Source organism: Melopsittacus undulatus, chromosome 14, assembly GCF_012275295.1.
Source record: "Melopsittacus undulatus isolate bMelUnd1 chromosome 14, bMelUnd1.mat.Z, whole genome shotgun sequence".
NCBI classification, from domain to species: domain Eukaryota; kingdom Metazoa; phylum Chordata; class Aves; order Psittaciformes; family Psittaculidae; genus Melopsittacus; species Melopsittacus undulatus.
Window position 1 is genome coordinate 4,816,571 of NC_047540.1, and position 143,345 is coordinate 4,959,915.

Here is a 143,345-nt window from a genome sequence, read left to right on the forward strand (position 1 = left end):
GATGCGCATGGGCTGTGCTTAGCATGGCATTCCTCCCAGGTAACATGGCATTTCTGTATGGATACAGAAACAACCCTGCTCATGAATTGGGAAGGAGCTTCTGGGGAGCTTTAAAAACTCATCTTGTAGGTGCAGCACAGCGCAGACTGGTCCTGAGTGTCTGCAATAGGTTGTGAGAACTGCCATTCAGTGCAAATGTTAACTATTAACCCTCACTAAATTACAGTTCGAATGGTTGAATTTCCCCAATTCCTTCTCTGATGTAGGAACAAACCCCTTATTTCTCCTCTGTGCTTCACATACTGGGGGTATCGTTATTCCTTGTCAAGGAGCTGATCTAACCCAGTCCAGAGATTGGATTATGCCACTGCTGCTTCTCAAAGCAAAGGACCCGACATGCTCAATCACATCAGTTCACCTTGCTCAGCAGCCTGTCTCTGGAGGATGCGACAAGCTTTGCAACACATCTCCCATGGGGTAAACTTCTGCCATTGTTCAGTATCATTAATCACTTATTCATAATCAGAATATCACCATCACATACCAGAAATTGCATGTATTGGGAAAGCTGGCTGCGTGGTCCCAGCTCAGGGAGCTTAGCATCACAGGGAGACAGTGCATGGACAGGAGGAAAAGAAAGGGTTATAGTGGCCAGGAGGTGAGGTGGGCTCACCAGCTTTCATGGTTGCCATATATTTCATTTGTGGTGCTTCAGAGTGCTTCTTTTCATTGGCATCTGTGGAGAGGCTGATACCGGAAAGAGGAAGGGAGGTTTTGTCTATGCTATACATATTTGATGTTTTGCATTTTAATAATTACCTTAATAGTTTACTCAGAGTCGCCTCTCACTTTATTTTGGGATCTCTGGAGGCATTCTGTTTGCTTAACACTCTGAAAGTCTTCAGCATTCAGCGAATGATTTATGGCTATTGATTTGTATGGCACCCAGTAGGAGCTTCATGGCAGCGGTGTGCAGAATGATGGTTCTGCCAGGACCACTTCACCCACCACTGAAACAGAGCCTCCTCTGATTAACAGGAGAGCAGGGAGTGAGATGGACAGATCCGTACAATGTGATGAGCTCAGCAATTAATTATTTATTGAGCTTTTAATTTTGCATCCATCATTCCAGCTCTGTCTCCCCTGACTTTCCAGAGCAGTTGCACAGGGAGGTAAAGCATCAGCAGATGCCTTTAGGAGGGAGGTTTGTAGCTTTGTTTAGAGCAGCTCAGCACTGGCTGTGTTAACCTCTGGGACTGTAGAGAGGAGCTAATATCTGCCTTGCCTCTGGGTATTTCAGGTCTTCAGAGACCCTTAGTCTTAAACCTTCATTTAAGAGCTGTGTTTCCCCCAGTACTTCAGGCTGTTAGGCAGACGACAGTGTTAATCCATCCTGGTCCTGGTGCTGGTGTGCATGTAAACCTCTGTTTCCTCTGGCTGTGGACAGAGAGGGGTTGCATTGTTGTGTTTAGCATCTCATGTCGCATGAAAACTCTGCTTTCCTTGGGTCTTGTGCTTCAGGGCTCCCAGCAGATGTCTGCAGGTATCAGGAGAGCAGTTCTTCTAAGCACACAAACAGATGAGGATGCTTTGTCTTGCTTTTTGGCTTTCCCCCGTCTTTTTGGAAGGATTAAGGGTGGTCTCAACTGGTAGAAGGACACTGAGGTTTGGGATAATCTGCTGCTGTCAAGCATCAGCTTTTGTGGATGTGGCTGTTTCCTGCCTTGGCTGTATCATTTTGCTTGTGGGTTTGGGATCGCTGTGTCCATGACTCAGGAGATATCTCATGATACTCATGGGATTTTCTTCTTCCTTTACTGCCAGCAGCACCTGTGGGAGCTCTGCACACCTGATCATTCCAGAATCTCTGGGATAGTTGGAAGCTTGTGTGTAAGCCCCAGAACTGCTGAGTCTCCTACACTTGTGCTTTTACTTACTGGTTTTTATGAAAGCCATTGGAAAATGTGCAGGACAGGAGAAAAGATGGGTCTTCTGCTTCCATCCAGCCCCTGTCTGAAACTGTGCAAGCTATGGGCATGGTGGAGTGCATGGAGCAGCAAACTGGGGCTGAGAAGACCCAGTCCCTCTGCTTCATCCCCTACAAGCAGGGGGTATGTCAGTCCATGAAGCTCCCTGCTGCCTCCCACTGATATGATGGGAGCAAGTCATTCGTTGTTTTGGGGTAAAAAAGGCACAAATTATTAAGGAGCCTTCATTATGTGGACAGATCCTGCCACCAGCTTGGGATTGTTCCATGATATGGGAAGTGAAATAGCACATAAAAAGCTTTTAGTAGTAAAACTGCTGAGTCTGGTTCTTCCATCCTCTGTTCCTGAAGGGATGCTGCATGACCCTCCATGAGCCCAGGCACTAAAACACAATCCATGTGCTGGGCTCACCCCATAGCCAGCTTCAGGCTGGTTCAGAGCAGGCGTCAGTGCCGGGAACAGCACCGTGGGGCCCCTGCATCCGATCACCAAACCCTCTTACCACACACTTTCTTTTCCTCTTTTGGGGCTCCAGTACGTTATTGATGAGCTGGGCTCATTTGCTCCCAAAGATCCACTTCTGAGACTGTTCCATTCAGTGCTGTGGGGAGAAGCTGATGGGAATCGCCACCATAAAATGGTAATTAAATGCCAGGCAATAATATACAGCGAGTAAATTGTGGTGCCTGCAGTATGCTGCTGACATCTGCTCGCAGACCCACTGGGCCATTAGTGACTTTGAGAGCCAGGGGAAGAACACAGGTCCACTTCCCTTGGTTTCTATTCTTTCAGTCCAGGGCAGAGAGAACGATTATGTTTAATATTTTATAGCAGTGCATTGTTGCCATCCTTCCTGTGAGTCATTTTCCCACAAGAAACACATGTTATTTAACCCCTTTTGAGGGTTTATAGGTGGATTGTAAATCTTCTGCAGAAAGGGTCTTTTATATGCTGTGTTCATGCCACTGCATTGCTGCACAGTGCCAGGAAACAAAAGCTGGTTGAATATTCAGCCATCTGTAGGCTTGGAGGAAGGCATAGACATCCCTAAATCATAGAATCACAGAGTGATTTGGGTTGAAGGGACCTTAAAGCTCATGCAATGGACCAAGTCGCTCCAAGCCCCATCCAACCTGGCCTTGAACACTGCCAGGGATGGGGCAGCCACAGCTTCTCTGGGCACCCTGTGCCAGCGCCTCAGCACCCTCATAGTGAAAATCACTTGGAGGTGCAGACTTAGGTTGGAAGCTCTTACCCCTCTTTGTGGTGGTTTTCCTTCGTGTCCAAGGAAATGCTGCCAGAGCCCCAAATGGAGACAATGAGAATCTGCATCCTGGAAAAGTGTTTCCAACCCAATAGCTGAGGATGTTTCTCCAGCCTTGCCATGTTTCAAGTGATGGGTTGACTCTTAGTGAAGGGATTAACATACGTTCATTCAACTCTTCCCTTTCCCCATTTTGCCCCAGCCCATGAAGGTGTATGGGCTTGTGCAGGTACCTTTAGACTCTTGCTTTTCACATGCTTGAGGTTTAAAACCCCCAAACATCTACAGTGACTTTGCTAAATGATATCTTGAAGCCTTTCTAAGTAACTCACTATTTGTCTTGGGGCATTCCTTGTGTTTTTGGTATGTTTGTGACCAAAGAACCTGGACCTGTGCACAATTCTATATATTGTTCTACTGATTCTCAGCAGGCTCCTGCTATGCAACCCCACGGGTTTGAGGACAAAAATATACACGTGTTTCATTTAAATAACTGTAATGGAAACTTTCTATGGAAAGAAGGTACCCCAAAAAGCCCCTGAAAGAACAAAGTGATCACCTTACAGAATTACTTCCTTTTGCTGCATTGTTTTCCACTTGCATCAGCCGTTTGTCTCCTTTGGGCTGTGCAGTTGTGGTTCGTTGGTGTGTCATCCAGCAAAGGGAGAGCAGAACTTCTGTGCACAGGAGAGAATTGCTGCTGTTATTTTCCCTCTCCCATAAGGGCAAACCCCCCTACCCCCAATCTGTGCTTTGTGCAAACCGAGTCTGTGCCATGAGTGGAATTGAGAAATCACAATTAGTCTTGGGCGCTGTGCTCAAGGTTATGCTTTTGTGTTGTCCTTGAGATGAAAAGGTTGAAGGAAGTGAGTGGTAGCATAGAAATTGCTAATGTATGGGAGCTTCAAGGCCGGGGAGATGAGAATACTGTGGCATTGCAGCATGTGCAGTGCGGTGATGAGCTTCTGTTGGAGCTCATCTTCTTGTAGGGTGGCTTTATCAGGCCTTACAACCCTCCTGCTCTGGACCTCAGTGTGAGCGCACAGAGCACTGCAGGAGGTGCCATCTCTCCCCTTGCTGCTGATGGGGTGAGAAGAGCAGTGTGGTCTTTCTGGTTGCTTGTTCTCAGGAGGAGCCTGGACATTTGTATTTTGGAGGTTGGAGAATGAAACGTTCATTTTGCACTGATTAAGCAAAGCTTTTTATCCCACTGAATCATTAGGACATATGTTTGGCCATCTTTTTACTGAAGTAACAGCCTAGAAGATGGTGTCTGCTCAGGGATGGAGGCCAGCGTTCTGCAAAGAGATCCTGTTTGCTTTTATGCACTCTTTTCTATAACTGATTACATCCTAAACTTAAGCCCCATGAACTCTTGGTTCAGTCTTAGTTCATAGCCTCACTCCACTTCCTTTAGTTTGGCAGAGCACTTTTGCTCTGCAGAAGTGTCAAAAAGTTAAAGTCCTCAGCACTTCCCCATCCTTGTGACTCTCTTTGCTCCTCTTAATGATTTCTAAAGGCACAGGCCGTGCTTTTTAACTTCTACACTACTGAAGTAAAACCAGTGAGCACCAGAAATGTGCCACATGAATAATTTTACTGTTGTTCTTGGGACGCTGTTGATAGGGCTGTAGGAAAGATGAATGAGTAGCTGTAGAGACTGCCATAGACACTATGTCATGCTTGACAGCAGAGTTCTTTTCAGAACATTGTGTTTAGAATGTGTATCCCAGACTTGGGAAGGTTGGGGCTGCCGATTTCCTGAGGGTCTTCAAATCAAGGCATTGCAGTGCTTGTGATGCTGAACCTATTTGAGGCATTGTGTGGGCTGGAGAGGTGGTTTTGTGCCACCTTTTTGCTGCAACTCTTGGTTTGAACTCGCAGTTCAAACCAGTTCATGCCTGATGAGTAATTGCCCAGATGAGAAAGACAAGACCTTCTGGTCTCCTTGGTCATACGAAAAGCTGTCTAGAAGTTCATAGCTTCATTGATAGTAATCAACCTTATGAGTATATCATAGAACCCCAGACTGGTTTGGATTGGAAAGGACCTGAAAGCTCATCCAGTTCCAACCGCCTACCACAAGCAGGGACACCTTCCACTAGGGCAAATTGCTCAAATATGGAATATAGAGCCTGATAAAGGTCAAAAGTGTATATTTGGAGGAGAATCCAGGGAAGTTTTCTTCTCAGCTGCTAATGTCTGATTTCAGAGCACCACAGACTGCTGGACTTGTTTTCCCTTCCTATACTAGCTTATGACTTGCAGTATCTTATGCTAAAAGTGCATCTTGATCACCTCAGACCACAGCTTCTGGCTTCTTGCTTCCTGCCTGGGAATGTGAAATAAATGGGGATTGTTGCTTTAGAAGAGGTTCATGGGAAACAAAGAACCAGCTTGGGGAGATTGTGTTTCCCCAAAGCAAGACATCTGTGCTAAAGGCAAGCTGCTTTCACCTGCAAGCACCAGCTCCCCATGGGTCAACAGAGGTAGCCCAGCCTGGCTGTGTGGTCAGCCCATCATTATGTGGCTTTAGTTTAATTCCCTAGAAGATGACAAGAAAGTCCTGGTTAGGCATGATCTTAATCTTGACATTGATGTTAATTAATCCTGATTCATTGTTATATGAGTATGAGGCCAGGCAGGAAATGAGCAAAAACATTACTGAGAAAAAAAATAGCTCTGATTTCACATTGGAGGGTGTGGGGAGGGAAAGCTTTGAAGATGCTGTGTTCTTGCTGCACTATAGTATATTAACTTTTCGGGTTTTGGCTCATGAAGTACTCTTTTCCCTCACCCTTAGAAGATTCGGATGTAATTAAGCTCAGAAGCAATGGCCCTTTCCAGCTCTTTCCTGTCAGCAGGGTGAAATAGCACATCAGTGGTGGATTTGATTTTTCTTCTTAGTGGGTAAATAGGCACTACAGAAATGTAGTCCCTCAGTGCTGTTACCTCTTGAGATCCACAGCTTTGCTGGTAGCTGTTCTCAGCTGCTGAATCAAGACCCTGGATGCTTTCAGTTGCTCATTGAAATAGCTGTTTCTTGTCCTGCAGGTCTGCTTGGGATGCAGCACCTAAATCTCCCCTGTTCAAGTTTAAACCCATCAAACTCTTGTCCTATTGCTGCAGTCCCTGATGATGAGCCGCTCTTCAGCATCCTTGTAGCCCCCTGCTCTGAGGTCTCCATGCAGCTTCTCTTCTCTAGGCTGAACAACCTCAATGTTCTTAACCCTGTTTGCTGTCATTGGAAGGAGATGTGCCTGATGTCTCCGTGCTACACTAGTTGTGTGATTTACAAAGTTGCTTTCAACCTGAAATGGAGATTTTTCATCTAAATAGCCTTGCAAGCTTTTATACAATAAAAAAGGAGGACAGCAAGGCCCTTCCCTGCCTGAAGAGGATGTCTGGAGCAGTGAGCTGCCCAGTGTACCTGCTAGTGCCATCACATAATGTAAAGTCACAGTGTTTGAAAGCCATTCTGAAGCCTCCCTTTTGTCTTTGTAGTCCAGATGAATGTGATTCTGTTTCACTGATTTCTCCAGGCTGTGCTTTCTCAATCTCTGATCATTCTCACTGTCTGCACTGGGACTTTCTCCAGAGCTTTATGGAAATGCGGTGTCCAATATCAGAACTGCAGTTGTGCTACATAACCAAGAAGTTCCTTGGTGAAAGGTTCACCTCTCTCTGTATTGCAGTGAGACGTTTGGTTTCATTGCACTAATGTGACTGTGTTCAGTTCCTATTCAGTTTGTGATCCATGGTATTCCTGAGATCCTTTTCCCCCCAAAGCCCCCAACTTTGTGAGCTGATAATAGTTCCCCATGCCATTGATGATTCCTGTCTTAGCACTGCTCATTCATCGTTCCTGAATTGTCTTTCTCCTTGTTTTTTTCCAGACCATTTCTACAATTTATCAAGATCATTTTGAATGCTAATCCTGGCCTCTGAAGTACTTGCAGCCTGTCCCAGCCTGGTATCAGCAGCAATTGTAGTAAGCATACTGTGTTCCGTCACTCAGATCAATCTTAAAGATGCCAAACTGTGCTAGAGCTAGGACACCTTGGGCACCTACTCGATATGTGTTTCCCTTTGGCAGTGCACATTGTGGCAGCATCCCGCAATGATGCATTTGCCTTGCAAAAGGTACAAAAGCCAATGCAGCTCCCTGGGATGATGAGATTTGTATCCCAAAGTAAGAGCCCTCTTGAAGAATTGTAATGTGAAATTTGCCATAGGATCATAGAATCCCAGACTGGTTTGGGTTGGAAGGGGCCTTAAAGCTCATCCAGTTCCAGCCCCGTGCCACGGGCAGGGACACCTTCCACTGGAGCAGGTTGCTCCAAGCCCCATCCAACCTGGCCTTTATGGCAGCACCTCACATGATTAACAGGGTGAATCTACCTTTTCTCTAGTTTGACAGAGTAGAAGCTGTGCTTCCTTTGAAAATAGGCAGCTTTTCACCATCTATTTGTTACAGTTTTCTTTCTGCCTTTGTTCTCAATGGAAAATCCACCTCCTGTTCGCATCCTGTAGTGTCCCTTTTGCAAATACTTCTGTAACAACGAGTGTTTGGGGCTGAGATCCAGAGGGAAGGAAAGCAAATGCAGTTTGTTTCATGCCTTACTAGCCAAGGAGGCAGTTGGTGATGGTGGGGGTGTGTTGGACCTGCTGTGGGTGGCAGCAAGGCTGTGTCCAAGTTGATGTCTATGTCCTTTGCTTGCATTTCCACCCTCTGGCTCAAACACCATGTTTCTGTGCCAGTGAACTATCGCATAGGTTCATTTTGATGCAGATGACAAAAGGTGTAGCATTCCAACATTTAGGAATTTCCATGGGGTCTGATAAATGCAGCTTTATAGACCAAGCTCATATATATATAATGCAATGGGCAGAGTCATCTGCTGCCTACAGAGACCAAAAATACAGTGGAGAGCCACTGCTTATGTCCCTGTCACTGTCGAACAAATAAGAAATGAACACAAACCCAGTGGATAGACCCCAAAGGAAATGAGTTGCAAATGATCTCAGATGAGAATTAGTTTCTTGGTTTTCCTCTCAAAGAGGAGTGTGAAGCTGGGATTTGTTGGTAGCTGAACCTAAAGGTATATATGTTTGTCAGAATAGCTCTTGGTTTCAATCCTCGTCTGCCCTGTGACATTTGCTGGTTCTGGAAACTTAAGCTTAAATGGGAAAACATAACTTCTACCTGCCATTCTCCTTGGAATTCAGAGGTATGATGGTGAATTAGGATTTCCAGCACCTCTGCCATAGGGCCAGAAATACTGTTCCCATGTCGCAGAGGGGTAAACTGAGGCAGAGGAGGCCAGTATTGTGTTGGGCTCATAGAGTGAGTGGATGAGAAGTGCTGCTTCGCATCCCCTTCTCTGTGACCTGTGTGTCTTTGCCAAAGTTACGAGAATTTGACAAGAAATGAAGTGCTGTGAACAAAAACTTGCAATTTGATATTTTCAAGGACTTTAACTACATAAAACTGATTTACTTTGGAGGAAAAAGCCTTAAATATCCCTGAAGAGAGTACATAATGTGAATGATTTTGTATTTATTCACTGCATTTCACTGAGTGCATGAAATCTTTCCTGACCGTAATGGAATTACAGTTTGGATGTGCTATCTAGTATGGTGGTGTTAAAAGTAGGTGCACAAAGGGAATTCTTTCTGGAGAGAAGGGGAAAAAAAGCTTCTGATACCAGTAAATGATTCCTATTACTGCAATAATCCTAATCAGATTAATTAGGATTAATTTAGCTGTCTGGCTTTTAATTGTGTGAAATAAAAGCACATCTAAGGAGTTTTGTTTGAAATCCTGATGGGTTTTAGTAATAGTTTTGACTTGTTTCACATGGGGCAGTGTATAAATCTGAGGCTGGTTGGGCTTTCAGGGGGAACAGTGTCACATCCATCATGTAGAGCCAGCCATTACTTCTCCATCTCCTCTTGCACGTTGTGTTGTCAGTAAATCCATCTCCTGTCACCTTTCCCATATTGCCCATCTGGAGCTGACCCAGCTCCCCCTGTGCTAATGTTTTCGAGCACGTTTCTTCTCACAGCATCTTTTCTGAGGATTGTCCCAAATTTCCCCATAGGCACAGCCCAACTCTGCTCCTGACCTGGTATAACCAAACCCCTCACCTGCAGAGCATCCTTGCCCCATCCCACCCTTGGCTTTCCCTCTTCGGAGCCCTCCCTCTGTAATCTCCCACTTGAGCCTCACCAGAAGCTGTATCTTTTCTCACTTGCATACACCACCGACTTTTCCCATCACTTTTTTTCCCTGTTTTTTCCCCCCTTACTGTTTTCCATCTCTGAAAAGCTGTTCTGCTTTTCACTACACAAAACTGTATGGCGTTGCATATGTCCCTGCCCATATGTACCCGCGTATAGCGAAGGTTGCAGAACAGTAGCTGTCAGAGGAGGTAATTTTCCATCAGATTCATCTCTATTTTCATTTTGTATTTATTCCTTGAAAGCTTCAATCAAAATATTAAGATGGGTTTGAGTTTTGCAAGTCTGAAAGACCAGAAGATTTTCCCTGTGCAGATGCTATGACCATTACTCTGCTTCTTTATCAGTTAAATCATAGAAGTGTTTGGGTTGGAAAGGACCTTCAAAGGCCACCTCATCCAAACCCTCTGCAATGAGCAGGGCATCTTCAGCTAGACCAGGTTGTCCAAAACCACATCCAGCCTGGCCTTGAATGTCTCCAGGGATGGTGCATCCACCATCCCTCTGGGCAACCTGTGCTAATGTTTCACCACTCTCAGTGTAAACTATTTCTTCCCCATATCCAGCTTGAATTTTCCCTTTTGGTGTAAAACTATCACCCCTCATCCTATCGCAATAGGCCCTGATAAGAAGTTCCTCCTCATCTTTCCTATAGGCCCCTTTTAAGAACTTGGCACAGATTTCATTATCTGCAATGGTTTCTGGTGGATACCTGAGGATGGAATGTCCTCTCAAGTCCTTGTGTCAGCTAGAGCCTATTTCAAGGGAAAGACACCCTATGGTGTTGGTGCAGTGATGCACCCTGCTGCCAAGGGCAGTTTTCCTTTCCTTTTCCATTACTTTACTGGTGCAGAAGAGTGTACTGCACTGCCAGATCAGGATATGTCAAGTCTCTGCATGGTTTCACAGCAGCAACCAAGAGTTCACATTGCATCAGCATCTGTTTCAGAGCCAGGGTTGGCTATCAGAAACCAAAACCCTTTCCCAAAATACACCCAGCTCTTTCTTTTCACTTTTTAGGGGGAAATATGCCTTTATTTCCAAAATCTTCATTGTCTCATCCCTTTACATTCCTCTTTTTAATCCTGGTATCTCATTGAGCTGTTAAGACCCATTTAGTACTTCCCCCCCACCCTTTTGTTTTCAGTCTTTTCTCTTAGCTTGGTGGTGTGCAGTAATCCTGGTGCCTCTCCACAGGGGAGGGTATCTTTGCTTTTATGTCATCCTTTCCCAAAGCAGAGAGATGGTTTTTCACAAGGTAACACACGCTCTATTTTAAGCTGCTTCTAAAAATGAAGCTGGTATTGTGGCAGCAATGGTTTAGGTTTTAATTGGGGATGTTTTCTTAGGGAATGATTCATGGAGAGTTGAGCTTTCCTACCTTTACCCTGGGGTGAAACAACAGAGGTGAGTTGCTGATCGTACAGAAAGGTCTAGGTGGCCATGAGGACCTTTCTGATTAGCTCTACAGTCGTTGGCTTTGCCCCTAAGGCTGAAATGTCACATTAAACTTGGGACAAGGTTTTTCTTCTGGAGGTGTCTGGTAGCTAATACAGCACATTCTGTGTGTGGACAGTGTCCCACAGTGCTTTGGAGAACTGATGCATTGTCACATCAATGGGAAATAATGACTAAAGGAAGTAATGAGGAATGAGATGGTTCCTCTGGGAAATAAGGTGGAGATTTAAAACTTGTTGCACATGCTCGGAGCTACAGGGAGGAAGTAGAAGAGCCAGAGATACCTGGTGAGGAGGTGGAGCAGGGCATTACACAAGGATCTAGAGAGCAGAAGACGACTCTGCCTTCCCATACTGGCAGTGAATGACCCAACATCTTGGAGGAAACAGCTTCCTTACTGGGGAGACACAGAGGAGAGCAATGACTGTACTGGTATCCTTGTGTACCACAACTGGCCAAGAACTCCTGGCCATGTGGAGAGGTGCATGTCTCGCTGCTAAACAACAGGAAAGCAGATCAAAGAAATGCAAGATTGTATGATGATGTACATAAACCCACAGTCAGATCCTGTTCTCTTTGAGGTCAAAGCCCTCTTGGTGTCAGAGAATTGGGTGCTAGTCTGTAATCTTCCACCTCTTCTCCTTCTCAAATGTATTTCAGAGCTCTAAACCCTCAAAACCTCTTGCTTCCTAGAGCTTTCTATGGTGGCATTAACCTGCAGCTCGTTGCAGTGATCCTCTTGTCTTCCTGGAAGAAGTGATGAGGATCCACCACCCAATTCAAGGGAACGATTGCAGTATGGGAATTGGGAGGAAAATATCATTGCTTGCTTAAAGCATGGTTCTTTAGAATGGAAAAAGAGAAGCTCATTGTGATGAAGGGAGGCAAAACAGGACGTCTGGGCTAAGCTCTGATACCGGCTTGTCTTGCAACACTTCTCCAGGATCCTGTGTTTCAGCTGTAATACAGGAACGATACACTTCTATTTTTGTGGGGCCATCTAGGATTTGCTGGTGTTGCACTTGGGATCCTGGGCTAAACCAAGCTGTTAGAAATGTGTTAAGTTTCAAACTGGCAGTAGGGATAGGAGCAGAGGGTCACATTAGGCCTAATTCTGGTTTTATTTACTGTGCATTTCAGGAATGGCTGCCTCAAAGACACCCCAGTGCAGAAACAGTTAAAGCAAATCCCAGTTGTTATCAAGGCAAAAGCATGCAAGGCAGGACCTTTGCTGGGGCTGAGTAGAGGCGTATTGTTTTTACTTGCAGGGATAGGGGTTTCTTAACCTGGTGTTTCCTTCATCTGTCTTCATTAAGGAAATGACAATTGGAGTGCAAATGAAATACCCCAGGGAAATAAACCCCCTTCAACTGCTGATCAGATCTGCCCAGCACTACAGTGCAGCCCTTTCAGACAAGCTTGTTCCTTGCATTGCCCTCGGTGGTGGGAACAAGATCATCTGCAGAGCATCAAAGCCAGTGAGCGGGTGAGAGAATGAAACCAGTGAGCAAGTGGGAAAAGCCCCAATCACCCCTGTCAGTGCTGGAACCAAGAGGTTTGATTTGCTCACTGGATATGGGGGAGCATCAGTGGTAACGTTTGTGCCCCCAGTGCTGCTTGGTCAGGGCCTGGGGGAAGTCCCATTGCCGTCGCCAAAGCGTTAATCCCAACATAAATGTCCCATTCTCTTTAGGAGAGGAGTTTCTCTGTGGCAGCCTGCAGGGCCGTGGGGTAAGACACGGGATTGTGTGTTCTGGCAATGTGAAATAAACACCCTTTCATATAATAGCATTCATTGAGCATTGTGCCTGGGAACTCATCATGACACAATCAGCCCTGGGCTGGGGAAGCTTCCTCCTTTTGCAGCTCAGCAAAATATTTATACAGTGTCTTCTAGTAAACCAGTTCCTCCATGCTGCTGCGGGAAGCAGCTCTGGAGCTGGTCTTAATGTCTGGCCTTGCTTTGAGTCCCTCCTAAACCATACTAGGCCTGCAGATTTATTGTTGCTTTAAGGAACTGGAACAGGCTTTAAAAGCAACAACCTGCATACCCAGTCCTCCAGCCGGGCACTGGGGAGCTAAGAGGGAAACTGCAGGGGCTGATGGTTGCGTTGTGTTGCGCTTTGAGTCTTGGGTGCTGTGCACTCTGTGTTATGAAGCCCTGTTGTTGCTAAGAATAAAATAATCCTTTTTTTTTTCTTTTTCCCTTTTTTCCCCTTGTTTTCAGTATTTAAGAATAACATTTAAAAAATCTTGGTGCTACAAAAAAACCCCACTATGGATTTGTCATTGGTGGATAGCCAGATGTGGGTATTGGAATGTCAACCAGCTTGCAAAGGATGGAAGTATGCCCTTTTTATTCCCCTTTGACTTTCAGCACCATAGTGCCTCCAGGACCGGAGCAAATAGCAATGGTTTCTGGTTCCCACAGTGTTACAGTCAGTCTCTGCAGCCCTCAAAACCAGTTGCAGCCAGCAAGTTTGTGTAAGATGTATAGGAGGCTGATTGAAAAGAGGCACGTTTCCAAGAATCCGCTGTGTTTTGGTTTGTGTAAGGTCTAAAATGTAAAATATGTTTCTCTTACCCCAAATAGATCTCAAATAGTAATTGTAGGTGGGGAGTTACAACATCTATGGGTGGTTTTAGGAAGGGCCCACAAAGATGCGTTCTTGGCTTCTGATAGTCGGGGTATTTCTCATTGAAGTTTAGGCAATGAACCTCAACAAAGTGAGCATAGAAAAAAGGAACAGGATCTTAGAAGAAATCAATCATTGGAACATCTTAGGTGAGCACTGCTGCTTCTACCACCATTTGTAGGCTTTAAATCAAGACTGCTTTCTGTTTTCTTGAGAGATACTGGAGCTCAAGGGCAAGTAATAAGCTTGATGTAGGAATGTCTGAGAGGTTCTGCAGCCTGTGTTTAGCAGGAGGTCAGGCTTTATCATTTATCATGCTGTCTTCTGGCTTAACATTTGGGGATCTCCAAAGACCCTTTTAATCTTCCTGGAAATGCTGACTCCAGAATATCAAGGGCCTTGACTAAAGTCTGTTTTCCTGCAATCCTGTATCTTGCAGTACCCCACAAATGTGAGCATGAATGTTGTTTGCTGTTCAGTCTCAGGCCTAAGAATAGGAACTGCCAATGCTGGTCTAACTGCACACCAGTTCATTGGTGTTAGGATGTGGCATCACAGAATAGCCCATGGAGCCCTCAAGCCCCCACAGGTTTTTGGTTTGTGAGCTCACTGTGGAAACAAACTCTTGTGCATCTATCATGCAGTTCATAGAGTTTTAATTTAACACTTTTGCACCCAAGTTTCAACTTCCCTCTCATTTTGAATGATCTTTTTTATTAGCAGTAATATTTCTGGGGACCCTCCTCTTGAACTCCAGTTCAATGTTGTAATAATGCCACATCCTATGGCTGGGGGCAGGAACAGCATCTTCCAAACGGCCTTTTAGGAGAAAAGGAAGAAAAAAAGGCATGTTTCTCTTATTTTGCGGGTGTGGTCAGATTCCTCTTTGTCTGCCCGAGCATCCTCTCTCTGCAACCAAAGCAAGGCCATATTTATGGCTTTCCTCCCCCATAATCCTGTTGTTTATGAATGAATGCAGAAGGCTCACAGAGGAGCATTTTGCAAAGCAGAAAACCAAGGTCATCATTTCATGTTTCTCAGAAGAGGGTTTTTACCCAAATGGCCAATTAATTGCTTGGGTTCCTTCAGCTTTGCACCCTCTAGGTTTCTGGTGAGCAGACAGTGAGGCCTTATGAAGCCTGAAGGATGATTCAGCATCTTCCACCCCAGCTCAGGTCAGGCAGTTGGTTCTACACCATTCTCGCAGCACCACCTTCTGGTGTGCAGCCCAGCACAGTGGAGGAGCCATGGGGGATGCAGCATGTGTGCTGGGAGGTGTGCAGAGAGATGCTCTTCACTCGCTGCAACCTGGAAGCAGAGGAGAGGATCTCCTGTAGCTCGTGATCAGCTAAAGAGGTGCTGGAGGAGCTGGGGGGGATCTTAGCAACCTCCATGACGTGTTTCTCTGCAGGGTTTCTGAGCCCTCATGGTGCTGTATGTCAGTAGGCAGAGCACACAGGAGGTGTGGGACCACATCCTGTCCCCTGCTGTGGGGCACACCCCATGCACCCAGAGCACAGGAAGCATGCAGGGAGGATTACTGCTGTGCAAAGCAAGGGGTGAGCAGCAGATCCCACAGCTGCCCTTTCACATCAAGGGGAGCTCTCTCCTGAGTGGCTCATTTAATGACTTGCTCTTGCAGAAGTTGTAGTGTTATTGACTTGCAACAGGGCTGGTGTGGCTGAAAGCTCGTCTGGGTGTTTCCCACTATGTCAACTGGTCTGTTTAAAGACAGGAACTCTTCCTCCAAACCCGGTCTTGCTGTTTCTCACATTAACAGGAGACCTCCCCGTTCCCCTCGCTAATAAGACGTGACTGGAGCTGTCTCTTCAGGGGCATGCAGAAACCTCATCCAACACCTTCTTTGAACCTGTCCCCCACTGTTTTATACTTGTCCTGACATAACTGCCCTGTTCAGCTGCTGAGCAGATGAAAGACAGCCTCTGCTATCTGCTGCCTAAAGCCGGCGAGTGGTGTCTGCAGTGACAGCAGTCATAAACCAGACCTACACCAGTAAACGGTTGGCTCCATTCCTGTCAAGGCCTGTAGCTATTCTTTTTGTTTGCCTGTGATGCTCGAGCATAAAGCAGGAATGCTGGCCCTGTAATAGGTTTATTTCCTTAATATATATATATATCTTTTTAACCTTTCCTAAAGAGGCTGGAGGCGATTCCAGACTTGCCTCATCTACAAACCTTGTTTTGCAGATTGAAGGTAAGGTAGAGAGAGAAGTCTTATTACAGCACCTGGTGCTTCTACAGTAGTTTTAGCAGGCAGTCCTTGGACACATCAAAACCAGCTTGTTATGGGTAATCAAGGTGGGCTTTGTGTTAAGGTGGAGGTAGTTGTGGTTTGGTTTCGGTAGCCCTGTCAAGGAGTTGCTGGTTTAGTGCTGTGCTTTGTGGATGGTGTTTTCCACAATCTGGTTGTTTCTCTGGGATGTGCCAACAGAGCCCATTGTGAATCCACATGCGAGGAGTGCTTAGAAGTGCAAAAAAATGGGTTAGAGAGGGCAAAATATGGCTTTGAAATAGCCAAAAGTGGCATAAAAAAGGTTAGAAATGGCCAAAAATTGCTTCAAACGGGTTAGAAATGCGCAAAAAAAGGGGCTAGAAATGGCAAAAAAGGCATAAAACGTTTTAGAAATGGGAAAAAAGGGCACGAAAAGGCCAAAAAATGGGTTAGAATTGGGCAAAACTAGTTTAGAAATGGCCCAAAATGGCTGAAAACAGAAAAGAAATGAGCAAGATTTTGTGAGAAAAGGAAACAAATGGCTTAAACCGGGTTGAAACCTGGCAAATATATGATAGAGGAGTGTGAGATGGAACCAAAGCATCTGAACAAAAATCAGGGTGTTGGGACTCATGAACACCTCCTTGTCTCACACTGATAAGGCTTGGTCAGGAGGAGAGGTGAATGTGGGTGAGAATCCATTTAGCCAAAAGGTATTAGTTTTAGGGTTGTTTTAAAGTTAGTTTTAAAGTAGCCACTTAGTTAAGCATTCAGATGTATATATCTGGTTGTGATCTTTGACCAGAGAGTTTCTCTTGCTTTCAAACACTGAGGGGTTTTGTGGTCTCTTAGCTGTTTAATCAGTTCATCTTCAGTGGGATTGTTTGAAGCATTCTTCCTCTTGAGGCTTTGCAAAGCAGGAGGCACACAAGTGATTTCTGGACCTAGGTTCTCTGCAGGTTTAATGGCTGTTATTTTAATAGCTTAGAAGGAAGTAACCTGCTTGTAAAGAAAAAAACCCCAAAACTGGAAGTGTTAATGAAAATCTTGGTCCATTTTTTCTTGCCAAATGCATTTAAATTCTTTTTAAATATCACCAAATAAGCAGTTTGAAGCCTAACTAATTACTGTTGAGCCTTAAGCATTAAGCAGAAGGAATATGATCTCAGATTTCCTGCATGACTATGCACAAGGATAGATCCACCTTCTTTGCTAGGGATGTGGGACCATGCTCTGAAAAACATTTATTTGCCTGGAAATCTTTCCTGTTTGACCTCCATATCATTGCCTTAATGCCATTCCAACTCAAAGCCCTGATGAGCTCTGTTGTGAAGTGCCAGAAGATGCTTTAGAAGGGTCTGTGCTCAGCAGTGTGAGCTCATTTCTAATTAAACAGAAGTTCACACTTTATTTCATTAGAACCATCGTAATAAAGGTGCATATAATTGGCTGATTGTTAATTCATTAGCTATTAGAAACAAATTCCAGAAGTCTATTAGGATTAAGGAAGTGGAGCTTTGTGTCACTGGAGTGGTCTTGTTCTCCTGATCTCTATTAAGATGTCATTTTGCTTATGGCTTTGATATGTTAGGATAATTTGTCTGGTCGGTGGATATGATAGCAGCATGGATCACTGTAGGGATAGGACAAGGGATGATGGACTTAAACTTAAGGGAAGTTCAGATTAGAGATGAGGAAGAAGTTTGTCCCTGTGAGGGTGATGAGGCTCTCATTTACCCAAAGAAGTGATGAATGCACCATCCCTGGCAGTGTTCAAGGCCAGGTTGGACAGAGCCTTGGGTGACATGGGCTAGTGTGGGACACTACAGTCCATTGGAAGCAGTGTATGCCAGAGTGAATGTTCGGCCTCACTGCAGCAGTCGGGGATGGGGAGGTTTTGATTGATACTTAAATCCAATAGGATTTAGAGAAGTGGAGATGAGACTCTCTGATGTGGAGGATGATCCTATGTGGGGTGGTGAAGATGTGGAAAACCCTGCTGTGGATTTTCTCTCATTCCCTAAGAGAGTGCCAGTGCTGTGGATTGCTGAGGAACAGGTTTATGAGGGGAAAAACCAGACAAGATGGACACAGAGCCCATGGGGTCCCTGTGTAAATATTTGCATTCATCTACAAGAACAATCTGTTAATAAGAGGCCAATCACCTGGAAATTAACCAAAACACATTCTGGTTCTCATTAAATGCTGCTTTGTTTCACTGGCATAAGGTATATTTTTGTATGAGCATACAAGGGAGTTTTGTAAAGCTGGTGATGACAAGGAAGCAAACACTGCCCAGACTTGATTCTTGTCTTCCTACAAAGCTGACAACATTCCCTCCAAACTCAGACATGGGTTTTTGTCTTTCTTTCCTCTAAAACAAATGTAGATCTTGATTTAAAATGAGTTCTGCCTTTTTTGTGACTTGCTTGGCCTCTACGGGTAGTATGAGAGCTCGACAATGGGACATCTCCCTGTGAACCCCCATGCTTTCGGTGCGAGGGTCTTCCAACAATGACATGTCTTCACACCCTTTGTAGCTGCTTGCACCGAGCTCTGCAGCTTGGACTCGGGGATGCTCAGATCTGTGTGTGTGTGCACAGACGTCTGCAGGATAGATATGATCCTTTTGAGGTGAGGTTTGGGGCACGTTGCTGGGGAGGAGGAACTGTATGAGCTGCACCATCTCTAGCAGCTGGTTCTGCTTCCATCTGCTCAGCTCAATGCAGTGTTGCAGCAGCTCCACGTTGTGTCAATGGAACTGCCTCTTGTACCAATTCCCCTGCCACATAAGGAAAAAACAGGAAAGTCTTTATTGAGGAAAGAGGATGGTATTGGGGCATGCAGGTGCTTGATTAGTGTGTATAATCTGTTCTTTTCCCCACCTTTTCAGTTAGGTGACAAAATAGAAATGACTTTTGGTATATGGTGCCAGTGAGTCAAGACTGCTTCTGTAAATAGGAGATTGACAGCCTGGTGTTAGGATCAGAAACTCTGGTTTTGCTTGTTGGAATAAAGGGACCATTTTCTTCTCTTTCTGTCTGTCTTTTCATTGAGGATAGGAAAAACCCCATTGTCTTTGGTGCTGAATCAGCAAGGGAGGTGTTCCTTTTGGAGATATTTTCACTGAGGTTCCATGTCACTTTCTATATCTCTTCTTTGTATTTGGCTAAATAAGATACAGACTGGCATAATACAGTGTTGTGTTCAGAAAGTAACACACTACTTCGGAAGATCTGATGTATTCTTGTTTTTCTCATCAGGGGCTGTGCTCAGATGCAGTAATTTCCCCACCTGCATCCTGCTTTTGCATCATCCTAACTCAGAGGATTAATGATGTATTTGTATTTCTTTAGTGTTTTCTATCCTTAGAGCACTTAGGAACTTGGTTAGCTCAGTGCATCCCTTCCAGTGCTAGAATACCATGGATGGTGAGCGCACACAGCAGCCTTGCACAGTACAGCAGGGCAGGCAGCAAAGAAAAACCTCCTGTCCAGCAGTGTGGGAACTTCAGGCTGTGGTTGCCCAGAAGGGTTTATGGGATCCTTAATGATCAGTCCTCAGATTTCAGTCACAAACTACCATCAACCTCCCAGCCTGGGGCAGTGGTGTAGCTGCTCCTCGTGGTTAGGGCAGCCTGGATTTCCCTGTGGACCAACGTCCTCCAGATCCTGATGTAGGCAGTGAGAGCTGGTGAGGGGATGACCTGAAGTGATGCAGTCTTGCAGCAGCAGGGATTTACCCACCTGGCAGGTCATGATGTGGGGCACTGGGAGCTGCTCTAAGGTTTCCCCTTAAAGAGCCTTCTCCAATCTGAACCAGACCAACTTTCTCAACCTGTTTCCAGAGCAGAGCTGCTCCAGCCCTTGCAGCATCTCTGTGGCCTCCTCCAGACTTGCTCCAACAGCCCCACATCCCTCCCTAGTTGAGCACTGTGTGTTGTTGTTCAATGTCTATATAGATATGAACAGAGGTGCAAATACATTCAGGAGTTCATTTTGCTAAGCCTGTATAAAGAGAGGGAGCCTTATTGTGGGTTTGGACTGTAATTCTGCATGGGGATAAATGAGATAATGCAGCTCTCAGCCACCAGAAAGCTCCACTGCCAGTGAGAGATGTTTGTGTGGAGATGTTTTCCATAGCATTTCTTTTTCTTGCTTCTGTATTCAATGCAAACTGGAAGCTTTTTGTGACATCAGCTTGAAAGACCACATTGTCATTTTAGTGAGTTTATACAATAATCTTGGAGTCTGTTTTACTTTTATTTGGCTTAAGTTTTATTGCATTTTGCTTAATTGCTGCTGCTTTATTGTTGACGAGACAAAAAGCAGTTTATGTAATAGCTCAAAGAGTAAAATTATCAAGGAGCAGAGATGACATTTGCATGTTAAAAGTTGCTTTTAATTGGTTTCATTGTCTTCAAATTGTTCGTTTGGTTTGGTTCAGTCCTACAAACCTGCTGTGCCCTGCAGGCAGCATCAGTGACCCAGCTACATCCTGCAAGTACACTCTGACAGCAGGCAGAAGGATGTGTTCTCCATGATGCAGGATGTTACACAGCATATACACATGTCCAAGGCAGCACCTTCCTGCCTGAATCCTCTATCAGTCCTTCATTCCTGGTCACTTCTGAAATCAACCACAAGTAGCCTGTCTTACATTTGTTAAATAACCAAAATTCCTTATTTTCCCTGTTGTGGAATGGCTTCAACCTCTGCAGTAACCAACTGCATCCTTATGAAGCAAAACCATACAGGAGTTATGTAGTCTGCTGTGGGGTCTAAATCATGGGTGGTAAAAGCTGTGTATGGAACACTGGAGAACACTCTGCAAGGACTGGAAATGAATTTCATTGTTACACAGTTATGACTTCCTTGCTGCTGCTGCCTCTTTTCTGTCATTCACTACTCTTTTGCATAGTGATTAACTGAGCATCTAATTTAATAGCTGCAGGCTTCCCTGCTGGGTAACCCTTACTGCATTAATTGTCCTCCTGAATTAAACAACAGAAGAGGTTCCAAACTGGTCCCTTTTGGACAGCACAGTTCAGATGTGTGAGTAGGAGCCAGGACCTGGCACTCGCTGTGTATCATTGCAGGCTGAAACGAAACACAGAAGGTGCTGAGACAAACTTGTTTCCATTTGGTAGCTGATTTGGGGTCCTTTTTTTCCCCCCACTGAGTGCTAAAATCACTGCTGGGCTACTGTGATACACATCAAAGGCAGATGAGGCATCCTGCCTGCAGCCTGGTTCTGGGTCTGGTGTGTATTTGCATAGGGTTTGATAAGATGTGTGCAGTGAGCCCAGACACCTACACATGCACAGCAACCTCATGGCCCATGCTCTGGTCTGCAGACCAACCTTGCTGCAAGGGGGCCATGGGTCTGGGTGGGATCCCCTCCTCATCCCAGCAGCTGCTATCAGGTCCTTTCAAACTGGAGCCTGCTATGAGGAGCCAGCACCGAGTGTGATGTCTTGAAGTTGTTATCTGTTACTTAACGTTTTGTCAGCCTGACTTCCATTGTGGTTCAGCTGTCTCTGTTCAACTTCCCGTCGTGCACTTCCTTCTGCTCCGTCCCAAGCCTTGGGTTCAGCAGACAGCGCGAGGAGTCAGTTCCTCAGGGCAGGAGGAGCAGGGTAGTGACCAGCTGCAGATGCAAACCAACTGCAGAGCAACTGGGACAACTTTTACACCAGTAAATAAAAGGAACCAGGATCAATTTTCTGCCCCTGAGGGCCAGTGACATGGAAGAACCTCTCTCCACATCAGTGCCTAGGCTTTGTGTCTGCTCTCTGCAGAAGGCTGAGCTTCATCTTGAAGCAAGATTCTGCTTCTCATACAGCAACCTGTGGCACTCCCTATATCTGCCTGGGTTTTGCATTATACCTCCACTCTCTATTGTCCACTTGGCTTTTGCACCACAAATGAAGATGTGAGCAGGCAGCGTGCAGCAACCATTGTGGACCATCGTCCAGACGTGGCTGTGTGCATCCATACAAGAGAGGCAAGGCAGTCTCTGAGGTGAGGTTCATCAATAAGTCAGGGGAGGGTCAAGGGGAAACCATTTTCAGCTGATGTCTACAAAGCTTGCTGCCCATGAGACCAGGGAGTGTGGTATTGACTAAAACCTCATTCCCCACTGATTCACCCTGCAATTATGAGATTGAGCACAAGTCATAAACTCCATCTGAACTGTGGTTGTCCCTTCCTCTCTTTTTTTTAGCTCTCCTGTGGTTTGAAACTATGTACAAACGTTTTGGAAGGTTTCTCAATACATGAGTTTAACCATAAGGCTCAGCAGGGGGAACATATTACTGGGGAAAGGCAATTACTGCTTTAGCTGTATGCAAGACATGTTACCTTGAACAGAATCACCATCTTGCCCATAGCTGGCTTCCCACTCTTGGTTTGGCAGGTCTGGAGTGTTCAGTTCAGATGGGTTTTGAAAGCATCATTATGCAGCAGTAGTTTCAAAACTAATGACTTTCTTACACCAGTGAGTATGTGAGAAGTGAAAGCAGCAGAGTTCTGCAGTCCTGAGGAGGAGATGTGGCAGTGATGCACAGAATCCATCTTCATAGCCACAAGCGTTGAATGGTTCTTGTGGGTCAGCTTGAACACTGCAAGAGAACTTGGGTTTCTTGAGTTTTGGTAGCAAGAAAACAGGATTAGTTTCATTAACAATGTAAAAAACACCCAACAAACCCTCTGGAATATGAGTGGTTATATTGGCATGTCCTTCCATGTCTGCAGCAGCCTGGCTTCAAATCCCTGCTGCTCTTAATGATGGAAATGGAGCAGCCGAGAGCTGGTCCAGGCAGAGAGAGTGAGGCTGTGTGCAAGAGCTGGGTCTGCCTTTAAACTGTTACCAAAGGATGCAGAGCTGGGTGTTGACCTTCCAGGTAGGAAGAAACTGCTGTCTTCTTCCATTGGGAAGGGAGCTCTCAGCTGTTCTTTGTTCATGGTCTGGAGATCCTCTGTGCTGGGGATGCTTCCTAAGCTGCACAGTGCTTGTTGCTTCGGTTTTGGTTTTCCTTCTAGCTTCAATAGTGATATTTCTGGGAATATTTAGCTCTGAAATATGCAGATTTTGCAATAATTACTCTGTTGCTACTCAAATGCTTTTCTGAGGAAACTCTTTAAAGTTATGAATTAGATTAACCCATTGCACATGCCTTGCTGGCAAAATGAGAGCTGCTTTTGTTTGCTTTCCTCGTGGTGAAGCTATGGGTGCCCTTTGGTGCTTGGAAAGGTGAGAAGGGAAGTTGCTAATACAACGTGGGGTATAAGGGAAAGTTACTAAGCCCAGCATGATGTCTTCCCATCTGTTTCTAGTTATATAGATCCCTGTTTATCTCTGTGAGTCTCTCCCTTCCCGTAGTATCCGAGAGTCTGACTGACATTAATGGATGACTCACAGCACATCTGTGAAATAAGGAAGTATCCCTAGTTTAGAAATGGGGACTAACTGATCCCACAGATGATCTGACTTGCCCAGTTTCACACAGGAAATGTGTAACCGATGTGGGAATTGAACCCAAGTCACTGGACTTTAGCACTGGATTTGCCTTCTTCCCCCTGCAGGTCCACAGCAACTCAGCAGATGTTACATGTGTGAAATGGGTTTAAGGATCAAACATGTGAGTTGTGTTGGTAAATGCAGGAATCTGTAGTTTTAAAACAAAAAGTTGATGTTTCTTTAAAAAAACCCACATTTTTATTATGCTTTTAATAATTTCTTTTTCTAACAATCGGTTGCCACTGAGAAAAAATAAAGCTCTGAGCCCTCAACTTAAGAGGGACGTGGAGCAAATTCACAGGGATGCTGTGAGGGATGGAGCAGCTCTGCTCTGGAGCCAGGCTGAGAGAGCTGGGCTGGGGCAGCCTGGACAAGAGAAGGCTCCTGAAGGGGAGACCTGAGAGCAGCTCCAGTGCCTAAAGGGGCTGCAGGAAAGCTGGAGAGGGGCTTGGGACAAGGGATGTAGGGACAGGCCAAGGGGAATGGCTTGAACCTGCCCGAGGGGAGACTGAGCTGAGCTCTTAGGCAGAAGCTGTTCCCTGTGAGGGTGCTGAGGCGCTGGCACAGGGTGCCCAGAGAAGCTGTGGCTGCCCCATCCCTGGCAGTGCTCAAGGCCAGGTTGGACACAGGGACTTGGAGCAGCTGCTCCAGTGGAAGGGGTCCCTGCCTGTGGCAGGGGTTAGGACTGAATGAGCTTTAAGGTCCTTTCCAACCCTAAATATTCTGTGACTCTATGAAGTGTGGAGGAACTGAGCGGTTTACTTGAAACTAAATGCAAAACTAAGGGCTAAATACGAGTTTTGGAGGATGGGCTGCAGCACCTGTGTGCTGATCTGAATACTCAATATCTGAGCTGATATGAAGTCCATGTGCGAGTGTGGAGCTGTTGCCTTGTGTGCTCTGCATCTGGCCGTGGCTGACATCAGGCTGTGGTTTCCCTTGCAGCCGTGGCCGGGAGGAGGAATACCCCATGGCAATGTGTTTACTGTGAGTGTGCACATCACCACTGGGCTAAATGTGCCAGAGGAGGTGCATGCAGTCACCAAGGGCTTCTCCAGCTGTTGGGACTGAGTTTGTGTACTGCTTTGGTTACCAAGCAATCCTCTCCATCAGGGCACCTGATGTAACTCCTGTGTGCTCACTGCTGAGATGGCATTTTAATGTATGCGCATTACAACTCCAACGGGCTGTTTCTTTTACAGACTGAACTAAATCGTGAGCAAACAAAAGGGAGACACCATCAAAATTACAGACTACCAAGTCCACTGTGAGTAATCTCTGTTTTCTTCACTAGTGCCTTACCCTGGATGCAGGCACTGCTCTTTGCAGGGGCCTCAGCCTGGCAACAGAACCTGCATTTCTGTTTGGTTTCATTTGCTTTTCTTTGATAAACCTTTGCCTGCCTGTAGTAGTGGTTTGTGTTACTGAGTTGAGTTACAAGAGGTAATGACAGGAGATCTACTGCTGCTGTCCACTGTTTGCATTGTAAATCCCTCTGAGTCATAAATCACTTTGAATGTCTAAGGTGGCATCTGCCCTGTTGTTCAGAGCTACAGTTGAGGGCTGGTTGCAAAGACCATGATCTCCAGGTAGCAGAATGCCCTTTAACTTCCACCCCATATTTTGGCCATCACGTTATCTGCCTTTACAATGCATGTGGTTGCAGGTGTTTTGGAAGAACTGAGGAACATAGTGAGTGTCTTTCCAGTGATGTTCCCACCAGGAGCTCCCATGTCAGGTGCAGCCTCCAGCACTTCTCTTCCCACTTAGGGGGGGTCTTAGTCCCAAATCCAGTGTTAAAGACCTTGTTTAGGTGGATGGCTGCGTAGAGGTGCTGATAGTCACAGAGGGACCAACCTCATGCTTGACACTGGTCAGCTCTTCCTCAAACTCTTTAGGTGGACTTAGTTGAGGTTTGGGACTGGGAGAGACTGTGTGCCTGAGCCTCTGTGCAGGAATTCATTTCATCTGTAATAAGGTAATTCAAAATACCAACACTTGTGACCCTAAAAAAGCATTTCCATTCATTTTATCTCAGGCTTTAGGGTCAAGTTTTTGTCCTGTTCAAATCAGAAGGAATTTGTCATTGATCTCTTTGTTACTGTCACTGTGAACAAAACAGGCGTTTCTGTTCATGTTCACTCAGTTGCATCTCAAGTAAACCCCTAAGGAATGATGTCTGAATAGAAATAATAGCTGGAATCCCCAGTTTCAGTGCCTGTACTTTGGATTTGGCCACAGACATGCAACGTTAGCAGCTGGAAACCGTGTACTGTATAATCCATGGGACTTTTTCCTTAAGGGTTTGTCTCTAGGCGTGAGGTAGTGTTTGGACTGAGCCAGTCTTAAGGGAATGGTTGGACTTGATGACCTTGAAGCTCCTTTCCAACCTAGCTGATTCTGTGATTGCTCTGTTGTGCCAAAGCCATGTGCTGCCGTGCTGTATGTTAGCTGCTGCTGTGCTGTTGTACAGGGAGCCCAGTGCAGAGTGCATGCAAAGTGAAAGTGATGAGCAAAACGAGTAGAGGCACAACACGACAGGGGGAAGAAGCTGCTCAGGTCATGAGGGGGAGGAGATGAAAGTAAAAGCAAAAGATGTGCCTTTTCTGAGAAACAAAAGGGAGAACTGGTAAAATGTAATGAATATTAAAAGGCTGAATCTGAGGATAGGTTTTGACTGAGATGAAAAGAATAGAAACTGGGAGGACAATAAGGAAGAAAAGAAAAAGAGTAGGTTTTCCCTCCAGCATCAGTCCCACTGCATTTCCAGGAGCCAGCTCTATGGAGCCTGACCCACACCTGGCATCCTTGTAGGCCCTGTTAAATTATACTCCATGTCTCTCTTTTCACATTGGATATGGAGAATCCACAGGGCTTAGGAATGAATAAGGAGTGGGTAATCCTTGGAGGACTTCGTGTTGAACGTAGCCAACCTCTTCTGCTGGCTCTTCACTGGTTCTCTTCAAGATGAAGTTGGGCCATTGTGCAGTTAAAATCTCAGCCCCTCATGCTTCCCTGCTATGTTTCAGCCACATCCATGCACCTTTCCACTACATGAGACAGATGAAAGCAGCATGCTTTGAGCCATTTCCCATCATTAAACCAATGCAATTCTGTCATTGCAAGGTACTGCACCCTAAGGCAGACAATAGCTTTGTAAAGAAGATAGTTCTTTTCTCATTGTAAATTACATGTATCAATTTTCCTTGCTTAAAAGCACCATCCTTATTTTCTTTAGGAGTATCCCACCCATTTTCTATTCCATCTCTTGGTGATGTTGTCTTATTTCAGTGGAATCAGAGTATTTCCTCCCCGAGCATCTCAGTAATAGCTGTATTTGGTGACAGGGGAGGTAGGTTTAATAGAGCCTCCCATTCAAATTCATTGTAAGAAGGGTTCTATAAAGACAGCCAGTTTCAACATCCCGCCTGTATGAAATACATTCTTTACAAGTTGGGTTTACCATTGTTTGGTGACAAAAGGCAGGAAATTAAAGAGGCAACATCTCAGTATAAGAGTGCGTGTGCTTTCTCTTTACCTGCTATTGTCGTAAATGACACTGAAGATTGTTGCAAGCTGAAGAGTGGGGTTTATGCAGGAAAGATTTGCATTTTATTTGTCGGTGAATGTATGTGCTGCATTGGGCAGTGCTTCGTATTTGGTCAGCTTTCCTTTGGTGTTTGTTTGGGAGGGAAATGGAATTACCAAACCTGTAAACCCATCAGTGTTTGCAGCAAATTAGAAGGAATTCGGGTTTGAAACCATTTTAATACCTATTTCAAAAGTGACTGTGTTTCAAGTTACTGTTGCAGAGCCAGGTTATGTGTGAGTTGAACCAAGTATGAGCCTCTGAGCTTTGACTGGGTACAATTTACGTTTAGCTTACCATTAAAATTAATGTCTCGTGAATGGCAGGCATTCAGTCAGTGACTGTGATTTACTTTTGTGCAAAGCATTTACTGTTACCTCTAGAGATGTAGCAGCATTTCATTGCTTCAAGACAAACGCTGAAGTCATTTCTTTTCTGTTTGTTTTCTTTTGGATGTAATTACAGAAATGTGGGAAATACTTTTCCAAGACTTTTGAAGTCAAAAGTGGACCAGAAGGAAGACACAGGGGGACACGCACCGCTCAGTGTTATTTTCCTTGCCCAGGACAAAAAAGATCATTGTGAGATGAGCACCAAAGTCTCAAGTTTTCAAAGGTTTGCTTAACAAACAAGAGACACATTGTGGGTTGCATCTTGACTTTGAAGGCTTGCCACTGTCAACTGAAATAAAATGGCAAGGTTTAAAGCCTTAACCAAGTTCACAAGGAAAATATTTGGACTAAAAGTTTTGGAAAGTTTTCTCTCTTTGAAGTAGTTTGTCATGTGTTACCAATGTGAACTTTATTGACCTTGAAACATTTTTTGTTTTGAATCAAATAGCAACTAGTGACACTTTAGTCAAATCTTAAATCAACAACCATCTCCCGGCGGCTCTGGCTTCGTAGCAAATGCAGGCAAAACAGGGAATCTACAGAAGAGACCTTTATTATTCGTAAATGAAGCCTGCCAAAACCTTCCCGAAATAGCATTCAGAGACCCTTTTAAGGTCATGGATCCTGAACAAAGCCAGAAGAGCACAAAAAAGGCTGAGGAAAGTCCAAGAAAGAGGCTTCCCAAAGGAGAGGCTTTCCAAGCCAGTATTTCATCCACAGCTACGTACCAGGGCAGCTCTGCTCCTTCACAAGGAGCCCCTCTCCGAGATATCATATCGCAGCAGCACTTTTCTGGTTCTTTGCCGGTTCCAAGAGAGGAGTCTCAGGAGAAGACTGGACATCAGAAGCAGCCTAAGCCTTCCTCTTTTGAGCATCCTCCCCATGTTTCGCAGCTTCAGCAGCACGCACTGTCACCAGCATTTATGTCTCCTGGGAAACCAGAGCATGTCCTTGAAGGTCCCACATGGCAGCTAGTTGATCCAGTAAGACCAGGTCCCTCTGGCTCCTTTTCATCACCCGGGCTTCACTCTCACCACGGCCAGCTCTTACCTTCCCATTCACCGATCATTCCCGGAGAGGACATGCCGTCTGTTCAAAAGGTCTATATCCCTCGCCCTTCACAGGTTTCCTTAAAACAAGCTGAGGAAGTGCACAAGAAGGAAAAGAAACCTCAGAAGCCAGGCAAATACATTTGCCAATACTGCAGCAGGCCTTGTGCGAAGCCAAGTGTGCTCCAAAAGCATATCAGGTCACACACGGGGGAGAGGCCATACCCTTGCGTTCCATGTGGCTTTTCTTTTAAGACTAAGAGCAATTTGTATAAACATAGGAAATCTCATGCTCATCGAATAAAAGCTGGGCTGGCCTCGGGGATCGGAGCAGAGATGTATCCATCAAGCTTGGAAATGGAAAGGATTGGTGGGGAGGACTTTGAAGAGCCAACAGAAGGAGAAAGCACAGATTCAGAGGAGGAAACGGGTGCGATGTCAGGCCATTCGGTAGAGCTCTCACCCAGGCAGAAGCACACACTCTTGTCCGGTAGTCTGCTGAGTGGAGGGAGCCAAGGCTCCAGCCATGACCGGTGTTCATTGTCTCATTCCAGTATGTCTCAGTCTCTTGAAGACAGCACCCAGTTTGCAGAGCCATCATCAGACCATCCTCTGAGCCATAAATCCGAAGATACCCATACCATAAAGCAGAAGCTTGCACTCCGCTTGAGCGAAAGGAAGAAGGTCATAGATGAACAAGCTTTCCTGAGCCCTGGGAGCAAAGGGAGTACTGAGTCAGGCTACTTCTCTAGATCAGAAAGTGCAGAGCAGCAGATCAGCCCACCAAATACTAATGCAAAATCTTATGCAGAAATCATTTTTGGGAAATGTGGTAGAATTGGGCAAAGGACTTCAGCGTTAGGTGCAAACACATCCCAGGGGTTTCCCCACCTGTCTAGTGAAGAGAAACCTAGTATGGTACCATTATCTGTGCCTAGAACACAGGTTATTGAACACATCACTAAGCTAATTACAATTAATGAAGCTGTTGTAGATACCAGTGAAATAGATAGTGTTAAGCCTAGAAGAAGCTCTTTATCTAGACGTAGCAGCATTGAATCTCCAAAGTCTGGTGTATATAGAGAACCGTTTCAGTTTGATATCAAGTCTGGTTCCAGTAGCCAGTTGGATGCAGCGAAAGTTTTGACATCCCACGGTGAAAAAGTTAAGCCTGAACAATCATTGTTGTCACTTCAGCAATCCCACAGTGCCACAGAGACAGTGCCTCTCCTAAGAAGCCACTCAATGCCTTCTGCTGCATGCACTATAAGCTCCCCACATACCTTTAGAGGTAGCTATTCATTTGATGATCACATCATGGAGCCTGAAGTCTTAAGCCGCAGTCAAGCGTTTTCTTCCCATCCCCGAATGCTAAAACGACAACCAGCTATTGAGCTACCTTTGGGGGTAGAATATGTCTCAGAGGAGGTTAGCTCTGCAAACAAAGAAACTGTTTCCAAACCTCCTGAGGAGCCTGAAACCAAGGAAAGCGATGTTACCAAAAAGTCTCGGAAGGGTCCGAAAGTTAAAGGGTTCATGTACGAGTGTAACGTATGTGGTGCTCGGTATAAGAAAAGGGACAATTATGAAGCCCATAAGAAATACTACTGTTCAGAACTGCAGCTCTCAAAGCCTCGTTCTTCCACTTCCCACACCTCTTCAGAGACTGAGAAAAGTGTTGCGGATCCTGACCCATGGCCCCAGATGATGCATTACAAGCTAGGGAGCAGTTTGGAGCTCACCCCGCTCCGAAAGAGGCGAAAGGAGAAGAGCCTCGGTGATGATGAAGAGCCTCCAGCCTTTGAGCTGTCTGAGACTCCCTCCTCCAGCACTGCACCAGGCACTCAGTTTGCAAACCCAGCATCATCTGACGTTGCGTTAAACCTAACCCGTGAATCCATTAAGTCACCAGCAGATCCAGGTAAATCCGCACCTTCTGATGTCAGTGCCAGCTTCCATTCCAGGAATACCAAACCGGCTTCAAGTGCAGAAGGCAAAGAGAGAAGAACAACCTCAAAGGAGATCTCTGTTATCCAGCACACGAGCTCCTTTGAGAAGTCTGACTCTATTGAGCAAGCAAGCAGCTTGGAAGAAGACAAACCCTTGCCACAGTACTCGTCTCAGCCGGCACCCCAGCACAGCCGACCGCCTCACTCCCTGCAGCCCAGGCTGGTACGCCAGCCCAACATCCAGGTCCCGGAGATTCTGGTCACAGAAGAGCCCGACAGACCAGAAACGGAGCCAGAGCCTCCACCCAAAGAGCCAGAGAAAACAGAGGAGTTCCAGTGGCCACAGAGGAGCCAGACCCTTTCTCAGCTCCCAGCAGAGAAGCTTCCACCAAAAAAGAAGAGGCTGCGGCTGGCAGAAATGGCTCAGTCCTCCGGAGAGTCCAGCTTTGAATCCGTCTCCCTCACCCGAAGCCCCAGTCAGGAAAGCAGCATATCCCACGGCTCCAGCCACTCTGTCTCATTTGATCGGGAAGAGCACGGCAAGTCAGAGTCAACGAGCCAGCCCTCCGAATCCCACCCAAAGCCTCCTGCTGTTGGCTCACATATGTTGATGGTACCAAGCCACCATCACCATTCCAGGGAAATGCGGAGATCTGCTTCTGAGCAGACGCCGAATGTGTCCCATCCTTCCCAGATGTCCGAGACCCGCAGTAAATCATTTGACTACGGGAGCTTGTCGTCCACTCCTGCCTCAACCCCTGGCCCCTCATCCTCCTCAGCTCCACAGGAGCGAAGGAAATGCTTTCTAGTCAGGCAAGCATCCCTCACTAGGCACCCAGAGCATGAGCCAGACTCGGCCCCAACAGGCCGGCCAGAGACAGAAGAGCCAATTCCTTCTACAAGCAAATCTCCTTCAACAAGCTTGCCCCAGCAGCCAACATCTTCATCCCCTTTGCCCTCTCACAGTACTTACCCAAGTGAAAAGAGTCAGCCAAAAGACAGCCCTCAGCCAGCGTACACCCAGCCATACACAGAAGCTCTGCAAGTGTTTCATCCCGTACCACAGCTGACACTGCATGAGAAGCAGTTCATGACCCCACAGGTTTCTATCTTCCCCTACCAGCACCTGCTGCCGCAGGCAGGGCAGTCTGCAGAGCTCTTTGCCGCACACACCATGTCTGACATCCTCTCTGCTCAGTTCACCATGCCTCAGATTCCTCCTTCCATATTTCAGACCCCACCACTGCCTCTCCCACAAACGCTCATCCACCCAGGCCCGCTTCATATCGCTCCTCCGCTGATGTCTCACCCAGCTGAGGTCCCATTCAGGCAGCATCCTTCATTCCTGCCAGTTCATTATCCCGTCTCCTCACCAATACCTTCAGCCTTTTTTCTGCCTCTTCAGTCTCAGTTTGCTCTCCAGTTGCCAGGTGAAGCTGGTGGACATTTACCGCAGATCAAATCCAGTTTGTTTTCAACAGTGGGAGCCTCCACTCTTTCCCCGTGCACAGAATATGACTCGGACAGTAGGTTGCATCCTCTGACCTGCACAACAAGTCCTTCGGTGACTGTGTCTGCATCTCAGCTCATTGTTCCTACGCGGTCAGACCCAGTGGTGTCACTTGTTGTCCCTGTTCGCATACAGACAAATATGCCATCCTATGGGAGTGCGATGTACACAACGCTGTCCCAGATTCTGGTCACCCAATCCCAGTGCAGTTCCTCTTCTATCGTACTCCCCAAATTTGATGATCACCAACCCAAGGGTACCCTGGTCTGTAGCGCTGATGTTCATGGACTAGGTTTTGATCTGGCACAGATGATCACAGAGGATCAAAGAAGCATTTTCCAGAGCCCATATCTGAGAGTGCCCTTACCCTTACCGGAACGGAAAGGGTATATGCCACTCACCTCCCCATCAGATAGTGTCCTTGGACTGGAAGCAGGCACATCAACAGTTGGTGGAAGCAAAAGAATGCTCTCTCCTGCTGGTAGCTTGGAGCTGACCATGGAAACACAACAGCAGAAGAGAGTGAAAGAGGAGGAAGCATCTGAAGCAGAAGAGAAGTTGGAGGTGGTAAAGCCACCCAGTACAATAGAGGAAGGGAAAAAGCAGGAGAAGTCTCATTTGCTTGCAGAAAGCCAAGGGAGGGTCGAGGTTGAAACACCACCTAGCTTGTCCTCAGAGCAGTCAGAGCCAAAGGAAATCCCAAGTACTTCACAGCAAGCTGTGTCCCATTCAGGTTCTCCAAGTTTTGAGGCACTGGAAGAGTATAAGCAGCCAGCTGGCAAGCAGTTCCTCAGCAAAGCACCTTTGCAACCCGTGAAGAAAGAAGACTCCAAAGAAGTGGTGGAGCAGTCTCCACCAAACCCTCCAAGCACTGCACCTCTGTCTGAGGTCACTCATAGTCCAATGAAGTCTCAAGAAGGTACAGATACGAAGAAGGTACTTCAGTTCCCCAGTCTCCACACAACCACTAATGTCAGTTGGTGCTATTTAAACTACATAAAGCCAAATCATATCCAACAAGCTGATCGAAGGTCTTCAGTGTATGCCAGCTGGTGTATTAGCCTGTATAATCCTAACCTTCCAGGTATATCCACTAAAGCAGCCCTGTCCCTCCTGAGGTCCAAGCAGAAGGTGAGCAAGGAAACCTACACCATGGCTACTGCTCCACGTCCAGAGGCAGGCAGGCTTGTCCCGTCCAGCTCCAGGAAGCCAAAAATGACCGAGGTAATGCAATCCTATATATTTCTCCTCATCCATTTGGATTCATGGGAAGAGGGGGACGAGGGACGGGGAATTGCTATTCTTAGTTTAATAGGAGTTTATTCACCCCTCTCTCAGTTTCGTAAGCACTTGTTCTCAATGAAACTTTTAGAATGAAGAAGCTAAAACCCACTGTTCTATATAAAATAAAAGGCAAGCCTGCTCCAAGGCAATGTGCCATATTTCTGTTCTCCAGTTTCTACTTGCCTTGTAATCAAACGAGCATGTAGGAATCACCACCGCACCATGAACTGCCACTGCTCAAGCACAAAGGATTAGACTTGATTTGCATTTGTCTTGATATTTCAAATAGCTTTACAACTTCTTTTTTTATTCCTTCTTTTTTTCCCCCCTAACTGCTGTTATAATTCCCTACATTTTGCATGTTACAAATGAAAAAGGATTACCTTGGGAAATGGGATTCTGTCTGGTTGTGCATCTGCTGATCTCACTGTAATGAACATGGAGAGGCATGCTTAAAAGTAGTTTAAAATATTAAAGGAAGATTTGCAAGTGTATTTAGGCCCCCAAAGAAGCGTAAAGGCATGCAGTGACATTTATAGAAGTGCCTCAGCAGTTTAGACATGGAGTCTAGTTAAAACACCCGTGTCATTTGGCCCATTTAAGTTGATGTCCTTAGCTGTCTACCTGCTTTTGTGGGTATCTAAGGATATTTTAGACCTGGTCTTTAGAGTTAAGGGGAGCAAGGCAAACAGCTTCACAGGGGCAGAGCTCACCAAAGGCATTGTCCATAAAGGCACGAAAGTCTTTACGACGCTTCTGGTAGCTGCCTAATGTTATCTATCTCATTTTGAGGCCAGACTTTTCCCCTCTTGGTTAATGCTGAACCATACGGATCCCTTTAATCCAGATCATATTCATGCAGATTAGCAAACAGAATTTCTCTAAAGATTTTGCAGTTTGATATTCATTTCAAGTCAATTTATATCGATGGATTATTCATTTTATTTCTGTATCATGAAGTGAATGCTAAATATTAAATTTATCATAATTGCTGCTGCAGCTGCTGCTTCTGAGTGCATCTTAAAATACACAGTAGAGTCACTTTGACTCAATAAATCCTTATTTCTATTCAGCATTTCCATCATTCTTCTACAGAAATACGACATATAGCATTTCTAGGGACACAGGGGCAACAACCACACTAGTGCTTGATATTATGCACTCTTCTTCAAAGGACTTTATTTGAATGGTGTCGTACCATCCTTGATTGCATTCTCTAATAGAAGTGCCTGTGTTCCTCTGAGCTTAGCTCTTTGACATGGTGCTAAAGTGCACACCAAGCGTGTGCTTCAGAGGTACAAGACCCTCATACCCTAAAGTTAAAGGTTAAGCTCTAGACAGGAATGGTTCAGCCCTTAGTCATCAAAATACATAGTTCACTGCATGCATTTGCTCGAAAGACTCAAAAGCCTTGTAGACTAAAGTCTATAAGCTGGCTGGTGGTGAAAGTTAAGGTCTTCATGGTACAATCTGCAACAGTTTGTCCTGCCAGATTCACCTAGGAAATGGTGTAAGCTAAATGGAAATATTAATACCTGCTGCTTAAAGGAGTGAGACTTCCAGAAATGACGTTAATTGCAATGGAGATAAATGGACCTCATGCCAAGCAGAGAAATAACTTCTGATTAGACGATCAGTGGGAGTGAAATCCTCAGTTTAGATTTTAAAGTACACATGACTGGCACAGGTAGCGAGGAGCGTTGCCGGTTACTCAGGAAGATGCAATTAACAGGAGCTGCATAGAAGTAGTCTGCATCCAAGGTTGAAAGTTCAACCTTCAGTTAACTCCTCTCTTAGCTATTTCCCTTAAGTATTTTCTTCTTTATGTAACTCTAAGTTGTCAGTTGACACAACAGAAAATGTAAACCAGCGCTAATATTTTGTATAATTATGCATGCAGCAAGCTACCAGCAAACAGTAGTACTGTGTATACTGTCTACGTACTTGGCTTGGTTTTTAAACTACCAGTGGGGTTTATTGAGCAGATCAATTCTGAAGTGACTGTAGGCTCCAGCGTGCATGTAGGGATGGATGATTGCACTGTATCGGGCTTGCACACTTTGTAAACTAAAGAAGATTGTAAAGGGGGATAGTAGTGACTGTATGATTTTGGCTCTCTGGTGCCTTTCATCTGTCTATGTTTTGTGCTTTCAAAAGTTGCAATAAATAAACCTCATGCTACATCTAGAAAGTCAATTGTTTTGTATTCCTCAGTAAATCAGGAGCTGAACTGGGAAGGTTTTCACTAGCATTGTTACCAGCATGTAGCTCATATCAGGAGGTGAAGTCACAACGGCCAAGGTCTAATCTTTGAAGGTGCTCAGTGTGTCACCTGCCCCCAGTTTCCTCCAAGCACAGACATCTCCATGCCCAGAGATACCAGCTTGAGGCTTTTTCTACTGTTAAAATGGTTCCTGGCACTGTTTTGTCCTGGGCTGATATTCTTTTCCCAAGCTATTCCTGGGCACTTTTAGGGAGGTAAGACAGGAACCATTCCCAGGAGGCATCTAGGAAGGGTATGTGGGTCTGATGGTGCGGATGTGGGCTAATCTGTGCAAGCCAGACTCAAGGACAACAGAGTAGTCCTGGGTGCCTTTAACGCTCTAAGGTGAGCTCCTGAAATTGCTGGGCAAATTTGACATATTTAACCTCAGTTTTGCAAAGCTATGCTTGAGTGAGTCCATCCCTCCTCCTCCTCCTGCTGAGAATGATGGTGTTAACAGCAGCATGCTGCTGGGGAGCCGGGGTTGTATCCCACTGAACTTTGCATGTCTCACTTTGAGCTAGTCACTCTTTGGCTTCCCCTATAACCATGGGAGACAGAGAGGCACCTCTTGGGTGATTCATTCCCCTCTTCAGATAAGTGTCTAAGGTGGGGTAGGTGAATCACCATTCAGAGCTGCCAGCCTTTCCAGCAACTGTAGAGGCAAGGGTGACCAGCTCTCCTTTAGACTTCTGCCTGTTCGTTGGCTACGATCAGACCAAAATCCCTCTAATAACCTTGGTCTCTCAAATGCCTTCAGTCTGTTTCCATAAATTATATATAAAAGGAGGATATGAGTAATTTAGTTGCACTTGCAAGGTATTCTAGCACTTGTATAAAGTGTAACCTGGGTGAAAAGCAATCTGCTTTCCTGTTTTGGAGCTTTGGATAACCCTGTTATTTGTACTTCAGTGTTGAAGGAGGGCAACATCCAGGTTTCATTCCAGGCATGGAAGAGCTCTCCTTTGCATCTTAACAGAGCTAGAGAAGCAGCTGTATATGTGTCCATGTACTGTAACAAATAACATTAAACATGACAGATGAGATGTGAGTGCATGACTTAAAACTGGGTCTAAACAAGGGGTAGCAATTTAAACAGTGGAAAAGCAAATTTTACCCTGGGAGCATCTGGGGAGGTTGAGGATTATTTTCTCCCTTTGGTTTTGTGGCTTTCTCTGTACTGCGCCCTTGGCAACAGGGATTCAGGGAAAGGAAATCACCCGAGAGCTTTGACTGTCAAGCGATTTATATCACATTTAGATGGCTGAAGTCCAGAATTGTGTGAATGTGTGTATATGTGGGGGAAACCCAAAGATTGAGGTTAAATATATGAGTTCTGCAGATGCCTTCTCTCTAGACCTTAGTAGATGTAGGTATTAGAGAGAGGATTATCCAAGGACAGAGCAGTGGATTTGGGAACAGAGACCCATGGCTCTACCACACACTCAGAGTGACCCAGCCAAGACACTTCTCTTTACGCCTCAGTTTTCCACTTGGCAAGAGCTGGATAATATTGAACCACCATATACCAGGGGTGATTTAAGAACCTGTAAGCAATCCCAGTACATATAACCAGCAGGGCTCAAAATCCAGAAGCAGACACCCTGTATGTTAAGAGGGTGTCCTAATTGCTGCACTTAGCTGTCAGGAGCAGCATGTGCGGTAGGTTTGGTCTGTGTCTGTCTTCGAGTGATGTTGTATGTAATCATTGATTGTTTTGCTCTTTTGGGGAGATAGGTTCATTTGCCTTCGCTCCTTTCTAATGAAGGTCGAAAAGATATAACTAGAGCTGAGAAGGAAGAGGATAAAAGAGGCAAATCAGAAGAAGAGGCTCTTGTAACCAAAAGAGGAGAGCCAGTCCGGATCAAGATCTTTGAAGGAGGGTAAGTGTCTCCTTTCATTCCTCTTCTTGTGTCACAGTTGGATAGGAGTTACTGATAACAGTGATGGCGAGTCAGTGAAGGTACCATGTGGAGGTGAGCACAAGTGGTGGATTTCAGCTTACTTCCCGCAGCCACTGTAAAAACCTGACCCTTGAGACCTGGAGACACTTGAGGCTGCATCCGTTTCCTGTTATCTTTGAGTTGTCTTTAACTTAGCAAGCAGCTCAATGTCTTTGAGTGGGTGGTTGGGCAAGGATGCCTGAGGAGCACCAATACATCTTCTAGTTGTCTCTGATGTGACAGAGGTGTCCTCCAAATCTTCTCAGTCTTTCCAGAACCTTCTGAAAATGATGTTCCCAATGGTTGTTACTGGCATAAGGCAGATCTGGGGAGGTCTTTTCTGATACCTGGGGTTTGGCTGGGGGAGAAAAGAAGGATTATATTCATGTGGTTTTTAATCCCACCCAACCAAAGTAGCTCAAACCAGAATAGATGCAAGCTTTAAATTTGATGTATATCTGCATTCTCTGCTCCGAGTACTCCTCAGTAATTCAGCATGGTTCTAATACTGCTGTTCATCTTCTCAGAAACTGAAACCCAGCTCATAAGTAGTGTGTCTATGGGATACAATTAAAGTTCATCCTTCCTGTGTGTTGCAGAAGGGGGCAAAGAGCTGAAAGAAATCCCTGCCAGGATTCCTCAGTTCTGCTCTTGCCATTGGGTGGTCTCGGGTTTTGTGTGTTGGGAAAAGGCTTTAATTAGTCAGTGGTTGTGGTTTGTTGTAGTTACTGGTTGATGTTTGCTTTAATTGCCAAGTATTTCATTAGGAGATGATCAAACTAGCTCACCAAAAGAGTAAAATAGTGCTCTGGGAAAGGAAACCTGCTTGTTTGTTCAGAGCTCAGCTCTCACCCAGACACAGGCACTGTGTGCCCAGCTCAGCTTTAAATGCTTGTCAGCACTGAGTTGTGAATGCAAAGAACCAAAGTAGTGGCAACCTTTAATGATTATGGGCTGAAGTGATTTGGGGAGGGAGCCAGGGATGGCAGAGAAGCAAGAGCATGAGAAGAAGGTCTGATGTATTGCCATCACCCTTCTGTAGCAAATAGGACCTATGGGACTAACCGAGAACTGGGTTTTATTGCCTTAAAGCCCATGAGAAGCCTCTGTTCCCCGTGACTGGGTTGCCCTGGGACTGCTGCCATTGCAGGGGACTCTTGGCCCCTGAATGTAATTAAAGAGGCTCAGCATTAACATGAATGCTGATCACCCTGCCCCTTGCAGAGCAAGGTTTTTGGGTAGAGCTCTCAGTACTAACTGCTCCCCAGCTGTCCCCAGTGAGACAAGCCATGTCTCCACATCCTTGTGAGCCTGTCTGCATCCCTCAGCCCGGCACAACGGATGCGGAGTCACATTTGCTAAATGATGGAGACAAAATAAAGCAACTTTCCCAACACGTTCTGTGTAAGCATCAGGGAACACATTAGTCATCCTGAACGTATGCTTGTGTTTTATTTTAAAGCTCCTGTAGCACCGACTTAAGGCCACCATCCTTCTGGATGTGAGACAGAATATAGTAGCTGTTTAATGCCAAGCACAGGCACTAATGTAACACACCAGGTTGCAGAAACACATTTTATAGCTGCATTACATGGCACGTGCACTGCTAAGAGGTGAGGCAGGACAGGCACATCCCTGGAGATGCTCAGTGCGTACCTGGTGGTCCATGCCTAGTTCCCACAAGGATGCTGATGTGGGATTGTTCAGCCTCAGCAGCTTTGTGGCTGCCAGGATGTATTCTTGCAGTGAAGGAACATTCTTGCAGATGAATCCACAGGGTGCCTGGTACTTTGTGCAAGATGGTAAACGGATCTGACCCCTCTCCTGGCCGTCTCTTGGAAAGGGCTCTCAAAAAGCACATCCATTCTCAAGCCATGATTTCATTGGGGTTTTTTTCCCCTCATAAAAATGTCCTCTTTGTCTCATTTTTTCCCCTTATTTATTGGATTCACATAATCTGCTGCTGGCTCTACCCGTCCTTCCAGTGGGATTCAGTCGGTTTCAAATCTTTCGGAGCCATCCCATGCTTTGTTGCCTCAACCAAGGAGGGAGATTATAAAGTAATTCAAGTGTTTCCACTAAAGGTGAATTTGCTGGAGGCCTTTAGCTCCTTCTTCCCCTTAGTTTTTCTTTTGAGCTCTTTCTCACTGCCATTTTCAACATTGCTTTTCCCTCTGCGCAGTGTTCTTGCTTCCTCAGTCCCATAGCTGCCTTGCCCCCACTGCTACATTGCTTAGAGCTCTTAGAGAGCACATCTAAAGATCACTCCATATGTCATTTCAGTAGTGACTTTTTACCTGCAGTCCTGAAGTTCCATAAGATTGGATATGCCTCCATGGCAACCAGCATTCACCCCCTGCCCCATGAGCATCCCATGCACTTGATTGGGAGTCATTCCCCACACAAGCCTGGATGCTGCACAGTCTCATTAGGTTGTGTTTGGGAGAGCCATGCCATTAAGCAGCCAGGTCAACGTTTGTACTGCTGAAGGAGCTAATAATGACATCCACTGGTCTTGTCCTGAGGGATGTTGTGGTGGTTTTGAGCAGTGAAAATGATCTTTGAAGGTCAGGCTGGCCAGCAGTGCTTCAGGAGGAGTGCTGTGGTTCCTTTATGGCCCTGTGTCACCTTCATCAATCTACTCTGGTACCTCGGAGACACCAAGTCCATTCTGAAATCTTACATCATGAAACTGTAGATTGGTATTGACCTGATTTAAGAGTGAGGTCTGTGATGGTATCGTGGTCTTGTCAGGGAAATGTTGACTGTTTACTGTGCATTAGCATTACCATGATGAAATCTGATAGTGGAGGAGTAGCTACAGTCAATATGTGTTCTTCTGTTTCACAGCCAAACTCGCTGTGCTCTTATGGGGCCCATCAGTTGTCTTATTGCACTAGTTGATGCAGCTAGTAGGGAAAGCAGTACCAAGATACAGAAGGTTGAAGACCACTAACCTTAACTGACATCCCCAAACCAGTGCCATGTAAAATGGAAACTACATCAAAAAGAAAGCTGTCTTTTGGAAAACTGTTGCATTTTCTTCCCTTTTAGGGAAAAAACACTTATGGCTGCAAGACCTAAGTATCCTTACGGTCAAACCTTAAAAAACACTTCCCTTTCACACCATCTCGTGTGTATAAATCCACACACAAGCAAGAAGAACCCGTGTGATGTAATGTAATGGGTCAGAACTTTGACTTTGAGATGCTCATAGTGCTGTTGAGACCCAGCCTGCTACAGCAAGAACAATGAGCCACTGGAGTGACCCCCCAGGGAAGTGATGGGCTCCCCAGCACTGAACACTGTTAAGATGCGGTTGGACAGGGTGCTGGGGCATCTAGGCTAGGTCATGCTTTGCAAAGAATAGTTAGACCATATGATCCTTTAGGTCCCTTTAGCTGGATATTCTATGGTTCTATGATATTACAGTACAAATAACTGGGGGGTTGTATGAAGTTTGACCATTGCATTCCTTAGAGAGCCCCAGCTGTGTTGCATTGCCCTTTGCCTTCATGCTGTGGGGCTGCTTATGGCAGGAAGGAAGAGGATGGAGCTGTACATCTGCCTCACTTAGCCTGTCTAGTGAGAGACTTTCCCCTGGGTTGAAGGAAAACGGAGAAGCCTTGGGACTGTTTAATCAGACTGGGACGTGACTGCTAATGACTGGATGCATAAGGAAAAGGAACCTTTGGGGGGCCCATTAGCTGTACACAAACCTCCCTTCCTCCAGCTCTCCTCCCAGTCCTTGCTGCTGTGGACTCACTGGGATCTGTGGTCAGCTTCTTTGGGGTGATCTCACTCCATTCCTATGACCGGCCACAGAAACTGCAGCTCCCACCACCCGCTGACACGCACCTCATGGAAAATCCCTGGCACGGCAATGGGAGAGTTTTATTACCCTGGAGAAAGCCTCTCTGTTAAACAAGCAGTTTCTCAGCGTGTAACTCCAAACCCCTGCATCAGACCCGGTTCGTTCAGGGGATTTCCTTTCCTGCTTAGCTGAGTTCTAAGAATTCACCATGTTTATTTTGAAAGGAGTCATTTCTCCCCAAGACACTCACTTGAGCATGAGCATTAGCAGGAAAGGAAGTAGCATTAAATAGTAATATTTGATTCCGCACTGGATAGAAGGAAAGAATTCCTGTCGTTTGCATTTCTGAGTGAAAGGGGTTTTCCTAACTCTGCTTTGCACTGAAGGGAGGAATTGGTGCTAAAACTTTTCCACTGGGGTTAGTGGTGCCAGACTGACCACTCAGCATTAATCTGAGCATCCAGTGGGGTCTGGTTGGACTTCCCCTGTGTTGAGAAGTGCTGAGCAGGCATTGCTGTGCTCCCTGTGGCTGCACAACCCTTCTGAGAAGCTGGTTCTGCCTGTGCCAAGCTGCTGCCTGAAATGTGGTTTTCAAGTCTCAAGCATCAGCTTGTGTGCAGGTGTTTATCCTGCTTCTGTAAAGGACCTTTAGAGAAAGCATGTTTCTTATCTGTGGAGTTTGTTGGTTTGGGTAGGGTTTTACAGCAAATGGAGAGGAGAGATTTGATGCCACTGGCTTGGAGGCTACAGATCTGAGAACAATTAACCAGCTCGTGCTGGGGATGCTGAGGAAAAGGAAGGGGTTTTTTAATGCTCATATGAAATAAGGCATGTGTCAGATGCAGGCAGCAAGCCAAGAATCCCCACCAGAGTAGCCAGTCTGCATTCCCCTCTGAGAGGTCACCTTTCTGCTGGTCCATACGCATGGGGTTTGGGTATAGCCCGAAGGGTGGTGATGCTCACCGGTACTGGGGCTGCATCCAGGCACTGTGCTCCATGGGGGGGAAGGATGAGCCTCATTTCTCATGCCCATTAGAAGAACATAAGGTCTCTTTTGAGCACCATACGTTTACACTCTTTTTTTTATCCTAGCACAAGCAAAGCACATTTTCTGCTTAAAAAGCCAACAATCCAAAGGAGACAAGACACAGGATGGCAATTTGAGCAAGGGATGGATTGGTGAGTTTTACCAAGGCTGACAAGAAGAGAAATTGTTTGAGGAGACAGGTTTTCAGCTGCATGAAAGATCCACTCAGGAATAGCAGCAGAGGAAAATAACAACTAGAGGAAAGATAGTCTCAAAATGAAAGGAATATGTGCTTTTTGCTTTGAAAATCATTGCGTTGTTACATGCTTAAAAGCTAAGATTAAAAACAGGTTCAATTTGATTTTAAGCACATGCTTTTTTCTCCCCATGTCTTCATGGAAATTTGGATTATTATTTTTCCTTTTACATTGGGTGTAATTAAAACCCATCCTTTTCCCTGGTAACTCAGGGAGTAGCACACTGAAAAATCACTTCTTTGCAGTGGCCTTTTCAGGGAATCTTTTGGATTGGGAGCAGCAATGTAGATGACAGGACCCAGCACACAGAAGAGGAGGAAAGGGAGATGGTTTAAGCAGATTCAGTGCAAAGAGCAGCACAGCAAAGGTGTAACTTGCTTGAGTCCAACCTTGGTAACCTCAGCCTATGTGCCTGCTTCAAGCTGTGTTAGATAAGAGCCGTGTGTCTGGGAGAGCTGACAGACAGATTCCCTTTCAGAGGGAAGTGTGGGCTGGCTCTGTAACAGTGCCAGTTCCCGAACCTGCCACTCAGCAGATGGAGCTGCATGCCAAGAGCTCTTGTTGTAAGTAACCCTGTATAATATAGAAGTAACCTCGGGTTATTAACTTTAAAACAGGTTATTAATTTCCGTTGGGAGCAGCTTCTGGTTGTAATGCTTCACAACGCAACCAGTTCTGGTTGTAATGCACTGCTGAAGCATCCTGCAAGATGCCAAATGTTCTGTCTTTATGACAGAGCTCAGGGCTTGAAGCACTTTGTTTTTTCCTTGCTTTTATGACAGTACATGCAACCTGTGAGTTGCTGCCTTCCCTGAGCAGTTCTCAAAGGTCTATGCAATACAAATTAGCATCTTTCACATTCAGTCTGCTCTTGGCTACCTCGTTTGCTTTCTCCCTATGGATGTGGGTACAAATAACACCATTAAATCCTGCATGTTTCTGTCAGCTAAGCATGGACCCACTCTCAGTTATCATCCTGACCCTGATATTTGCAACACATGGACCCCTGTCCTCTGGGTGTGGTGATGAGCATCCATCCTCCACCTTGGCTTCAGGATGCAGGATGTCCCCTTGTGCCTACAGCTTGGAGCTTTCCTTTAATACCAGCTGTGTTTGTGCTGAGCAGTTCCTGAACATTCTGTTCCCTGGCCTCCCTAACACATCCCAGGCACAGCCAGTGTGCTGGTGAGAGCAGACAAGTGACTTGGGGATGGTGGGCTCATGACTCACCATGACTCTTGGATAAGTCATCCTCTGTGCTCTTCAATTTCCTTCTTTGTGAGAGGGGATGTACAAACTCACCTACTGCTAAGCTTGATTTTATTATGCCTTTAAAATGTCTTAATATTCCTCAGTGGGAATTGTTAATGTTTCCTGTCCTGAACATCTTCGTCACTTCACTTGACAAATTGGGCTCATTCTGCAGCTAATTCCTGTTTTCCCAGGAAATCTGACAAACACAGAAGCATTTAGGTTTGGTTGTTGTTTGCTTTTCCTTCTTATTCTTGCCTGCTTGCTTTCTTGCCACGTCCTGCTGGCAGCACTCGTGATGCAGCTTGATGCTAAGTTCCCACAGACAATGGTTAGATTCCTTCCCATCTGACCTTGTGTGGGATGCCCAGCTTTCTGCAGGGATTGCTTTCCTCCCAAGTGAAGATCCCTGTGAGCATGCAGGCAGCCCATGGGCTTCCCCAGTTTGACATGGTTACAGTGGGGCAGAGGCTGACTGTTGTCCTCGGGGGGAAGATGCTGCTCTTCCTGAGCCCAGCATCCCCAGTGATGTTTTCCCAGCCTCATTCCACTCACCATGATTTTCATCTTCTCTGTGTTACACAAAGACAAGAATTCCTGTTTGCTTTCAGTTCAAATCATTAAAAATACATATTTAATAAACAGTATCAAGGAAGAAGTTGTCTGTGCTCCATTGCACAGATGCCTTGGGTACATGGCTAGAGCAAAAAAGTGTATGGGGGCTGAGAGGGGGAGAAGGTAAAGGTGGGGAGGCTGATGCTGTCATCCCAGGTGAGCAGAGCCTGAGGATGTAACCTGTGTGCTGGCATGTGCTTTATACCAAAGAGCTACAAAACAAAATGGACAAACAGCATCTGGACCAAAAAGTGCCAGTGGGTGCTGTATAGGTCCAGGGTTGTTGGCAGAGCAGAGCTGTATGAGAGACAGGAGAAGACGTGACACCTAAGAGCAGATGAGTATTTCACAGTGCCTTGATCACACAGATGAGGGTAAGCCAGTGGAAAGAAAGAGTGTGATTTCATCAGACAGACAATTTAGGCAGTTGAATAGGGATGGAGAGAGGCAGAAATTGGTTAGAAGGGAAGACATTATCCAAGCAGGAGAGGATGAGGCTGGAAGATCCAAGCTCTCATAGCAAAGATGTGGGTGTGGGATGGAGAAAAATGGTACAAGCTGCTGGCAGCAAAGAAATGAAGAGAAGGTTGAGGGTCAGAGGTTGTCTCAGGATAGGGAAAATGACACACTCCTAGGAATGGTTGCATGCAGGTACCGTGTGTGTGCATTTCCAAGGCTGTATATACCCTCAGAGTAAGTGTTTCTTTACAGTTTAATAAAAGGCAACACTTTCTGTTGTCAGGGGTTTGAAAGCAATGATGTAAAAGGATCTGTGTGAAGTCCTGAAGTAAGTCCGTGGTCACCTGGGCTGTCCTTCTGCATTTTGGATTCACAGGCATGACACAATGTCTTATTCTGAGCTGCTGTTCAATATGGGCCAAATGTCTGGAATAATAAGCTCTCCCTGTTAGCAGACTCTTTTATGGGCTTGTGGCAAACATTAAGATTACAGGGGTTTGATTTTATTGATTCAGTGACACAATCTCTCCAATTAGTTTGGTGGAAAGTCTGAGAAGGCAAACGGTTTTACCAGCTTTACGTAGGATTAGCCAGTTGTTAACAGCTGCACATCTAGGCAGCCTGTCCTATACAGAAGTGTAATTTATAGAGGCCCTTTAATAGAGTCCAAGTACTGTGCAATCAATTAGAAACCTGATGTTCCAATAGACAGACTCAGACCTGACTGCCTAATACTTGATCCATGTTCCACAAGGTAAATGGCAGGAAGATGGCTCTGAGAGTATATTTCTCAACTGGCTTTTGGGGACTTCCTTTTCTGACCCTTTCTAATGGTGAAAGCATTGCTGGTGAGGAGACAGGTCTCTTCTCGAGGAAGATGTGAATCTGATTCCTGTTTGGTGGCTTTTCCCAAGTGTAGCAGTTGATTTTCAATTCTCTTTAGCATTGACTACCATCTGTCGAATCCTCGATAGATGATGGATGGGATGTGAAATTGTTTGGAACATTCTGCATGCTGGAAATGGTGGAGGTCTGAGAGTAAAATGTGCCGAAACTTGATTTTCAACAAATGACATGCATTTGGGAGCATGAATCCCATGAAATCTGTCCACTAGCCATGGATTTTCCCTAGAGAGGGTCCGTGTGGCTGAGACTGGGAATTAAGCTCTCCCCACCCCCTGCTTGGATTCCAGATTTTACTTTTGGATAAGTTTTACTTTCTCTGCATAATTTAGAAGTGAGCACACAGACCAGACCAATGGTGAGAATGCTAATAAGAACTGAATAAAGCCTTAAGAAATGGGACTTAAGTGAGAGCCAGACTCTGCATTTAAGATTTTCCAGTTCTTCCCTGTTTGTTGCTGGAAGGAGAGCAGCTTAACTCCTGTGCCTTGTCCTGATATAGCCCATGATGTAAGTGGATCACTGGTGGTTATGAATATCAGGGCTCATTTGCCCAGCGGAGGGAGGTGCAGTGCTGTGGAAGGAAGGTGAGATCATTCCTTCTCATGGGATGCTGCTGGGCTTGCTCAAGGCACAAAAGGTTCAAGAGGCTGTGGGACATGGCAAGAGCAGATGGAAAGAAGAGCAGCAGGATGGATCCAACTGCAAGGACGTGGTGGGCAGGGCTGTATAGACACTTTCCTTTAAGTACTCCATCATCCCAAGTTGCTTTTCCTTATTTGAAAGTTTTATTCCCAGCTTTTGTATGATAAAACCTGTTTACCTGTGGTTTAGTTTTAGTCTTCTTTTGAGGTGGAGCTCACCAAGGACATGGTGCAGGCAGATGCATCTGGAACCTGTAGCCAATCTGAGCCTCATGAGCATGAAGTGATCTAAGGCAGCTGCCAGCCCAGCGCTGTTTCTCCAGGATGGAGGAGTGGGAAAACTGGGATTACTCACTGCAGGTGTTTAAAACCGTTTCCCCATCCTGAAGGACCTGCTGCTGCTTGGGCAGTTACACAGAACCAACTGAATGAGGAGGAATGGCAGAATGCAGTGTCCCTCTTTAGAACCATGGGAGAAATGGATGCCTATGTGTTGAAAAAGCAGAATGCAGACTGTAACTGATGCTTCTTTGCTTGCAGTACTCAGACAAAAGGCAATGGGACCTAATAAGCTATTTTTGTTGCTCTGTTTTGCTGCTTGTGCTGGTGTTGAGATAAGACTGAAGAATTAAGAACTGGAAGCAGGGGAGATTACAGGCAGGGCCTTGGCTGACTGTCCTGATGCTGTTCACCTGCTATTTCTGGTAGGCATTCCATCTCTTGAAAGTTCATGTGTTTCTGAATGCTTGACTGCTCTTTCCTCTCTACAGCATTCAGGACATGGTATGTCAAACATAGGGGAATAATCACATGCATATAGAGAAGCTTTTATAAAGCTTTCTGGTCTGTGGGTGCTTTGGGTTCTTGTAGACCTCGAACACGACTGAGTTGGTTTGTGTGACTCTTGGGTGAGCAGCACAGTAGCGATGCTTTCAAAGAGAAACCATTCCTTGCAGATGCTTTAGCTCAGCAGCTCAAGCAGCAGTTTTCAATGTTTATGGGTTTGTTGCTATTCTTGTTTAAACAAACTATTTGATGGCTGAATTCTGTGGTCTTCAAGGTTACAAGAGGCTGAGCACTTACACTGCTCTTTGAGATTCAGCTGCATGTATTTCAGTCCCCTTACAAGACCAAGGAAGGCTTCCAAGCATGGGGCTGTCTGCAGAGTGTTGGTGTGAAGAGTGCAGCCTACAAGCTGGTTTTGGTAAAACCTTTCCCAAATGTGAACTGAGCAAAGCCCTTTCCTGCTATAAATACAGCCCTCAGCTTGGCAGGAGAGCTGCTGTGGGGTGAGAGGTCTGGAGGCCGTCAGGTCATTGGGGTTGGTCACTGGGACGGTAGATAGAAGAGAGCCATGGGGAGTCTTTAGGAATTCAAAAGGGCCAAGTAATGTTTGGTGGGTGCTGACTCAGGCAGTGTACAAAGAAGGGGGGGAAGTTGTGTTTTGCATGGCTCTGTTATTGCCTTGGCTTGGGGATGTTTTCCTTTCCCGTAATAGTACAGTGCTGAGAACAGCAGTGAGACGTCCTGTGTGTGTGGGAATGCAGGGTCACAGCACAGATAAAGGATAATTACTCCGTTTACCCAGGTTGTGAATGGCTTTGGGTTTTAGAGTTGAGACCTGCTCGTTGTGCTGCAAAGTGTCATTAATAACAATAATTTAGTACTAATTCAGCTCTTCACATGTTGAATCTTGAGTTAAATTTGTTGGACTGAAAGCTGAGCTCATCATTCAAAGAAGGTCTTGGTCTCCTAAGGGGCTGAGTAATGGGCAGAGCTCATTGCAGTCATTAAGAACTCTGGGTATTTGTGCCTGTGAAAACTGGACCTTTATGGATGCCACTGTAGGTTAGATATAAGGAAGAACATCTTTACTGTGAGGGTGCTGAGGCGCTGGCACAGGGTGCCCAGAGAAGCTGTGGCTGCCCCATCCCTGGCAGTGCTCAAGGCCAGGTTGGACACAGGGGCTTGGAGCAGCTGCTCCAGTGGAAGGGGTCCCTGCCTGTAGCAGGGGGTTAGAGGTGGAAAAGCTTGAAGGTCCTGTCCAACACTAATAATTCCATGATTCTATGAGTTGAATAAGCTCACTCACAGCATCCAAGAGAGAAAACTGTGACCCTACTGCATATTTGCACCATTAACCCTGATGGTAAATTAAGAAAGCGCTAATACATTGCAAAGGGTACTTGCAGGTGGCAGCAGCCTATGACAGCAGCAGAGCTCTGGGAGATGCCACTCCTATACTGGGAACATTTGCAGTTTGCAGCTTGACTTTACCAGCACAGAAAGCCATGGTCATTTCTGACCCTGCACTGTGGGGCATGGATGCTGTGCAGCTCAGCAGCTCTCTAGGGTACCTCGGCATGAAGCACATGTGGGTCTCTCTGCTGAGGCTTAGGGAGGTTTTATTTCTTGCAGTGAAGAGCAGTGACCTAAAATAGCTTCTAACTCTGCCCCCCCTGCTCCAGAAGAGGACTTCCCAGGCCTGCACAGCCCAAAATGCTGGAGAGCAGAGGACATGTCAGCAGGAACAGCAGCCAGTTCGTTCTGCACAGGCTCTGCAGCCTTCCTGCTGTCTCTTGAGTGTGAGTCGTGTCACCAGAACCACTGAAGCCTCCAGCAGCTGAGGTCACATCTGGAGCTATGGGTTTATGAACTGCCCCTGGGATCAGATGGCTTCGAGTTCCTCTGCAGATGGCTCCGTCAAGGGAACTCCCAGCTGGATGGTGATCCCATGAGTGCTGCTGGTTGTTGGCAGCCTCCTACCACTCCATGTTTATCTAAGAGGGGAAGATGAGTGGTTTTGAGGAGGAGCAGCCTTGGATTCTTGCAGGGTTTAGTGTCACTCGCCTTCAGACAGCAGCACATCTTCCAGCTGGAAGCAAGCCTACGTGTCCCATATGAAGACATGCACTTGAGAGACCCCCAGAAGCCTGCACGTCCCTCCCTGGCTTGGCAAAAGGGCCGCAGTCGTAGGATAAGCAAGGCTGGTTTGTAACTTCCTAGAGATCAAAATGAATGTGTTTTGGTCTCAGCAAAACTGAGCATGATACACTGGTACATTCAACAGGCTCCCTTGCATGCATGCAAAATCCAGAGAGGAGGAGTTCTGGGCAGGGATTTAGGTGATGTTTCAATCTTTTTGAAGGGAAATACCATGCAGTGTTAGTGCAGGAAGGGGTATCCTGAAATGGGTATAACACTGAGTAGGTTGGTCCTGTCTGCAAGGCTGTTGAGCTCGTCAAGATGCACTTCCAGGTGGCAGCTCATCTCAAAGGAGGGACTGGAGATCTTGTCCTCATTCATTGGGGTTATTCCAGCTCCCTGGAGGGCAACATTCAGTCCATGTTTGCACTTCACCAGTTCTTCATGCACAGCTCTTATATACAAGCTTTCCTGTCCATATATAGGAGCAAAATTCATCAGAGACTCATCTAATTCCTTTCCTATATCCTGTTCTGCATGCTGACAGTGGTGGTCTGGGTCTGGGTCAGTCCATTTTGGAAAACAAAGTGGAAAAAGTAATTTCCCTAAAGCTTTGTCCACACAGAGGCCTCTTTGCATCCTCTTGCATTGCCTGCTCACTCCCTGTCATGCCAAACACAGACTGGTGTCACTAACAAGACTACAGTCCAGCACCATCCTGCCTGTTGTCACCTCCTGCCTTGGAATGGTGACAGTGCTCTCCACTCCCCATGTGTTATGTATCCAAAGCTTTCTTCCCTGCTGGTAAGAGCACTCTGACAACATCTGCCAATCCTTTTCCTCCTTCAGCTCACCTCTACTCTGAGATGTCTATAGAAATGATGATAACATTTAGGCTGCTGTGCCAGGACATCCCAGGGTACCACACTGTCCGATGCTGTCCTGTTGTTTTCCTATACTATTTGCTGGTGTCCATCTGCTGTGTATCCATATATCCTTGGGGCAGGAACTCTATAGGGTGCAAACCATTTCTGCTATTATGCATGTAATCTCATGCTTGCAGACACCATGTTAAGACAAATAATGGAGTTTCTGTCTTGGAAGATTGTCCTCTTTTATGTATGCAGGGTAAGGGACCTGTAGCACTGGGGACCAAAGTCACTGTGTGCAGAAGGGGGGTGAAGAGGACTCGTTCTGACCTGCTAATGGGAGCAGCCAGTCTGCAGTGCAGAGACATGATCCATAGGAGCTCAGCTGCAGTTACCAGCTCCTATGAGCTACCAGAAGACTGCCATGCTGTGACAGCTTTCAGCCACTATTGCTTTGGGCTGGATGTTGAACTAGAGGCTCAAAGTGAAAGCCTCTCAGTGTCATCAGCAGACCTTGGGGCTCTCAGGGAACTTCTTTTATATATGTTTTTCTTCCTGCTGAAACACTGCCCCCTCCTCTAAACCTTTTGCTCTTCCCCCATTTGCACACACAAACATGGGCACATTTTTCTCTCTGTGTGTTATCCCTGTGAGATTTCCATGGAAAACTTTCCAAGGAGGGATTACTCCACAGCCCCTTTCAACCCACAGGGGAGGTGGCCGGACCCGCAGCATTTCCCATCAGTGACTTGGGTCTCCTCCTCCCACCAGCTCCGCATTCCTTGGAGAGAACCCCATGCTACCGGTGTGTCTGGGTGCTGGCTATCGAGCGACTGCATCCCTGCCTTCCTCATTTCCCAGCTGCTTTGCTGCTTGTGTGTCTGATCTCACCCACGAGCGTGGCATAACGTCTGGGAACAGAGGGAGCAGCACGATCCCATGGCCCTGGTGGGAATGCAGAGGGTTGTGTTGCATCCTTAAACGTGGGGGCTCCCTGTTGGAATGGTGAGACCTGCATTGGCTGCTTGCGCTCAGGGATGGTCCCGTGAGAACCGCTGTGCTACTGGGGCTTAGGAAAACATTGGAGTGTCATAGATCTGGTGTCTGGAGCTGTAAAACTCTATCAGTAGAAATGGTTCCTAAAACGAGCAGGATGTGAGTGAGACTCATATTTAGGGACTTCTAAAGTAATTACTTGTGGCATGCACGGATCCTGCTGAAGCTACAGGAGAGTGTGCTTTGGCACCGTCATGGGTTTTATCGTTATAGTCATTATACATTGAATCTTCTGCACAGCAATTATCTAATGCACCATCTAAAAGCAGATGCCTAAGAAAGAGGTGTGTGGGGGGGGTGGTTTTTTCCTTTCTTGTTTTTTAAGTTCAGTTGCAGAAAAATGACTGGGAAAATAGCATTATGGGTTTTCCAGGTTTTTTCCTTAATAACTGTGGTATCTAATGTGCTTTGCTTCCAAGTTAAAAGATGAGGGTTTTGAACTGTGGGTCCTGCAAGCACCACTTTGGCTCTGCTCACCTCCTCACACATCATCATGGGTAATGAAGGCTCTACCCCTGGTTACCTTTGTGTTGCCCTGTTTCCTTCAGTTGCTTTGCGTATGTGATTGGAGCTGCCTAAATCACTGTGTTGATGATGTGCAAGAGAGAGCAGGATCCAGCTCCCTCTCTCTGGGCTGTCTTGGGTTTTGCAGCAACAGCAAAAGGGGAAATCAAACTTTTTCCAGTTGCTGGAGTCAGAAATACTAACCCTGAGGATGCCCTGGGGAGGAGCAGGGAGATGGGAAGGGGCACTTTCAGAGGCACTCATCGCCCTGCAATGAGTGGCCCTGGGAAGCCATGGAGCAGCTGGATCTTGGCTGAAGGACAGCATAGTTGATGGAGGATGGTCCTTAGGGATGTGTGATTTTGTACAGATTTGGGAACAGGAGTCACCAAGCTCCATTCAGAGTGCCTGAGCTGCAGGAGAGAGCTGCCCAGCTGGCAAGAACTCAATTGCTTGGTCAATGATTCATTTATGATGCATGGACCCAATTCATACCATCTGAATCAAGCCTCCACTAGACCCTGCCTATAGCCCGTGTCCAGACCCTTGCACTGTCTTGAGGGCACGCTGGATTGGGGCCAATGTTTTGCCTGTAGAAACCCTAAAAGAGCATCTTGGTGTTCATCAATTCATCAGGGCTGATGACTTACTGCCTCTTGCCAGGTGTTTCACAACACAGGTTGGTTATTCCTCATCATTAGGGATGAATAGGGCTTCAAATCCTGCTAGTCCAGATGAGTGCCTGAGGGTCAAGACTCTTCACTCCAGCTCATCTGGAATCTCTTACCTGTCTGGAATCAGTCTGACATTTCATAGGACAAAACCTCTTTATGCAGTTCCTGGTGTTTCTGCTGTGCGGTTGGAATATTGGTATATGAAGTCTCCTTGGGATTAGTCCTCATTTCCTTGCTTGGCCTTGACAGGAGGCAGGAAGCAGAGGAAATAAGAAATAATTGAATCAGTTCTTATAAATTAGTTTGTCTCAGATTCAGTTTGAAGGATGGGTAAAGGCCTGGGACAGTCTGAGGCTCACATTTCCTTGAAGAGCCTAGGTACTGGAGGGCAGAACGAGGGTTGACACAACAGTCTCCGTATGGGGATTAATCTAAGACCAGTCTCTTAGATCCTCTGGGATGTCAGGATGTCATAATAACCTAAGTGGCTTTGGGTATTTTGTCAGTGGTATTTATATCTGGAGATCAGAAATTCATCAGCCTTCAATACCCAGTGGTGCTAAGGGCAAGGACAGACCAGAAAGTGGTACTTGCTGAGTATTTTTGTTAGCAGTGGTTCTCAGATTGTCTCTATTATGCCTCTGTATACAGTTCTGTTACTTTGGGAAGAAAAGGGACCAGGCAGCTGGACTTGCTTTTGTTTACTGCTTTTCAATATAGCCAGAAGCTTTTTGGCTTCCATCAAAATAAATCTAGTCTGTTATTATTATTTATTGTTATTAGTTATTAAAAGCTTTCAGTGGGGAGCAGGACCTCACTTAGGGGGTGTCAGGCTCAGTGGAACCAGTCTCTTCCCCTCCACCTTCCAGCAGCCATCAGGTGGCAGAGCCAAGGTCTGCAACTCCGAACAGTCCTGCAGGAAACTCCAGGATGCTCCTAGCAAAGAGAGGAGCTCTGACACCTTGATGTCAGCCACGGGTTAACACACTGCAGGAGACCTTGAGGAGTCAGCCGATGATGCTAGTCCCATCCATAGCACCTTCTCGCTCAAGCCTTTCTGAAGGCCTTGAGACCCCAAAGGGGACCATTTCTCCTGCAAGAAACACCTTTCTGCTTCCAACCAGCTCCCTGGCTTGTGCTGAAGCTTTGCATGGGATTGGCAATGAGGTTGTCTGGGTTGTCCTGTGAAGACATTTGGAAATCAAGCATTTGTCTTGAAGAATTTCTTCCATAATGTGCAGGCTATCGGGTTCATGGCCAAGATTCTTTGAGATCAAGGCACTTCCTGTTATTTCAAAGTGTAACCAGGCGGCTGCTTGGATGGGGTTTGTGTTATTGTTAATGGCAGGCAGGCTTAGACGTTCAGTTTTTATTGTGCCAACAGTTCATGGATGGGTATTCATGTCACTGGTGAAGAAGTGAATGAAATCCAATACTCCCTGCAGGGCTCTTGCTAGAGCTGCTGGAAGCCTTCTACACTTGGAGGAGAAGTGTTTGGGTTTCTATTGCTAAGTAACAAAAGGATGGGGATAAAACCAGCTCCTGAGCAGCATCCCCTTCCCAGGCCCCCATACACCTCTGTAGCCTCTTCATGCAGACTAGAGAGGGAGACTGGGTTTGCTGAGAACCTCTCCAGTGTGTAATGGTGGAGGTGGAGGAAGTAGAGAGGAAGTTTTCTTTCCCCATTCCTGTTGTTTTTATGGATTCCTCCTGTGATGCTCCCAAAGTCTATCACTGACTGAGCAGTGGGAATGATGTAGGAGGTCCCTGTAAAAGCATCCTTGCCAAGGCTTGCAGAAAAAAGCTTATATGTGAGGAAGATGGACTGAAGCCCCATGAGCCAACAAGAGGGAAACAGATGTGACAAAGCAGACATCCATCAGTGAATGGGTCTAACCTGAACCATTTCTGTGGCTCATTTGTATAGAATGTGTCCTTCTTGTTCTGTCTGTGCATATCTAACAGTAACATGATTAGCATTAATGAAATGGGCTGATACTAAAGGGAAGCTGGAAGTAGCCAGTGATCCCTGCATTGCATTGCAGCCTTTTCTGAGGGAAAGCAGTAGCATCTCCACTGCTTGCAGGGAGCTTTTGAACTCTGTTCAAATGAGTGAGCTGCACCAGAAAACACCTTTTCTTCATCTTGTGAAATACTTCCCAAGTTTTACTCAGAGAAGAATGGATGAGGATTCCTTTCTGTCACTTGGAGTACTTAGGAGCTTTAAATAGGTGGCCTGGCCAAACAGTAGGGGAACACAAGGGTCCTATAAGACAGGACATCCATTGCCATCAGCACCCAGGATGCTAGCAGTGAGCATGGGTATTTAGCCAGTGGAAATGTCTTGAAGCTACTAATGCTATTAAATTACCACGTTCTGTAGCTTTGCCTGCAGTTCATAGCTCACCTACAGTAGTGAATGCCAGAAGGCTCTTCATTGTCCATTTAAGTGATTAGAAATGTTCATAATCCTGCTATCACTCTAACTTTGATTTGCTTATACATAACTTTAAATTCCTAATGTATACTGAAATTAGAAAAGGCACATAAGACATAATGTTAAGACATGTTAGTCTGAGGCAAGATTGGTGTGCAGACTTGATAACAGCAACTGACATCTCCAAGAGGTGTCTAAGCCATGAAAGGAAACCCAAGTGCAGAAGTGCCTTAAGTCCAGAGTGATTAAATCAGTCCAGTTTGGGGTAGTCTGATGGACTTACTGGCACAAAGCTCCAGCAGTATGGGCAGACAGCCCTGCTCAGTCCATTGCACCAGTGTGGAAATGCTGGTTCAGGCTGTGCTCTCTGTCCAGGTGAAATGATCTCTGGCATCATTTTGGTGAAAGACTTGAACTTAGAGCCAAAAATTTGTCGATGAATAAGTTTGGTCTGTTCAATTCTTCTAACTCTTTAACTCTTCCTTGTTATTACTGAGAACTTCTTTGTTATCACCTGGTTTGTTAGTGTTGCAGCTCTCCAGTTGGCAAGCAGGTTATTTCTAGTATATGAAATAAGCTTAGGAAGCCTTAATCTACAGTGGCTGTTGTTGATCTCTATCTCAGTTTCTTTGCTGCTTCTCGTCCCGCTCAGTGATGCTTAAAATGGTTTTCTAATGCACCATTCTGTGCCCCTCTTCATATACCCACTGCAGAGAAGCAGATAATCACATGAGGATCTGGGTTTGGAGAGCCTCGCTCCAGAGCAGTAGCAGAACAATGCAGTTAAATTTCCCTTGTGTGGTGTTCATCTTAATTACTGTTTTTGGTTCTGTGCAGAAATTTGGCTTTTTTAACACAACAGTGTTTTAATCTAAAAATGGGCAGCATGGATTCTGCTCTTTATTTTTTGAGCAAAGAAACAACCAGCCTCGTTAGGTATCAGCTTTATCAGCCTCACCACAAAAGCCATTAGTATGCTCACTGAGCATAAAATATGTTTTCTATGTTAAAGACCTTAGAAAACTGGCTCCAGATTTACAGTCAAAGCCAGTCAACGGCTCCTTTATTTTCCCTGCTTACCTACCAGTTATTCCAATGACCATGGATGGGACAGCTCCATTTGTGGGTCAGTGATCTCCAAAAGCAGAGGGATTGCTTGCAGAAGATGAAGCAATAATCAGAAACAATGTAAATATGATTTTGGCCAGAATACTGGAAAAAACCCATCCAACCCAGCCTTCTGTTAAGTGTCAGTTGAGTTTGTTTCTCAAATGAAATGATGAAATTCCACTTCTTCATCATTTCAAACCAACTGATGTGGCAATGGAGAGCATGCAGGGGCAGCAGTGATTTTTCCCTGTACCTGTCCCCAGGACGCACTGGTGTGTTCCTTTGAGGTGTCAGTTGTAAATGGGATATTTATTCACTTCTAATAGGCTGGAGAACAGGAAGGCTTATATCAGATGTGGTCTTTAACATAGTCACTGGAGTCCATGTTACCCACCTTGTCCTGTGGCAGGGATATTAAGCTTTTTTCACCTGGAATGGTGCTAGGTAAGCAGGGCCAATCTGATACCAGCACTCCTCTGTGCTGCATCTTAATGACATGGCATCTGGCAAAACCTAAACCTGGGTCGAAAATGGGGCAATCAAAGCACTGTGAACCCCTCAGAATGGATGGGGAGCAGGCAGAGAGCTCAGGGAGGAGATAACCACATCCAGGAGACAGCTTTAGGAAGAAACCCTCTAAAACTGAATGTTCTGGACCAGCCTATGCATCACTAAGAGGTGTTGAGCATCCTGTTAGATCCCAGTTGGACCAGGAGGGGATTGAAAGTGAATCCACAAATAGAATAAACCTTGAGGCACAGGAAGGTGTCATTCCAGAAGTGACACCTTCTATTTTGACAGAATATGTCTACTGAGAAACTCCACTGACTGTTATATCACAGATCTACTTCATTCTGTAGTGTGTGCATTTTCAGCAGTTAATAAATGGCCTAGAGAATGAAGCATTGGTAGTATTTGCCCATGTAGTGACCAGCTCAAATCAAGGTTACTGTAAGGAATGGACTTGACTTTGGGAAGGACCAGCAAATGATATAGAAAAAAGGCTGCTTGGAATAATTGTGGTGGTAGATATAATGTGATGGTATCCAATCTGAACAGCAAAGTGTCATGTGTACCCTAAAAGCTTGCTTTTGTTAAAAATGGGTGGCTTTTTATACAGAAATGCACCAATGAAATGCTTTTACATCTCAAATGCCAGATCCTCATAATGATAATTTCTTTGACCAATTGTGACTGTTAAGGTCTAGAGTATATTGGTAGCAGCTTCAAAATAGAGAAGGATAGACCATGGAGCTAACAACCATGCAGCAAGAGTAGTGGGCAGAATGTATTGATGTGGGCACTTGCTTCTTACATTGGATATTTCTGTTCAATAAGTAATTCTTGAGTTGTAACTAACCTAAATCCAAACCAGTTTCTTCAGGAATCTGATGATCTGTATAGGACTGACAAGTGTTACAGACCTAAACATGCCTCCTAAAATACAGGTACTGCAGGGAGGGCTGGGAAATAAAGCACTGGAGTGAGGCCATCAAGCACAGTCCTTTGTCCTTGACGAACAAGCAACAGAAGGACAAGAAGGCAGCCTGTAATTACACCAGTGCTGGCATCCAGGATCATTCATAGCAGTTAGAGGAACAGTTGCAGAAAGAGCTGTTTTGAGAACAAGAACTGTCTGTGTCAGACAAGAGTCACTTAGTGTCAGACGGAGTCATTAACGTCAGGTTCTCCGGAACTTGGTTAATCAATTCTGATGGGGGCAGAGAAGGAAGAAACAGGATTGAGACAGGACATCCATGGGGATTTCCATGTGAGACTCTCTCCGTGAATACCTTATGAATCAGCTGTATGAGTTTATGGCAGTTGGCATATCCTATTTGTATTGGCTCTTCAAAAGGAGGTGGCATTGGAGCAGTGCCCTGGGAACAGCGTGCATGCTTACCTGGATGGACTTCTGAATTGCAGCCTAGCCTGTTTGACTGGTGCTGGGAAAAGTGCCCAGCCTTGTGTTAGCAGTCACACAGCATTCATTTATTCTAAACACATAGAAGGAAATCCTTGGGAATAGGCAGGTAGAGGGGGAAGGCAGAAGTGATGTTCTGTGATCTTCCTGTCACTGCAAAACACTGCAGAAGCTCATTACTTTCTATTTTCTTTCCCATTTATGCTACTGTGGTGGTGGGAAAGGTGTTCACATTGCATGAGCTCTGTAATAACTGACTTATGTGTGGTGTTTTCCAAGGGTAGGGCCACAAGTCCCGATCACTACACAAATGAGACCGTGGGAGTTCTTGCATTACCTCTCTGCTCTCACAATTGGATTTAATGAAAGGGAAGCCCAGAAGGGACTGATTAGCCTGTGCACACAATCAATACACCTCCACATTTCTTCATGCTTAGGTGGCTAAAGCTGACCACCTTGCAGGGCCAATGCAGACGCTTTTGCCTTCCAGTGAATGTGCTTTCATTTCTTCAGTGTGGTTTCATCTCTAATTGCATTTCAGTAATCCAACCCAGGTTTCCAGCTGCAGGAAGCACCGCATGACTATTTACATTGATTCCTTTTTTCTGCAATAGATGTGTTTTTATAGCGGCTTGCAATGACAATTAAATGATTAAAGCTTAGAGAGGATAACAGTTGTATAACAGCAGCTAGAACCGTAATGAGGATAGCTGTAATTGTACCTCTAATAGGCTAGAAGAGGTCTGATGCCACAACCTGAAATTGAATCAAGCTTTCACTCAAGCATAATATTCAGAGAGGTAATATAAAACGGCACTGGGTTTGCAGTTTTACATCCATATACAACATTTGTTGCTCTTGTGCTTCCTGCATGTTGGATTAGTTTAACTGAAGGAAGTCCCATGGTCTGTCTCGGACATACCACACTGCTCCAGGGCCAGCTTCAGGAGGATCAGATCCAGCTGTTGGTGGAGCAGTCCTGTGGGTGCAGACCAGCTCATGCAGTCCAGTCCCAAATCCTCTTGTCCCTGTAGCCAACAACACTTCTTTAATCAAAACGCGTTCTACCAGCAGAAGGATATGCTTTTGCTGATGGAGAAATGCCATTAGAAGTCATTCTCTGGCCCGTGTTTTTATGTTAGTAACAGCTTCTTGTGTGGATTTGGGTTGTTTATGCATATTTTCTGTATTACTTTCCACTCTGGCTGTTTGTCCACCTCTGTGTGTGTTACAGAGGTGTCATTTTGACAGCCCTTCCAGTAAATTTACACCAAGAAGCTCTGTCCAGCGAAAGGTGCTTTAGAGGCTGCCCATGCAGGAAGTGTTATTCTGCTTAAATCCATGGTGTGCTTTAGTGCAGGGTGAACCTCCTGGAAGGCACTGCCCATCTTGTTTTATATTTAGCTTGAATTTTCCACTTCTTGCTTTCACCCTGGAGTTCTTAGGATAAATGCCAGTAATGACTCTCTCCATCCTGGCCACCCTGTGCACCTTTCCAGATCCTTAGTCTATCCTTGGCCTTTTACTGCCTATGGTTCAATATGATGCTTGGGTCATTCATTTTTTTGTATGCTTTCCTCCAAAATTCACCTTTACATCCATCCCATTCACCCAAGATGTTGTTTCCCTCCCTTTGTTTTTGTTTGCTGGCACCACTTGAATTTTGAAAGGCAAAAACCTGGACCAAATGTCCCAGATGTGATCAGAGAGATTTCCTCTGCCTTAATATTTCTGCACTGACCTCCCCACGTCCTGGTGGTCTGGCTGCCTTGTGACACGGCAGTGCTATAGGAGGCATCTCCTGTGGCAGTTTTCAATGATACAGAGGCTGTGCCAGTGTTCATGTCTTTGTAGGCAGGCTGGAGAATCACTGATCTGCTTTCGGACATTGCCCTGGCCACCCATGGTGGTAGCATCACTTCTGGAACAGCTGGCCTGTCCCACGCAACCCCAGTGCCACCAAGGTCGTGCTGACAGAGCTATGATCACAAGGAATACACTGTGGGGATACACCCACTTTATTGTTTCCCATTCAAAGAAATGTGGAAAATTGCCTTAGGTAAAATCTGAGCTGTGGGGACCCACCAGGGATATTATACAAAGCAGAAAGGGTAACTTAGGCCTGAGCTGTCCTGTATGATCTTTTGCAGTGCCATAAAGTTCCTCCTCCTATCTGTTTATAGGACATGAACAGGATGCATTTATTCCTGATGTTGCCTTTAGAATCTCTTGCTGAATTAGCATGCATTTTGCAGTCGGGGTCATTGGCATTGCTGGCAAGTCCAGGGGTTGTTTTGCTGTATGGAACACCAGCACTGCCATTGGTTTCCATGTAAGCAGACATGCTGTCCTGTGTTTTACGTGTGTGCTAGTGACTGTATGAATGGTGAGCCTGTCCTCCAGTCAACGGCTAATCTCGCAGCACAATGTGGGGTTACAGGCAAGAAACCTGATTGTTCTTTGATCATCACTTCTTTCTACCTAAAAATACCAGATCAATGTAAGCAATATCTCCCCAACAGGATGTCCTTGCCTGGTACCTCTCCTGACACTGGCAAATGGTGTTTCCATCTGCTAATATTGCATTCTTCTTCAATGCTTTCCAACTATTTCATAAAGATATTTCCTGGTAAGTGACAAATAGTTGGTGTTCTGCTCTGTACATCAATGGGACATAAACATGAAATGTAAGTCCAGAACTGGTAATATGGAGAAGAAGATCATGAAAGTGTGTTTGTGAAGAGGTTCCTACTTTATGTAGTAAATTAAATCACAAAAAATGAGTTATTGACCTATGTATTTCTACCAGTATTCATTGCTTGGTCATGAAAACTATTACAGAGCCTAGGGACTGGAAAGCACTTCTGGGCTTGGAACAAAAGTTCCTCTTATGGGCTTGGCATGGAATCTGCACAAAGGGCTTGGGTTTAGAGGTGGTCCTCACTGTCATTTCTGTGTAATAAAACCACTGCAGGCGAGTTTTAACACACTGCCCCCCAGGCAGGATGTGATCCTACTCATTCCACGCAGAGACACAATGTCCCACTTCAGTGGGAAGCATGGCAAGATCTGCTCTTTGGTGCCAGTGCTGGGGGGCAGTCACACTTGAACACATTGAGGAATGTCTCCTTGTTCCTGCCCTCCCAACAAGTCCTTCACTTCTCAGCAGGTCCCTCATACCCCACTGACGTCCTCTCAGGGGTATAGGGCTGGGAAGATGGACAGGAGAAGCCCACATCTTGTTGATTTACACATAGGTGAGCTCATAACCTCTCCAGGGTGACTTTCAGAGCTAGGGACACTCCTACAGTTGTTAATCCCAAATGCCAGTGGAAGGGAAAGCAGGAAATCCTGGCTTTAGTTTGCTTCATCTAGGGGGGACTTCCTCTGCAGAGACCTGAATCACACTTGGGTCCTCCCATACCCATACCCAGCTCTTTCTATGTCTTCTTGTATAATTCTTCAGAAGGATTGTTTGTCTTGGTGCAATATCCCTGTCTGGTAACCTGGGATACTAGAAGGTTTTATGATGCTTTTAGAAACCTGGAAACAGCATTGTCTGGTCTGGGTTTTGTAAAGAAATCCTTTTGTTTGTTCTGCTGTAGCTTGGCGTGAGTTAAGGGAGATTTTATCCTAACTGGCCTTAAAGACAGATCACCTCTGCGTGTGGTGATTCCTATGGAGGCTGCAGTCTTGTAGGGTCTCCCACCATGTGTTTCCCTGGGTATGCTATGGACTTCTGCTTCACAGGCAGCTTCAGAGTGGGTATTGCAAGAAGTACTCTAATCATAGTAGTGAGCTGCGAGAAAGGCAATCAACTTGAGAGTAAGCAGTAACGTTATAGTAGTTACACATGTATCAGCAATAGGGCATATTTTGCAGGTGGCATAAAACATAAATGAGATTAGTTAACACCAGGGCAGACTATCAGGAACTTCTGAGGGTCTGAGCCAAGCCAGATGGGCAGGGAGCTTGAGCCAAAATGTGCCATCAATAAAACCAGAAGACTTACACCAAAGGCAACAACTGGAGCTACTGGGTTCACTTGACAGTAACCTAAATGCTCAGGAAGGGGATCAGATATCTGAGTCCTGTTACCAGGTACCAGAAATCCAGAAAGCAAACAAGTGAGTGTAGCAAATGTCAAAACCAGTTGAGGAAATACTTGTTCGGTTGCTGCAGAACTTAGCAGGGGTGTTTGTTACCATGATACATCATTGAGCTTCACATTCTGGAAAGCCACAAACTGAGGCTGCCTGTTTGTGACCTGCAAATAAGGTAAATGCATCTGCTGTGCTGAGGCTGCAATGGGCAAGGTCATATCGACAAAGGCTTTGCAGGGCAAGGTGAATTCCTGGTGCCTGTAGAAAGCAGGAGGGAAGGGGTGATTCAGCCCAACGGTGTGAAGCAATGAGCCCCCCAAAAACCTGCTCTCCCTTCCTGCCTGTGAACCACCAGACTTCCTTCCCTCTGCTCTCCAAGGTTTTATCGTGTGGTTTTCAGCCACATGAGGGTTTTGGATGTGGCTCACAGCACTGAGAAGGAAATAGAAAGAAGTGTCTGTGGCTAAAAAGGATAGTCAGATACTTGTAACAGCCAATACTGAGAACTAAGCCTCCTAAAGCCTGCAAAGGAATAAATGCTTCATGGTTTTAGGTTTCAACCAAGTTTAAGGGAAAGAAAGAACTGAGACAAAGCTTTCTCCAGGTTCATGTTTTCCCATTGTTGGGTTTCTTGTGACTCCTGGCAGTGATGGCCTGTTTTGGGGCCATCGAGTCTCTGAATCTGGTGCTGCCTGTGGTAGTACTGATGCTGCCATGGCTCTGCATCTGTAGTGATTGCACAGAATTCAACAGATGTGCAGAACCCAGCAAAGAACGGCTCCAAAAATGCAACAAATAGTGGAATTTATATCTTTTTGTATGTCTGTTTGAAAGAGCTATTTCCTAAATTAGCCTCTGAGCTCATAATGGCCAGTTAGCCTCCTGGGTTTCAAATCATCTCAGTATTAGATGGGAGCTGTGACACTGTAGGAGGTGTAAGTTGCTAACTACAGGATTATGAATTCCACAGTGCTCTGGAAGAGGAGCCCAGATTTGCTGACACAAACTCCAACTGTGGCTATTAGAGGGATCTGGTTACAGCAAACATTACGGAGCAGGAAGATCCTTTGTCCAGGGTAAATCTTCACATGAAGTGAGCTGTCATTGATTTGTCTTTCTGATGCAAATCATATGAGCGTATTAGATCCACAGAGAAACCAGCATCATGTTGAAGTAATTATCTCCATAAACTTATTATAGCCTTCAATGCAGACAGATGGCATTTGCAGCAGCCTTTTCTATGTTATGGCAGGATTGCTTCCCTTGCTTTCTTCTCCTTGTTTGGTTTGGTATTATTTTAGGTTACCTTTCTCTTTCTCTCCTCTCCCTGGGTGTTTTGCACATGGTCTCAGGGAGCTGTGTTGAGGGATGGCTCAGGCTCACAGAGTGGCAGATAAACTGCAATGTCTGATTTCAGATTAAACCCATTTTATGCAGGAGAAGCCAGCCCTGATAGCGTTAATGAGGCTGATGAAGGGACTGCTGGACACAAAGGACTTGCTTAGGGACTGCCAAGTGAGAGTGTAATTAAAGGTAGAGTAAGTACAAGGCTGATAAAGGAGCAATTTCATGTTTTAAATGGCAAGGTGATTATCAGCATAATGACAGCAAGAGGAGGGCCAGAAGGAAGCCTCAAATCCAGATTTGAACAGAAGAAGGGGAATCAGGATTCCTGGCTTCCTTTTGCTCCTTTAGCATCAAATCAGTGACTGAATAAAGAAGGGACATTGGCCATCCCTAACAACTCCTTGCATGTATCTGTATGGTTAAATGGAGATAGCTGGACATGCTGGGGTGGAGGCTGGCAGTCAGTGTGTGCTCTTCAGATACTACCTCAGTGCCCTCTGGCCAAATAACGAGAACCTTATGATTGAAGGGGTTTTGGTGCTGATTCTTGGGGCAGATGCCATTGCTGTGGTTTCAGTTACAAGAGATAGAATAGAATATTCTATACAAGCTGTTCCCCAACATGTGGCTTTATTGGGAAGATACTAGAAGGTGACTGATGGTGGTGCTTTAGAAGACCCGGTTTTCACATGTAGATGTTTGGAGACTGATTTCAGGCATAATTCATCCTGGATAGAAAAATGAGTTGCAACAAGTACCATGCTTCAAAACTTTGGCTTCTCAGAAACCTGAGGGGACCAATTTCATGTTACCTTACTCTTCATGTGCTGCAAGTACAGGAAATTACAGACTCCATTTGCTAAACGGCAGGAGGATAAATGATTTGTCTCAGTCTCACCAATATCTCTCAAACCCCCATCATGGAGCCTTCCCTGTACACTAATGCGTGGACAGAAAGTAAATGAATATACAGTGTGAAGGAAGGATGACCAATCTCATTCTCTTGGGTAAACCAAAGTCATGGTACTGTGCCAAAGAGAAAGGAGCCTGGAGTCTGCGGTGTTCACATCTAGTGCTAGCACACTGTATTTAATAAATGGATGTTTTCTTCTCTTTGTGTCCATTCTGGGTGTCTCATTGTAGCAGAAGCCTGTGCAGGGACCACAGTTTGCAGTGTGGTATTGCAGTCTTCTCAGCTGGCTTTTATAGTCACAATGGGTGGGAATGGTTGTATCATGAGAGGTTTAACTAGGATGAGTGTTCTGTGATGCTCACTACTTTGCATAGTACAGGCTGTGCACACTTCAAAACACAGCACAGACTGACAGAGAAATGATTCTTGCTGCCAGGCTGGACTGTGACATATCTTATTCAGCCTTTCATGAGTGCCTCAGCTTGTGTTTGAGGATAGGGAAAACCAGGACATTTGCTTATCTCAGACTTTGGGCTATTTGTCTGTACAGAGAAGCAGGACCTAAGACCATGTTCCAGAAGAGGAATTAGGCATCTGGGCAAAAGCTTTTGGAGACAGTTTGAATTGAGCCTGATGACCCTGAGCTAGCACATGCGGAACGGGAGCGGTGGCGTCCGTAACGCGTTGAATTAATCCAGGGAAGTTGTGACAACTTTTGAGGTGGGAATCTTCTTTTTTTTATCATGACACCTGTTGCTCATAGGTACAAATCAAACGAAGAGTATGTGTATGTGCGAGGCCGTGGAAGAGGGAAGTATGTATGTGAGGAGTGTGGAATTCGCTGCAAGAAACCCAGCATGCTGAAGAAACACATTCGCACGCACACAGACGTCAGGCCATATGTCTGCAAGTACTGTAACTTTGCTTTTAAAACCAAAGGTAAGAGACAGTCAGCTCCTAGCTCCTCAGTATATTGACTTACAAGCCTTCTTGGGGGTGCTGGTGAAGGGGAAGGGAAAGCCTTCCCAGGGTCTGGAACAGCCCAGGAGCCGGAGGGAGGGGGATGAGGGAGTCTCGAATTGGCTGTCATTATCAGCAGATGACCAGTGGAAAGCACTGGCTGCAGCACAGCATCTGTGCCATCCCATCTGTGCTTCTTAAAGGGAATGATCCTGAACCGCAGCTTCACTGGCAGGGATTTACAAACCAGAGCACCTCAGAATGAGAGCAGTTGCTCCTGGCTACAGGCAACATGCTCTGAGCGAGCACCTGGAGACAGTCTTTGGGTGGCTTTTTATGCTCTTCAGATCCGTTTGCGCTGCACATTTTCATCCTTCGCAGTTGCATGTAGCTTCCACATTTCCTGTATCATATCAGTAGACTTCTTCTCTTAAAACCTCCATTCCAGGACATCTGGTCATTAATGATCCACGATTTCACTACCACCAGATACTCTTTGCAAGTAACCTTCATCATTGCCTCAGTGAGTGTGTGAGTGAATTCTATCAGGAACATGCAAAACCACATGCAGACAAAAGGTCTATTCCAAGAGCCTGTGGGTAAAGCCTTCAAAAGTGCTGAAGGTGCCCAGGTCCCCTTAACTTCTCATGTGAGTCTGGCAGATCTCCCCTCCATCTTTGGTTGCAGCAAGTCTTGCAATAAAGATGTTGAGTTCAGTTTCTTGATTCTAGTTGGACATGAAGATGAAATGTTCAGTATCTGTAGCTCCATCATTGCAAGAAGATGACACAGCTGCAATTGTTGATTATTGGAGCATCAACCCCCCAAAAACAGTGCTGCCTAAGGAAGGGGCACGGCATAGATGTGGGGAGGAAGCTCTGGGTGTGTATGGAACATGGCACATGCGCTCACCCTGATGTGCCAATGGGGGGATGTCCATGCTAGACAAGTGACCCCGATGCCAGGTGATTCAGGGTGGTCAGTGTCTGGAGCTGATGACTTTGCTGGTAAAGCTGGCGGGTGGTTCTGGGAACCAACGTGTTGGTAATCACTATGTGTATGCGAGCATGGGGAAGTGATAGAGGCCAAACTCTCGTCAGACACATGCAGCGGATCTGAGCAGCGGTTCTTTCTCTCCCTCCCAGCCCAGAGCTATTTCTGGTTCATTTTCTTTCTCTTTCCCTCTTGCTTTTGTTACGTTGTTTTGAGGTTTTCCTTTGAGAGGTGAATCCATTCAGCCTCTTCAGTCACTTCACCTCTCTTTCCACCATGCTTCTGTTAGGCTTTTATTCAGGATGCTGCGATCAAACCATCCTTTACACCATTTCTCTAGCTGCTTTGCTGTGCATCTCTTTCCTTGAAGCACACAAACTGTCAGCACTGAATGCTGATTGCACATTGCAAATAGACACTTGCCTCCGAGGGACTTCCCTTCTTCAGCTTTGCAGGGAACTTGCATGAGGAAGGCAGCATGGAAATGCTTCCTTCAAAAGCAAACCCCAGTGTTGGGATTTAAATGCAAAACTATCGTTTACCTATGGATGCATGAGTGGGGAAGAGCTTCTACTGAGCAGTGAGTTCAGGACAAATAGTTGGATGTGATAACTTGGAACTGCATGGAGATGGCTCTCTGCTGGAAGGGGGTGACACTGAGAGCCCTGTGTCCTATGGGAATGTTTTTAGTCCACATGACTTTGCAGCTGTTTGTTTTGCTGATGGAGACACAGGGATCTTTGGAAGAGTTCTTGGAAAGGGAGAAAAAGATCAACTTTATGTGCTGATAAAATCCTCAGTTAAGGTCCAGTTACAGAACCACTGCTGCTGGTGACAGAGCACAAAACAGAGGGCCGGGGTGTGCAGAACTGGATGGTTCACAGATGTCTAGAACCGGTTTGTTTGTGCCCTGGTTCATCAGGATCCTCCTTCCTGGTGGGGAGTTTTGCAACCATAGTTAGTTGCAGAATGGAGAAGCTGAAGCTCTCACTACCAGGCTGCACTTGCAAAAAGCACAAGTTGTGTTGAAGCCCTTTTAGAAATCAGCTTTCCCAAGTTAATTTTAGCCCTCAGCATAAACTCAAGGGGGATATCTGTGGAGCTGTCTTTATTTGGGCTGTGATAGATATCTCCCTCATGATCTAATGCTCTGAACTCTCAAGCAGGCTGGAAGCAGTTAAACATTTGTTTTATTATCAGTTTTAATGAGGATCTTTATCTGGTTAAAATGTTCCTCTCCCCATCATGGAAACTCCATATCAGAGTGCCAACAACTGGGAAAACTGCAAAAGAAAGAGCTCTAAACATTTCCCCCCTTTCCTCTAATTACCCTGTTTGCTTTCTGTGCACTTCCATCCCTGTAAGCAGAACTGTTCCTTTGGGTTACAGAACTGCAGGGAAGTCCTTCCTTTTTGCTCTTATTTTAAAGCAAATCCCTGGATTTTCGGGTGCTCACTGAGCTGATGGCAACAGCAGCCTTGGAAAGTTGGTTTGGAAAGATTTACTTGATTTCACGTTTCTGGACCAGATAGAAATGTGCCTCTTTAATGAGGTGTCTCTACCTCCACTGTAGTAGTGCTCTCCTAAGAGGTTTGTTGCCATGGCCTCCAAGAGGTTGTTTAAAATAAGTTAAGCAGCTTCTTCCTTCTTTTCTTACCAGGAAGGAGATGAAGGAAAACTTGCACTTTAACAAGTCTCCCTTTCTAGAAGGTCGGGGAGAGCTTTTCCCTTGCCCACCTTCCCAAAGGGGACACAGGAACCACCATCCTTCCCTGTCACTCATCTCCAGAACCCTGAGGGAAGTGCACTCTCGGGTGCCTTGGGGATGTGGATCAGTGTTGGCACATCCATTCCCCTCCTGTGCAGACATTATCCATTTCCACAGCTATTTTCTGTCCTTGCTCAGACTCACATCAGACTCTCATGTCCTGGTTCCTTAAGATTGCTTTACATTTTGGACAACGTGTATGGAGCAGCTCGCTGTGTGAATGCTGTTTGCCTTTGCTTGGAGGTCACAAGGGACAAGGAGCTTCATATTCATTTAAAAGGTGCTTGTGTAAAGGACATCAGTGCCTGTTGGCTGAAGATATCCATTTGATAGTCTGGTCCACTCACAGTTTCCAGACACCAGACTTCTTCATGTCCTCAGCCACAGCCTTCCTTTAATAAATGAGTTTTCAGTTCCTTAAATCAGCCCATGACAGGCACTGAGGTTATTGAACATGTTAATGTATTAAATGCATTACCCCCTCAGCCCTTAAAGGCAAGGTTATGGCTGCTCAGTTTATTATTGTTACTGCTCCAGCAGACTCAGCGCTCTGCTGAGCCTCCTCTGGAAACTACAGAGCGGGTCCAACTGGCTGGGAGCTCCATAGGAATTAACTGCTCTTATAGCAGTGCAGAATGAGATAGACATTTGCAGATTGCCCCTGCTCTGTGTGTGCTGGGGCCCTTCCTCAGCGGCTGGGAGAGGGAAAGGGTCTGAGCATCCCTATGGAGCCACTGATGGGAGGAGGCTTTGTTCCCCCCACTCCTCGGGATGTCACAAAGCTCCAATGAGATGAGGATGGAGTTATCCTCAGGAATTTGCTGCCTGCTCCCTTGCGCAATGTGGCGTGAGACGTGTGGCTGGGAACAGAAAATGGCCCAGTGGTCCAGACAGGACATGGAACACTGTGAGCAAAAAGGCTCTTTAACTTCCCAGGGAAAGGTAAAAAATAACAAGGAATGAGGGCTGGAAGTAAAAAACTGGCAAATTCAAGTGAAATATTAGCTGTTATTTGTTTTAAACAGTGCAGCTATTAAGGCTCAGCACAAGTCTCAATGGGAAATATGCTAATTCCCTGTATTTTCAGACCTGCAAATCCAGCCTGGGCACCTTTCTGGAAGATTAGTCTTTGGCTAACACAAGCTGATAGGCTTGATCCAGAAGACGGCTAACATTTTATAGCCTCTATTAATAGAGGCAGGCAGGCAGATCTTCAGATTCTCGGCTTTAATATCTAAGTCAAGAAGAATAAAAGATAATAACAGTTGTTTTTTTAAATTGAAATCTTTTGCCTAATAAGTTACATAAATTAAAGCTTTCCTTCTCATAGAGCCTCACCTGGGAACACTATCTCCATGCCAAGACCTAAATCAAAGCCTGTCGCACATAAAACCTATTTCAGGGGTTTATCTGGGATGAAGAGCATTGGCCTGTGGCTGGTTCTCTGTGTGTGTGTCTCACAGCAAAATGGGGTCTGCTACTTGTAGAGAAGCTGTTGCTCTCCTTGCATAGCATTTGGAAAGAGGAGTATGAAAACCCTTCAGTCCTGCAGAGCTGTGAATGCCTGTATCACAGCATCACCTTGGATGCTGAGATCATGCAGCTGGTAATTTGGTGAGGGCTTTTTGCTGGTGTTAAATTGTTCTCATTTAAGAGGAGAAATAGGAATCATAGTGCAGGCCTGGGATAGACAGGATCATTTTTTCCAAGGATCTTTGTGTTTCTGTCCCCTATGTTTTGCTTTAATGTTTGAAAAATACGGTCATGGGCACTCTGAAAAATTCATTTCCCTCTTTAAATTTAACTGGGAAATCACTTCTGGTCCCTATGAAGCTGCTTTAAGTGCTTCTGGAACACTAGAATTCCAGCCTTCTCAAAACAACACGAGTACTTAAGCTGCTTTAAGTCCAGAATAAGACCTCACAACATGGAAGAGCTTAAGCAGCTGCTATTACATAGTTACAAGCAGGGGTAATGGGAGTGCTGTGCTGGTACTGCGTGTCCTGCAGCGCGGCAGTGGTTGGGATGGGGTCACAATTTCCACAGGTTCCTGGCTTTATTTAAATATAGCCAGTGTATTTTAAACCTGGGACCTTTTTGGTAAACAGCCCTTAGTGAGGACCACTCACCTGCTTGGGATACTGCTCTGCTATTGAAACCCAGCTTCCCTTCTTGCTCTTCCAAGTATGTTCTTCCCACTGTTTCCAGGGAAGCAATGCTCAGTGGGCTTGGTTCTTCTCCTTTCAGTTGCGAGCCAGGAGTCTTTAAGGCAACAAGAAGCTCTGAGTCCTTCCTTGTAGGATTCCTATCCAGCTTTTACTTAGGCAAAGTAGTGTTTGATTTGACTGGAAACTTGCCGAAGGACTTCAGCATTTAATCCTGCCAGCATTAATTAAGGGGTCTAAAAACACAAACTGTAAGAACCTGGATAAGATAAATATGATTGTCCTCCAAATTGCTCCCAAGGTAATAACTCAACTTCTCAGATGGTGTAAATGAGCCTCAAGCTTTTAACTTCCTTAAAGTGATGCGAGCTTAGGGCAGATGAGAATCCAGCCCACTGAGTCTCCCTTCCCTAAAATGATAGCAGCATTCCTGGCTTGTTGGGATTTCTTCATGGCGTGCATGCAGGAAGCTGGACATGGATAAACTGTGCACCAAGGGGATTTGCACTGAGAGCTTTGCAGGGTTATCTCGCTCCTCAGCGCGTGTGGGTGTTGCTTTATGAGACCAAATGAGACCAAATGAGAATGAAGGAAGATGGGAAGCAGAGTAGAAAGAGTGGAAGGGGAAGGAAAGCAATGCTTGCTATGAATTAGTCCTTTGGTATCTTGCATAAACTCATTGGTGCAGGGGGGTTGGCTTTGCCTGTGCAGGCAGCCTGGGTGGGGAAAGCAGAGGAGAAGCCATGGCCTTGACTTGTGCAAGGATCATTGCCTCCAGTGGAAGACAATAAGAAGGGAAGTGACAGTGATGGCTTGTCAAGTCAAACTATTGCTCAGTGTGGAGCTGAGTCACAGCAGAAGTGCACTGTGATGAGCACAGAGCTGCAGGCTCCAAGCCCTTCGGGAGCAATAGGGTAGAGTGTGTGTTTGCTGCCAGTGACACTGGAGTGCAGGTAGTAGGGAGGAATTGTGTGTGTAAACATCCTTTGGACATTCGAAGTGGCCAAGGTGGCCACTGGATGCCTCTGAGGACCAGAGTCCTTCCCTTGAGTATGGGGAGGTCCCAGTCTTGCCCAGCTCATTGCATCCACCATCTCCTCAAGTAATTGATGTTATGCCCTTCCAGTTTAGCCAAACCAGACACTTGTAACACAGTGGATTTATGAGCTTGCTTTGAGGATAATGGTAGCACCAAAATGCTTGTTCTCTGTGTTGATTGTCACTGGAGGGAACCCAGTGAGGGATTTTGCTGTGGTAACTGCACAAAGATGGGTCATTTTTGCCATCCAAGATGTGATGTTTGATGGACAGGCAGCAGCAGGGTTTGATTTCTACAGACTGACTCAGTTTGCCTTTTTGCTACTTAGGTCCAAAGTTGAATTCCAGTTCCATGAGGCCACAATTTGGACTCGTTTTTGGTGAAGCAGAAGTTCACTGGGATCGGGGTGCCCATGAGAGCATGATCTTGTCTGGATGTGTGGATGTGAACCAGGATCCAGACTGATTCACTGGATCTTGTGTCCATCTGTCTCATCAGAGTTCTGAGTGGCTTTGGGTCCAGAGCAAAACCCCTGGTCCAAAGGGGAGAAAGAGAGGTCTGATTCAGAGCAAGGACCTGAGGCAAGCTGCCCTCATCCTCATAGCTGAGTATCCCAACCATGGGCCTAAGGGTATTTAGACATGAAGTTGAAAAATAATACATCTCTCTTATTGGAGCTGCTATGCTGCATTTAAATTATTAAATATCCTTTGAATCCACATCCTAGATGGGTGCCAGCTACACAAGGATATATAGTCAGCCTTTGTCTCCCTCGGTCTTTCCTGTTGGAGCTATTCCATTTTGTACAAAATGGGCTACATCAATAATTCATGAGCTAAAGAGAAACTTCACTTGGTAGCTAGATGGTTATGGGCCTCTTCTGAGGTGGGAGGGCATCACAGGTGATTCTCTGCTCCAGTGAATGGTTGCTTATTTATTTATACTACCCAGAGCAGCAGGAGGAGAGCTTCATAGAGGCCCTCTTATACTCCCACCTAGCTCAGGGACTGGGAGGCTGAGGATAGCAGCCAAGGGACCTCAGTCCTCAGCTGAAGGGTAGGATAAAGTGTGAGAATCCCTTTTTTCCTCTCCTATGTTGGTGAGAGAAACGAGCCTTGTGCTCAGCCCTGCTCTCAGGTGTTGGCTGGCAGAGGGGCTCGTGGCCCATCAGTGTTGCTGCTGTGAGCTTGGAGTGCTCAGCCAGCTCCTGGGGCTCTGCTGGGATAGGAAGCAGCCCTTGGTGGAGCTTCAGCAAGAGCCCAGGTTTCTTCTCATCAGCAGCTCAGCCCATAGAGAAATGTGGGAGAGGAAAGGGGAAAACAGGACATATTTGCTTTTTACTCCTACTTTTTGTATTTGTCTGCATTCCACCTTCCTACCTTTTCCCCCTCAACAAATGTTCCCCTTTGTTCAGCATTTCCCTTGGATATTAGCAAGGTTAATAGCTGTCTAATTAACCTGCCTGTAATGTGGGAGTTAATTAGAGAGGTACCGCTGTGCCCACGAGTTATCCCATCACACTGTCTTGGAGCAGTAACCGATGCCCCCACATCCCAGTGGATGAAGCCTCATCAGTGCTGCCAGACCCTGGTGCATGGGGCTTCAGAGGGTGCTCAGGACTCTTCCTGCTCCAGGGAGCAGAGAACTTTAACCTGGCACTGCCTGCCCCAGCATCTGAGCCATCCTATGGGGTGGTTATGGGGACTTCAACCTGTTTCTGGCATCAAGAGCACTCATTTTGGTAGTAGCAGTTTGCCCTGTGATGCTAAGGAGCACCTCACCTCCAGGCAGGTGACCCTGTGTGCTGGGATGGGGTGGGAGGTGGTACTACATTGAGATGTGTTTCCCTTCCCTACTTTGCTCCCATTTTCCATTGCTGCACCATCACAGCTGAAAGCAAGCCAGGATTTCCCTGCCTCCAAACCCAACTGTGTACCACCACTGTTTTTACAGGTTGCACAACACCTGAAACGTCTCACACCCCTGCCAGCACCTCCTCTTCCATCCCAGCGCAGCAGCACAGGAATGAAAGGGAGGACTTAGTCTTGTGTCGCAGGGGATTTGCAATGGATAGTGGTTTGGGGAGAGTCAGAGGCCTCCTTTGTCTGGTTCAGAGCCAAATTATTAACTTGGAACTGCTGAGCTTGCAAAATGGGGGAAAAAAGAGCCATATTGAGCAAAATATGTTTTCTGCTTCTTTTCAGGGAATCTGACTAAACACATGAAGTCAAAGGCCCACAGCAAAAAATGTCAGGAGATGGGCGTGCTGGTATCTTCACTGGTGGATCTGGAAGCCGAAGAAGGTAAACCCTTTCACATGATAAACCTGCTCTTGCTGCTAAGAGAGGGCAGCATCCATTCAGGCAGATGTGCTCCATAGGTCATCCTTTCAATCCAGCACACAAGTCAGGGGATTTCTGCTTGCAGGGGGTGGGTTATGGGGCCATCCTGTGATGCTGCATCCATGGGACAGGGACAGTGTGAGCCTGTGTCTCCTTGCTGAGGGTTGTGCATGTTTGTCTCAAGTCTTTTAGCTGGCTGCAGGCAAGGGTAAAGAGCAGGGAACATCCTTAGCTTGATCCAGCACTCTTCATATGGGCTATACACATGAGGATAAATAGTGGATCTGTGGCATGAGAAGGTGCTGCTTGGTACTTTGGGGTATCTCTGGCAGGGAGTTCAGGGACTCCCTGATGTGCTTTGGGTCTCTCCTGGTCATAAAAGCAGCAAAACAAGGATGCATTGCATAAGGCTGTGAACCTCGACTTTGCTGCAAGCACAGTGTGGTGGGTGGAGAAGAAAAAGCAGTCCCAGCACCTCGGTTGGGATGTGACAGCATATTTTACTGGAGCTGAAGTGATGAGCATGAGCATGGGGGGGATGCTTTGGTGCGTGGCCCGTGCAGGCTGTGCTGATGTTCTTGCAGTGGGGATGCGCTCCAGCAATACAGGAGTATTAATGATTTGGGGGATACCTTCCTCCTGAAAGGGTCATTGGAGAAGGACTTTTCCATAAGGATCATCTTCCAGGGACCTGCCCATCTGCCCATATTGGGCTGGTCCCAGAAGACTCCAAACAACCAGTGCAAACCTGGGCTGTGTCTGGAGGGACTGGTGCGTGCAGGAGCTGCTTCTGTCCCTGTAGGCAAGCCCAGCTGGGACCCTGCACCACTGCTGGAGACCTCAGCATACCAGGATGGGGTGTGAGCAGCTGCTTCCCTCATCCCTCACTCTCATGGGTCCTTTCTGTGGGTAGGATGAAGGTGAATCACCCAGGTCAGAAATCATCTGGAAGGTTTCTCAGTAGGGTAAAAGCTGAAACAAGATATTGCTTTGACATTTAATGGCATTATTCCGAGTGCTTTACAAGATGCACTTACCCTGACTCACCTGCTCATTTCACACGAAGCCTGCCCAAAGCTCTGTGCATGCAGGAGTCTGCCTGCTCTTTGAGCAGGATGCATGACTCTCATTTAGTAATACCCACCCTGCTTTATAGTATCTGCAGCTGAAGTCATCCCAAGCACATCTCCAGGGATGCTAGGCAGCATCCGGCAGGAGTGTGGTGACCATGAGCACTTCTGCCTCCATCCGAAATGCTGGGAGGGGAAGGTGAGGAAGATTCCAAGCTGGGAGATGAAGGAGCTCGGGGCAGACTTACATACACTGAGCTGTTTGAGCTAGGAAAGCATCTTTTACCCGAGCTGTTGGAAGCTGCAGCCCAACAGCTGTGGAGGGCTCAGTTATGGGTCCTGGGGGAGCAGTTAGATGTTCTGACGATTGTTATTCTGTTTCCTTTACCAAGACCCTGAGTGTTCAGGCCTGGAGCACAGGCACAGGGATGATGGGGAAGCAGCTTTAGGAGAGCAGATCTCAGCTCCTTGTGCAGTTTGAGTCATCTGTGTTTGAGCTCAGCGGGTCCTTTGTGCTTGTAGGAAACACTGCACAGGCTATGGAGGGAAGGGAGGCTCTGGGAGCACAGGTCTGCTCCATCCCAGTGCCTTTATCCCTGGGTAAAGCAGTGCCACGGAGCAGGGTAGTGGTTTCTGTTTGCATTGCAGGCTGGGCACGACACCATCGACCCTTCCTGGCTGCTGCCCCAGCTCCTGTGGCTGCCTTCAGCATCCCCCCAACTCATTTCCTGTTGCACCCCACTCTGTCTCACCCCAGCCCTGCTGATTCCCCCCTCTACAAGGGTTTGTTGACAAAGGGTTAAACTGGAACACCCGGCGCCAGGGTTATTTTGGTGAAGTGAACATCAGCTGAGCAAGTGCTGGAGCCGGGAGCCAGGGAATGTTAACTCAGCAGGAACAGCAAACAGGCTTATCACCCTGCTGGGGTCCAGTCAATCAGAGGCTTCATTGGGAAAGGGGCTGGTTCCGCATGCTCCTGCTGCAGAGGTCATTAAAAATCACAGTGTCTTTCCCTATGGTGGGAATGTGGTTTGCTCCCTTGTGGTGCAGGTGGTTCACAGGGCTTGGGGGCCTGGGCACCCTCCGAGGTGCTTTAAGTCTCAGTTTTGGGATATTGAAGCTCAGAAATGCAGTGTGCGATGTCCTTGGGGTATCTCCACGCTCATTAATTACACTGTGCTTGGGGCCTACAAGGATGCTGGAGAGGGACTGTTCACCAGGGACTGTAATGATAGGACAAGAGGGAATGGGTTTAAACTGAAACAGGAGATTTAGGTTGGAGATAAGAAGTTCTTTACTGTGAGGGTGCTGAGGCGCTGGCACAGGGTGCCCAGAGAAGCTGTGGCTGCCCCATCCCTGGCAGTGCTCAAGGCCAGGTTGGACACAGGGGCTTGGAGCAGCTGCTCCAGTGGAAGGGGTCCCTGCCCATAGCAGGGGTTGGGACTGGATGAGCTTTAAGGTCCCTTCCAACACAAACCAGTCCATGATTCTATGACATCTGCAGGCACTGGCAAAGCATCATCTCAAACTGAGGAGCAGTCAGCAAGGTGTCTGTGGTTCAGGGAATCTCACATGCTTCCACAGAAATCCTGAGCCCAGTTTGGGAATTAGCATTCCTGCAGAAGGGGTTGGATGTGGCCATCCTGGTTTGGAGGCACAGGTGAGCATCCTGATGGGGCTGCAGGGCTTGGGTCACTGCTTTGGGGCAGCTGTGGCTTGGAGGGCTGGTGAGACTGGTTTTGACCTGACCGGACCATGGCTCACCCTGCCAGCAGAGAACTTGTAGAGGTACCTGAGAAGTCCCACTGGTTGACCAGCCCCAGAGCGCAGTGATCCCCAGCACAGTGCACCATGCCCTTTCAGGCTTAGGGGCTGGTTAAGGCCAGGGGTAGTCAACTGGTTGGCCAGGGGACAAGGAGATGGAAGAAATAAAGAGCCCTCTGGCATTGCCAGACACCTGTGCCCCATTTCAGAGTCCCTTTCCTGACATGTGCAGGGACTGACAAAGGGCTCTCCCATCTAACCAAGGCTAAGAATAACCTGGCCACCAGTCTGCCCCATGGTATGTCTTGCTTCCCTTTAAATCTGCTTGAACTCCTGGCTTTCCTTCAGCTCTTTAGAGCAACCTTCTGATCAGGATGAGATGTGCTGTACTTGGCTGTGGCCTTTACAACTCTGGAAAGAACAACTGTTATTTTGAACCTTTCCATTACAGCCAGTTAGAACTAATGAATCCTATTAATTGAGTTTGGCTTTTGAATACCTGCAAATCACAAGTCCTGTTTATGCTGCACATAATTGCAGGTTTCTGAGGACAGAACTGCAAGGGCTCACTGCACAGGGCCAGGGGAATGCTTTCATTCATCATTTCCTTCAGTCATCCATCCCTGCGCTCATATAGGGTTAATAGTAGTGCACTCAGCAGGGTGTTGAAAGCCTGTTCATGGGAGCACTCTGCTTCTGAAAACAGAGGTCTGAGGGTGATGAAGCTGAGCTGGTCTCAGCCTTTGGCCTTATGGGAAGAGTAGGTCTAAGCAAAAGCCCAAGGAAGGTCTGCTCTGCATCCCCAGCTCAGCTGGGAAGGATGGGACCATCAGCTGGGGGACTGTTTTATGGCCACCATCAACTCATTGGTCCCTGACTGCTTGTGGTTGGACACCTGCTAAGCCCAGCAAGGAAGGACCCTACATGGACTGCAGAGGAGAGGAACTCATTAGGTTTCATTAGGGACTCCTCTCCCACTGTTGCTGCTGGCTGTGCGGCTGCTGGCTGGAATGTGTTGTGCTGTCTGGACTTCATTGCATTATACAAGCAATGCTTGTAATTGTAGAATTACAGAAAATATACAGTCCTCATTTCCTCCCATTGATGAAGACCATTTGTGTTTGTGTAAAGGGGACGGTCGGCCAGGAAGGAATGCAGGAAGGTGTAAATGGGAAGGTCTGGTATTGGAGGATGTTTCCTTTCTTCCCTTGCAGGTTCTTTATCACCTGGTTAAAGCTAACACTGGGCTTCTGCTGAGATTTCAGCTATTCTGCCTCAGGAGTAAGGAGGCCCATTACTCACAAATGTCAAGTAAATACTAAATAAAGAAGCCAAGAAGGTGGTCAGAAGATGGCATTTTGTACTGGAATGGTTGGGGCTATCTGGATGAATGAGAAAATAACATAGAAATGCAGAAAGGTGCATGAGAAATCAGAGATCACAGCTGCATGGCACATCCCCTATTCTCAGAGCGCTGGCTTGCAAAGAACCTTCCTCTGTGTAACCACAGTGTATCTTCTGTCTTCTTTGCAAAGAGGCCTAAAAGAGAGCCTAGAAAGGAGTATTTTAATTAAATAATAATAATAATAATAGCAAAAAAGGAAGACTATTTCCATGTGTCACAAACCAGTGCAGGGAGATTGCCATGCTTTCCTTTGGGAGCAGGCTGGGAGGGAGCAGCGGTTCCTAAAGCTCCCTGGATTATTTTAAACTAGAGTTGTATTTCACTTGATTGTTTCTATTTAAGGGGCAGGAGAAAGTGAGGGGTGTTACTATAAAAGGAGATTTGAGTATCCTTCACTCCTGCATTGTTTGCACTTGGTGTGATTGCACAAGGAGGTTTGGTAGAATAACCTTAGAATAACAGGCATGCAATGAAATGCAACCCTCAAACAAAGCCATCACCAGGGCACATCCTCACTAGCTCCCTCTCTCCTTCCTTCCTCCATGTCTCCCTCTTTATCTTCTGCTTTGCCCTTTCTTAGCCTATTAGCTCAGGAAGATGCATTTCAGAGCTCAGAGCTGAGCTCTCTGCCTGCAAGGAGCGCATTAGGATGCCAAAGCCAATTCCCTTTGGGCTGTCCTAGGGCTCACTGATATGTTTCCCTCGGTGGCAAATGCAAACAAGTCCCCAATGCGGATCTGCCTTCATGTTTCCCTCAGTCCACACTCCTGCCCTTGCTCTCTGACCTGGCTGGTGTGTGACTGGGGCCTAAAAAGGAGACCACACAAGACAAGGCTCTCGGAGCCACTCAGTGGAGGCTGAGGCTGTAGCTGCTGCCTGTCCATCCACAACCCCAAAGCCAGAGATAGGGACAAGCTCATAGCTCCAGTAGTGAAATGCATTCCTTTGCCAAGCAAGAGACATGCACAGTTCACCCTACAGCTGGGAGCGAGGGTTGTTTGGAATAATATTTGTTCTGAACTCAGTTCCTTTGGGAATCTGCAAACAACCACTGGCTCCTGGCCCCAGCAAACACCATCATCACACAAGCATTTCACAGAGTCAGCCTCTTGGTGGAGAGCTGATGGCTTTGAGTCAATGCTGTAGTTCTGAAGTATTTCTCGCCTTGTGGATTACTTACAGATACTTTTGAAATGGGATGGGGAACAAATGGGATGCATTTCAGGCTGTCTCTTGGATGGATAATGGTAAAATAGATGTATTATTTCAGTGGTAATGCCTGATACTTCCATGAGCATTAATTATCAAGCCCCTGCTATTCGGAGTAAGCAAAATGAGACTTTTTATCCTTAGATCACAGTGACATTCTCACTGTGTGGCCACATCCCCTTCAGAAAACCCCTCTGCCTGCTGCAGGCAGGTGTGGTCCAGCCTCAGCATTAGCTCTGTTTGATTTCCCCTCCGCCTTGTCCTGCTGACAGATGGCAGCTGTAAATGGAAAACCATTCAGTGCTCATTGGAGGAGAAACAGTGTCCTAGGCTGAACTGAGGGGGTAAAGAGGCTCCATGCAGGTGTCAGAGCAGCATCCAGGCACTTTCCTTCCTTCCAAAGCTGGGATAGAGCCTGTGCCATCAGCTTTGCACCCATCGCCTTGGTGTATGGCACAAAGAGCGTAAGAAACTGGTGTTCCATGAGCCGTGGGGCTTACAGCAAACCTGTCAGTGCGATTTTGTTGAGCTGCAGTGACATCCAGTGGCTGTTCCCGATGGACCTCAAAGAGAAGAAAATCCACAGAGGTTCTTCCAATGCTGTTGTTTGTTTTCCAAGCAGTTGTCTTGCTAATGTTTAACTTCCATTTAATCCAGGCAGGAAAAGGCCCAACGTGTGCAGGATGGGAGAGGTTATCCCAGCAACTTCCCTGTATTTTGGCAGCTGTAGATATTCTGTAGGCACCATTGCAAGCAACAGTCAGAAGCTATGAAATAGCCAGGTCCTCTCTCCTCTTGTCCCCTTAGAACTTCTGAGCAGATTTAGCACAGAAACAGTCCCTGTATGTGTGTTTTTACACTGTTTTCTGTTTGCCTGTTCCTTCAGGAACCAGTGAAGACCTATTCCAGGACTCTGAGGGGCGGGAGGGATCTGAGCCAATTGAAGAACATCAGTTTTCAGACCTAGAGGAATCTGACGAGGATGATGACAATGAAGATGAGGAAGATGAGGAGGAAGAAGAGAGCCAAGATGAGCCACCTTTAAAGCTGCCGGAAGGCAAACATACCACCCTCCTGATGCACTCCTCAGGTGGCTCTCCATCTTCTCAAGAGGAAGGCACCGAAACAGCATTGTCCTCAGCCCAAGAAACTGTTCCCAGTGGCCAAAAAGCAGGTGAAGGCCAGCAGGCCTCCTCCTCAGGGCTGGAAACAAAGTGGTCAGCAGACAGCAGTGACATTGCCGTGTGCCACAGCTTCTTGAGTCTCCACAGACCAGCTTTGACCTCCACCGAACAACTGGCTTCTGCTGAGAGGGAGTCTGTCACCAGGCCACAGATGGCCTTAGTCATGGACCTGGCAACCTCAAAAGACACATCCCCAAGGAAGAGGTGGTCTCCGAGCCAGGACTCTGGCAGAGCTGGTGGCAGCAACCGACCATTGCTAGCCAGGAAACACCTATTAACCAAAACCGAAGCTTCACCGAAGCGGTTCTCACCCACTGCAGAGCTGTCCTCCCTGAGGTGCCTGTCGCCAGGGAGAGGGTTGTCTCCTTGCCAACGTGTCTCTCCCAGGAGGGAGGCATCTCCACTGCGATGTGTGTCACCACGACTCGAGCTGTCGCCCAACAGGCATCTGTCCCCCAGAGGAGAGCTGTCCCCAAGAACATACCCTCCACCAGAAGGAGAGGTCTCCCCTGTCAGGCACCCATCACCGAGCACGGAGGTGTCATCAGTCAGATATCTATCGCTGAAGAAAGTCCTGTCTCCAGGATGCTCTGAGCCGTCTAGGTATCCATCCCCTGGGAAAGAGGACTTGCCTGGTACTAGCAAATCAGCAGCAGATGACCAAGTTCAAAGCTCATATCAAGCCCAGCATGGGATATTATCTTTGATGCCTCTACCTCACAGGTTCTTTGGCAAAAACATACAGCTCTATGAGTCCAAGCTGGTAAGTTCGAGCCCCTCTCGCCTTCTAGTCCCTGCAGTATGTTCTCTGGTGTGTTGTTTAATGAAGGTTGCAATGCAGAAGTGCACAGTGACTCTGATCGTGGCTGATGTCACAGGTAACCTTTAGTGACAATGGACAGCAATGGGTTTTGCACCCATGTGGTTCTGCCTATCTCAGTTGAGCAAAATTGCCCCTTCTCCATGGGTTATTCACACTTCTGACCCAACCGGTCTCCTGCTGAGCCAAGCAGTAAGGATGTCCTTAATAATGATATAGTATAATAATGACTGGTTGTCACTAAAAAGCTTTTTTCCCCTCAGATTTTCATGCCCATTTCTGAGATTTCACCATCTGGGGGAAAGCTGTGGCTGCTTTTCTCTGGTCAATGAAACCACTGAACGAGCTCTGAGAGCCATTGCACTCTCCTGCTGGCTCCTGGGCTATGTCCATAGGCAACCGACTGTTAGATGAGGAATGCTTGTTTGGCCATCTCTGATTTCATCTCACTCCTCTCTTCAGCACAGAGAGGTGGATCCCACTGGGTCCAGAAAACGATTTAATCTCTCTGCTGGACATATGGGTAAAGGAAAATTGCACGTTCTTCCCACTGCTCCAGGCAAATGAGATGTTGGGTTTGGTGGAACATTTATCGTGCCTGGATCTGCTGTAATTCATGCTGTTGAGCATGAGATTCAGTTGCTGGAGCTGCTCTGCTGTGAAACTGGTGTGAGGAGAGACTCAAGCCCTTATGGGCTGCACTGGGAAGGGAGAGGGCTTTATAAAAGCCCTGGAGAACCTGTCACAGCAGAGGCTGACCCAGGTCCTCTCCAGAAAGCCACGCTGCCCTATGTGCACTTCTTCCATGTCAATGACCTTCTGGTGCTGCCTTCTGTCTGCTTTCTACTTTGAGTATTCATCTTCTCAGAGAAAATCCCTTGTTTAAGCTCAAACTTGTGCTTACTTTAATGCTCTTTTCCTTTCCTGTCTATTAACTTTTCCTGTCTTGTGGAAAATCTCTGGTCCTTCAACAATAACGCATCTCTATCAGGAAAACTGCACAATGCCACCATTTGTAGCAAATCCCCTAAGCTCCCTAGTCAACAGCAGAAGACAGTATGGTGTACCCCTGCTTATCTACCCATTCACACCTTGTAACTTACACTCTCACACCTTTTTGCTCCATCTCCCTTTTCCTTTTATTCCCACAACCATCACTGTTGCTTTTCTCATGTACCTCCAAATAAATGATAGACTTGAACAGGAAACTTCCATTTATCAGTGAGATGGACAGCTGGGCTTTCCCTGCAGAATTGTATCCCTGGTAAGGCTACAAGAAAGATCAGAGGTGGATTTATCAGATCCAAAACCATGCGATGGTCTCAGCTTGGCTTCAGTGTAAGGCTTTCTGTCGATGCTCTGCATCAGGCCTGACCATGACCACCTCTCTTCCCACTGCCTCATGCAGTAGGTAGTCTCTTGGGCTGGTGGCTGTTGCAGCACTGAGGTTATTTGTTTGGGGGTGTCCCAGCATCCCATAGTGATTCTACCAAGGCTTCATGTGGATAAGTGAGATTTAGCAAGTGTTTGGGCTTGTAACTACTGAACAAGTATGCACTGTCTTTAGCGGTCTTGCTTTCTCTTCCTTCTGCTCTCTTTTGCTGCTTTCCTCTGTTGCCTCTTCATAGAGATCCAGCCCACGGGGTCAATCAGTTCTCCATAACCCTACAAAGACACATGCCCTGCAGGGAATCTTCAACTTTTAAAGCTAACCCCATCTTAATGGAAAGTTCTGTTGCTTCCTCTTCTTGGGAGTCCTGTTTAGGGGTTTAGTTATAACCTCATCACTAATTAATCCATTTCTGTTTAGCCACATATCTCTCCATGATGTACATTAGGAAACTATGTGAAGCACCGAGAGAGAAAGAGGAAAAGGTAAAATGATAGGGTCTTAACACTTGATTTCTACAGGCCACACCATGAGGGTGGTGGTGGGGACCACACTGATGGGTGTGCTTTGAGTCAAATGAGAGTTAATGCTATGTCTCCCTCTGTACAAAACATCCTTCAATTAGCAGCTGTAAGGATGTGATCCTAATAAAAATAGATAACATTATTCTGGGCTCTCAGAGCACTGAAAGAGATCCAAAGCAGCTCGGATGGCAGGAAGCACTGGCATCCTCTGCCAGGCTTTCAGAGGCAACTCTGATAATAGCACAAGGGGTGATGGTTTTAAGCTGAAAGAGGGTAGATTCAGACTAGATATCATATCTATCTTTTTATTCTGAGGGTGGTGAAACACTGGCACAGATTGCCCAGAGAAGTGGTAGATGCTCTATCCTGGAAACATTCAAGGTTGGGTTGGACGGGGCTCTGAGCAATCTGGTCTAGTTGAGGATGTCCCTGTTCATAGCAAGGGGTTGGACTATGTGACCTTTAAAGGTCCCTTCCAAACCATTCTATGATTTTATAATGATCCAAGGCTGCACCAGGCCCTGGATCTGTGCCTCAGCAGACCGTGGGCATATTTATACCCAGAAGGCAAAATGCTGTAGGTTGGGTTGCTCCATACCTTAAAGGTTTGGGGTTCCAAATCTTCTTTGCTTGATTAATGTCCCTCAACTAGAGTGAAATACTAAAAACCCCAATCCTTATAGTGAACATTAATGATGCTAATACTGTGACTTGTACATTGCACTGATTCAGCTGTTTCTTTTCCCTCTCTGGTGCAGAAGATAGAAACAAGAAGCCCAACATGCTCACCTGGCATCACGCAGCCTGTCTGCTCCAGACCCTTCCAGGCACCTCATGAAATACACGTCCACGCTCCCAGCCGAGGGGAGGAGAATGTCTTCAGCCATCTCCCGTTGCATTCACAGCAGCTCACAAGGACCCCATATCCTATGATTCCCATTGGGGGCATCCAGATGGTCCAGGCGAGGCCAAGCACCCATCCCAGCTTGGTGCCCAGTTCAGTCGTGTCCCTGCAAGTGGGATACTTTGCCTCTGGTGGCAGCAGCGTTGCCGATTCCAGCCAGGCTCCTAAAAGGGACGAGGAACAGGTCCCGCAGGAGCCATCATCAGCATCCGTCTCCCCGGTTGCAAAGGTTTCTAAATACACACTGTCCCCAGAGCTTACAAGCAGTGGTTACTTGGAAGAGAAAATGAGGACTAGTGAGCTCCAGCAAAAGACAGACCAGGAGGAATACAGGGTAAAAGGGTTGGCTGAGTCCAGCCAGGCGGAGCAGGCAGGCGGCTCAGCATCCCCAGCCAGCCCCAATGCATCCCACGAGCACTCCCCAAAGCCTTCAACAAGTGGGGAAGAGCCCTTGACAGAACCGGGCAAGAAGCAATGTGGCAGCTCGAGCACTTGTTTTGACTCATCCTGCACTTTCATCTCAGATGCCCCCTCGCAGGCGCTGGACCGGAGCAGCAGCACCAGCTGCCTCTCAGAGCCCTCATCCAGCCATCCGCACGCCCAGCCCTTCTCCAGCCGGAGCAGGAACCTCTCCGGAGAGCCCAGTCACCAAGGGGGAAGCTCCATGAAGAGCAGCCCACACCCAGAGCACGCAGATTTAGGTCAAACTCAAAGGAAGGTGGATGAAAACACGGGAAGTGCTTAAGCCTCCACCATCTGTTCCACCTTTAGGCTTCCAATGTAAAATCAACAGACATTTTCAACACTAGTTCCTTTAGTATAATCATCGCTATAAGAAGCACTCTAGTGAATGACCAAACCCATGGAAGATTCCTGGTTTTCTTTGTCCCAGTCTGGTATTATCTCCACATGTATGCAGTTACTTGTGCCTTTTTCTATACCTTTTGTTGCTCGAAATGTACAAAACTGTTTGAGGCTGTGAATATTTTTTTACAGTTTTTTGGAAAGGGGTTTGTTAGACCTTTGTCTTTCTTTGCCATTTCGGTGTGCGTAATGATGGGCCTGAGAGATGCAGAAAGGAAAGGGTTAAGCATTTTAAGAGGAAGAAGATGCACTGAGACAAAAAACAAACAGAAAAACTTTTATATTGATTAAATGATTAAAAAGAGATAAAAAACACAAAAAGAAAACCAAACCAAACCCTTGCTCCTGTGTACAGAAGTTTATGATTGGTATTTATTACATGCTTTATTTAATTCTCCCAAAGTGCTTGGTTTTTTTCTCGCATCCCTCTGTTCGCCTATGGTTGTGCTTTAAACAGTTGACACTGCTTTACATTTGAGAATCGTGTTTACCCTGGAGCTTGTGAATGAAACTAGCACTTCCTTGAGTAGGGGAGGTTCCTTCGCAGGGAGAGAAATGGTCACTCAAACAGGAAAATGAATCTTGAGCATCCCTCCTCCCTCCTGCAGAACCCAGCAAAGCACTTTCCTAAAAAGGGACAGAAAAATAAGGTTCTTCTGCAAAGATGTACCTGCAAGAACACAGGGATGTATCGAATGTAGACCCAGTGCCAGGAATGGTGTCTCTCGCTGGACGAGCCGGCCTCCTGCTTGCTTTAATCCTCCCACCCCGGCAAAGTCCTGCCCGTGCCTGACCCCCTTCTTCGGTGGGGTTTGGAGCCCTCTGTCACCACCCTCCCTCGGTTTAAACGACGAAGTTAATCTCAGCCTTGCAGCCGTTTTTCCTCTGTCCTTTTTTAGTCGCGGACGAGTTCCCTCTTACACCCACCTTGCTCCTGCTGGTTTGGCTTCATTGAGGCCCAGGGATGCAGGAGGAGTTTGTGCTCTGCTCGTCTGCACGCCTGAGGCTCCGTAACTCATGAGTAACTCCGTGGCTTGTTTTCACCTTATTTATTTATTTAAGCAGATCGTCGCCAGCGCTGTCCTTCTGGTGCAGATGGGCCCTGTTGTGGTTATTGGTGTTTCAGAAGCAACCAGTGATGATGCTGAGCGGTTCATGTCTGCAATCAGCTTCTTGTGCATGCACAGGGACTTCTGGCAGAGCAGAGTTTTAACTATGACCATCCGTAGCAGAGCAATGGCCTCTACTGCCAATAGATACGATACCAAATACAGAGAGACCCGATGGAGCCATTCCTCTCTGTCATGTTAATACACTTTTTAAGATCCAACTGTTCCGTATATGTTTGCCCTAGCAGACGGCAGGTTCTTTACTACTTCAGAGGGTTTTCTGGTCTATGGAATCTGTACAAACCTCTTTTTTTTGGGTTTTATTTTAACAGAAAAAGCTATTTAAGCGGTGGAGCAGTTGTTCCTTTCGGAGCTGCTCTGGTTTATCGGGTACGTGATACACTTTTTAACTAAAATAATAAAAATCATTAAAAAAAAGCAAAGAAATCAAAGAACCCCCTGACTGAGAACATCTCCCTTTGCCAGACGTGGTGAGTGATGAACTGTTCCCGTTCCACAGGCAAATAATAGACCTTTTTTAATGATCTTCTGTGATTTTTTGGGGGGTTTCCTTCTGTTCTTTTCAAGGGAATTAAGTACAAAAGAAGATATCATGGAAATAACCTTAAGGCTGTGACACTGACCAAAACAATGTCCAGAACCCATTTATACCTTAATTAGCACTTTTATCAAGTTGCCCTTTTTCCCATCTCTCCCTCTTTGGCCCCAAGCCTGGAAGCTGGTCCTGCGTTCAAGCCTGGCCAGATCCCAGGGCAGGAGCAGGGTCTGAGAGCTCAGTTCAGTGAAGCAGCTCTGTTCAATGAAACTCTTAAGCACCAGCTTAAATCCTACTCAGGTTTTAAGCATGTGCTTACTATCAAGATGACTCGGAGAGGACTGCTCAGTGTAAGCATCCCTGCGAACCATCCACCACTTCTTACTTCCCTGGCTTTTGCCACTTTGCCCCCTCCCTTTCCCTTGTCACACTCTTAACATTATTCCAAGGTAGCTTTTTGTATTTAATTTTATATCTATATATTTATATATATTGAAATTGTACATAAAAAAAAATAATGCAGCAGTTGTGCACTCAGAGTCCTGGTTTTGTTTAGGTGCATTTGACATGAGCTTTGGGCTAGATCAAATTTGCTCGGCTTCTTTCTATAGCTCTGTTTAAATCCTTGATCTGTTGATACTTTAGATGGGGGTGATGGGTTTTTTTCCTCTGTCATTTCTGGACAGAGGGGGGAAAAAAAGCCCAACAAACCCTTAAGTCATTCCACTGGTTTCTTGCTTTTGTGGTTTAATGTTATTATTACCTAAAGCTTTTCCAGCAGATCAAGATGAGTTGAAGCTTTCTGCATCCAGACTGGCAGCCCCTGCTGTGTGTGACCATCCGGATGCCTTTGCCCACAGATCCCATACCAGCCCCTGGTAGTCATGGACTGGGCACACGCAGGGAGAGCTGAAAACTCAGGAGATGGGCAACCCTCCCATCTGGGTCTCAGCCCAGTTTGGTTTCTCAGCAGGGTGGCTGCGGGCACAGCAGGGGAGGCTCTGGCTGGGGTGAAATGGTGCTTCACACTGTACCTAACAGGCGCAATATGGCCTATTGGATAGGCAAAAAGGATCACAAATATATATACATATATTTAAGGGCTAATTCTCACACTGACAGCTCAGAGCTCCATGGGAAGAGTGTTCTCTGCACCGGCACCAGCATCTTGTCTGTGGGCAGAGTGGGTGTCCCTGAGGGCAGCCCCAGCCCTGCTGTGAAACCATAGCATGACCTTGTACAACTCATATCTCCCCTCTGCCTCATATTCAGCCAAGGAGCACCGTGATGCAGCTCCACTGATTGTCATAGAGTTGTGTGTTAGAACAGGGGTGAAGACCCAACCATCACTGGTGGCTGCAGTTCCAACCTGGAGCACCCATTGGCTTCCTCATGCCACCCTTGCTGAAAGCCCATTGCAGGTCACAGCTTTTAATACCACTCTGGGTGTCTGTTCTGTCTGCAAAGTAGGGATGCTAAATCCTGCTTTACTTTCTGCAGGGGTGGTGAAGTTTGTATCAGCACAGACAGTTTGCAGAGCAATGAGCAGTATTATTTGCAAGAGAATGTATTAACAATGCAAATAAGGTAATTAAAAAGCAGATCCCAGCCCTTCCTTTTCATCAGCACATGGGAATAAAACCCCCTGCTTTCCTTATGGCAGAGGTTCTTAAATGTGTAGCCCATGAGGGCACGTGGCCTCCAGAGACTGGCTGCTCCTCTTTGTTATTTAGCAGGTTAATCAGCCAAAACCCCACTCTGATATTCCCTTCCCTGGTAAGCTGTTTGTGTAGCTCTCATGAATGCAGGTACTCAATGGCAAATGGATGCTCGGGCATCCAAGAAGTCATTCTGCACTGAGTACTTGGCCCATGTTCTTAACTCCTTGAAGCAGTCACATTAAGTACCCAGCCTTATAGCCAGAGCTAACAAAGCACTTGTACATTGGCTTAAGCTTAAGCATTTCTGGAGTTTCAGTAACTTCTTTGTGCTTAAGCATGAATTCAGCTTCTTTTATCAAGGCTACAGAGCTCGGTATCTTGCAGACCATGGGAGGAGGAGAGGGAGGCAGTTGGCTCCCCAGAACAACCCCATGCCTTGAAGCAGATCTCTATCAGCTCCAATTATTCACAGGCTGTTGGCTGGATACCCAGGAACTGCAGCAGGAAACCCTTAAAAGTAATGATGAAGTAGCTGTGACTTCACAGCTGATGACTGAGACATGTGTTTCACCACCTGCTCCTAAGGGGTAATGTTTGCAGCACTGGTGTCTATAAAGCTCCATGCCTTGGCTAGTGCTTGGGCTCACTGGTCAAAGCCAACCTCTGCAGAGCCCTGGGGTTGGATGTGGCAGAGCTGGGGGATGCCTACCTGCAGTCAGTAACCACCCTTCAGTCACTGCCCCTCAGCTCCACCAGAGCTCCATCAGCCCCAATTGGCCACATCCCATTGCTTTCCTATCCCCTCCACCAACAAACCTGCAAACCAATTGGTTTTCCCTTAAGCCAGCTTTCAACGTTACCCAGATTTGGGTTTCAGCTCACAGAATCAGCACCTGAACAAGCAATAGACTTGGCCATGCGTTCAGATGATTCCAGTTTTCATGCACAATCCTGGACAATTTGATCTAGCCCTTTCCTGCTGTTCCTGATTTGGTTTCATCATGTGCTTTTTGCTTTTCCTTTTCTTTTATCTTCTCTTTTTTCTTTTCTTTTTTAAATATCTCCATTTATTGCACAGTATTTACAAAGAAAACCATATTGTAAATTATTTACAAAAAATAATTTAAAAAATCATTAAAAAAAAGAGAAAAAATCAGTCCTGATGGCATAAACCCCCCAATCTGTTTCCATTCCTGAGATATGATGGCACTTGAGATCACTTTAGTAAATGTAATGTAAAAAATAAGAAGAATAAGAATAATGTGTAACGCAAATTTAATATACATGGTCTCATGTAAGATAAATATTTGCCTTTTTTTCTAAAAGGTGTATGTATTCTGTAAGTGGAATAGTCTGTAGAGAGTTTCTATATGTTCTTCAAATGGCAATACATTCCAAAAACGGTACTGTAAATATGTACAGCGTCCAATGGGGTTTGGTAGTTTTGCCTGTCATTTTCTTTGGACTCCGGTTTCTACACTTGCATCTCGCGATGTCTGTATGGTTATAGCAGTGCAAAAAAATACAACCCCAAGAAACGCAGGTAAAAGCACAGTCTGATGTAAAAACAAAAACCCAACCACAAAAAAAGGAAAAAACACAAAAAAAAACCCAAAAAAGCAGAAAAATCACAAAACAGAACAAAAAAAGGGAGAAAAATAAGAGCAAATCCTCAGTATTTGATGTTTGTGACCCTTCTGTAAATGACATCTGTACTGTGAATGAGAAGTTTTTACGAGTATAACATTGCCTTTACTACAGCTCAGATTGACTGCTCAGTCTGAGCCTATTTTTAAAAAAACAGCATGTTGGAATAAATTTTCAAGTCCCAACATACGAGCACGTGCACGCCTGGAGGTCTTTCATTCTCACCCGCTGCAGCCCAGCCAGGGACCCAACCATGGAGGTGAAGCTGGATAACCCAGTGTGGAGCTTGGACAAGGGCCTGGCAGCACAAGGGGAATGGAATGGCTTTAACCTGGGTACTGAGCTGAGCTCTGAGGCAGAAGCTGTTCCCTGTGAGGGTGCTGAGGCGCTGGCACAGGGTGCCCAGAGAAGCTGTGGCTGCCCCATCCCTGGCAGTGCTCAAGGCCAGGTTGGACACAGGGGTTGGAGCAGCTGCTCCAGTGGAAGGGGTTGGAACTGGAGGAGCTTTAAGGTCCCTTCCAACCCAAGCCAGTCTTTGATGGACATCTTCAAGCAGGTTCAGGGGCTGGTGGAGGGAAGCTTTGCATAAGAGGTCAAGGAAGGAAACCTCTATCCAGTTTCATCTGTGACCATGCAGTTAGGGCTGCATCAGCCTGCACCCAGCTGCTCCCTGTTCGAACATCAGAGCCTGGACAATGCTTCTCCAGCATTGAGTTTTTAGCATGGTGGCTGTTTCTGGATGGCAGAGATGAGGGAAGGGGTGAGGAACCTCATCTGCTCTCCATTTAGTCTCACTAAAGCCACATTTGTGCATGAAAAAGAGGGTTGCAGACCTCTGCCTCCATCTTCTCTTAGGTCTGGCTGGCAGCAATCATTAGGTTTGAATCTGTGCATCACTCAGGAGGAAGGAGTGTACCAGTCCTCAGCATTCAGCTGGGAGGTCAGGTCCCTGTTCCCTGCCTCAGTTTCCCCAACTGCAGACAGCAATCCTGGCCTCATAAGGCTATGAGAAAACTCCAGTGGTTAAAACATACACAGAGCCTAAAGATGCACAGCTTTGGGTAACATCTCCCCAGGGGTTCTCCAGTGTTGGAAAGGCTTTGGGTGGTGGGTGCTATGCTCTGCATCCAGGGGGGTCCCACTCTTGCTGTTGTCCCTGCTCCAAGAGTCTGCTCGGTGCAGTAGAAGTGGCTCTAGCATTTTGGTCCATGCATCCGAAATGCCTCTGTGGGTCTAGGGGGATGCATGAGGCTTGAGAAAGGCTGGGTCCTTTATTACCCTAAACCCACTTTGTCTTTTCCTTTATGGTGCTGGAAGGCAACGAGTCCTGGCTGGAGGCTGCAGGATGGTGACGTTTATTCCACCCCCTCTGCCAGCCCCTCCAGTGTGTGCTTTAGCCACGGAATGGGGGAATGAGTTTTCCTTTCAGGAAAGCAGTGCTTCAAACCAGAGCTGCTTTACAGGCAGCCAGGGCTGTCTGCAGCGCTGCAGCTAAACCCCACTGAGCTCCCAATGGAGCAAATCTGGTTCACACACATCTCCAGAACAGCTCCAATTAATCAGGTGTCCCAAGGAATTCCTTCTCCCTAAAGGGTCTTTGTATTCTAGACAGACAGACCAGACATTTCCTCCCTTGGGGAGGCCAATGGGGTATCAAAGTACTGCATGCGACTGCTGATACTGATGCTACAGGCTGGTTACCCCCTGAGAAATGCAGTTGCTGACAGCCATGTGAAGTGGGGAAGGTTGTGACAATGCTGTAGGAAGCTCAAAGCAGTGACTCGCTCTGGGAGGCTGGAACATCTGATCCCATGGTGAAATGGTCTTTGCTTTCCCCCAGGTTCAGCCTCCCAGCAGCTCATGAGCTTGACTTGGGAACCTGGTGAGATGAATTCCTGTTGTAACCAGGAATTCCTGTTGTAACCAGGAATTCCTGTTGTAACCAGGCCTTTCTGTGCATCACAGGAATAAAAGCACCTTCAGAAATCTTCACTCCTTGAGCTTTCATATGGCTTTTGGCTGAAGAAGGAACCGGATTGCCCAGCCGAGGGGCAGGTTTTGGCTGCATTGGGTTGGAAGATGTACCCCAGCATCACAACTGGGAAGAGCTGGATGGGTTTAGCAAAACAGAATCAGTTTACCTGCTGTTGATCACACAGCTGCACCACAGGGAGCTGCTGGCATGGGAGGAATAACAGAGGGGGAAGGACTGGGGATGAGGATGCAGTAATGCCTCTGGAGAGATGCAGCAGGATGGAGGTGAGCACAGATCCAGCACTGACAGCAAGTTTCTGGGTGGTTTCTGCATTTGCTTTTCCACCACATCAGTGCAAAGGGCTGTGAATGGCAGAGCTTGCTGGGAAAGAGAGGCTGGGAGGCACTGAGGAGGGAGGGTGCTGGTCTTCAGTCCTGCCATAGAGCATCCAGGCTGGATGGAACTCACACAAAGCTTGTGGGGGTGAATAAGGAGTAGGTAAATCTCAGATCTTAGTTGCTTTATCTTGGTGCTGTTTCCTGTGTTCCTCTGGGTGTAGCAGCATCCCCTGGCCCTGAGCAGGCTGGACTTGAGTGGGTTTAATCTGTTGGTGGGCACAGGCTTCAAGGAGAAGTACTTTTGAGACCTTGGATGTGATAGATTCCTGGAACACCACAGCCTGGTGCCTCTGGTGCCTTCAGGAGCAGCTCTGGCTGTGCCTGTGGTCCTGGTTCCCCTCCAAGAAGCACGTCCTAAGCCATAGGGGCTCTTTAATCTGCTCTGAGCTGGTTTTGTTTGATCTTGCCTATGCCTCAGGGTGCCACATTTGTGTCATACAGGGAGGAGAGGAGGTCAGGGGCTCAGAGGGTCAGGGCATCTGGCTCTGGGGATACTGGGACTTTGGTGGGATGATGGGGAGCAGGGATTACTGCGGCAGGCACAGCTGTGCACTGCAGTTGTACATGCTGCCTCACCGGGGGGCGCTGGGCAGGGATGCGGCCCCTTTTCATCTGCCCCACATCCCCATGCTGTGGGAAGGAGACAAAAGGAAGGACATGGGCGAGCACAGAGGGTGTCAGCAAGTGCATGAGATGAGGCTGTGTCTGCTGAGGAACAGGCCCCAGGCAGAGTGTATGGATGAGGCAAGGCAGCTGCCATCCCTCTGCCTGGGGGATGCTCTGCCTCTCCTAACCACAGCCAGATGGTCTGGGACCAGGAGCTGGTGCTTTCTCCCATGGGGAGGTGTTTTTGCTGGATGGACTGTTGTGGCCGCCACGGGCTGATGCTTGTTGTTATGACAACAGGAGGAGTGTGCTGTGTGTGAGGAGGAAAGGAAGGAAAAGGGATGGTGATGGAGAAGGTCTTAGCCAGCAAGGGGTAAGGGGTTGCACAGTGCAGGGATGGAGGGCACCCCCAGGGATGCAGCCATCGTGGGGCATCAGGAAGGGTTTTGGTTGTGCCTTCTCCCGTGGCTCATGGTACTGTTGTGCACAAGAAGGGTGTGAGCATGCCTGTGATGCTGCGTGCCAGCAGCCTAACCCCCACCAGCATCACTGATATGGATGGTGGGACCTGTGCCCTGCTCTCAACTCCCTTTCAACCTCAGTTATCCTATGGTCCTAAGTGCGTCCATCAATGTGTGAGGAGTGGGTTGTAGCCTCCCAGCTGCTCAGCAGCTATGGTGAAGGCAACACCAGCCAGACATTGCTTCTGCACCCTTGTGCTCAGGAGCTGAGGGGTCTGTGGATAAACCACATCCAACTGCCACTGCCACAGTGTGGAAAGGACAGAACTTGCCCTTATGGCACCCCTTTAACCAGGCAACCAGCATCCCGGCTGCTGCCCGACAGTGCCAGCAGGCAGGAGGCAAGCGTGGGGAGAAGGAGATAAGGGTTATAGGGAAGGAGATAGGAGATGCACGAGGAAGAGGATTATCCAAGATGGATGGATGGAAGGATGGGGGAAGCCTTCAAAGTGTTGCTGAGTGGTAGAGTCCAACTTCTTGAGGCAGATACGTATGTGAGCATCCACCTGGGACAGATGGACCAGAAAGCCTCCTCCCAGCTCTGCCTTCCTGACTCCTGGTGAACGTCTGTGCAGTTATCACCCACTTTCTGACCTCCTCCTTCAGAAACAACCCCCCCAACCCCTCACACAGCACCAGGATTAGGTTCTTATCCTTCTCTCACAACCCAGCAAACAGCATGAGACTCCCAGGCTGCTCACAGCACAGAAAGTAATGGCTGTTGCTAACAGCAAACCTCTCTTCCTGGGGTTTAGACATCTGACTGGAGACCTAATAAGCGCTGAATTGGTGTGTGATTTAATGAGGGGAACTTCAGCGCTGCTGTTTCAACACCCAATTCACTCATCTGGACTAATAACTGCAATGGGTGGCAGGGTTTTTTCTTCCTTTCTAGCACTTTATTATTTACTCAGTTGCTTTACAGCTCCTAATGTAATAAGTGCAATAACCCAGGGGTACTGCTTCAGGATGGAGCAGGAACTGTGAAATCCTACAGTCTCTCCTATGAACTGCTTTGTTGGACACTGGAGGTCCTGCTATAACATTGTAAGCCCTTAATGCCATTGGTAAGTAAGAGATCTGAAGCACTGGGCAGCATCAGAAACTCTCCTCTCTCTCTGCCTCCCCATCCAGGGATGTGCATGAGGGAGCAATGACTTTGTCCTAGCCCCGGTTCTTCCTGTGGGTTTGAATTATGGCCACAAACCCCACTCTGCCTTCCAGCAAGGCTGAGCCATAAATCCCAGTGGAGGACTTTTAGGTCTAGAGGACTTTCTGCTGGGGGATAACCAAGGACAGAAGTTTCCAGGATCCCTCCAGGGCTGTGCAGACAGCTCTGGGTGAGAGGCAGGGAGCCCAAAGCACATTATAAGGCCCTTAATGTCCATCTGCCCAGCAAGCAGGATGAATGCCTCTCTGCCCTTGCACTGCACTGACAGCTTCAGCACTGCTGGCTCATCAAGAGTTACCCATTGCTCTTTTGCTGCTTTCATCCCACCTGAAGCATCCTTCAGGTCATGCAGCTCCCTGGGTCTGCTTGGATGCTTCTCAGCTCTATCAGCTGGGAGGAATCAGAGCTGAGCTGTCTCCCATAGCTGATCCTCTTCAGGCGTGAGCTGCTGCATTCAGCCTTGCTGCAAGCACAACCCCCCGTGTTTGCCATACCCACCATCCTTCCCCTTCCCCGTTTCTCATCCCTGGGTTTCAAAGCACTTTTGCAGACTTTAAAGAGCTGTTCCTCAGCACCCTGGAGGCTGCAGCTAAGCTGAGCTTGCTCTGAACTGTTCCTGCTGTTGCTGTGATACCAGGGAGAGCTCGCTCCAGCCTCCAGCCTTCCTCTTACAGCCTCAACTAGCTCAGAGGTTAGGTCATTTTACAGATAGAGACCCAAGCCAGGGATGTGACTCTGCTTGGATCTTACCATTAGCCACTGGCAGAACAAGGGATGCTGCTTGGGATTCATCATCTCTTTAGGCAAACACATCCTCATTTTGTGCACTTAAACCATTCTTCCCTCCCCTTCCTGGACTTATTCATCCTTTGGGCACTGGCCGTGCTCTCTGCAAATGTGCAGTGTTGAAAGTACCATGGTGTTCTGTAGCTTGTCCATTCATCAGGCAGCTCTGCAGAAGGGGAAAATCCTAATAAACCTGCAGCAGGTTCCCCTGCTGCTGATTAACATCTGAACTATTTTCCTTTGGTTTTAAATGGGAAAAGAGCAGCGATCCTCGCTTGTGCTCCAAAAAGCCACATTCCTGGTTCATGAGCTATTCCCAAAAGACAGCTCTGAGAGCATCCAAGGCAAGAAGGCAGCTCGGTTTTCCTGCCTGCACTATGAAAAGGGGCTGCATTTCCCATTTTGGGCTGCTGAGAATTGAAGCCAGCAGAACTTGCAGCCAGAGCTTGATTGTAGAGGTGGGCAGGCAGGGACCTGCCTGGGCTCCAGGCCATGGGGCTGGGCTAAGCTGGGTAGCAGTGCAAGCTATCGCCGGTCCTGAGGCTCATCGAGGGGCCCATGTTAGGGCTCCAGAAGCAGCAGAAGCTTCACTCAAAGCCTGCTCTGCATGGACAAGGAGAGAGGCTTTGATGATCTGCATTGGCATAGAGGGTTGTGAAGGGCTGAAATGCTGGTGTTACATCTGCATAAGGAGAAGGAGCACAGAGAGGAACAGGCTCAGTCCATGGCACATGCTGCAGCTCTGGTTATGGTCTCACCGCACCAGCCTCGAGCTGTGCTTCAGCCAGGGATGCCTGGAACTGATGTGTGCAAGACTGAAAGTCCTGAGCTTGGTGTGTGGGTGGTGAATTGCAATGGGGTCTGTAGGCACCATGGTGAGATCTGGGTTCACAAGCCTTTTTGTAAGTCCAGGACATCCTAAGAAAGAGGTCCCCAACCCTGTCCTGCAGTTGAATATCCCAGCTGGGTCCCCACACACCTTTCATCAAGTGGCAGCCTGATGTTGCTGGCCACGTTTGAGGCACTCCAGATGTAGTGATGCCCATGATGATGTGCAGTGTCCCAACCAGCCATGGCACTCAGGCAAAAGGAATCTGCACTTGTGTTTCTCAGGCTGGCACCCACTGAGATCTGGGTTCTTGCCACAGGCTTCCTTCATTCTCTTCATTCTCCTCTTTGCTTGACTAAAGGTGCTCACAGCCCTCTCCAAATACCCTCTATGGTCCTTGGCCACTCAGTGCCAAACCCAGTGAGGTACCTGACCCACTATCACCCCTGCTCCCACCTTCAGCCAACCCTTGAGCAGCATCACCTTAACCATAACTTCCATTTCCCCACCTGCCCTGCTTGCAGAACAGCTAAAATCCAACCAGTCATGGCCATCAGGGACAGGGTTTGCAGCCTGCATGGAGATGGCTGCGTGTACCCTCCAGCCCCATCATCGCTGCCTCTCTAATGGCTGGATGCTCTTACAGTGGTGAGAACAGGGAATGGGATTGCTGACAGATGGTATTAAAATGAGCTTTCAGGAGTGAAACATGGGAAGATGGGATTAGCAGGGGTGTGGGGGCTCGTGCCAGCCCCAGCCTCTCTGCTCGCACCCGCATTGGGCAGGTATGTTCAGCAAAGGTTTCTCTCAAGCACTCCTGTCTCTCTAATGGAATTGCCTCGGGAGCTGTCAGTCAAACCCTGCCAAGCATCTTGTGTTCGTGATGCTTGGGAAGGAGCCAGAATCACCGTCAGCCCCCATGGGGTTAGCACTGGGAACAGGGCTCTCTGGAGGTGTCCCCATGGCTCAGCAGTGGGGCTGGGAGCAGGACCATGATGAAGAGCATCACCCTGGAGGAGAAAAGACCCTCATGGGCTTAGCTGATCCTACAGGTATCCCTGAGCCTGGCGTGTACAGAAGGAAAGGGGTTGATGCCAGATGGAGGAAAGGATTAGGTCCTGGGTCTCAGTAAAGGCTCCCCTAGCCCAGAGCACATCCTCACAGCATGGAGCAGGCTTCCCTGGTGGGGTCTGGACCCTCTCCTTATTGACAACTATATCCCTTCAAGCAAAACAGGACCTTTTACAGCTCCTTTAGCCCAGCAGTGACCCCCGGCTGTGCCCAGCCTGGTCTTCCTCCGGTCATATCATCAGGGGGCCAGGCTGGGAGATGGGGAGCACAAGAGGGAAGATGCTCCTTTCCGCTGCCTCTGCCCTACAGACACACTATAGGGCAGCTCCGTGGCATGTGCTATCCATCCGAGGGTCAAAGCCAGGTTTCTGTTGCCCTAACACAGTGCTGTTTGGTGTTGGTTACACTGGGATGATCGCTGTGCATGTAACACCCTTCGCAGCATCTCTGGCTACATAAGGGGAAGCAGATCCCCCAGATGATCTACAGGGAGACAAAAACGCTGGGATGTAAGGTCAGAGCAGAGACAAAGCTTTGGCACCGAGCAGGGATGCTCAGGACCATGCTGGTAGGGCTTGAGGGGCACCAGCTCCCAGCGTTGCATCAGCCGCATCCTGCAGCCAGCTCCCGCTTGGCACAGTTGGAAGGTGAACAATGCATGTCCATGGAGTGCCATCTAGTGGGGCTCTATTTTATCATCCATATTCCCCTTAAAAAGCTGCGTTTCCTTAAAACAACCCAGCGCTGTGCATAGGTTAGATGCATCTTGGAGAGGGGAAAGCAAACCTAACGAATGCAAGTGTTCCCCATTGCACACTCTCCCAGCAGCTCCTTTCCAACGGTGCTTCTGCATCTCCCTTCCTTGCATAACGTCTGCATGTGCCTGGCACGTCCTCTATCTTGGTTTAGAGTGGAAGCACACGAGGAAAATACTGCATGTTTTCACCTGTATTTAAAGGGCCCTGTAAGTCAGTGGTACTACAGGGCGGACAATACTGTAACATATAGATCCTCCTGTGAGAGACCCTACAGAAACAACTCCATCTTCTCTAAACCTATTAGAACATATATACATGCATGTATGTGTCTGACTGCTTGTGGCAGAGGGAGAGAAACAGCAAGAGTGTGTGTGCACTTGCTGAAGTTCAGATTTGCATCTCTTTGGAAGCACAGAGTGTGTCACTGCAAGCACAGGTATGTGTGGGTGCCTCCCAAGGCACAGACATGGCTTTCTCCAAGGATCATATGTATGTTTTTCCATGCTGGTAGCACTGAACATGAAATGCACTGGAGAATTTGGCTCCTTGCATCCTGCCTATGCTCTATGCTGACTGTCCCTCCATCAGCACCAAGAGCCCTGCAGCTGATCCTTGTGCTCATGGTTGTTCCACCCTGGAGCTGTCGGAAGGGTCGCTGTGAAACTCAAGTGCTTTTATAGCCTAATTGTGTCCTCAGAAGTCCCCATAAGTCATGGGAGATGCTGGGCTGCACTGAGAGAGCCTGTTTGGAAATCACAAGTCTGAAAGACAAGGGGAGACCAATGATAGATGAATTAGAGCTGGAAAGGGCCACTGCTGTGCTAAGGGATAGGTTTAAAGCTGCAGGAAACAGGCCTGTTGCTCCACTCAGGCAATGGCTGCTCCTGTTTCCCTTGCAGTGGAAGAGAAGAGCAGTGGTTTCATTTATCCCAAGTGAGTTCCCCTTCTCAATGAGGCTGATGTTAATGACACCATGGACCAGCTCAGATCCAGGAGCACAGCCACATACTGCAGGTGCAAGTCACCACCAACCTATGACCAGAACTGCTTTGGGATGGGCCAGCAAAAGGTCTTCACCTGAAATTAGAAATGATCCTGCCTGTTCTTAACGTTATATCCAGGAGCAATTGGTCAGTGGGATGCCATAATCCAATGGACAATATTCCGGCTGCTGGGATTAAGGACTTCATGGCGCACTCCATCTGTGTGCCATCATCCATGCATCCATGGTGCACTCCATCCACAGCCATCATCATGCTCCACCATCACCTCTCCAGGAGAGCTGGGTGAGGTTTGCATGTGAGGCTGGCTCAGGCTGTTGGGCACATGCCATAACCTGACACGCTGTTTATCTAAAACATATTCCAACTTGAACCAGTGTGCTCCCAACAGACCTTAGCCACAGCCAACATGGGAGCAGTGAAGGGCCCCAATGGGAATCTGGCCCAAACAAAAGAGTCAGAGTCATTGGTGGCAATCCAAGAATTTTAATGGATTCTGCCAACACACACCCCCCCTCCAGCACTCGAAGGGGCTGGTGCTGGCCCACGTGCATGGAATCATGCCCTGGGGACCTGCTAATGTTGTTGGCATGCTCAGCACCCTGCACTGGAGTTTAAATGGGAACATGGAGGGGCTCAGCTTGGTACCAGCTGCCAGCATGTGCTCCCATGGGGAGACCATGTACACAGTAGAGCATCCAGATGGGATCTGCAGAGAGCAGGGACATATTGACTTTGGCTATGTGTGAGTGGTTGTTCCCTGGATCAACTGGTTGGGGAAAGCTGCAACCAGACCTACAGAGAATGAATTCATCAGAGGTGGCTGGTTAACATCTATGGTCCTTTTACAGCAGCATCCTCATGACCTTGTGAGTGCAAGAGAGTGGTGCACATGGTGTGTGCAACAGGGACCTGCTACTCAGACTCAGCATAAGAAAGCTCTGCAGCCATTTTGCACTGGCACAGATGACCCAGCTCAGCCCTCAGGCTATCTGCTACCTCTCCTCATTATGGGGATGATGGAGAGGGGCACTGGGCCCAGATTCATTGTCCCTGATCAACTTGTCCCTGCTCGATGGTGGGAGGCTGCAGCTACTGCTGCACTTGCTGCCCCTCAAAAAGCACAGGAAGAAAGTACCCTCATCTGAGGGCTGCTTGGTGGAGGGAATGAAGCAGCTCAGAGGGAAAACAGATCATGCTAATCTGTATGTTTATCATGCCATCATGGCTTGACTTTGCCAAAGAAGATGTGGGAAGGGCTTTACCCATGCTTACTGCAAGCACACTGATGACTATAAAGGCCAATGTGGGATAGGCAAATCCGCTTGCAAGCAGGCCCTGTGCACAGGATAGTTTTCTCCAGTGTCCCCTGCGACAGCTGGGATGTGGGGAGCTCGATGGTGCTGTTTGAACAGCCTTTGTCAGGTTGATTCTGGTGCTGGTCCAGAACACAGAGAAATGGGAAAAACCAGGAAAATTAACTTCTGAAAGAGCTCTGGTTGATGGATTGGCTTCTGCTTGATAGGGGACACAGGAAGAAGTTTCACTGCTTCCCTCCAGTGCAATTGTGCTGATCTCCCACTGCTTCTTGCACATGAACCCGGTTTTCCATGGAGGATTGCCTGGAGCTCTGTTCCTTGTCCTGAGGCTGTGATACCTTGGAGTGCCACTGCTTCAGGTAGCTCCTAACAAGAGAATGGAGCCTGTAGCTCTGGCACGTTGAAGCTGTGTGGTATTGAAGCCTCTTTTAGCCTGCCTTACATCACCACGATAGAGCAAGCAAACAAAATGTGTGTAATCAAGAGAGGCGAACGTGACAAGAGCGATAACTCACATGCCACTCTGCTTGCTCACCCGGGTGAGTTAGGCAGAAGCTATATATAGAAGTGAGATTGCTAATAACTGGCACGGGAAAGCCTTCAGCATCTCCATTCAATTCATTTACACCTCCCACAAAGAAGACAAAGAGAGCCTCTTTGAAGGAATGCCAGCCTGCTGCCATCTGAGTCAGTCACTCTCAGCCACAGCCTCTGGTGCAGCCTTCACTACCCGATGTCATGCACGTCCAGGGCTGGATTCACTGCTCAGTTAACTCCAGGCAACCTGCTGAGCCAAGGTCATGGTAGTGTTGCTAAACCAGCATCCGGCCTCTCCATCCCTCCACCATTATCAAGATCCCCAAACCCTTTGGCTCAGTGAGAAGCTGATATGGGAGCAGATGGTTTGCTCCTGACTTTAGAACTCACTTTGCCTTCACAGGCTCCTTGGTAAAGGTGATCAGCAGTGAATTAACCCCAGCAATCAGTTGCACATTAACTGCATCACAGAGTGGTTTGGATGGGAAGAGACCTTAAAGCTCATCCAGTTCCAACCCCTGCCACTGGCAGGGACACCTTCCACTAAGAGCAGGTTGCTCCAAGCCCCATCCAACCTGGCCTTGAACACTGTAGGGATGGGGCATGAAATGATGTCAAAAAATGGGACCTGTTTTAAGCATCTGAGAATATAGGGATACTACTGGGAATGGCAGTTGTCTTCGTCAGGTAGGAGTCAGCCTGCTCCTGTTTGAAGGTGGTGGGTGCCTGCCACATCCTCCATCATCAGGATGAACCATGCTCCCTCTAAAGCCCTGTACCTTGTTTACAGACATGGCCAAAACTTCTGTGAGGTGCTGATTTGGGGAACGGTTTATGGTGCCAGCCCCTGTCCAGGTGACAGGAGCTGCCGACGGTGATGGATTGAGGCGATGAGGGCAATGCTGGAGAGAAGGAAGTGCTGATGGAGGGAAAGCTGAAATCTGTCCAGAGACTAACAAAGGTGTGAGGCTGGAGCCACTCCAAGGAGCCAGGGGAGAGGCCACTGGGTTGAATGTTGTTTTCCCTGACCCTTTGCCAATACATTTCCCAGATTGTGATGATTTGGGGTTGCAGTTGCAGCGTGCCCTGCTCCTCTGTCTGGTCCCTCACCCTTCCCCACCTGCCTGACTGGATGGAGGAGAGCAGTGTGCTGATCAATATCATGGCCAGGCAGCTCACCCGAGGAGCAAAGGGTGACCACATTCCAGGGAATGATGATTGTCCCACCAGCAGGCTGCAAAGAGGAGCAAACATTGGACATGCATTTATGAGACTTCCAATGGGATTCTGCCTCCTTTGGGCATCTCCAGGGGACTGATACTTATCTTGCTGAGATTCCTTCAGCTATAGCTGCTGTTCTGAGCTTCTCATGACCTCAGGCATTAATGAGGCTTGGACTCAAGCAGGTCCCATTTATCAGCCGCCAAAGAATTCCCCCCTACTGTAATTCAATGAGCTGAGGAGAGGCAGTCTCTTGAGACAGATTCATACCCCACAGTTTGCATTCCAGTGGGCAGGGGAGACCTCACACGGTGCCCATGTGAGACAGGAATACCTTCAGGAACAAGGTTTTCATCTTGGGGTGATTGTTGGACACGTACAGAGCGACTGCTTGTGCCATGGCAAGAACACAAGCCCAGCAATGCTCTCTTACCCAGCCTGGAGAGTGACCAGGCACAGGATTCATCGACATGAGCATGTGCTTTGGAAAGCAGATGTCTATGTCCAGCCTTTGGCTCAGACGTGTGCAGGAAGGATGTTCAGATGACAGAGGCAGGTCAGAGGCACATGAAGTCCTTACACAGGCACTCACCAGAGGTAGTGGTCTCTTCTCCTCTCAAGGGGTAATGCCCAACCTAACTGACCTTCATATGCATTAATAACTGTAACTGCTGCTGGACAGGAATTCAGGGCCTGGAAACCTGCTCACCAAGGCAGAAAAGGCACAGCAAAAGCAAAGAGGTTTTCTGCACGTGGTGTTATCCATCTTCACACCAGGGAAAAGGTGCTGAGTGAGAATCAGATTGAGATTTGCCACTTTGTAGAAGGCTGAAGCTGGAGAGTGATGATTCAAATGGTCCCTTTGGCATCAATAAATGGGAATGGAGATCACTGTTCCCTTCCCCCTCCACTAAGCTTCTGCTGTGTATGATCATAAAGAGTTTATTGCTGGTTGTATTGCTTTTATGGTCCAGATCCTCATCTCCCAGGACCCAGAGTAGGTCTCTTGCCCACATTTTCATATGAACAAGCCATCTACTAAGGAGCTGAAGCCACTGCCAGAGGTAGAAATGCTCACTGGCACCCATGTATGAGAAAGTGCACTGGGAGGAGGATGGTTTTGGCTATTCCAAGCTGTGTAAGTAGGTTCACAGGTGGCTTCCAGGGGCAGGTGAGAACCTTAATGGCCCTGTTAACACAATTAACACTGCCACTGGTCACAGTTAACAATCAAAGCTTGGTGTAGACCACAGAAACAACCCCTATTAGGATATAAAGGCCCAGGCCCATTGGTGTGTGGTTACATTTCCATTTGGCATTCCCACCACCCTATCTTGTGCCCCGTGGGGAAGGACAGTTCTACCAGCCCCTTATTGAAGCTGGGAGGATGAGCCACGCTCCAGCAGTGCTGTGACAGACCAGAGAGGTGAAACCAGTGCTCTGATTTCCTGGGCAAGCTTTACTGATGACAGCAGAGGTAACTGCACAAGCCCCAGGTATGTACATTCACAGACCTCAAAGCTCTTTTCACAGGCACTGCAGAGCAGCAGCTATAGGTGATTGATTCCATTTTAGGAAACAACCTGATCTGTTACTCATTCCTTGTGAGAATGGCAAACAAAACCTTTAAGTCATGGTGATAACAACAGTGTCCTGCCTTTGAGCCTCCTGGGCACTCATTGCTGTGGGGACATGACTCTTCATGTCCTTATGTGCTGCCCATTGCACAGCAGCAGAGGCAAATCCTTCATGCAGTTGGAGGTCTGTGTCTTCTGCAATCCACTGAGATCACCCTGGCCTTTGAGCAGGTATTGTGCCTATATAGTGCATTCACTTTCTTTATGAAGGACTCCAGGCTAGCTGGAGCTGAGGATGTGGGTAAATTGAGGATCATGGTAAGGACCTGGCCATAGAGGTCACAGCCCAGATCATCCCACTTCCCTATGCTCAGCAGACCCCTGGGAGTGATGCACAGGATTTCACATCCTCACTTAGCAGTTAGATGGAAGCTCTGCCCATGGATCATTCCTTCATCTGGTCATCAGAAGCAGCATTATGTCAGATACAATTAGTTGAAGCAGTCAGCTGCAAGTTCATTTCCATGCCTTCTTTGACCTATATCTCCATGCTATAACCCAGCATTCAACAGCAGTGTGCTAGATCATCTTCCTTCTGCCCCCTTGTTATAGGGGTACTGCAGGCTCCAGCACAGGCAGGTTAGTGATAGTATTTAGGGTCTGTGACCTCAGACATGTAACCTCATTGTAAACTCAGACATTTATGTGCTTGGCTGCTGCCATGGAGCCAAAGGGTTGACCACTGCTTAGAGACAACATCAAATGAAGAGTGTGTCTCAACTCTTGCTGCTCACTGACCATAGGGGTGCAGGAAGGCTATAGGAAATTCCTGTTCTCAATGGCACAGCTCTGGCCTTAAAGTAGACCCCATTTATTTCAAATACAGGACAAGGGCTGCTTTTGGACAGGACTTTGAGAAGAGCTATTTTCCAGCTTTAGAAAGTAATTTAGAGGTCCAAAGACTCTCTTAAGCACTTGGTGACCAGAAGGCGAATTCTCATCTCTTCCATCCCTAACAGCAGATTACAACCTGGGTTAAACTAAGGTGGTAAAAAGATACAGTGTTCTTTGCTCCTCCTGCACACCTTATCTGCAGACTTTGCACCTCAACAGCCTATTTGCAGAATCCCACCTTCAGAGCCTTCCTCCTCCTCCTCCTCCAAGCACAACATTGGTGCTGAGGGTCCCAGCTGAGCCCTTTGCTTCCTTTGCCTCACTGCTGGGCCCCTGTGAGCTGTGTTCAGGCAGCAGGGTGGGGAATCCATGCACACAGGTGAGTGCAACACTGTGGGTAATCAATTCTCTCCATTGCACATTGTTTTCATTCCTTGCCTATGTGCACTTCCCAGGGAGCTGATTATGTCACTCATTAACCTTCCAGACCTCTTGGTTCTCTTTATTCAAAGAGCCGGCTTTTGTCAGGCCAACGTGTTCATATTTCGGCTGAGCTTCAAGAACAAAGAGTCCCCACTCATTCCTTTCTGCTTAGTCACACCCGAGTCACGTAGAAAGCTATTACCAAAATTGGTCCAGAAAGGATGCCAACCGCAACGCGCCAGCCCAGCTGCGTGTGGTGGGATTTGCATATCAGTGAGCTGGGGAGAAGGCTCAGAGCAGGCAGCTCGTACCACAGGAGATGTTTTTGTTCACTTCAGTGTTTGTAAAGTAGGAGCCCTTTCCAAAACAGCACAGATAATCCTCCCATCTGGCCTGTCCTCCCAGAAGCTGTTATCCTCTCTCAGCGCTTATGTCAAGGCCAAACTAAGCTGGCATCTCAGTGGATTAAAATCCATTTCTTTGGTGGGATTGACCACACGGAGGTATTTGCTTCCTGACAGTTGAGGAATGTGGTGCCACGAAAGCATCCCAGGTCCCTTTTCATCCCTACGTGCTGCCGAGCATCACATCGGAATGGTGCTGCTGTGCAGTTGGCTGCTCAATCTTCTGCATGACTGCCCAATTCTAGCCAAGGTTAAGACAGGCAGCACGTATTACAGCAGCAGGGCTGCAAGCTGGGGGGATATTCACATCTAACAGGTCATGAACCACCCCTGCTCCATAATACATAGTGAGGTTTCCATAGTGGTGATTCCTAGGTAGCATCACTGCAGCAGCTACAGATGTTCCTCCCACAGACAGTCAGGTCATCATCTCCAGGCTGCATTCCCAGCCCCTTCTCTAAAGTCATGGAGGAAGTTCCTTCACATAGTTAGTTTCTTTGGAGTCAGGATTGATATTTTCCAGTTTTTCCAGAGTACACAGACTGAGAGACTTCCCTTCAAGCCATGTAAGCTGAGATTCCCATAGCACTACATGAATCCAGAGCCCAGGATTTTGAGGAGGATTTTCCTAAGATCTGTAACCATCCTCTTATGCCTGATGCTGATGCATTTCTGAGGTGAGTCAGTATCACAAAGCAGTGCTGTACCGCTTGGTCTGCTTGCACAGGGGAGCAGGTTAGCAAAGCTGAAGTGCTCCTAGTTAAACCCAATGTTGATGACTAGATCCAGAAGACCATGGTCTAAACCCAAGGTGACACAGGATATAACAAAGCCATGCATATAACATCTCCATGGCTTCAGAAGTCATGACAAATGGTCTCAGGAACAAAGTCATTCTCAGCCCTTGATTTGGGGGGGGGGAATACCTTTATGCTCCCTTAGAACATCATGCCACCTTCTCCATGCTGTGACACGGCCATGGAGGAACCTTCACCACTGACACTGTGCCTTTGGCTTCTGGTTGCAATCCCCTTTGGAACAGCCCAAGACATAAAGCACTGTGAAACAAGGAAGGGCTGGGTGCAACATGCCCTTGTCAGGCAAGCCCTTGTGCCTCTGTAGGTTCGTGCCTTAGGGTTGCTTTGCAGAGCTGGGTGGAGTATGCTCCTGGTTGCAGCTTCCCTGCCTGCAGTAATGTGTGCTCTCCATGAACTGTCATCTGAACAGTTATTGTTTAAAGTGCCTAACGTTAACTAAGATTTGTGTTACATCATCTGTCTGTAGCGTATATAGCCCTTCCTTAGGTGGCATCTGTCACCACGTAGATAAATAAGATGCCTCCTAGGGCTGCCACAACTCATAACTTTCACACCTCTCTCATTATGCCATTAACCTAGGGCAGATCATCCTCCTAGTATTTCTGCTTATCCCTCTGACACAGCTAGACCAAGGCTCTGCTATATCATGTCCAGACAACCATAGCACAATGAGGCATCTGCTGCTGCATGCAATTAGCTGTGCAAAGCAGCCTGTCTTGCTGGCACTGAATTACAAAGGTTTGAGCCTAAAAACATGGTGATTTGAGCAACTGCAAAAGCAGGGCAGAGGATGACTGAGCCTCCAAAGTGTTTAACAGCCCCTCTTGGCTCAGAACTTTTGAGGGCAAATGTTAATGGTAGGTTCAAAAGCTGTTCCTGATGGAGTCCTTTTGCTCTTGCTGTGCATAAGCAGCAGCATTAGGTCCTGCTGATCCAGGACTCTCACCCTGTGCTGGAACTGCAAAGGGGAAGATGTGCCCATCTCCCCTCCAGACATCACCTCAAGGTGTGATAACACCCGATCACCTTCAGTTTGCAGCCCAACCTTGCATTGCCTTCTACAAACACCAACTTCATCCTAAGCATCTGCTTGTGTTTTCCCATGCATTCCCTCACCAGACTGACTTCTTACTGTCTCTAACCCTGTGGGGACAGGTCTGTCCTCCACAACCAGCCAACCCTGCATTACATCTGCCAACACCAATCAGGGCTATGGAAGCAAATGAGTGCAATCATGTATGGAGCTCTGCATTCATTATGACTTCCAATGTCTACAGAGATGTTAGGTTTCAATTCAGAGACAGAGGCAGCTGATTTATGCTCTTTGTTGCAGATGATTGCAGAGGGAGCACACACACACTTCTCTCATGAAAACTACTTTTGTTCTTTCTTGTTTTGTTCTCTTACACAAAAAAAACTCCTTCTGGCTCAAAGCACCTTTGCTCACTGTGTATAGAGAAACACTCATTTTGCCAACAACTCTCCTGAAGAGACACCCTGCAGGGATATCCTGTCTACACTTTCCCTATCATGCAGCAGAGTGTGGAAGGCTGTATTTGGGGAGCTATCAAACTCCCACTCTGTTTGCCACTTTGCCAATGTTATCAGTGTTTGTCCCTGCTGTGTTCTGTGTCCTTCGATGTGCTGCTGAATTCATTCCCAAAATGCCCTAAACCGATGGGGACAACTCTGTTGTTTGAGGAAAGGAGAGAGCAGGCTGAGTGCAGTGGAGGATGTTTATGCCATGGGGATGTGCACGTACCTCGTGTAGGATGTCTGCCATGCAGCAGCAGAAATATGAGTGTCAAAAGGCCTGGGGTGTAGACTGGAGGAACGTCAGCACCCAGGAACCTAAAGTACCTCCAGTGTTAGGTGGCAGCTCAGGTTTTAGGTTTCTCCAGGGTGCCTACATGCTAGGCTTGAGCACTTAATCCCCTTTGGATTTAGCTCTTTGGACATGGTGAGCTGCTTGTGCACAAGCCCTGGAGAGACTCTTTAACTAGGCGTTCCCCATTCTCTGCTTTTTGGCAAGACCTGATCCATCAGACATGTGCAGAGCTTGCCAAACCCACACAAAAGACAGCAGAGACGAGCCCTCAGACATGTGTGTGTACTAGTAGACTCAAAGTCCAGTGGTTACAGCACTTCCCTGAGCCAATGTAAGAGGCCAAGTGTGAGTAACTTTACCTGCTTCATGCCGGGGCTGCTAAACACAGAGACCCCTTTTGGTGGGAGACAGTGAGGTTATCTGGGATGGGATTTTCATAGCTTTCCTTGTATTCTGTACAGCTAATCAAATACTGGCTAGAGAAGAACCTTGGAAGTAAGTGGGCTACTGGGTAGAGTGAGGAAAGAGGGAGAGACCTTTATCTCCCAGGACCTCATTTATCATGGGGAACACTTGACCAGTTCTCAAATTCAACCTGTGGGAAAGGTTCACATTTAATACTCCTCCTGGCTGCTTCTTTGCATTCCCCTTCTTTAGATTTGCCACTCATTGAGGCAGCTTTTTGCTCAAACTGATGCAGAAATCACCTCTGGGCTGTTCAGCCTTTCCTTGGCTCACCACTGCAGACCATGTGGAACTGGTGTCTATGCTTGGGGCTGAGCTTTCCCCATCAGAGGAGCTTCAGCACATTCAGCTGGGCCATAAGTGGACAGTGGATGAATTAAGGTGGTTGGCAGGTTTGGGCTTGCTCCCACTGATAGCAGGATGTACCCTCAGTGGTCAGAGAAGGGAGTTTGGGAACAACCAAGAGGGTCTTTCTTCATGACACCATGAAACCCTCTCTTCCCCAGCCTCTCCCTAGGGCTGAGCTTCTCCATCAGCTGGTGATACCCTAAGGTCTGCAGGCAGTGCTGGCAGGAGGAATCTCCACATGGTTCATGCCATAGAAAACCACCCCATAAACACAGCAGAGGCTATTTTGAGGAATCCCTGAGGTATAAATAGTAACAGCTCCAGGGGAGCTGAGTCCTCTTACCTCCTCCACTACTCATCTGCCTTGTTTGCTCCTAGATTTGCTATTATCTCCAGCAACAAAGGAGATGGTATGTGGCACCCAAGACATGTCAGACACAACTAACACATGGCCTTCACAACAAGACCACTCAATGGCAACACTGCCCTCCCGAACAGATCCCCTTGGAGCTGGTCTCTGAGCTGGGGCTGGATGGCTCAGAACTGTCACAGACAGACAAGGAGTTTCTAGACTAAATAGACAAAACAGCAAGGAAAAGGACAAAACTTCTCCTCTCTTCTCTCCTCCCTTTTCTTCTCTTGCTCTGCTCTTCCCAGCTCTTGCTTTGCTCTTCATTTATATATTGAGAAATCAAGACAAAGTGGCTATTAGAAATGCAACTACTTTGACTGTATCCTGGGCTGCATCAAGAGGAGCGTGACCAGCAGGTCAAAGGAGGTGATCCTGCCCCTCTACTCTGCTCTGGTGAGACCTCACCTGGAGCATTGTGTGCAGTTCTGGTGTCCTCAACATGAAAAGGACATGGAGCTGTTGGAACAAGTCCAGAGGAGGCCACAAGGATGCTCAGGGCCTGGAGCAGCTCCTGTATGGAGCCAGGCTGAGAACATTGGGGCTGTTCATCCTGGAGAAGAGAAGCTGCATGGAGAGCTCAGAGCAGCTTCCAGTGTCTGAAGGGGCTACAAGGATGCTGGTGAGGGACTCTTCATTAGGGACTGTAGTGACAGGACAAGGAGTAATGGGTTGAAACTTAAACAGCAGAGGTTTAGATTGGATATAAGGAAGAAATTCTTTACTGTGAGGGTGCTGAGGCACTGGAATGGGTTGCCCAGGGAGGCTGTGAATGCTCCATCCCTGGTGGTGTTCAAGGCCAGGTTGGATGAAGCCTTGGGTGCCATGGTTTACTGTGAGGTGTCCCTGCCCATGGCAGGGGGGTTGGAACTGGATGATCTCAAGGTCCTTTCCAACCCAAACCATTCTATGATTCTATGACTTACAAACACAGCCAGTACTGTTAAACATCCTTTACAAATACACTGATTGTACTGAAGCCAACAAATTAACAGTAATGCTAACAAAATTAATCACAGTTATGAATATGCAGTATCCCATGCCTACAGTTTAGTAAGGTAATACCTTGCTATTCAACTTGAATTCACTTTCACAGTGAAACCTTTGCTTCAATATGCTATAATGCTTTTTCAGAAACCAAACACTTGCAACTATTTGCTCACAATCATATATTTCTGTGACCTGAGACCTGCTCCTGTGATTTTATATTTATTTAATGCAAAATTCCTAATAGTTTTAATTCATTTTATTTTGGAGCAATAAAAATCCCAGAATTTCTAGTAAAGCAGAAAATCTGGTTGCTCCCCTCAGCTCTGCTCCCTCTGGACTTGCAGTCAAATACCAACAGTTACAGCATAAACCAGCCTGTAAGAATGAAGCTCCATGGCAAGCTGGTTAACCAGTAACTGAAATTATGGTTGCATCTGTCCAAGGGTAGAGACATACAGCAAAAAGACACTGTTAGCAGAGACTGATCCCTTGCCAGGTTTGTGTTGTGATTCCTCAGCACCTAATTACTCCTACTTTAATTAAACTTTCTTGTAAAACTTTCCTTGTTTCCTTCCCTAAATGATGTGCTGCTGCAGACTGGAGCCTCTCATCTCCTACCAGACCTGCCCATTGAGCTGCATGGAAATTCTGACCTTCCCAGTTTGCTGGAGATGCTTTTGGGTTGGTTTCTTGTTTTTTCTCCAATCAAGTGGTTTGGATTTCTTTGAAAAACAACATGTTTTTAGAAGTTCACATCAGATTCAAAGGCTGCATTTGGACAGGAGACATTTCTTTCCATTACAATCTTGAGTCCCCGAGCAGAGAAAACCAAATCAATTCAATAGCTTGCAACAAACTGCAAGCCTGAGAACTGCAATAATAGTATTGAGTGGAGCAAACTGATTCCATTGCTCAGAACAATGGGATCTGTCCTCTAGGTGGCACAAATCAATACATCAATACATCAATAAACCATATCAATCATTAATAATTAACCCCACGTGCAAATGCTGAGGTTTAAAGGGCAATACCCTTGCATCTTCTTTGTTTGCCTTGGGTTTCTTCAAGCTGTAGTTAACTGCTGATGTATTCTCTGTATGAATTTCCATCTCTGACCAATCTTTGCAGCTTTCTTACCCAATTGCTAACCCACACATCTTCCCCAAAAGAATGAATGTGGAATGGGCAAAAGCTGCTGGCAAGGCCAAATAAGAGTTAGTTGTTAAAGGGGACTTCAAGCCCATGTGTTATGTGCTGATATCTGGATACTGAATCCTGCTATCTGAGACCTGGAACACCTTGGCACTTGCAGAAAGCAGCTGCTGTAGAAAAGGGGTATTTGTGCCTGTCCCGGTGGTAGGAACCCCACTGAACTTGTCTCAGCTGGAAGGAGTTATGTTGCACAAGCTGTACTCATGCACTTGCTGCAAAGGATTGCTATCATAAAGCAGTTAGCGATAGAAGACAGCTCCAGGTGGTGATTAATTGCATTACACCTATTGTAATTATAAATTCCAGGTCACTCATCGTTCTGGAAATCTGAAGGAGTTCAACCATCAGGGTGGAGTAAATGCAGACATCCATAGTAAAGTGTTCCAATGAACACCCAACGTACAAAGAATGTCTCCATGGGGCTGTCTAAACACACACTGTGCTTTGCTTTGCTTTTCTTGCCCTTTGGGCACAGAAAATATGTAATCAGGCAGGCACACAGGGCAGATCTGTAATTGTCATTCAGTTTAACTCTATTAAAAACCCTTTCTTACCTGTAAATGTTTCCCTTTGCTGCACCTTTTCCATCCACAGAGTGAACATCCTTTGATTCCCAGGGAGTGAGGAAGGAATAGGAAGAGTTTACAGCCTTCGGAGTCCCTACGTTTATGGTTGAAGGAATAGCTCGTGCTGCAAAGATCCAGTGAATTCCTGGGTGTGGGAGATTTGCAAGTGTTCACCAGTGCTGCTCTCTGCATGGGCCTGCACAGCAGGTTGGAAAGGTGTCATCAGGAGCACATTGAGTATGACTTTAAAACAACAACTGTACACCAGACTGGAGCAACTGGAGCAGGTCCATGGTCTGTGGCAGTAACCAGAAGATGCTCAAGAGGAAGGTGGACAAGTCTTGCCATAAGGGATAAGGTATGGCCTGCTCCTGCTGTAGGTTTCATACAGTAGGGGAGCCCCAAAACATTGAATGTCCCTTCCAAAGCTGATCACACATCTACAAATTCACAGTATCCCAAGTTTACTTAGTGCCTTCCTGGATTTAATCTGAAGTGGTGTCCTAGAGGCAAATCTTGCCTCCCCCCCCCTTGTATTTTACTAAGGGACTAGTTAGACTTTACTATAAAATTAATTACACTTGTGTAACAGAGCGATAATCATCTTAGATTATAGACAGACAGCTGAGTACATATCAAAGGTCTCTGAGACATTCAGCTGGGATTTTCCCCTTTGAAATCACCTGAGGATCACACCTCTCTCACTGCCCTTAAGCTTTCATTAGCAGCTTCCTGACAGACACCCCAAGGCAATGCCATAACCCTGTGGTACCAAACTTGCCCAGCTCAAATGACTTCTGAGTTGAAGCAGAGAAGCACTGGAGAGGAGGGACATGGTTTTATTCGATGCCTGCCCTCCTCCTTTGCTGTCCCACTATAAATGTATATTCTCAGGCAGAAAAGTGCCGCTGTGCCTATGGCTTTATCTCTCCTGCCTGCAGCACAGCCCTGAGATCACTCATTCCTGCAGTTCTCCAGCAAGGATGCCAGGCAAACATCAGCTGCCTTAAAACACACTGACTCAAGGCACATGTAAGGTCAGCATCCTCCAAGGGGTCAGTACAGCCACGAGGACAGACACCTTCTGGGTGATGCTGTATCCAGGCTGGCTCTCCTGGATGCCAGAGGTGGTCCATGCAAAAGCTGCTGCCATCTGCTTCCTTCCCACCTCACTGCACAGGATGGAGACAGCAAGTCCCAGGGTGCAAGGCACTGTCTTCACCTTCCTGTCTGAGCTTCTCTCACCACCCTCCTGGGCAGATTCCTGCCTCCTGTCTGTGAAGGGGAGATGCAGGCAGCAGTACAGCTCCAGTGTATTCCAGTGGCATCCCAATGCCTGGGGCCAGGCTGCTTCTGCCTGTGGGGACACAGATCTGGCAACTGGGGGACCAGGATCAACAACCCTCCAGTGTATATTCAGGCACTGATAATGCAAATCACAGACCAAAAGAGAACAGGGACAAATCTGTTATCAGGAAACCATGTGAACACCCATGTCTTAATGCTTCTTTTCTTTAGGTCTCCCATTTCATGGCTTAGACCCACTGAAGTTCTTGTTGCTGTTGGAAGACTAATCCCATAGCCAACTTGGCCAAGCAGTACCACCTGCCCATATGCTAGCACCAACCTTCATATAACAAAAGAAGTGACAGCCCAGAGATGGTTTCGTCTGCTGAGAAACTGAGTGGGGTCTTACATAGCATAGGAGATGCTCTGTAAGCAGATGTAAGAGATGCCTGCTGTGAGCAGGCTGCATTTGCAGTAATAGCCCAGTAATGACTGAAAGCTGTTCCAAGCTGTGAGGATTGCCTGGCTATCCCAGTCCTCTCATGGGAATGGCCCCTAACAAAAGGAAGGAGACAAAGGGGAATTCAGGAACTGCTTCAGAACATGCCTGCATGCTGCAAATGAGCTTCAGGTCACTCTCCAAGGAACTGATTTCAAGCCAGAATAAGAAAGAGAGTGGGATCTGGAGGATGCCCTCCTATTGTTGATGTCAATTCTCCAAATACCACTGTTTGTGCAAGGCTGTTTCTCCCCAGCTCCTTGCCATCCTCAGCACCTTTGGAATGGCAAGGGCACCGCTCCATCCTCTGTCGGTTCAAAGCCCTAGATAGCTAGCAAGACTTTGCCCCTTTGCCCTTAGAAGCCCTTGGGTGCACCCTTCTTCACTGTGTGAAATCCATTCTTCAGGCAGCCTGTGCTCAGCTCCCAGCACCACCACTGGAATCCCCTGGAGTCAGCAGAAAGCAGTGATTTATAGCAACTGATGCATCAGTCTGGGGGTAGGGAGCGGAGGGACAGATTTCCCTAAGGAAGCTGCATTTGCCAATGTCTCTTTCCCTTTACTTCCTAACAGGGACTTCATGGGGGATGACCAACTGTGGAGAAATGTGGGTGATGTCCCAGAGCAAGAATGATGATTATTTGCTGGGCTTCCACCCACCAGAGAGAGTTCTGGCTCATGACATCACCCCATTGTTCCTGCTGGTGCCACGAACACGCTGGGATCCCGTCTCCTCAATGGTTAAAGCACTTTCCTGTTTGCTCATTGCTTGTTTCCAAACAACACATGTCATGAATGCTGCACGGGATGTCTCTTTTCTTGAGCTGTTTTGGCCCTTTCGTCATGTCTGCCTGGAACTCTTCACAGTGAACAATGTATTCCTACCGTCAGGGAAGAATAACTGCAGGAGGCAAAGCCCATCTTTGGCATTCAGGACCCTGTGTTTGCCTTTGTTCCTTCTTTGGAAGCCGTGTTTGTGTAGCATGGACCCGTCCCTCTGCTCCAGGCTGTTGGTTTGATTTGTGGTTCTAGTGTGGTGACAATGCCAGGAGGGTTGGCCCTGGGAAGCAGTGGTCACTACTCTGTATCAGGGAGCAGAGGCATTGTAGGAGCAGTGCAGCCTGTCTGTGGCTAGGTCAGGGAGAGCCACCCCATAGCACAAGGGGAGATTGAACATCCAGCCTAAAATGAGTAGCTACTCTTGAAAGCACCAGTTGGATACCAGAATAACACTGTGGGGATGGATGATGCTGAGGCCTCTCGGGACACTCTTCTTTACAAGCCTAAAGGCAGATTACTTTTGAGGAAGTCATTGTATTTTTCACACAGAAATGATATAGCTCTGGACAAAGGTCTCAAAACAGGGTCATTTCAAAGCAGTCCTGGTCAAGATGATCCCAACCCCACCTCAGCTCTGCAGGGTTCCTACATCCCTGCAACAAACAGAGACTTTCATCCATAGCTCCCCATCCTTTAAGATCTTTGACAGGTTGGTGCCAAACATCCATACATGTGCTGGTCAGGTTTGTGCCTGCTCAACACAGTTGGGTATTTCCTGGAGAACAAAAGTAGTTCCAACTCCATTCAGTAGGAAGGCACCAATGAGAGGGTGGAACATTTGTTCCACTTTCTACAATAGTGTAAATCTCTTGGGATTTATGAGAAATGAAGGAAATGAGGGAGAGATCTTGGATGAAAGGTCTGGATTGTAAAGGTGTTTTTGCACCTGGCATTAGAGGCAAATACCCGCTCATTGTCTTCTTCTAGGCACTCAGTAAGGGATCTTCACAGACAGGTATGTGTAGCTTCAGGCACCTATTGGAAATACAAGCTAAGAGCAAAGCTATGGCCACAAAAGGACTCGGGCAAAGGAAATAGCTTGAACCCAAATCTCAAAAACCTCAGGTTCACTTGAGACTCTTCTTCCTTCGTGGGGCATGAGGTCTGTGTGTGACAGAGGTGTCTGTGTGTGACAGAGGTGTCTGTGTGACAAAGTTCTCTGCTGATCCTTTCAGTGAATGAACCCTGGAAAGCCGTATTAATGTGACTCTGTCTTGTACTTCATGCACTGTTAGCACCTTTGCTATGAAAGCACCCCTTCTTTAAGCAAAATTATGTCATTTATTCCCCATTATCTGTTTCCTCTGGGTGGGTAACTATGGCTGCGTTACCTTCCCCACGTCGAGGCTATCTTCTTTCACCCTGCACTGACCAGAACAGAAACAGGAGCCAAGAGGGATTTATTATATCATTGAACTGGCATCTGGAATGTCACATAGTATGCGAGCTCTGACTTAACTCTGAAACTTGGCACAGCTGGAATATGGGCTGAAACAGGTAATGCTGCTATTGTATTTCCCTATTTCCTTTACAGTGGCTGTTGCATTGGTGCAGAGGTTAAAACCTTCCCTCTGCTGGTTTGTCTATCACACTGAAGCTTCATTTTATCCATTATATTTGTATTTTCTTATTATTTTAAAATGAAGTTCTCACTATTCCTGACTTTCTCTTCCTAACATGTCCTCTCCTTGCTATTTTAGCTGCATTCCCATATGTACATTTGTCATGTGCTCTGACCTCTTGTGCCCCCACACTTCATCCTTACCCAGTCAATGGAGCCCTTGACAGTATCCGTGTTCTCATGTGCCGTCACCATCTGAGCTGTCTGCAAACAGAGCAACAGTTTCCCCTCAGCCCATTTTCTGATCCCACTGTGAGGTTTCCCTGCATACATCTTCTCATGCATTTCACATGAATACAGAGGGATTCACACTGCTGCTAGATCTGAATGCATGTTAAACACTCACCATTTCCTTCAGGAGTCCATCCACAACCCAGTTTACTTCCATGAGATGCTGTGAGCAGAAGTCATTGCTCAGATGAAAGCAGTTTTCCACACTCTGGCTCTTATATCTCTTCCCATTCCTCATGCACGTGTTACACTTTGCATGAAGCCTCACACTGACTGGCTGTATTTGCCATCATTTTGCCTCTGTTCATGACAACAGTGCAATAAAACCTGAAATTGCTCATGGTAAACAAATAAAAATACACTCCCTTTTTTCCTAAGAAGCCTTTATCATAAGAAAATCAAGTGCAATAGTTTAGTATTGGATTTTCTATGCTTGCTCTTCTAATCTGCTCACACTCCAAGGCATCCTCTGCTCCCAGGATTGAAGCCAAGAGCTGCCTTTCTGAGCTTCAGTGGACATGGGGTGCCTGGAAGCTGTTACCCCCTCAACGCTTCTCCACGGGACAGTTTCCTGCTCTGCATGATACACACATGATGGGCAAGACGAAGATGCTTTGACTACCTCCTTGTGCCTACTGGGAGGTGACATCAGTGTTTTATGTCCCGATCATGTTGAGAATGCTGCCATCATTAATGCTGAAGCAGAATCAGAGAGCTGATGGAGAGTTTTACTGCAAGAAATTCTAATTGCTAGACCTAACAAAAGACTTTAAATGGATTTAATGAAAAAAGAGGGGAGGAGGAAGCAGAGACTTCCATTTAACAGATGCAGTCTCTTGAGCTGAGTAACAATCTCACATGGAACTGGACTTGGATTCTGCCTGGTTTACCCAGGTTAAAGCAGCCCATGCAGAACAGGCTAGTCCACTACATTGCCTGGTTCAACTCGCCCCTTTTTGCCATGCCTGGAGCAAGGAATGAGAGGGGGGGTCCCGTGAGGACCATCGGCGGCCAGCGGGCTCCCATAGCGGGACATGCTTCCTGTACCCCCCCCCCCTCCATCTGCCGGCGGTGGCTACCAACTACCCCTTGCCTTCCCCTGCCTCTGGCAGGCTCCGAACCCCCAAACAGCGCACACGGTGCCCCCCTCTCCACACTGTACCCACACCCCATCGCACCCCCCAAAGAACAGCATTCCTCCTCTCTCTGCCCCATAGGAGGACCCACGCGTGACTCGCGAAGCCTACGGGGGTTCGTGCCCACGGGGACTGAGCTCCCCATGATGGGCACAGGTCTACCCCCAGGGAGGACAGGTCTACCCTCAGCGGGGGCCTGCCCCCCCACCCATGCGGGGCGGAGCGGGGCCGTGACGCGCTGCGGCCGCGCTATAAAGCACCTGCCCGGCGCCTGCGGCTCCAGACGCATCGCGGCGGCTCCCATAGAGCACCGTAAGGGGAAACAAGGGGAGAGCAGGGCTGGGGAGTGGGGAAACAACGAAGGAAACCCGAGGAAAAGGTCTGGGAAACTTCCAGCTCCTTCCAGCGCAGCCCAGACCCGCACCATGCCCCGCACCATGCCCAGCCACGCCGCCGGAGCCCTGCTGCTGGTGCTCGCCCTCTGCGCACTCCTGGAGGACGGTGAGCACCGGGCTGGGGGGGGGCTCAGTGCCCCGGGGGTCCCTGCCCTGTTGGGGCCACCCCTCGGCTCAGGGAGCGGGGCTGCGAGGGTGCCGGAGGGTGCCGGAGGGTGCCGGGGTTGTGCAGGTCCCGTAGGAGCCTCAGGGGTGAAGGCTGCGTTGGAATCGCCGTAAGCCGGAGGGAAGGTGTAATTGCAGAGATGACAGACGGACGGACCGAGCCTGCAGCTCATCCTTTCCTCCTTCTGCCGCAGGTATGGGTCACCCTCCGCTGGAGTCCCCCCTGGCTGCACACCCCAGGACCAAGCGATGCTCCTGCAATAGCTGGCTGGATAAGGAATGCATCTACTTCTGTCACCTGGATATCATCTGGGTCAACACACCTGGGTGAGCAGGGACATCGCTCTTCTGGGGGGTGGGGGATAAGTCTGATGAGTGACTGTGCTTTCTGTTGGAGGACAGGGTTAGGTTAGAGGAGCATGGGAAAGGGTCCTGGCTCTGGGAGGCTCTTGTAGCACCTGCTTTGGGGAGCACTGCAAGTCCAGCCCTTTCTAAAACCCAGATAGGGACAAGCTGTGCTTCTGCTCAGGAGCTTCAGTACAACTCACAGGGCAGTGGAGGGAAAGCCCAGGGTGCTGCTTCCTCCAGGGCTCATCCTTTTCTGACCTTTTCTGTACCTCTGCAAGCTGAAAACAGCTCTGAGGTGTTAGAGCTCCAAGTCGGAAAGTTTCTCTTCCCACTTGCACGCTGTAACCCTGGCTGCTGCCTGCCAGCATTGTTAATGAGACAGTGGTGGGCTGGCACTAACATCCTGTGGCTGCCAAGTACTGCCCTCAGGAATGCTAAAGCAGCTTTCCGAGCTGTTTCAGACCAATGGCCATCACACTGTAGCAAAACACATGTACTCAGGTGTGGTTATAATCATGCTCACTAACGTGCAATTACAACTCGCTGCTTGCTCGGAGAATAGTTGCAGACACTGCCAATCCTAAACCCTCTGGGAGAGTAGATCACTATCAGAGATGGAGCTGGGGAATGTGCTAACAGCTCTGAAAGCATGCTGTGATCAGAAGAACCTGTTATGGCCCCAAGACATCTTCATTTGTACCATGTCCTGGGTGTAAAACCCCATGGAGGCAGGGAGGGAAAGCACTGGTGTCTCAGTGCTTAAGGAACTGGCTGCTTGCTGCTGGTGGACTGGGGCAGCGCTTTGCCAAGCACTTGTGCTGACCCTTGCAATGGGCAATGGGCCACTGCAAGGAGAGAAAATTCCACTTGCAACCCAGCATATACTGGTAATCTCCCTGGGAGGGGTAGGGTGGAGAAAACAGTAGGTGGGAGAGGAGCTGGAGTGTAAAGGCTCAGGTCTATCAGTGGCCTTTTCACCTTATGTCTATAGATGAGTCTTTTATTACTCTGGCACTGGCTTGGCTGCCTCCCAGGGCTGTGCTATAAACCTGTGGCTAATAAAGACATTGGTTGCATGGCTGATGCCTCCTGTCTTTAACAGGCACACGGCTCCCTATGGCCTGGGGAGCCCTCCAAAGAGGCGCAAGAGATCCCTCAGCAGGTGTGAGTGCTCACGCTCGAGGGACAGCATCTGTGCTGCCTTCTGCCAGGCCAAGCCTGGGTAAGCTGGGGGTCCTGGGGGTGTCCTGGGGGCTGCTTGGAGGGGGGTGCAAGCAGACAGAGCTTAGGAGCTGGAGGAGCTGTAGGGCCTGCCTGGGGATGGATGTGCAGCTCTTAGCAAACAGATGGAACTTGGCTAGTGGCTTTCGTACCCCTCGCATGAGGCCCTGGCAAAGTGTTCCTGTTGTACAACAGTCTCTCTACTAGGTGATGTGCAGCCATGCTGCCTCCATCCCCTGTCAGGAGGCTGAGGAAGTGTGGGGTGAGAAGGGGGAGCCAGAAGAGGGGCAGGGAGAGGGTGTCAGACTTTGGCATTGCAGTGTTTCCTGTATGGCTTAGGTGGGAGAGGCTGCAGGAGAGGAGGACTGATGTGAACTGGAAGTCAAATATCATCCATAGCCAGCTCTCTTCTTAGTGAGCATAGGCTTTCAGTTGTCTTGCTTCAGCCAGCTGCATAGAGGAGTGCTCACACTGTAGGGAGGTGGGGAGCAAAGTCATTGTAGAGATCTGTCACTGATTTCACAGCAAGGCAATAGCTAAGCTCCCCAGTCATTACATATGACTGTGAATAGAGTGAGGTCTGACAGAAGAGGTTGGCAGTAACAGTGAGCTATGAATAGCTCTTAAAAAGCTGCAATTAACCCTTCAAAAACGTTAATTCAACTGTCTTAGTCTGTCACACTCCCCTTGGCATGTATAGCATGGCTGGATGTGAGTGGCTCATGCATCTCCTCTTGCTCATTAGGTACCTTCAGAGTCTGAAGCTCCCAGTGAGCTCTGGAGCATCAACGAAGTCTCCGCAGAGCAGTGGTGTGAGGCCTTCCCATCATGGCCTGCTGAGAGCTCTCAGGTAAGCATGCCACTTAACCCCTCTTTGAACATCCCTCATGAGCACTTTAAGATCTGCTTTTGAGACCCCAGACTGTGGGTACCACTTGGATTTGACCTCACTTCACCCTCTTGTCTCCCTTACATGAATAGACTCAACTGGTTTTGCTCTCTAGAACTGAAACCTCAACAGCTGAAGGAACCAGGGTTGGTTGTGTCCTTCCAAAACTAGAGGAGTATCACATAAAATGAGATTCTTGATTGGAGCTGGGAATTCCTCTGGAATGGAATGGGTGACATACAAGAAGGGAAGGGGCAGCAACTGGGTAGGAACTGATTGATTGGGCAGCAACTTTAGACCAGAAGCTTTTCTCACATCAGTGAGTTGTGGATTGTAAATGAGTTAAAGAGCTGACACGTTGAAGGACACATTGATCTGTTGGTGGCAGTTAAATCAGATGCAATGGGAACACTTTCTGAAAGGCAGTACTGGGGAAGCATCACTGGGGTCACACACTGCTGCAGGGCTCCATGGATCCTCTGCCACCATTGGAAAGGGGATACTGGGTTGGATGGATCTCAGCTGTGGCTTAATACAGCTGCAGCTAGAAATTATCCCTCTTCCTTCCCCATCTTCTGCCTCAGAAGGTGTCTTGGCAAGGGGTGTATAAATACCATACTGCAGGATGTTGCTGTGTGGTAAAGGGACTGGAGAATGACCATCGTGCCTCTTCTGTTTCCAGGGATGTTGCCATCTCCAGCCTGCACTTGAAGCATCAGCAGCGCTCCCGGAGGAGTGCACAGCCAACAGTTCTGCCTTGGAAGAAAAGCATCTGGAAGAAGAAGAGATAAGAAACAGGTGCTTACCAAGGTCACCAGAAGAATCCGGGAGTCCTGTGGGTGCCACTAACTCCGCTGTCGGTAGTTAGAGCTGAAGGAAAGGCCATGAGTGGAAGGGAGAAGAAGTGGAAGTCTCCATGCTCCTGTTGCATGAACCAGTACTGAATGCACTCCAGAGACTGTTGTAAAGGGGAAAACTCTCTCTATACAGTCATAGATGTGTCGTGGAGCTGAATTGTGCCTTTTTGGATCAGGCAAGGGTCTTGCTGGAGGAGTACAAGTTTAACTCTGCACTGGAGTCTTAGGCAGAGGGTCAGCCTGTGCTGGGTGGTTGAATCATATAGAAACCAGGTGGCTCCGTGTGCTTCTGACCTGGCAGCACTGGACCCATATCTCTGGCTTGTTCTGCTCTGCCTCTGAGCCATGTCCAGGCATGGTCCCAGCTTGGCCCCAGTCAGAGGTGGTTTGGCTGGTCACTGTAGACAGGGATAAGCTACCTCCAGTGTGAGCCCCCCTTTGCACTTTCTTCTCTTACTTGCCAGGCAGTGTGATGTGCATGTGAATGAGACTCCCATGGTAAAACAGCTCCCAGGTTTAATTAAAACAAGTGTATCATCTAGAAGCCTGAAAGCCAACTGAGCAGTCAATGGCATTCCTTGGCTGAGGAATTCACTGCAGGTCTGTCCTTAAGTGGCTCCCCTTTAGGTGGAGGATAGCTTGCTTACACTGGAGCTTGCATCAAATCCAAGCATGACCCCGAGGCTGAAGCAGAGCTGCATTTGTGCAGGATCCCCATGCATGTAGTCTGGGGGAGGGAGCCCCACTGGGTCTGAGCAGGTCTGGATGAGTTCCCTGTCTCATCTCCTTGGACATACCCTTAGCGGGGTAGAGTAAGTCCAGCTTTTAACCTAATATCTGAGCTTTCTCTCAGCTCTGCCTGAAAGGAAAGGCTAGGGGCAGAGAAGATGGGTGGTGGGAAAATAGCATGCAAAGGCTTGCTTGCTTCTTTGCTTAGATCAGGTCTTGGAGCTGAACTCTATATAATTAATGACCAGTATATGGGTCATTCTCATAGCATGTCACTATGAGAAGTGGAACCTGAACAGAGAATGCATTAGGCAAGGGGCAGCCAGGTGGGATTGATGTGGAGAGAAGGACTAGGAAGAGAGCACAGCTTTAGAAGAAAGGCTGGGATTTAAGCCCATGCCAGAGTTACGGCTGCTTCCCAGGCCATGGAGCAGGACGGAGCTGCAGGCCCAAAGGGAAGTCATCATTTGGAATAAGCACTAAGCCCAGGACTTAGGAACTGATCTTCTAGGCAAACCCATCTCAAGGCTCTGGAGCTGTATCGTGAATGCACTTTTGTTTGCCTGGGCAGATTAACTTGTGTTATAAATCGTGGCTGCAGATCCAGCTAGCACAGGGAAGTAATTGCTCTCCTGGAACCACTGTTGGGTCCCCCTTGCTGCCCAATCCAGTATTACACATGAGCATTTTAAAAGGCTGCTTAAAGTTGGTGGCTGGACCAAAATCTGTGGCTGTTGCAAGTATAGTCCCATTGGACATACAAAATACATCTTTTGATTTTTGCTTTAAGCCCTAGAGGGGGTAAAAATGAGACCAACTGATTGTATTGTTAATGACAGGGCAGACTCATCGTTTGGTCCCCAAAGCTGCAGAGCATCTTTTCTGTGTTTGACCTTCTGAAGGTTTGAGTCATTCTACACAAAGAATAATCCTTAAAGGGTTTGTTCCAGAGGAAACTTTGCACATGGTTTAATGTGAGCCTAGTAATTTAAAACGAAACTACTGCTGTAAAGTACTAGGTATATCTCCTTGTGTGTGTGAAGTCTCATCTTTAGGTGACTTATTGCACACGTGCCATATGTAGCATCCTGAAATCTGTGTATTTATTTAAATCTATTGATCTTTTTTCAGACAGTAATTTGCAAAATATAATTTGTAATAAATAATGACAAAAGTCAATACCATTTTTCTTCCTTATTCGATGCTGGGTGGCGATGGATGAAGTGAATGAAATCCAGGTGCCCAAGATCACTGTGAAAGCGATTGAGACAGCAGAGCTGGGTGAGAGGCTGTGTAGTCTTGTGGATGGTCCTGAGCAAGTTTGGCTTAAGTCACAGAAGAACCTCAGTGAGTTCTTGGTCTCAGAGAACAAAGCATCCCTGTTTGGGCAGCTTGAGGCCCAGATGGTTGGACAGGTGACAACACAAGGGGAGCATCACATTTGCTGCAGGTAGGACCATAGGAAACGCTCCCCAGCCCTGCTCCAGCACGTGGGCTTGAAGGAAGACATCTAAACAGGGAGAAAAATGAAATTATTCCATTTTTGGATGGATTGGGGGGGAATTTTTCTGGTCCTAAGACCAATGAGCAGAGGAAACTTGATCTGGGGCTCAATGATGGAAAATCTTCCAGGGCAGGCTGTCCACATTCACTTGGGGAAGCGCTGGACTCACCACCCAGTGCTACAGAAGGAATATGGGAAGTCAACATCTGGAAAACCAGTTTAAAAATAGAAGACATCCAAATAAGTCCCCCAAGGCCCCGATCCCAAAGCCTCATCCTTGCTGGGATCTTCTGTAAGGCTCCTCAGGTGTCCCCCAAGAGCTGAGGAGCAACCAGAGCTTCACAGTAACCCCATGGTGTTGTCTGGATCAAAGCCAACATCTGTGCAAAGCTCAGCCCTTTGGGCACAGGTTTAATTACAAGAGCTAATTAGGTATCACTCAAGGGAAGAAGAGAGGGGAGATGCTGAAAAGCATCTTAATTAGGGGCAGAAGGGAGAAGAGAACTGTTCTTATTCTGAGGTTACTGAATTCAGTGATAAGGATGAGCTGAAACAGGCTATTTTATATATCCTCACACATAACAGGAAAGAACAGAATAATAAAACTTGACTGAAGAGGAAAATCCCGGAAAACACGGAAATTCCAAAGCCAGTTCTATGTGTCATAAGGGATCTTTCCTAAGATACAGCTCTCTGGGAACTGTCAGTCATAAAAAGGACTGCTCATAGAAGTGGACCCCTTGTGCCCTGCATGCAACTCTGCATGTTTTCTGTAGCTCCTGAAGAAGAGCCATGGTAGGCATGGAATGTGCCAGTGGCTCATTCTAACCAAGGAAATAGAGAGCTTGATTAAACTTTGGTGTTTAAAGTTGTCAAATCTTATCTCTAGCTCCAGTATCCTTGGACATTCTTCAGCTGGCCGGAGTGAGGAACAAGTGTATCTACAGTGGATGTCAACTCCATACTTCATGCCTTCTGCAGCAGCATTCTGTGGTCAGCTACATCCCACATCTTCAGGATCTCCTTGCTGCAGGGTAAGGAAAGCCACAGGTTCTTTGGATGCCATGCCCAGCTCTAGGCACCGCAGTCACTGACCACAACTGGTCTTATCTGATCCAGGCAACAGTATAAAGCACTCAAGTCCCTCCCATAGGAGTTAGGCTCCAGTTTAACCCTTAATGGCATAAAGCTGTTGTGGGAAACACATCAGTCACACCTTCCTCTGATGCTCAGCAGGAGCATTATACTGCCTATGACCCTGCTTGAAGTCCTGTCCTCAACCTCACACCTCTTCACTGATGAGTAACTGGGTGCTCCTCATTGACTTCCCTGAGGGAAGGATTCTTGAAGCAGCAAGGTTGACTTAACCTGCAGTAGAGCAACAGAGCAGCCCTTGGTGCTGATCCCTCCTGTCCTCACAAGCATTGACTTTGATGCTAGACTAAACCCTGGTGGGAAGAATGAGCTGAACATCCAGCCAAGACTGAAATGTGGGAGGCCACCAGGGCTACCCAGCTTTTGTAGGTGGAATGTACCAGAGGTTAGAGAAATCATCTTTCCTCCCAAAGATAGAAACCTGCCTTCAGCATATCCATCCGTCCACTCTTCTATGGCCTTAATAGCACATTGTTTGCAATATGTGTTAACCAACTCAATAAGTTAACCTGATGGCTTTTGTTTTTCTTTTCAGTTTCAATCCATGCCATGAAAACCTCCAAGACTTCATCTCAGCAGCAAGACCATAACAGTTTAAACAAGATCTGGAATGGTGAATAAGCCTCTCCCTGGAGATCTGATGGCAAATCCGAGGTAAGATTCTATGACTTTACTATTGAAACACAATGATCTCCCTCCAGCTCCCTTGGGGTGGGAGGAGGAGGAGGGAGCACACATGGAGCAATTAAGACAAATGCCTTTGACCTTCAGCAACTTAATCAGCTGCCAGTGTTCTTCCTAATAGTGTGCTAATGGTTAAGTTCTTCTGGATGCCATAAAAAGTGCTATCACTGGAGGCTACAATAAAGTGCTGATCAACCCATCAAGTGAGTCAACCCAAAAGTAATATCTGTCTTTGTAATGACTGTAATAAAACCTATGCCAAAGCCAGGAGATGACGTGAATGAGAATGCTGCTTAATTATGCTGGGCTGCAATGCTGGGTGAATTTGCCACACTTGGGCAGAGTCACTTTTGGGTGACATTCCCACTGCTGTGTAGGAAAGCCAAGCTTTATATGTGTGTGCTCCAAGGACAGTCCTGAGAGGTTCGGGCAGGTGCCATCTCCATCCAAGCTGACTAGAGTTTCTGTGCTGTTGAGTTTGAGCTGGAGCTGTTCATCCTGAGGGTCACTGCACTGATGGAAAGCAGGATGGAGACATGGCTGTGATTCCCTTTTGAGATGTTGGGGATGGGAAGAGGAGAAAAGGTGTTTATAAATTACATATTACATAGGTATCACATGTAACATATGTACATATGTTTACATATGTATTACATATTACAATGTTACGTATCCTGGTGCTAAAGTAACCTTATATTCAATGCCATGGTATTGAAGCAGGGTGAAGGGTTACTGAAGCATCCAACACAGCACCATGGAATGAGGTAGACGAATGTTGTGCTATAAAGAGGTAGATATAATGAAGCAGAAAGTACCCTGGGAGAGGGGAAAGAGTGAATCTGGGTAAATCAGAGAGACCCTTCCTGAGGCTGGAGATGGAGCTGAGGAGCTGTCAGAAGCTGGGCACTGTTCCATGAAGAAGGCAATGATCAAATACCCTTCAAAGGAATAACAGAGGGACTGGAGGATGCTGCCTTTCCTTGATCTCCCTGTGAGCTGAGGGCACTCAGCACACCCAGGCAGCTGCTCACCTCTGCCAGGATGGAGCATGCCCCACACTGGGCTTTCTTTATGACCCTCACATCCTTTACAAACCCTATTTTGCCTGTCTTGCCCTTTGCAAAGGCACAGGTAAATAACAGGGTCAGTGGGCAGCAAGTAAACCAATGCTGGGATCTTAAACCAGACAACAGTGGAATCAGATGGAGCATGAAGGGATGGTGGATGCTGGGAGCCAAGGCACCTGCTGCTACCAATGGAAGGATGGCAGCTCTGTTCCTACAAAACAAAGCCATGTTTTGGGATCCCTTTGAGCACAAAGCCGCTCTCCAGGATGCGAAGAAGCAGGAACCTAATTCACAAACCCAGCATGGAGCTGGTGGAAAACATGCTGCAGCCTTTCAAGGAACTGTGGAGCGGATTCCTCCCCCATCAGTAAAGAAAACAGGATGCAGGCCACATTCCTGCCCGCATAGACAAGGCTCTCCACACCAGCACAAACACACTTTCCCAGTTCCAATTAAACACTGGCTTTCTATCACCTTTGCTGCTGATAAGGGTCTGATTAATGGAAGAATTGTCTTCTTTTTATTAAAGCCTCTGGTGTTAATTGTTTTTTCCCTCTCCCATTTCTTGTTTAAAAGGCGCTTTCGAGGAGAGCTGCTGATTGTGCTGGAAGTTGTATGGGAACACTTAGTCTCTTCCTGGTTTTGTTTCTGGGGCTAACTGCTGCCACTGAGACCAGCAGCTCCAATAGACAAATCACCCTGCGGATAACCGGCAGAATCCTGCCCTTGTGCCTCCCGATAAACAAGTGCAGATTCATGTGTTTGTTCATGACACAGAAAGCAGCCAGAACAATGATTTGGTGACTTCTTGCCAGTGTTGTTTCCTCTAGAGAGCCGACTTCCCTTTGGAGCCTCAGGTGCATAGCAACAGCTCAGCAAAACAAAGGCCAAGCACTGCAAGCCATTGGGAAAACATTATCCCGGTCCGAAGGGTGAGGCTCCCATCCATGCCTCGGTGCTGGGATCAGCCCAGTGCCAACCCTTCCAGTGCCACAGTGATTAGCCAGCCATTCTCCTCCAGGTAAAGCTGCCAGAGCTCTACAAGAGGTGGCTTCTGCTCCAAATCCATGGGGAACAATGTGATGATGTGCACGTGTCATAGCTCAAGTGAAGGGATGGAGCCTTAATGTGGTTTCTTTGGTCATCAAAGCACCTTTGCTCTCTGCCTTCCATGGGGTAATGTCAGGTGGGAATGGCTCCATCATCATCTTCATTGCCTCTCAAGTGCAGAGCTGAGATCCTGAGATGTGATCAGGGAGCCACACTGTTCCTCATGCCTCGGCCCTGGAACAGGTAAGAAGTGAGACCCTACAGTCTATGGTTCCTACAGAGCTGACACCTTGTAACTCTTGTCCTGCTTGGAGGTGGTGAATGATTAACTTGGTTTGCCTCCCTGTAGTATGAACGAGTTTTATGTGGTTTTTAACTATATTGTTACTTGAAAAGCAAGGCACCTGCTCCTTAGAATGTAGCCACATGCTATTGTGAACAGCTAGCTGAGCAGGACCATAAATAAGCCTTGGCTTCTTGGCTTTTGCATTCATTTCAGAGGATCTCAGTTTGAACATCACTTGCAAGCAGTCATGAGTTAGTCATGGTGGAAAGCGGAACTCTGACACCTTTGAGTCCTGGCTACTGACATCCGCAGCATCCAAACCAGGCTTCACAAATACAAAAGCACTTTAATTTAATGAGCCTTTCTTTACTCTCTTAAACCTTTGCCATCAGCAGGGAAGGAGCCATCAGTGACTGTTCCCTCGAACCTTCTCCATGTCTTGTCTCACCCTGAAACAACTTAAAAACATCTTACTCTTTTCTCTGTGGCTGCTTTGTAAGTGGTATTTGGGATCTAGCTGCTCTGAGTCTGGAGTACTTTGACTAACTTATACACTGTCACACACACATAGACTCCTGATACATGGATTATCTAACTGCTAAGACAAGAGCATTTATTCTGTCCTCTCCACCCTTTGCATTGGTTTATGGCCACATAATTTAGGGGAGAGTTTATTGAAGCAGTTTAAGACAGTTTCAAGAGTAGACTTTTGCTTGTGGGTTATGAATTCTGTTTTAACTCCCCTAAAGCATCCCAGATGAGACAGGATTTGCACAGAGATGGGACAGGGACACTCCAGCACCACCTTACCTGCCCAAGGTCCCATGTTAGCACCGGATTTGGGGTAAGAAAACTTTTCTTAGGTTAAATTGGCAGGTTCATGGCTTCCCTTCAGTTATTCTGAGGTATCCAGAGACACGTCAGTCTCTGGGATCATCTCTCATCCGAGCAATATCCTGCTGTCATAGAGGCATGAGGATGTGGCCCTTCATCTTCCCAGTCTTCTCTGGGTCATAGGCTCAGACATGGCTCAGCACACTAGAGGTAGAGCTCCAGCTCATTCCTGTTGCAAAATACCGAGCTGGAAATGTCTAAGGGATGCTCTCGGTCTATTCTGGAGGGGTTGCTTACTCATCTTCTTGGGTGCAGAGCTGGTCCCTGGGCATCTGTGTTGGCAGCAGTGCTGTAACACCTTGCCTTTTGGCATCAGTTATGTAAGGATCTAAATATGCTGGAGTGACTCACGTCACTGTCTGAAGAGAGCTGCTCAAACATGAACGATGCAGTGAGTTACCCCAGCAATGGGTGCAGAGGAATTCATGGAGACACATCCCCCAGGTGGCTGCTTCTGTTGAAGACCTATGGGGTTCATCTTCCCTCTTCTTCCCCACTGCTCTTTGTCAAATGATGTTAGACCTCGTCCAGAGCTTATCAGTTGTGCCACTGAATCCTCTAGCACTCAGGCTGGGTCTGTTCTGTGGGATATCCCAAGCTTTCCTTTCTCTCTAGGAAACATGCATCCCATCTCTCAGTCCCAGACCTCAATGTGTCTGTGACAATGGTGCCTAATGCAGCTCTATTAATGCAGTGTTAATGCAACTCTTTTATAGAATGATATTCTCCCATTCCCAAGGGGAAAAAATGAACCATTAAGCAAAATACCCCAAAATAATTGATCAAATGAAGGATGATTGTTATATTATTCAAACACATACTTTGGTTTTCCAGCTTCCTCTGTTGGCTCTGCATGTGGACAGCAATGAACGCTTTGGGTGAATGCCATTCTGCATCTCACTCGTGACTCTGACACCAGCCTGGGCGGCCTCGTGTATGATCTGGAGAAGTGAACAATGAGAGGTTTGCAGATCACACGGAATTACTGAGGTCAGTCAAGACCTTGGAAGAACGGGAAAGGCTCCAGGTGGAGCTGCCAGAGGCAGGTGAATGAGGAAACTGGTGTTGGATGGAAGGTAAGGTGGACAACTGCCAGATTAGGAGGGATAATATGAGCTTTTGATGTATGCCCTGGGGAAGGAAAAGCTTCATGTGGTCAGTAACAGGACATCTCCACTCCATTAATGGGATGTTTGGCATAAAGAATGAGGCAGAAAAAATACACTGAAAATATGCTGATATTATCAAATTAATCACCATATATGGGGGGGGGGGGGGAGGAATCATGATTTTGGAGACAAGCAATGAAGATAAGTGACCTGAGGAAATTTCTGTAAGAGGAAATGCTGCAAAGCCCCTTCCCTGCCCCTCTGGTACATGCCACAGTCCCCATTTCTCTTCCATTGCCTGCAAGTCATTTTGTTCTCTGCTTCCCATGATTTTGATTAAGCACTTTTGGGGGCTCTGATGGATGAAAGTCTCTATGTAAAGTGCACTGGACCAGTGCTGCCCCTTCAGTTCCTGCCTTTCCTTACTTGTACTCTTACCCTTTGTTTGGGCACCCACTCAGTTCATTAGTCAGGATGTTGGAAAGTGGCCTTGTCTTTGAAAGTGGTTTTTTTCCAGCTAATTTTAGTTTGTTTTATTACATGCACATTGTCCAAGAAAGTGATTTATGATACTGCATTGCCTTCATGGCTTGCTGAAACGCTTTGGCTTTGTGAAGCCCTTCCCAGAAGTAGCAGCTCTCTTCAGAAGTGTGATATATTGCTATTGTGTTCTAATTCAAACCTGAGTGTCCCAGACCTGCAAGTTGTCTTGTAATGTGGAAATACTGTTGTTCTGAGACCTCACAGAACTTATGGCCCTTTCATAGCTGGTGTCTTCCATGGAAGATTCCACACAGGTTTTTGCACCCCATAAAATGAAAATCGTTTATTGCTTAATCCAAGCCATTTTCAGCTACCTCCAGCTAATGCAGCCATGCAATGACAGGCCTTTAACTGCTGCATCCTGTGAGGGGATCCTCAGCAGGCAATTGCAGGAGAAACATGCACTATGGGAATGAAAGTGTCTTCCTAATCCCAGAAATAAAGCCAAGCTTTTCCACTAAAGAACTTCAAGATCTGTCTATCAGCTGCAGGCCTAGGGGCAAATCAGCTTCATCCCTGCTCCAGCTCAGCACTTCTCTGCAAGGTGGAAACCAGCATCTCCAGGGGAAGATGCTCCATTGGCAAATGTGCATATCCAGTCTGGGGTCAGGAGGGCCTCTAAAGAGGCAGAAGACTCCTAAATAAAGGATTGTACTTCATAGAATCACAGAGAATCCCTAACCTCTTTCAGGCACATCTCAGCTCCTGCTCACTGCAGAGCTGTTCCAGCACCACTGCTTGCAGTCACCTTCCCTTGGCACTTACAGCTGTGCTCCATGGTCCTGGATGCAGGTGTCCTCTCCTCTTCCCTACGTGACGCTCAGTCTGCACTGATCCTCTATGTGTACATACGACATCCTTAAAACCCTTTAAGAGCACAAGCTATTACCCTGGTTGGCAGCAAACATAGGGAATTGTTCACTGCATCTATTGGCTTCTTAAAAACAGGAAATGTTCTTTCCTTAGTGCTGCTTTCTAGTAGGGGTGATTTGTACTGAGCACTGTGCCTCCTCTCATGGCACATGCTGTCTTATTTGCATGAAGTAGACATCGTGTCTCAGGGTAACAGATAGAAGCAGAAAGGGCAAGTACAGTATGGGGATCAGTGGGGTGTTACATCTCATCTGCTGGAAACAACCAAGATCATTCCCTGTGGAACACAAGCAGTTATCACTTTCTAAAGTCCTTCCTCAGTTTGGTGCTTCATCTTCAGTGAAAAGGCAGAAGAAACACTCTCTGGGGTCTCTTCACCTTCTTTTGTTGCTGGCTTTTGCCTTCCACCTATAGACACATCTGCACGTATGGATTAGTGTCTTCTCTTTGAGCACATGCAGTTGTATGTGTGTGTCTGACTCTTGTAACACAGAAAAGGAGCACTTGCAGGGATAGTGCTGGTTTGGAAGTGAGTCAAGGGGGGCTTTTCATCAAGAGGCAATAGCTCTTCTGGAAGCAGTAGGAGAGGAATCAATGCATAAAGTTCCTTGTTTTCTTAATCATGCTCCTATTCTATCTTTCCTGGGAGATTTATGAGTCTCCGAATATTGGACAAACACCAATAGTAGTTCCACATTTTCAGCATCTGAATGCTTTGCTTTGCCTGGCTTTATAAGGAGCAAGTCCAGACAAGGTGGTCCTCCAGCAAATGGTTTACTGGGACAGCATTCTGGCCTGCAGCCATGGCACCTTGGGCAGTGATCTTATCAAACCTAAACAGAGCAGGGTTGGGCCTGTTTCTTACTTCAGTGGAGGACCTCCGAGGAGAACCTGGTGCTGCAAGAGCTGGTATCAATTGTTCTCTGGGTGATGATATCCATGGAGGGGAATGAACCCGCACTCCAGGCTAGGAAGAGCACTGCTTTGGGACATGCAAAGCCCAGCTTAACTGAGGGTGAGAAGCAGAAGGAATAAACACAATCAGATCTGTATTCTCAGTGGTATTCAAGGAAGTTAGGGAGGAACTAGCCATTGATTTCCAAGCAGATCTGGGTAACTAAGTCCTCCAGTTTCCTTTGGGAATCCCAGTCCAACTGTGTCTTTGAAGTGTACACTTGATTTGGAAGGAGATACTCGCTTGTTTCTTATTTTAGCCAGCTTTGATATGTGGGCTGAACTTTACCTTAACTTACAGTCCTCTGGAAGTGCTCTCATTCCATTTTCTAGTGAGTACTGACTTGCCTGGCAGGTTTGATGTGATTTCAGATAACCTTCTGCTGAAAACAACCACATTCATAATGATGACACCTTTTGCCTTGACATGACTGTACCTTTGGACTTGATTAAGGTGACTAAACATAGACTTCTAGTGACCTTTGAAACACCTTAGGGTATCTGAGACATCTGCATAGCGTGGCAGATACAATGGATCTGCAAAGACCCATTTACTCCTCTTAGCTGGCTGTTGGTGGATGGGTGGGCTGCCCCTACCCGTGTGAGTGGGGCTAGATTCCCCCATCACCTCAACTAAACTGCCCATGTCCACAGTTTTTAGGGCCAGAGCGGACTAGCATTGCCACAGTGAATGTTTGATCACCTGGATACAAACCCTTGGGAAGCTCTGGTCACTGAAGAATGATGTTGTCACTATGGATGCATTACCTGGCTGTCATCATCTCTATGGTCCTTTGATTGCAGACTCATCCTTTGCTGATGCCCACAGCTTGCATTGTTCAGGTAATCTGTGAAGATTTAGATTTTAATAAGACTCCTAATAAGCAAGAGAGTGTGATCCATAAATGGGATAGTCATTATTATTATTATTATTATTATTATTATTATTATTATTATTATCAAGCAATTGAATTTGGCAGTTCTCAGAGCTGAGAACACTCTTTACACAGACTCCTTTGAGCCATGTTCTTTGACTCATTCTTGGCTTGCTTTTAGATGGAAAAGAAGTCTTCCACTATTGTCCCAAGAGCTGTTGAGCCCTCTTAGGGTAGACACAGAGAGAGCTACAGGGCAGCAATGAAGACCCTGAGTGTGAACACAGAATGAACAGCTGATGGAGACCAAGCTGTGACAGTGTGAATTGGTGTCAGAAAACAGGGGTATCAGGAATGTCCAGGGATATCCCATTTGGGACCTTCTGATACAGTCATAGAGAGGGAGGTGGTGCAGTATGTGTCCAAACAGCACTGTATAACTGAAAAGGAAAGTTTCCTATCTTATCTGGGATTAGACTAAGGAATTTACATATCCTCAGGCTAAGGAGAGCACTCTCACCCCGTACCTTGCGCTGCTAGTGGTGTTATAAATAGGCACTGGAGTTTCATCTCACTGGCATCCAGGCATGGAGGCTTTAAGCAGGAACACAAGGCACAAGAGGTAGATAGTTTGCAGCAGAGGTTTGTTTCAGTGTGCTGGTCCAGCTTGTTCTGAGTGCAGCCTGAAGTCCACAGAGCTTGACCCAGAGGGGTGGGAGTGAGGTTTGCACATTATCATAGAGATAGAACGTCTGGTATGGAAGGGTTGAGCTGGATCCTGGAACCAGGCTCCATGTGGTCCTTAGAATCATCATAGAATGGTTTGGGTTGGAAGGGACCTTAAAGCTCCTCCAGCTCCAACCCCTGCCACGGGCAGGGACTCCTTCCACTGGAGCAGCTGCTCCAAGCCCCTCAACCTGGCCTTGAGCACTGCCAGGGATGGGGCAGCCACAGCTTCTCTGGGCACCCTGTGCCAGCGCCTCAGCACCCTCACAGGGAACAGCTTCTGCCTCAGAGCTCAGCTCAGTCTCCCCTCGGGCAGGTTCAAGCCATTCCCCTTGGCCTGTCCCTACATCCCTTGTCCCAAGCCCCTCTCCAGGTTTCCTGCAGCCCCTTCAGGCACTGGAGCTGCTCTCAGGTCTCCCCTTCTCATGTCCAGGCTGCCCCAGCCCAGCTCTCTCAGCCTGGCTCCAGAGCAGAGCTGCTCCAGCCCTCGCAGCAGCTCCATGGCCTCCTCTGGCCTCACTCCAACAGCTCCAGGTCCCTCTGGTGCTGTTGGATCAGGGCACACAGAGCACAGCAGAGGGGCAGGATCCCCTCCCTGGACCCACTGCAGGGGCACAGGACAGGGAGCTCAGTTTCAGGATCTCACCTCTTTCATTTCCTTTCTTAAAGGACAATCCACACATAAAAAGTGCAAATGCTGCCAGGCTTTGCACAGCTTCTTTGGGCTTTCCTTTCCTAAGGCTTTGAACCAGCTTGCTAGGAAAGAAGTCTGTGGGTAAAGAGGTGCTAATTGGCAAAGATGGGCAGGCAGGGGCAGAGCTGCCAGGATGGATGCTTTGCAGGATGCAAAAGGCAAACAGAACATGAGGGAACTGCAGCTTCACAAGATGAAAAGTACACTGATAGGAAGGTTGGTTGGTGCTTCTGAAAAGCCCTGGTTAGGGAATCATTAATTCCTGAAGGTTTAACTGGGTCAGTGGGGAGCAATAGGCCTGATAAGAAACCCCTCATACAGGAGTGTTTTGATGTTTGGATACATCTGTTTGTTTTCATCAGCAGTATAGATAAGATAACTTCAAGCTGTATTGTAAAGCAGGTTAAAACAGTTTAGTAAACATAGTTATTTGTATGCATGAACATACTTGCATAGAAACATTCATATGGTAACCCAGGTATTAGCATACCCCTCAATTCAGGAGATGTTTCAGTCCTGATTACAGTTTTCCTCATTAGAGAGTCTTTTATCACTCAAAGACTAATTTTCCAGACAAATCACTGTAATTATAGCTATGAGATAAAGTAGTGGGGGGTTGGTCAAAGCAGGTCCCTTGGCCTCTGTCTCACTGCTCGGAGGGAGTCAGTCATCCACTGCCTGGCTGAGGCAGCCAGGAGGCTAAAAAGGAATTGGATGGGAAACCCAATTACTCATCTTCTGGTTTCTCAGTAGGAACCATATCAACATGGGGTTCTGGTGAGTTTGGATGTCTCTGTTTGCCTTCTGCCTTCCTCTGGATTTGTTGCTGGATAAAATCACATGTATGATGCTTACACTTTTTATTCCCTTTTTCCCCTTTCTTTATGTTTCCTGATGGAGGAAAACAGGAACATTTCCAGTGCAGGTGAACTGCACCCATTTGTTCTTTCTGTGTCACTCAGTGGAGCCCAGATGAAGAACAGCACTAGGTCTTTTACATGTGAACTAAGCAACATCAGAAGCTGAAGCTCCCTGGACCACCAGTCACAGGGAGAGACATGGGTACGTCCACGGATATTCATAGCATCAAATACCTACAACGCCAGCAAGTAGTTGGCATGTCCTGGACACACCACTAATGAAAAGCAGAGGAGCTTGTACCTGCATCACTTGTTCACTCCAGAGATTGCCCCAGTGTTTATCTCAGCCTGCAAGTGTGAACTCCAGCCTATGATCCTACCTACAGCCCATGTCAGTGTGTTACCTTAACAAGGGGACATTCCAGATGCTGTAGAGACAGGGATTACCTGTACAAACATGGGCATTTCCCCTTGGTTTGCACACTGGAGACTCCTCAAGCTCTGGAATGTTTCTGACTGCACTTCCCAGGATACACCCGGTCTTGTTTTCCTGTTACAGAACCAAGGATACATCCCCTGTGGGTTTGGAAGATTTCCGCCTGAAATCTAGGTTGAGTTTGGAAGTGAAACCCACAGCAAAATAAAGAGGGTTTTGAGGAAGAGGCATTAACAGGACTTGTGGGCACAGTCCTGCATGTGTCATTTCTGATTGAGGTGAAGGATTGATGAGCTCCCACCTGCTCCCAAGGCTGTGCATGGCTGGTTGTAAGCTTGTCTGAAGTTCTGCATGTTTGTATCTCTACTTCCCGATTGACTTCAGCACTCACAGTCTAATCTCTGCTTTTCCTTTTTCCCCCTTTATACATTTCACTGACACCTTCTCCTGGAAATATTTTCCATCCAATTTTCTCCAGAACAAGAACAATCAGCACAGAGCCCTTCATCCTTCAGGCACTCTGTAGGGTAAGAGTGATAGTAGACCCTAACCTGACAGTCGGTCATGAACTAGGGGGTCTTAAAAGAACACGTAACATTTGCCCTCGCCCTTGCACGTCAGCGCTGTTCCCAGCATAAATGGGAAGGGAGCTGTAGGTCATTGTGTACAGGTAGAAAGCCAAAAGTCACTCCAAACGTGGAAGGGTGCACGTGATGGGGTTGGAGGTTGGGAATGGGGCACGTAAGCACACGGTTACACCAACAGGTAGCACAGCTCTGGAACACGCTTGCCTTTACGGAGATGGGGACCTCAGTGCCCTGCACTCCCTGACCCTCTGTGTTTCCCTGCTTGCAGCAGCAAGGTACATTACACGTGTTTGGGTGAGCTTTCTACATCAATGCTTCGCAGTGCACGCTTCACTGAAGGCATTGTAGGTCTGTTTGCATGTTGCCATAATGGGTTCCTCCCAAGGTCTGGGCTTGGGTGTGGGAGAGCTGCCCAGGGCTCACTTACCTGTGTGTGTTGTGGGTTACTGGGTGCATTTCAAGGTGTACAGGGCTGGTGTTTCTAATTCAGTTTGTTTTCCTTGCAGAGCAAACTTCATCTTTGGGCACCATCAGTCTCAAGCTTTGGAACAAAAGGAAAATGACAGCTATGGACAGTAGGACACAGCATGGTTCTTGGCAGAGGTGAAGCCCAACAACACCATCAGTGCCAGGAAGCTGGAGGAACACACGTATTTCCCTGGACATGGCATTCAGGTACTGGGGGAGGGAAAGAAGGACCATGTTCCTGCCCTTCCACACTGGCACAACATCCTGCTCCTCCTTTGCCATGTTACACAAAGCTAAGTTGAGGACTGAGATGTTTTGCCCAGCAGAGATGGGCTGCGGATCTCTTCTTCCTGAGCCTCCAATAGTTAATGCAGTGCGGAGCTTTCAAAGGTTTCCTTTATTTCCTGCCTAACAGACAGAGGGGAGGAACTTGGTCTGCCAGGGAAGGAGAAAGGTGTTTTCCTCCAGTGCTCTGATCCAGCTCCATCCACACCCTCTGCTCAGGACAATTGTTCCCAAGAGCAGCACAAATTCACACCATCCACATGAAAATAAGGAGAATGATGGAAATGGTTTTTCCATTTCCCCCCACCAGCAGTGAAGGAACTGCTGTGAGCCCTCCAGGAGAGAACATTGGTGTCAGGAGAGACCTCCACTGCAGGGGTCATTATTCATCATCACTGCAGAGTGCATTGGTCAGCACAACATGTCCATTGCACAGTGCTGAGCTCAGAACTCACCCAGACAACAGATGAATGGGGGACTGAATTCTCCCCACCATGTCAGGAAGAAGGTTGGAGTAGATGGGTGTTGTCATGGTCAGTCCTCATGGTGTGTGAAGACAGTCAGAAGGATGTGTAGGGAACATAACGTACGAGCATCTTCCATGGGATGGCAACTGGGAAAGGAAGGCTCCAGGGACTCCCCAAATTTGCAAGCTTGGCTGTAAACCCATTTCTTGACCTTCATGAATTCAGATGTGTGATAACGCCTGGGGGCAGACACTGCAGATGCCTGAGATCAGGGCTTTGGGAAGCAGAGGAGCAATGCACCCAGATGCTGCATGCCATGGACCCCTTGGCTGAGTGCCTCAGACCCCGCAGCAAGCAACATGCCCATCCCTGCCAGAGAATGTAAGCCCTAAGTGCTCGTGCTTTGTACCCATGACCCAGGAGCAGCATTCCCAGTGCCAGGCTATCCATCAGGAGCCCTTTTAGTTAGAAATAATAGAGAAATAGAACAATAGCCTTATGTTTTCTTTGGATTTTCAATCTACGCAGTGCAGGCAGCAACACAAGCCATGGCTGGCAGCAAGTGCTGCCTGCTCACCCTCCCCAGCAGCAGCCTGAGTCATGGCTGTGGTCACAGACAGTGACACAATGCCATTGTCATCCAAAGCATGCAGTGTTTTCCTGCTCTGCACAAGTATCTTGTACAGTGCCTTTTCCATGCTCTCCAGAGGCGACACTGTCCAGATTCCTGCTGGAAGTGCCCCCAGGAGCACTGCTAACAGTCCCATTTGTCTCCTCTTGTTCCCCTAAGGTGCCAGACTTATCCCTACTGCACAAAAAGCTGGGAGTCGAGGCTGGTGAGGTGGATTGAGGCAGCGTGGCAGGGTAAGCCCTGCTGGATGTGACCAGCCACAACTGGTGGATGCAGCTAAACCTGAGCCTTCAGTGGACGGTGAAAATCCTGCCCCTGGCAGAAGCCAGTTGTGAAGTAACGGATGTTTGGGAGCAGATGGGTGATGCAGAGGACTTCCTTCCTCAGCTCTGAAGGCAAATAACTTGTATCCTGGTTACAAACTATGAGGGTTTGTAGACTGTAAGGTCAGAAAAACCACTACAATTATTTCATCTGACCTGCCCAAATAGGGCAGCCTTGGAATGAGCCTTGATGATTCCCATGCCAAGGCCCTTAAAGACTTAGACACACAGAGTTATCTCCCACTGACTCAGTGGCCTGTGAGGTTATTCCAGTACATAACCTGCTCAAAATACACAGCTCATTTCCAGTCTGTATTTTGCCTGCAAGACCTTTGTTGAGAGAGAGCATGCCAGATTTATGGTCACCTGCTCTATGAAGGCAGCAACAGTGGGATTGTGCCATGTCACCCCGTTTCCACATCACCTCCTCCCACCTCATTGCCAGCAAGCTGCCTGTGGCAGGGGGGTTGGAACTTGAGGATCTTAAAGTCCTTTCCAACACTAACTATTCTATGATTCTATGGTTCTAGGCTGGCATGAAGAAAAGAGGATACAGCTTAGGAAACCTGGGAAGACTTGAGCCGGACATCGCAGTCCCACCAGTGCTGTGCAGGTGTCACAAGGGAAGGTCATTGATGAGCCAAAACCTGAAGCTTTGACCCCTGCGGTATGTAAACATGTTGGAAACTTGTATCCCAATTCCTTCACTGTTTGAATACTGAAACCCTCTGGAGGCTGCAGACCACAGAGATCTGTATCAGTGCAGAGTATGCCAACCCCTAATATAACTGTGATGCATCCTGCGCTGGGATTGCACCGGTCTGCCTTTGGCAGCCACATTTCCTGGTTAATACAAATAACACCCAACAGCTCCTGCAAAGAGGAATAAAGCCACTCAGCACCCCAGGAGACAAGTACTTGTCATTACTAATTAGGCTGCTTATCATTTATGTTGTGGTCAGGCCCAAAGCCCCTGCTCAGGAATGTGGGTCTCATTGCTCACAGCTCAAATGTGATCACTGCCCAAAGCCCCTGTGGTCCATGATGGGCAGAGATACCAGCTGCATGCAGAGACCAAAGAGGTGCCTTGCAGGGTAACAGCAGGACAAGTTCTCATGGGTTTACTCTTCTGGAAACTGAAGCACATAAATAGTGAGTCTGTAGGCAGGTGTCAGTGCAGAATACAGCCCCCAAACCCTGCCCCTCTGCCTCTCTGCATCCAGTGTGGGGCCACCCTCTCTCAGGGTCTGTACTGCTTTTACTAGGAGACTGGAGACATGGCTTCCATTCCCTGTTTAAGACATTGGAGTCTATTCTCTGTGCCTGTAAAGCAGGAATCTAATGCAGTTTCCTGTCTCACAGGTGTGCAGCATGTCTTACCCCACATGGTGGGATGTGCAGGTGAAAAGAAAGAGCTGGAGACCTCCCAAGCACTGTTATTACACTAATATGTTGCATTCATGAAGCAGTCTATCTCCCATCCCTTGAGGGATGGTTGAGAGTGGGGCTAAAGGGCTCTTCCAGACTCAGACAGCAGACCCACATCAGGGCCAGAAACACCCCTAAAGGCAGCCCACGAAGATGACTTGTATCTATCACAGCTCAGGATGCAACATGGGCATGGGGTTTTGCTGCAAGAGATGCACAGGCAATGCAAGGAGTCACCAGGAGAGGATTTATAGCACATCCAGAGATCTCAAGCCATGACTCAAGTTTTGCCTTGGGGCTGAGCTAGCGAACGGTGGCAAGGAGATAGCAATAGGACACGGGCAAGTGAGTCAGGCTGCATGGCCAGCAGGGATAAGTAGGGATAAGCATACACAAGGAGCTGCTCATCCCTCCCTCCTGCCTGGCTCCCTGCTTGCTGTGCTGCTGACAGTCCCCTTATATCACCCCTTGCCCTTTGTCCCTGGGCTCCTCAGGTGAATCCACCCCAGGACACCCCATTACATTGGCAAACATCCTCCTTTTCCCCATGTACAAGCACTGCCTCAAACTCAGCCCGACAGGTCCTTGCCAAGCTGGTGCAACGAGGGGGAACATGGGCTGGCGAGCAGCACCTCTGGCACCTCTTCAACACGGGACACAATGAGGATTAATCACAGCCTGTCAGAGGCTGCTGTATTTTTCCTCCATTCTTATTTGCGTGCTAGTGCCTGGAAAACAGGATGGGGATGTCTTCCTGCCTCACATTCCCGAGACTAAACAAAACAGGTTGGATTCCAGCCCCCCCCCATCCCCTTGCTCTCTGATAACTGCAGAGCTTTCAGGGATCACTTGGGGAGTGCAGTAGTGGGATGGGGATTTCAAGGATGCCTCTTGGGTGGCCACTGATGTGAGCAGAAAGCCTCATGGTCTTGATGAGGGTGAAGGTTTTCCATCTTAATGTGAAGGGAAAATGCATTGTCCAAAGAAAGCTGTGTGCACAGTCTGCCTGGCTTGCAACAGCCATGCTGGTTTGCTCTCATTAGGAGTTATTACTCCGAGTTTGTCAAGGTCTCATTAGTTTTAAGTCTCACTGTGCGAGATGCTTTACAGTGTAGTACAAAAGAGAAACCACGCTATTATAGTCTGAAGAGGGAGGAAGTGTTCATTCTAATAATGTAACCTTCAGCATCACCCAGGCCTGACTTAAGTGCTGAGTCCTTATGCTAACATCTGAAATGAGAGCTGAGCTCAAATGGGAATGGAACTCTGCCCTCAAGTTTTGAAAACCCAGGTCTTCACCTGTTGCAATGCTTATCCCTCATCCCAGTTTCAATAGGATGCGCTGGGTTTAGTACACTTCATGGGCTTAAACAGGTGCTTTCTCCAACCCAGCATTAAATCCCAGATTTGTCTAATTCACAGTGTGGGGCTGATTCCTGTTTCTCAGCTATGCTTTCACTGGTCAGAGATGCCATCCCTAGAGCTGAGATGCCTTAAAGAATCCAGGCTGCTCATGCGAAGATTCAGGCAGCTGATATGAGAAAATGTCTTTCTTTTCAGTAAACCCTTCTTGTGGAACCCTGTTTTCTGAAGTACAATCATGATATATGTACCTTGATGTCCTACAAGGTGTGATGTGGGGACGGCGCTCACCCCTTCAGCAGCACACGTCAGGACAGAGCCAGGATGAAAACAGGCTGGGCTGTGGGTCATGGAAAGCCAGGCTAACCACAGGTAAGTGAATTCATTCTGCTCTGCACTATGGTTCAGCTTTTATCACTTCATCTTATCTCTGGGGTTGGCCCTGGATGTTCTATCCCTGGGATGCTACAATGCTGAATGCCCCCCCCCCAACATAATCTCACTGGATTCAGGCCTGAAACCTTATTCTGGTTTATAAGATAAGAGCTTATTAAACAGCATGAAAGTAACCTTGGAAAAGAGGGTTTCAAAATCTGTGGTGCAAGGTCCTGAGATCTGAACACTGAGAAATCCGGTTGGTTACTTCATATTCCTTGATGATGCTTATCTCTCTTATCCCCAGTCATTGCCATATGGGAGCCTCACTGCACCAGGGACCTGATGTTACCAGGAACAATGGGCAGGGCTGAGAGCGAATTGGTTGCATATATATATTTGTTTTTGCTGTGTGAATGACTCAAGCAAGGCATAAACTGCATTATCTGTAATATCTGCAAGATCTTGAGGCAGGAATGGTATCTTCAGCTTCGCATCCAAAAACCACCCCCCAAAACATGCATCTTAGAGCCCTGGCACACCGCAAACCACAGCTTTAGCCAGCAGCAAAGCCACAGAGCACCTGTGCTGCAACCAAGCAAGAGCATCCAGGAATGTTGTAAGGGAGAAACCTCACCTGGAAATGGCAACAACAACAACGAATCCCAAACTTTCTCTCTCCTTCCGACATTCCTCAACAAAACTCATAATTCTATGTGATACATGAATAAATCCCTGCACTAGTGCCCGAGGAATGGCAGGAAAGCACGTGCTGTCATGATGGGAGCACTCGCATTGCATGCTCATTACACAACACCCAAGGAATTTGGCAGCTCTGCTCTAGAAATAGGGCAAACGCTCACGTTTCCCCATCACCTCCATCCCCAGTTCTCCCTCCTGCAGGCTGCTGTGATTGAAGGGCCGGTTTCCAAACCCTCTCCAACAAGGCAAAAGTGAGGAACAACCTTCCCAAAGGCTTTATTGTACCTCAAGGCAATAGTTTTGCTTTTAAAGAAAGACCTGCACCAAACACCCGGTAGGATTTTGCTGCAGTGTTTAAGAAGTGCTTCCAAACCATGGTAGAAACCGGTATTAGGCTTGCTTGGCCCCACTTTGCCTCTAGGCAAAGCCTTGGCCCAGAATAATTGAGCATTCCTATCATTGTAATAAGTCAGTACTGCATAAACATGAGGGTGTTTGTTCTATGTCACTCATATTGAGCTGGGAAGCAGTTTTCCTACTTGATGGAGGAAAAACGGGGACAGAAGCAGCACCAGTGCACTCCAAGCTGGTGTTAAACAGATGTCAAGCCCTTCAGGCATGCTCCAGTCCAATTCCACACAATAAGCCTCAACAGCTCTGTGCTTTTGCATTTCCAGGTCTGGACAAAGGGAAAATGAATGAATGGCATTCAAACCAATGCAGAGCGGTGATGGGAGTGGGACTCAGAGCTCTCTGAGTGTAGGTGATGTCTGCTCACCAGCTTTGCAGAGGCAAAGAGGTTATAAGAGCACAGCATTTGTGCTCTTTGTTTCTGCTACTGATGGTCCAGGATTGGTTCTGCAGGTTCTCAGGAGACTGAAAGCATCCCAGTGAGGGCTCAAAGAGCCATGCAGTGACCAATAGGCAGAAGGGTCTGTGTGCACATAGAACCACACACTCAACAGTTAGGGTTGGAAAGGACCTTAAGCAGAGTCCACAATGTATTTGCAGTATGCAGGAGTAAGGGGTGCACTCTGTAGCACGGGAAGGTTTGGAAAGCCTTTCTCCCAGGCAAACAGCCCAGGTTATGTGGAGAGCATGGAGGCCCTTGGAACCATCGGTGATTAAAGGAATG

At 47.2% G+C, this 143,345-nt stretch overlaps 2 protein-coding genes across 2 annotated transcripts; both read left to right on the plus strand.

Moving 5' to 3' along the window:
• The first annotated feature begins 27,940 nt into the window (after positions 1-27,940).
• On the plus strand, positions 27,941-86,910 carry LOC101874790 (HIVEP zinc finger 3). The gene is made up of 6 exons (XM_013127502.3): positions 27,941-33,055; positions 37,116-37,261; positions 64,917-65,092; positions 73,283-73,381; positions 79,755-80,815; positions 83,545-86,910. The coding sequence occupies exons 1-6, from the start codon at positions 27,941-27,943 to the stop codon at positions 84,433-84,435; spliced, it is 7,488 nt and encodes a 2,495-aa protein (XP_012982956.2). The 3' UTR covers positions 84,436-86,910.
• Positions 86,911-117,658: 30,748 nt separating this feature from the next.
• LOC117436989 (endothelin-2-like) lies at positions 117,659-122,102 on the plus strand. Its single transcript, XM_034069301.1, has 5 exons — positions 117,659-117,769; positions 118,023-118,155; positions 119,279-119,398; positions 120,143-120,247; positions 120,969-122,102. Exons 1-5 carry the CDS (start codon positions 117,694-117,696, stop codon positions 121,075-121,077), a joined length of 543 nt encoding a protein of 180 aa, XP_033925192.1. The 5' UTR covers positions 117,659-117,693; the 3' UTR covers positions 121,078-122,102.
• Positions 122,103-143,345: the final 21,243 nt, after the last annotated feature.

Bases quoted from the DNA above. Each gene is read 5' to 3' on its own strand.
- LOC101874790 (XM_013127502.3), top strand. From the start codon at position 27,941: ATGGATCCTGAACAAAGCCAGAAGAGCACAAAAAAGGCTGAGGAAAGT. The intron at 37,262-64,916 runs GTAAGTGTCTCC...TGTTGCTCATAG, and splicing joins ATCAAGATCTTTGAAGGAGG to GTACAAATCAAACGAAGAGT. The intron at 73,382-79,754 runs GTAAACCCTTTC...CTGTTCCTTCAG, and splicing joins GGATCTGGAAGCCGAAGAAG to GAACCAGTGAAGACCTATTC.
- LOC117436989 (XM_034069301.1), top strand. From the start codon at position 117,694: ATGCCCCGCACCATGCCCAGCCACGCCGCCGGAGCCCTGCTGCTGGTG. The intron at 117,770-118,022 runs GTGAGCACCGGG...CTTCTGCCGCAG, and splicing joins CTGCGCACTCCTGGAGGACG to GTATGGGTCACCCTCCGCTG. The intron at 118,156-119,278 runs GTGAGCAGGGAC...TGTCTTTAACAG, and splicing joins ATCTGGGTCAACACACCTGG to GCACACGGCTCCCTATGGCC.